Raw genomic sequence first — 130957 nt, 5'->3', positions numbered from 1 at the left:
GTACAGGACACTAGTCCCGGAGGAGGAGGCAGAGGCTCCCATAGACATCAGTGCAGTCTCTGCTCAGTCTCACATAATATACAGGCTGTATTACACTGTAGGACGGGCTCTTACTGTGATCATGTGCCTGGTACAGGACACTAGTCCTGGAGGAGGAGGCAGAGGCTCTCATAGACATCAGTGCAGTCTCTGCTCAGTCTCACATAATATACAGGCTGTATTACACTGTAGGACGGGCTCTTACTGTGATCATGTGCCCGGTACAGGACACTAGTCCCGGAGGAGGCAGAGGCTCCCATAGACATCAGTGCAGTCTCTGCTAAGTCTCACATAATATACAGGCTGTATTACACTGTAGGACGGGCTCTTACTGTGATCATGTGCCTGGTACAGGACACTAGTCCCGGAGGAGGAGGTAGAGGCTCCCATATACATCAGTGCAGTCTCTGCTCAGTCTCACATAATATACAGGCTGTATTACACTGTAGGACGGGCTCTTACTGTGATCATGTGCCTGGTACAGGACACTAGTCCCGGAGGAGGAGGCAGAGGCTCCCATAGACATCAGTGCAGTCTCTGCTCAGTCTCACATAATATACAGGCTGTATTACACTGTAGGACGGGCTCTTACTGTGATCATGTGCCTGGTACAGGACACTAGTCCCGGAGGAGGAGGCAGAGGCCCCCATAGACATCAGTGCAGTCTCTGCTCAGTCTCACATAATATACAGGCTGTATTACACTGTAGGACGGGCTCTTACTGTGATCATGTCCCTGGTACAGGACACTAGTCCCGGAGGAGGAGGCAGAGGCTCCCATAGACATCAGTGCAGTCTCTGCTCAGTCTCACATAATATACAGGCTGTATTACACTGTAGGACGGGCTCTTACTGTGATCATGTGCCTGGTACAGGACACTAGTCCCGGAGGAGGAGGCAGAGGCTCCCATAGACATCAGTGCAGTCTCTGCTCAGTCTCACATAATATACAGGCTGTATTACACTGTAGGACGGGCTCTTACTGTGATCATGTGCCTGGTACAGGACACTAGTCCTGGAGGAGGAGGTAGAGGCTCCCATAGACATCAGTGCAGTCTCTGCTCAGTCTCACATAATATACAGGCTGTATTACACTGTAGGACGGGCTCTTACTGTGATCATGTGCCTGGTACAGGACACTAGTCCCGGAGGAGGCAGAGGCTCCCATAGACATCAGTGCAGTCTCTGCTCAGTCTCACATAATATACAGGCTGTATTACACTGTAGGACGGGCTCTTACTGTGATCATGTGCCTGGTACAGGACACTAGTCCTGGAGGAGGACATAATATACAGGCTGTATTACACTGTAGGACGGCTCTTACTGTGATCATGTGCCTGGTACAGGACACTAGTCCCGGAGGAGGAGGCAGAGGCTCCCATAGACATCAGTGCAGTCTCTGCTCAGTCTCCTCACATAATATACAGGCTGTATTACACTGTAGGACGGGCTCTTACTGTGATCATGTGCCTGGTACAGGACACTAGTCCCAGAGGAGGAGGCAGAGGCTCCCATAGACATCAGTGCAGTCTCTGCTCAGTCTCACATAATATACAGGCTGTATTACACTGTAGGACGGGCTCTTACTGTGATCATGTGCCTGGTACAGGACACTAGTCCCGGAGGAGGAGGCAGAGGCTCCCATAGACATCAGTGCAGTCTCTGCTCAGTCTCACATAATATACAGGCTGTATTACACTGTAGGACGGGCTCTTACTGTGATCATGTGCCCGGTACAGGACACTAGTCCCGGAGGAGGAGGCAGAGGCTCCCATAGACATCAGTGCAGTCTCTGCTCAGTCTCACATAATATACAGGCTGTATTACACTGTAGGACGGGCTCTTACTGTGATCATGTGCCCGGTACAGGACACTAGTCCCGGAGGAGGAGGCAGAGGCTCCCATAGACATCAGTGCAGTCTCTTCTCAGTCTCACATAATATACAGGCTGTATTACACTGTAGGACGGGCTCTTACTGTGATCATGTGCCTGGTACAGGACACTAGTCCCGGAGGAGGAGGCAGAGGCTCCCATAGACATCAGTGCAGTCTCTGCTCAGTCTCACATAATATACAGGCTGTATTACACTGTAGGATGGGCTCTTACTGTGATCATGTGCCCGGTACAGGACACTAGTCCCGGAGGAGGCAGAGGCTCCCATAGACATCAGTGCAGTCTCTGCTCAGTCTCACATAATATACAGGCTGTATTACACTGTAGGACGGGCTCTTACTGTGATCATGTGCCTGGTACAGGACACTAGTCCCGGAGGAGGAGGCAGAGGCCCCATAGACATCAGTGCAGTCTGTGCTCAGTCTCACATAATATACAGGCTGTATTACACTGTAGGACGGGCTCTTACTGTGATCATGTGCCTGGTACAGGACACTAGTCCCGGAGGAGGAGGCAGAGGCTCCCATAGACATCAGTGCAGTCTCTGCTCAGTCTCACATAATATACAGGCTGTATTACACTGTAGGACGGCTCTTACTGTGATCATGTGCCCGGTACAGGACACTAGTCCCGGAGGAGGAGGCAGAGGCTCCCATAGACATCAGTGCAGTCTCTGCTCAGTCTCACATAATATACAGGCTGTATTACACTGTAGGACGGGCTCTTACTGTGATCATGTGCCCGGTACAGGACACTAGTCCCGGAGGAGGAGGCAGAGGCTCCCATAGACATCAGTGCAGTCTCTGCTCAGTCTCACATAATATACAGGCTGTATTACACTGTAGGACGGGCTCTTACTGTGATCATGTGCCTGGTACAGGACACTAGTCCCGGAGGAGGAGGCAGAGGCTCCCATAGACATCAGTGCAGTCTCTGCTCAGTCTCACATAATATACAGGCTGTATTACACTGTAGGACGGGCTCTTACTGTGATCATGTGCCTGGTACAGGACACTAGTCCCGGAGGAGGAGGCAGAGGCTCCCATAGACATCAGTGCAGTCTCTGCTCAGTCTCACATAATATACAGGCTGTATTACACTGTAGGACGGGCTCTTACTGTGATCATGTGCCTGGTACAGGACACTAGTCCCGGAGGAGGAGGCAGAGGCCCCCATAGACATCAGTGCAGTCTCTGCTCAGTCTCACATAATATACAGGCTGTATTACACTGCAGGACGGGCTCTTACTGTGATCATGTGCCTGGTACAGGACACTAGTCCCGGAGGAGGAGGCAGAGGCTCCCATAGACATCAGTGCAGTCTCTGCTCAGTCTCACATAATATACAGGCTGTATTACACTGCAGGACGGGCTCTTACTGTGATCATGTGCCCGGTACAGGACACTAGTCCCGGAGGAGGAGGCAGAGGTCCCCATAGACATCAGTGCAGTCTCTGCTCAGTCTCACATAATATACAGGCTGTATTACACTGTAGGACGGGCTCTTACTGTGATCATGTGCCCGGTACAGGACACTAGTCCCGGAGGAGGAGGCAGAGGCTCCCATAGACATCAGTGCAGTCTCTGCTCAGTCTCACATAATATACAGGCTGTATTACACTGTAGGACGGGCTCTTACTGTGATCATGTGCCCGGTACAGGACACTAGTCCCGGAGGAGGAGGCAGAGGTCCCCATAGACATCAGTGCAGTCTCTGCTCAGTCTCACATAATATACAGGCTGTATTACACTGCAGGACGGGCTCTTACTGTGATCATGTGCCTGGTACAGGACACTAGTCCTGGAGGAGGAGGCAGAGGCTCCCATAGACATCAGTGCAGTCTCTGCTCAGTCTCACATAATATACAGGCTGTATTACACTGTAGGACGGGCTCTTACTGTGATCATGTGCCTGGTACAGGACACTAGTCCCGGAGGAGGAGGCAGAGGCTCCCATAGACATCAGTGCAGTCTCTGCTCAGTCTCACATAATATACAGGCTGTATTACACTGCAGGACGGGCTCTTACTGTGATCATGTGCCTGGTACAGGACACTAGTCCCGGAGGAGGAGGCAGAGGCCCCCATAGACATCAGTGCAGTCTCTGCTCAGTCTCACATAATATACAGGCTGTATTACACTGTAGGACGGGCTCTTACTGTGATCATGTGCCCGGTACAGGACACTAGTCCCGGAGGAGGAGGCAGAGGCTCCCATAGACATCAGTGCAGTCTCTGCTCAGTCTCACATAATATACAGGCTGTATTACACTGTAGGACGGGCTCTTACTGTGATCATGTGCCCGGTACAGGACACTAGTCCCGGAGGAGGAGGCAGAGGCTCCCATAGACATCAGTGCAGTCTCTGCTCAGTCTCACATAATATACAGGCTGTATTACACTGTAGGACGGGCTCTTACTGTGATCATGTGCCCGGTACAGGACACTAGTCCCGGAGGAGGAGGCAGAGGCCCCCATAGACATCAGTGCAGTCTCTGCTCAGTCTCACATAATATACAGGCTGTATTACACTGTAGGACGGGCTCTTACTGTGATCATGTGCCTGGTACAGGACACTAGTCCCGGAGGAGGCAGAGGCTCCCATAGACATCAGTGCAGTCTCTTCTCAGTCTCACATAATATACAGGCTGTATTACACTGTAGGACGGGCTCTTACTGTGATCATGTGCCTGGTACAGGACACTAGTCCCGGAGGAGGCAGAGGCCCCCATAGACATCAGTGCAGTCTCTGCTCAGTCTCACATAATATACAGGCTGTATTACACTGTAGGACGGGCTCTTACTGTGATCATGTGCCTGGTACAGGACACTAGTCCCGGAGGAGGAGGCAGAGGCTCCCATAGACATCAGTGCAGTCTCTGCTCAGTCTCACATAATATACAGGCTGTATTACACTGTAGGATGGGCTCTTACTGTGATCATGTGCCCGGTACAGGACACTAGTCCCGGAGGAGGAGGCAGAGGCTCCCATAGACATCAGTGCAGTCTCTGCTCAGTCTCACATAATATACAGGCTGTATTACTCTGTAGGACGGGCTCTTACTGTGATCATGTGCCTGGTACAGGACACTAGTCCCGGAGGAGGAGGCAGAGGCTCCCATAGACATCAGTGCAGTCTCTGCTCAGTCTCACATAATATACAGGCTGTATTACACTGTAGGACGGGCTCTTACTGTGATCATGTGCCTGGTACAGGACACTAGTCCCGGAGGAGGAGGCAGAGGCTCCCATAGACATCAGTGCAGTCTCTGCTCAGTCTCACATAATATACAGGCTGTATTACACTGTAGGACGGCTCTTACTGTGATCATGTGCCTGGTACAGGACACTAGTCCCGGAGGAGGAGGCAGAGGCTCCCATAGACATCAGTGCAGTCTCTGCTCAGTCTCACATAATATACAGGCTGTATTACACTGTAGGACGGGCTATTACTGTGATCATGTGCCTGGTACAGGACACTAGTCCCGGAGGAGGAGGCAGAGGCTCCCATAGACATCAGTGCAGTCTCTGCTCAGTCTCACATAATATACAGGCTGTATTACACTGTAGGACGGGCTATTACTGTGATCATGTGCCTGGTACAGGACACTAGTCCCGGAGGAGGAGGCAGAGGCTCCCATAGACATCAGTGCAGTCTCTGCTCAGTCTCACATAATATACAGGCTGTATTACACTGTAGGACGGGCTCTTACTGTGATCATGTGCCCGGTACAGGACACTAGTCCCGGAGGAGGCAGAGGCTCCCATAGACATCAGTGCAGTCTCTGCTCAGTCTCACATAATATACAGGCTGTATTACACTGTAGGACGGCTCTTACTGTGATCATGTGCCCGGTACAGGACACTAGTCCCGGGGGAGGAGGCAGAGGCTCCCATAGACATCAGTGCAGTCTCTGCTCAGTCTCACATAATATACAGGCTGTATTACACTGCAGGACGGGCTCTTACTGTGATCATGTGCCTGGTACAGGACACTAGTCCCGGGGGAGGAGGCAGAGGCTCCCATAGACATCAGTGCAGTCTCTGCTCAGTCTCACATAATATACAGGCTGTATTACACTGCAGGACGGGCTCTTACTGTGATCATGTGCCTGGTACAGGACACTAGTCCCGGAGGAGGAGGCAGAGGCTCCCATAGACATCAGTGCAGTCTCTGCTCAGTCTCACATAATATACAGGCTGTATTACACTGTAGGACGGGCTCTTACTGTGATCATGTGCCTGGTACAGGACACTAGTCCCGGAGGAGGAGGCAGAGGCTCCCATAGACATCAGTGCAGTCTCTGCTCAGTCTCACATAATATACAGGCTGTATTACACTGTAGGACGGCTCTTACTGTGATCATGTGCCCGGTACAGGACACTAGTCCCGGAGGAGGAGGCAGCGGCTCCCATAGACATCAGTGCAGTCTCTGCTCAGTCTCACATAATATACAGGCTGTATTACACTGTAGGACGGGCTCTTACTGTGATCATGTGCCTGGTACAGGACACTAGTCCCGGAGGAGGAGGCAGCGGCTCCCATAGACATCAGTGCAGTCTCTGCTCAGTCTCACATAATATACAGGCTGTATTACACTGTAGGACGGGCTCTTACTGTGATCATGTGCCCGGTACAGGACACTAGTCCCGGAGGAGGAGGCAGAGGCTCCCATAGACATCAGTGCAGTCTCTGCTCAGTCTCACATAATATACAGGCTGTATTACACTGTAGGACGGGCTCTTACTGTGATCATGTGCCCGGTACAGCACACTAGTCCCGGAGGAGGAGGCAGAGGCCCCCATAGACATCAGTGCAGTCTCTGCTCAGTCTCACATAATATACAGGCTGTATTACACTGTAGGACCGGCTCTTACTGTGATCATGTGCCTGGTACAGGACACTAGTCCCGGAGGAGGAGGCAGAGGCTCCCATAGACATCAGTGCAGTCTCTGCTCAGTCTCACATAATATACAGGCTGTATTACACTGTAGGACGGGCTCTTACTGTGATCATGTGCCTGGTACAGGACACTAGTCCCGGAGGAGGAGGCAGAGGCTCCCATAGACATCAGTGCAGTCTCTGCTCAGTCTCACATAATATACAGGCTGTATTACACTGTAGGACGGGCTCTTACTGTGATCATGTGCCCGGTACAGGACACTAGTCCCGGAGGAGGCAGAGGCTCCCATAGACATCAGTGCAGTCTCTGCTCAGTCTCACATAATATACAGGCTGTATTACACTGTAGGACGGGCTCTTACTGTGATCATGTGCCTGGTACAGGACACTAGTCCCGGAGGAGGAGGCAGAGGCTCCCATAGACATCAGTGCAGTCTCTGCTCAGTCTCACATAATATACAGGCTGTATTACACTGTAGGACGGGCTCTTACTGTGATCATGTGCCTGGTACAGGACACTAGTCCCGGGGGAGGAGGCAGAGGCTCCCATAGACATCAGTGCAGTCTCTGCTCAGTCTCACATAATATACAGGCTGTATTACACTGTAGGACGGCTCTTACTGTGATCATGTGCCTGGTACAGGACACTAGTCCCGGAGGAGGAGGCAGAGGCTCCCATAGACATCAGTGCAGTCTCTGCTCAGTCTCCTCACCTTAGAGCAGAGGTTCAGGGGCCTTTGTTAGGTGTCCTGGGGGCGGAGCCAGTGACTTCCATGTACAGTCCTGGAGATATCGCTCTCATAAGGTTTGGATCACAGCTTGTCCTGAGGTAACATCATGGTGCACCGCTGTCTCCTGGTGTGAACAGGGCTGTACACAGGCACAACATGACACCCTGAGAGGGTGAGACCTGTCAGGACAAAGTCTCCAGCACTGGAAGGGCTCCTGACCGCCCACTAGTGGGGGACACATGTAACTACATCATACTGTGCACCACTCCCTGCAGGACCATCCTGAGTGATCAGCAGTGGGATAAGTCCTGTGGGGACCCCCCACCCCCTGTATCAGGACCTCATGATGCTGCAGACACAAGTCCAGCAACGTTTCTCCCATTGATCCAGGGAAATACATCCAACATTACATTCCAGGCTGGAAGCAGATAAGGTGCATCCTCACCCCCCGCAGCAGTTTTGTTACAATGTGTCACAGTTATCAGTGGTAGTGCAGTCACTAATGTGCATGGGGCGCTCCTGCGCTGCTTGGGAAGTGTCACCTTTACCATAGAGCAGTGATGGCTAACCTATGGCACTGGTGCCAGAGGTGGCACTCAGAGCCCTTTCTGTGGGCACTCAGGCCATCACCAGAGATGACTCCAGGTATCTTCCTGAAGTCCCAGACAGCCCAGGACTTGCTGTGCACAGAGCTATTATAAAGTGACAGCTGTACCTGGGACTATTTTCTGCTTTATGGTGTCCTCAGGTGCTGGTATCAATGAAAACTGTGACAGAGAAGGGAGTATAAATCACAAATTACATTTCTGTGTTGGCACTCTGCGATAGATAAGCGGGTCTTTGTTGTTGTTGGGGCACTCGGTCACTAAAAGGTTTGCCATCACTGCCATAGAGCGTGACAGTGATAAACGTGGTGCGCGACTCTGCACAGGACGCCCCTATAGGTGCAGGATTTCGTGGCGCAGCAAACACTTTAACCCCTCCAGCTCCGCGTCACACTAGTACAGCACATACGCAGTGTACATCGCCACAGCACATGGTGATACCGCAATAACATTCACATGGCGGAGATGTCACCCAACCAATCAGATCTGTCCCGACCAGCATCTCAGGGGTTAAAACGCTTCCGTTCTGGCGGCCACCGGATGACGCGGCTTTAGGACCTTTGCTCCAGAAAATAAAGGGACTAATGTGAGATTTTGTGAAGGTAACAGACCCCGTCTAGACCCTGCGCCTCTCCTGACCTTCAGCTTACGGCAAAGTCTCAGGTCCTTGTGAAAGGGAGAATCACCTCCTGAGGTTCATGGAACTCCGACAGCACCCATGGGAGAAATCCGGGTCAGCACCAGGATGTACCTGCAGGTTTGGGCCTTGGATTATGGAGCCGCTAGTTCTCCTAACCATATGGCAGAGGTCACCGCTACTGAGGGGAACACCTTCAATGTCAGGAACTTAGTTGAAATTTCATCTAGAGACTCAAAGGGAGGTCCTGATAGAGGTCCCGGGTGTGGGAGAAAGCATCCACTGCCAGAGGTCGGTCCCTCTCACCTGCCATGAGCTCCTTACTGCTGGCGCACATCACTCCCAGTAGTCACTCTCAGGATGTGCAGCCGCATGCGCCTCTTCCAACCACTCAGGAAGCTCTGAATGTGCGGGAGACCACTGGCCCGCGGCCCCTCAGACCTGCTGCACCGAGGCCGGTGGGGAGGAGCACTCACACGCCCGTCTGTAGGGATGCAGCAGTCGACTCCTTCCTTGAGTCGGCCCCCTAGAAGCTCGCCCCCACACGGATCTGAATCAGATTTTCACAGTGCTGCTCTATTACCTTGTTTTGCACCTGTAGGAATGTACATACCTGTCCCCCTGGACGGTAACAGCACCGCACACAGGGAAGATAGAGCCGCCTACACTCAGGTTTCCCGGCACAGGACGGACCCATCGTTGGGAATGAGACAAATGCCACCTTTATTACATTTTGTCCAGCATGTGGAGGGTTACATTGCTCTCAGCCCTTGATAAAGTCTTTGAGGGATGAAGTCACTAAATTGGTGACATCTTTGGCCAGAGGCGGCACCCAGAGGCCATCGCCCCAGGACACCCGACCGATCCCTGCAGTCTCAAGTAACTTAGGAGCCGCCGCTCAGTCACATTACAGTGATTACTTCACTGGTCCGAACTGAAGGAAGACGCGGATGAATTACCTTTGGAGGACTTTCTGCTGCCCCACAATTCCCTGAGTGCAGAAGGAAACTGGGAAGAAGCTACAATGATGCAATTTTTCCATCTTGTCCTCAGGAGGCAAATATGAGCGAAGGTTGTGGCAGAACAGGAAGCGATAAGGAGAATATTCTTATACAAAAATTCAAAGTGTAAAAGTTTTCCAATCCGGTTTTGTTTGATTTCTGAGAAAGGATTTAAGGGTTAACAGACTTCCCAAATACAGATGTGAAGAGTTTATGATGTGGGGTTCATGGCTGTTCCTTCCTATTCAAAGATAAAACTAAACTTCTTAGGATACATTCACACCGCTGTGTGCCCGCCGTACCGGGCAGCGCTGGGGGGAGGAGGAGGCGCAGCTCACCCCCACCCCTCTCCATAGGAAGTTATGGCGCACCGTACTGCTCCCATTTTAGTCTATGTGGGGGCATATATACGTCCCCCATAGGGTCGTGTGAATGTAGCCTTAACCCCAGCCCTAGAATATGCACAGAGCACAGCAGTGTGAGGCCAGCCCTAGAATATGCACAGGGCACAGCAGTGCGAGGCCAGCCCTAGAATATGCACAGAGCACAGCAGTGCGAGGACAGCCCTAGAATACGCACAGGAGGGCACAGCAGTGCGAGGCCAGCCCTAGAATACGCACAGGAGGGCACAGCAGTGCGAGGCCAGCCCTAGAATACGCACAGGAGGGCACAGCAGTGCGAGGCCAGCCCTAGAATACGCACAGGAGGGCACAGCAGTGCGAGGCCAGCCCTAGAATACGCACAGAGCACAGCAGTGTGAGGCCAGCCCTAGAATACGCACAGGAGGGCACAGCAGTGCGAGGCCAGCCCTAGAATACGCACAGGAGGGCACAGCAGTGCGAGGCCAGCCCTAGAATACGCACAGGAGGGCACAGCAGTGTGAGGCCAGCCCTAGAATACGCACAGGAGGGCACAGCAGTGTGAGGACAGCCCTAGAATACGCACAGGAGGGCACAGCAGTGTGAGGCCAGCCCTAGAATACGCACAGGAGGGCACAGCAGTGTGAGGCCAGCCCTAGAATGCACACAGGAGGGCACAGCAGTGTGAGGCCAGCCCTAGAAAACGCACAGGAGGGCACAGCAGTGCGAGGACAGCCCTAGAATACGCACAGGAGGGCACAGCAGTGTGAGGCCAGCCCTAGAATGCGCACAGGAGGGCACAGCAGTGTGAGGCCAGCCCTAGAATGCGCACAGGAGGGCACAGCAGTGTGAGGCCAGCCCTAGAATACGCACAGGAGGGCACAGCAGTGTGAGGCCAGCCCTAGAATACGCACAGGAGGGCACAGCAGTGTGAGGCCAGCCCTAGAATACGCACAGGAGGGCACAGCAGTGTGAGGCCAGCCCTAGAATACGCACAGGAGGGCACAGCAGTGTGAGGCCAGCCCTAGAATACGCACAGGAGGGCACAGCAGTGTGAGGCCAGCCCTAGAATACGCACAGGAGGGCACAGCAGTGTGAGGCCAGCCCTAGAATGCACAGGAGGGCACAGCAGTGTGAGGAGAGCCCTAGAATATGCACAGAGCACAGCAGTGTGAGGACAGCCCTAGAATGCACACAGGAGGGCACAGCAGTGTGAGGCCAGCCCTAGAATACGCACAGGAGGGCACAGCAGTGTGAGGCCAGCCCTAGAATACGCACAGGAGGGCACAGCAGTGTGAGGCCAGCCCTAGAATGCACAGGAGGGCACAGCAGTGTGAGGAGAGCCCTAGAATATGCACAGAGCACAGCAGTGTGAGGACAGCCCTAGAATGCACACAGGAGGGCACAGCAGTGTGAGGCCAGCCCTAGAATACGCACAGGAGAGCACAGCAGTGTGAGGCCAGCCCTAGAATGCACAGGAGGACACAGCAGAGTGAGGAGAGCCCTAGAATATGCACAGAGCACAGCAGTGTGAGGCCAGCCCTAGAATACGCACAGGAGGGCACAGCAGTGTGAGGCCAGCCCTAGAATGCACACAAGAGGGCACAATGTTACCACCAGTAATGTAGCGCTTTTCTGGTTGCTATGGACGACCCATCTCTCGGCACTCACACAAACACATGGGTGGGATCTTTCAATGATGTTTAATTGATAGAACAAGGTCACATGACCAGCGGCGCCTCAGACAGATCCACAGGAAACAGGACAATTCATCAAAATAATTACTGAAGGCGCAGGTGGAAATTTGTATCCAAAATTTATTGACTCAGGGGGGTAACAGGCAGCGGAGTCCCCCGGCCCCCCGACATGTGCAGGCAGCGCCCCACAGACGCCTCCATCACAATCCTAATGCTGCTTCCTCCTGAAAGAGCAACCTGCGGGGAGAGGAGAGGGGTCAGAGGTCACTCCCCAATATCTATACCACCCCCCAGGTGTAACATCACAGACACTCACCCTCTGTCAGTCTGGCCTTGCCCCCGGTGGGCTGGCACAGGACGGTGGAGCAGCCGACACACAGGACCACCGTCTGGGCGTGACTGAACACCGTGGTGATCTTATAGCAACCTGCGGGGAGAAGGGAGACATGAGGGGGCGCACAGGAAGAGCAGGTGCAGCCACATTACCGAACCCCCCGGAACCGCTGGCGCAGCCACATCACCAGCCCCCCCCCCGGTGCAGCACCATAACCCTTCCCCCGGCACTCACCCGGACACTTGACATCCATGAAGTAGGAGTTGGGGCTCTGGACCAGACGCTTCTTCTTGTGTCTCCTCTTCTCCTCCTCGGGGGTGGGGTGCAGGAGATCCTTAGCGAGCTGCAAGAGGGGGAGAGGTGAGACCCCAAAATACTCCCCAATACTAAACGCCCTGCAGGTGGGAGGACACAGGACCTCCCCATACACCCCAAATACTACACACCCTGCAGGGGGAGGACATGACCCCACCCCATACACCCCAAATACTACACACCCTGCAGGTGGGAGGACACAGGACCCCCAAATACTACACACCCTGCAGAGGGAGGACATGACCTCCCCCCATACACCCCAAATACTGCACACCCTGCAAGGGGAGGACACGAGACCCCCAAATACTACACACCCTGCAGGGGGAGGACATGACCCCCCCATACACCCCAAATACTACACACCCTGCAGGGGGAGGACATGACCCCCCCCCCATACACCCCAAATACTACACACCCTGCAGGGGGAGGACATGACCCCCCCCCCATACACCCCAAATACTACACACCCTGCAGGGGGGAGGACACAGGACCTCCCCATAGACCCCAAATACTGCACACCCTGCAGGGGGAGAACACAGGACCCCCCCATACACCCCAAATACTGCACACCCTGCAGGGGGAGAACACAGGACCCCCCCATACACCCCAAATACTACACACCCTGCAGGGGGAGGACACAGGACCCCCCATACACCCCAAATACTACACACCCTGCAGGGGGAGGACACAGGACCCCCCATACACCCCAAATACTACACACCCTGCAGGGGGAGGACACAGTACCCCCCATACACCCCAAATACTACACACCCTGCAGGGGGCGGACACAGGACCCCCCATACACCCCAAATACTACACACCCTGCAGGGGGAGGACACAGTACCCCCCATACACCCCAAATACTACACACCCTGCAGGGGGCGGACACAGGACCCCCCCCCATACACCCCAAATACTACACACCCTGCAGGGGGAGGACACAGGACCCCCCATACACCCCAAATACTACACACCCTGCAGGGGGAGAACACAGGACCCCCATACACCCCAAATACTGTACACCCTGCAGGGGGAGAACACAGGACCCCCCATACACCCCAAATACTACACACCCTGCAGGGGGAGGACACAGTACCCCCCATACACCCCAAATACTACACACCCTGCAGAGGGCGGACACAGGACCCCCCCCCCATACACCCCAAATACTACACACCCTGCAGGGGGAGGACACAGGACCCCCCATACACCCCAAATACTACACACCCTGCAGGGGGAGGACACAGGACCCCCCATACACCCCAAATACTACACACCCTGCAGGGGGAGAACACAGGACCCCCCATACACCCCAAATACTGTACACCCTGCAGGGGGAGAACACAGGACCCCCCCATACACCCCAAATACTGTACACCCTGCATGGGAAGAACACAGGACCCCCCATACACCCCAAATACTGTACACCTGCAGGGGGAGAACACAGGACCTCCCCATACACCCCAAATACTACACACCCTGCAGGGGGGAGGACATGACCCCCCCCCCCCCCCCCATACACCCCAAATACTACACACCCTGCAGAGGGAGGACACAGGACCTCCCCATAGACCCCAAATACTACACACCCTGCAGGGGGAGGACATGACCCCCCCATACACCCCAAATACTGCACACCCTGCAGGGGGGAGGACATGAGACCCCCATACACCCCAAATACTGCACACCCTGCAGGGGGGAGGACATGAGACCCCCATACACCCCAAATACTGCACACCCTGCAGAGGGAGGACATGACCTCCCCCCCATACACCCCAAATACTGCACACCCTGCAGAGGGAGGACATGACCTCCCCCCCATACACCCCAAATACTACACACCCTGCAGAGGGAGGACATGACCTCCCCCCCATACACCCCAAATACTACACACCCTGCAAGGGGAGGACACGAGACCCCCAAATACTACACGCCCTGCAGGGGGAGGAGCCAAGACCCCCATACACCCCTTATACTGCACCGAGCAGGGCAGTACAATAACCCCCATCCTCCATACTGCCCCCTCTCGGGGGATACGGTACAGGCGGATGTATCCCCGCACAGGCCCCGGGAGCAGGCACCACGTGACCCCGCCATACTCCCGGGGCCGCTCTAGGCCTCTGGGCGCCGTCTCGCCGACCGCTTCCCCCTCGCTGCCCCCGGTTGCTGCGCCCCGCCGCCCGCCATCCACCCGATCACCCGCCCGCTCTCCTGGTCCTGCCCCGGGCCCGCACTCACAGGCATGGCGACGTCACGTTGTTCACGGGATGCGGCCGCTGTAGAAAAGGAGGGAGACCGGAAGCCGCGCCGCGGTTATAAGGGAGAGCGTGCGCCCTCCCGGAAGTGACGTAACGGGGGCGCCGAGCCGCCATCTTGGGAAGGTCATCGGTAATTATTATAGTCTATTATAGAGGATGGGGGGCGGGAGCCGGGGGGAGGGTCACACGGGGGGATACTATGTGCTCCATGTAACCCGGACAGGGGGTCAGAGACCTGGGCAGGGTCATTGTGAGGCCCGGGGCAACTAACACGAGGGAGAGCAATGGAGGACAAGTCAGGACATGTCCTGTGTATATCACATGGAGAGAGGGGCCCAAGAGCTCACAATCTACTGCGAGAAACAGAGCGTGACCCTCATCACCCGCATATTCATATTATACTGGAGTAACAGCCTAGAATGTCATAATCCTCCCCTGCCCTCAGCTCCGACATGTCCGATACCCCAAGTATCCAGATACGTCCCCCTCCCTCTCAGGATACTATGATGAGACGCTTCCCCCTCCCCTCTCAGGAGACCATGATGAGATGTATCCCCCTCCCTCTCAGGAGACTATTATGAGACATGTTCCCCTCCCTCTCAGGAGACTGTGATGAGACGTGTCCCCTCCTTCTCAGGAGACCATACTGAGACCTGTCCCCCTTCCCCTCTCAGGAGACCATGATGAGACCTGTCCCCCTCCCTCTCAGGAGACTATGATGACACGTGCCCCCCCTCCCTCTCAGGAGAATATGATGAGACCTGTCCCTCTCAGGAGACTATGATGAGACGTGTCCCCCTCCCTCTCAGGAGACTATGATGAGACATGTTCCCCTCCCTCTCATGAGACTATGATGAGACGCGTCCCCCTCCCCTCTCAGGAGAATATGATGAGACGTGTCCCCCCCTCCCTCTCAGGAGACTATGATGACACGTGCCCCCCCCCCCTCCCTCTTAGGAGACCATGATGAGACCTGTCCCCCTCCCTCTCAGGAGACTATGATGAGACATGTTCCCCTCCCTCTCAGACATGTTCCCCTCCCTCTCATGAGACTATGATGAGACGCGTCCCCCTCCCCTCTCAGGAGAATATGATGAGACCTGTCCCCCTCCCTCTCAGGAGACTATGATGAGACGCCTCCCCCTCCCTCTCAGGAGTCCACGATGAGACGTGTCCCCCTCCCTCTCATGAGACCATGATGAGACACGTCCCCCTCACTCTCAGGAGACAATGATGAGACGTGTCACCCTCCCCTCACAGGAGACCATGATGAGACGTGTCCCCCTCCCTCTCAGGAGTCCATGATGAGACGTGTCCCCCTCCCTCTCATGAGACCATGATGAGACACGTCCCCCTCCCTCTCAGGAGACAATGATGAGACGTGTCACCCTCCCTCTCAGGAGACCATGATGAGACGTGTCCCCCTCCCTCTCAGGAGACCATGATGAGACGTGTCCCCCTCCCTCTCAGGAGACCATGATGAGACACGTCCCCCTCCCTCTCAGGAGACCATGATGAGATGTATCCCCCTCCCTCTCAGGAGACTATGATGAGACATGTTCCCCTCCCTCTCCTGAGAGACTGTGATGAGACGTGTCCCCTCCTTCTCAGGAGACCATACTGAGACCTGTCCCCCTTCCCCTCTCAGGAGACCATGATGAGACGCGTCCCCCTCCCCTCTCAGGAGACCATGATGAGACCTGTCCCCCTCCCTCTCAGGAGACTATGATGACACGTGCCCCCCCTCCCTCTCAGGAGAATATGATGAGACGCGTCCCCCTCCTCTCTCATGAGACTATGATGAGACGCGTCCCCCTCCTCTCTCAGGAGACTATGATGAGACGTGTTCCCCTCCCTCTCAGGAGAATATGATGAGACCTGTCCCCCTCCCTCTCAGGAGACTATGATGAGACGCCTCCTCCTCCCTCTCAGGAGACTATGATGAGACGTGTCCCCCCCTCCCTCTCAGGAGACTATGATGACACCTGCCCCCCCTCCCTCTCAGGAGACCATGATGAGACCTGTCCCCCTCCCTCTCAGGAGACTATGATGAGAAATGTTCCCCTCCCTCTCATGAGACTATGATGAGACGCGTACCCCTCCCCTCTCAGGAGACCATGATGAGACCTGTCCCCCTCTCAGGAGACCATGATAAGACATGTTTCCCCCTCCCTCTCAGGAGTCCATGATGAGACGTGTCCCCCTCCCTCTCATGAGACCATGATGAGACACGTCTCCCTCCCTCTCAGGAGACAATGATGAGACGTGTCACCCTCCCCTCACAGGAGACCATGATGAGACGTGTCCCCCTCCCTCTCAGGAGTCCATGATGAGACGTGTCCTCCTCCCTCTCATGAGACCATGATGAGACACGTCCCCCTCCCTCTCAGGAGACAATGATGAGACGTGTCACCCTCCCCTCACAGGAGACCATGATGAGACGTGTCCCCCTCCCTCTCAGGAGACCATGATGAGACGTGTCCCCCTCCCTCTCAGGAGACCATGATGAGACATGTCCCCCTCCCTCTCAGGAGACCATGATGAGACATGAGACACGTCCCCCTCCCTCTCAGGAGACAATGATGAGACGTGTCCCCCCCTCCCTCTCAGGAGACCATGATGAGACGTGTCCCCCTCCCTCTCAGGAGACCATGATGAGACGTGTCCCCCTCCCTCTCAGGAGACCATGATGAGACGTGTCCCCCTCCCTCTCAGGAGACCATGATGAGACGTGTCCCCCTCCCTCTCAGGAGACCATGATGAGACATGAGACGTGTCCCCCTCCCTCTCAGGAGACAATGATGAGACGTGTCCCCCCCTCCCTCTCAGGAGACCATGATGAGACGTGTCCCCCTCCCTCTCAGGAGACCATGATGAGACGTGTCCCCCTCCCTCTCAGGAGAATATGATGAGACGCGTCCCCCTCCCTCTCAGGAGACCATGATGAGACGTGTCCCCCTCCCTCTCAGGAGACCATGATGAGACGTGTCCCCCTCCCTCTCAGGAGACCATGATGAGACGTGAAATGAAAAGGCCATAAAAAAGAGGTTTTGAGGCGACAGAATAAATATAAAATTTATTAATTTTACACCCAAAATGAGGTATTGCCCAAAAATATTACAATCTGTAGACCGTGCCTCCATTTTGTTTTAACCCCTAGAAAACACCTAAAAAGTTAACAAACTTCTTAGCAGTGCTTTCTCGTACGTTGAGGGGTGCAGTGTCCATAATGGGGTCATTTACAAGGCTCCTCACAGTCAGTTGGAAGTTGAGCCGCTCCCTCTAAATAAATGGAGATTTCCCAAAAAATTTGAAAAATGGCCCCAAATTCTGAGCCTCATAAGATCCTAATAAAATATGTGGAATCTTCTAAAACCTCCAACATGAAGCAGAGATCCGGGAAATGTTTGGAGCTATTCCGGAGCTCTGACCGTCCGCTTCAAAAGTAGAGAATTTAGAACCTCGAAAATGAAGAATTTTTCACAATTGTTGCTAAATTTCCGTTGTTTTCATAACTAAACACAAAAGATTTCATCCAAATCTCCAAAACTAATGTGAAGTACACGAGAAAACAATCTGACAATCCCCAGGAGTCCTGAAGGGGTTAACACTCTGTTTACACCGCAACAGTGTAGCCGCATAGTAAACATTCTGTAAACATAATGAGTGAACACAGGGAGTAGATTAGGAATAGTGCTCAGTGTATTGTCAGGTGACTGAGGCTACAGAGAAACCTGCAGCTGCCGGGGTCACACGATTCTCCTTACACTGCACTCAGAGAAGACCTCACCATATAATTACTCGCCTTACACGGAGCTGAGCTGCTGTATCTAAGCTGCCATTATATAAGCATCCACCTTACATAGAGCTGAGCTGCTGTATCTAAGCTGCCATTATATAGGCATCCACCTTACATAAAGCTGAGCTGGTGTATCTAAGCTGCCATTATATAAGCATCCACCTTATATGGAGCTGAGCTGCTGTATCTAAGCTGCCATTATATAAGCATCCACCTTACATAAAGCTGAGCTGCTGTATCTAAGCTGCCATTATATAGACATCCACCCTACATGGAGCTGAGCTGCTGTATCTAAGCTGCCATTATATAGGCATCCACCTTACATAGAGCTGAGCTGCTGTATCTAAGCTGTCATTATATAAGCATCCACCTTACATAGAGCTGAGCTGCTGTATCTAAGCTGCCATTATATAAGCATCCACCTTACATAGAGCTGAGCTGCTGTATCTAAGCTGCCATTATATAGGCATCCACCTTACATGGAGCTGAGCTGCTGTATCTAAGCTGTCATTATATAGGCATCCACCTTACATGGAGATGAGCTGCTGTATCTAAGCTGTCATTATATAAGCATCCACCTTATATGGAGCTGAGCTGCTGTATCTAAGCTGCCATTATATAAGCATCCACCTTACATAAAGCTGAGCTGCTGTATCTAAGCTGCCATTATATAGACATCCACCCTACATGGAGCTGAGCTGCTGTATCTAAGCTGCCATTATATAGGCATCCACCTTAAATGAAGCTGGGCTGCTGTATCTAAGCTGCCATTATATATTCACCCACCTTACAAAGAACTGAGCTGCTGTATCTAAGCTGCCATTATATAGTCATCCATCTTACACGGAGCTGAGCTGCTGTATCTAAGCTGCCATTATATAGGCATCCACCTTACATAAAGCTGAGCTGCTGTATCTAAGCTGCCATTATATAGACATCTACCCTACATTGAGCTGAGCTGCTGTATCTAAGCTGCCATTATATAGGCATCCACCTTACACAGAGCTGAGCTGCTGTATCTAAGCTGTCATTATATAGGCATCCACCTTATGTGGAGCTGAGCTGCTGTATCTAAGCTGCCATTATGTAAGCATCCACCCTGCATGGAGCTGGACTGCTGTATCTAAGCTGCCATTATATAAGCATCCACCTTACATAGAGCTGAGCTGCTGTATCTAAGCTGTCATTATATAGGCATCCACCTTACATAAAGCTAAGCTGCTGTATCTAAGCTGCCATTATATAGGCATCCACCTTACATAGAGCTGAGCTGCTGTATCTAAGCTGTCATTATATAGGAATCCACCTTACATAGAACGGAGCTGCTGTATCTAAGCTGCCATTATATAAGCATCCACCTTACACGGAGCTGAACTGCTGTATCTAAGCTGCCATTATATAGGCATCCACCTTACATAGAGCTGGGCTGCTGTATCTAAGCTGCCATTATATAGGCATCCACCTTACATAAAGCTAAGCTGCTGTATCTAAGCTGCCATTATATAGGCATCCACCTTAAATGAAGCTGGGCTGCTGTATCTAAGCTGCCATTATAAATTCACCCACCTTACAAAGAACTGAGCTGCTGTATCTAAGCTGCCATTATATAGTCATCCATCTTACATAGAGCTGAACTGCTGTATCTAAGCTGCCATCATATAGAGCTGAGCTGCGGTATCTAAGCTGACATTACATGGAGCTGAGCTGCTGTATCTAAGCTGACATTACATGGAGCTGAGCTGCTGTATCTAAGCTGCCATTATATAGATCTGAGCTTCTGTATCTAAGCTGACATTACATGGAGCTGAGCTGCTGTATCTAAGCTGACATAACATGGAGCTGAGCTGCTGTATCTAAGCTGACATAACATGGAGCTGAGCTGCTGTATCTAAGCTGACATTACATGGAGCTGAGCTGCTGTATCTAAGCTGACATTACATGGAGCTGAGCTGCTGTATCTAAGCTGACATTACATGGAGCTGAGCTGCTGTATCTAAGCTGACATTATATAGATCTGAGCTTCTGTATCTAAGCTGACATTACATGGAGCTGAGCTGCTGTATCTAAGCTGCCATTACATGGAGCTGAGCTGCTGTATCTAAGCTGCCATTACATGGAGCTGAGCTGCTGTATCTAAGCTGACATTACATGGAGCTGAGCTGCTGTATCTAAGCTGACATTACATGGAGCTGAGCTGCTGTATCTAAGCTGCCATGATATGCAGCAGTGTTGTGACTCTTGCACTGCTGGGGTCATATGTAGTGATGACCTCCATGGGAGGAGATTCTCAGGTTGATGGTGCAGCAGCGCTTCATGTCCCCTCACCTAATGCACACATCATGCTGAGGAGGTGGCCAGTCACCCCTAGAGTGATAGGAGGACACACTGCCCCCTGCTGGTGTGATGATGTGGGGGCCATGGTATAGGACAGTCACCCCTAGGAATGATAGGAGGACACTGCCCCCTGCTGGTGTGATGATGTGGGGCCATGGTATAGGACAGTCACCCCTAGCAGTGATAGGAGGACACTGCCCCCTGCTGGTGTGATGATGTGGGGCCATGGTATAGGACAGTCACCCCTAGAGTGATAGGAAAACACACTGACCCCTGCTGGTGTGATGATGTGGGGGCCATGGTATAGGACAGTCACCCCTAGGAATGATAGGAGGACACTGCCCCCTGCTGGTGTGATGATGTGGGGGCCATGGTATGGGACAGTCACCCCTAGAGTGATAGGAAAACACACTGCCCCCTGCTGGTGTGATGATGTGGGGGCCATGGTATAGGACAGTCACCCCTAGGAATGATAGGAGGACACTGCCCCCTGCTGGTGTGATGATGTGGGGGCCATGGTATGGGACAGTCACCCCTAGAGTGATAGGAAAACACACTGCCCCCTGCTGGTGTGATGATGTGGGGGCCATGGTATAGGACAGTCACCCCTAGAGTGATAGGAGGACACTGCCCCCTGCTGGTGTGATGATGTGGGGGCCATGGTATGGGACAGTCACCCCTAGAGTGATAGGAAAACACACTGCCCCCTGCTGGTGTGATGATGTGGGGGCCATGGTATAGGACAGTCACCCCTAGAGTGATAGGAGGACACACTGCCCCCTGCTGGTGTGATGATGTGGGGGCCATGGTATAGGACAGTCACCCCTAGTAGTGATAGGAGGACACACTGCCCCCTGCTGGTGTGATGATGTGGGGACATGGTATAGGACAGTCACCCCTAGAGTGATAGGAGGACACTGCCCCCTGCTGGTGTGATGATGTGGGGCCATGGTATAGGACAGTCACCCCTAGAGTGATAGGAGGACACTGCCCCCTGCTGGTGTGATGATGTAGGGGTCATGGTATAGGACAGTCACCCCTAGCAGTGATAGGAGGACACTGCCCCCTGCTGGTGTGATGATGTAGGGGTCATGGTATAGGACAGTCACCCCTAGCAGTGATAGGAGGACACTGCCCCCTGCTGGTGACATGATGTGGGGACAGGGTATAGGGCAGTCCCCCCTAGCAGTGATAGGAGGACACACTGCCCCCTGCTGGTGTGATGATGTGGGGGCCATGGTATAGGACAGTCACCCCTAGGAGTGATAGGAGGACACACTGCTCCCTGCTGGTGTGATGATGTGGGGGCCATGGTATAGGACAGTCACCCCTAGGAGTGATAGGAGGACACACTGCCCTCTGCTGGTGTGATGATGTGGGGGCCATGGTATAGGACAGTCACCCCTAGAAGTGATAGGAGGACACACTGCCCCCTGCTGGTGTGATGATGTGGGTGCCATGGAATAGGACAGTCACCCCTAGGAGTGATAGGAGGACACACTGCCCCCTGCTGGTGTGATGATGTGGGGCCTTGGTATAGGACAGTCACCCCTAGAGTGATAGGAGGACACACTGCCCCCTGCTGGTGTGATGATGTGGGGCCTTGGTATAGGACAGTCACCCCTAGGAATGATAGGAGGACACTGCCCCCTGCTGGTGTGATGATGTGGGGCCATGGTATAGGACAGTCACCCCTAGCAGTGATAGGAGGACACTGCCCCCTGCTGGTGTGATGATGTGGGGGCCATGGTATAGGACAGTCACCCCTAGAGTGATAGGAGGACACACTGCCCCCTGCTGGTGTGATGATGTAGGGGTCATGGTATAGGACAGTCACCCCTAGGAGTGATAGGAGGACACACTGCCCTCTGCTGGTGTGATGATGTGGGGCCATGGTATAGGACAGTCACCCCTAGGAATGATAGGAGGACACTGCCCCCTGCTGGTGTGATGATGTGGGGGCCATGGTATAGGACAGTCACCCTTGGAATGATAGGAGGACACACTGCCCCCTGCTGGTGTGATGATGTGGGGCCATGGTATAGGACAGTTACCCCTAGAGTGATAGGAGGACACACTGCCCCCTGCTGGTGTGATGATGTGGGGGCCATGGTATAGGACACACTGCCCCTAGAGTGTTAGGAGGACACACTGCCCCCTGCTGGTGTGATGGTGTAGGGGCCATGGTATAGGACAGTCACCCCTAGGAGTGATAGGAGGACACACTGCCCCCTGCTGGTGTGATGATGTAGGGGTCATGGTATAGGACAGTCACCCCTATTAGTGATAGGAGGACACACTGCTCCCTGCTGGTGTGATGATGTGGGGGCCATGGTATAGGACAGTCACCCCTAGGAGTGATAGGAGGACACACTGCCCCCTTCTGGTGTGATGATGTGGGGCCTTGGTATAGGACAGTCACCCCTAGGAATGATAGGAGGACACTGCCCCCTGCTGGTGTGATGATGTGGGGGCCATGGTATAGGACAGTCACCCCTAGGAATGATAGGAGGACACACTGCCCCCTGCTGGTGTGATGATGTGGGGCCATGGTATAGGACAGTTACCCCTAGAGTGATAGGAGGACACACTGCCCCCTGCTGGTGTGATGATGTGGGGGCCATGGTATAGGACACACTGCCCCTAGAGTGTTAGGAGGACACACTGCCCCCTGCTGGTGTGATGATGTGGGGCCATGGTATAGGACAGTCACCCCTAGGAGTGATAGGAGGACACACTGCCCCCTGCTGGTGTGATGATGTGGGGCCATGGTATAGGACAGCCACCCCTAGAATGATAGGAGGACACACTGCCCCCTGCTGCTGTGATGATGTGGGGCCATGGTATAGGACAGTCACCCCTAGGAGTTATTGGAGGGCACACTGCCCCGTGTGTGTTACACTTATCTATATCCCCTGTGTGTCCCTCCTCTTGCTGCCCCCTGTGTGTTACACTTATCCCTGTCCCCTGTGTGTTACACTTATCCCTGTCCCCTGTGTGTTACACTTATCCCTGTCCCCTGTGTGTTACACTTATCCCTGTCCCTGTGTGTTACACTTATCCCCGTCCCCTGTGTGTTACACTTATCCCTGTCCCTGTGTGTTACACTTATCCCTGTGTGTTACACTTATCCCTGTCCCCTGTGTGTGTTACACTTATCCCTGTCCCCTGTGTGTTACACTTATCCCTGTCCCCTGTGTGTTACACTTATACCTGTCCCCTGTGTGTGTTACACGTATCCCTGTCCCTGTGTGTTACACTTATCCCTGTGTGTTACACTTATCCCTGTCCCCTGTGTGTGTTACACTTATCCCTGTCCCCTGTGTGTTACACTTATCCCCGTCCCCTGTGTGTTACACTTATCCCCGTCCCCTGTGTGTTACACTTTTCCTTGTCCCTGTGTGTTACACTTATCCATGTCCCCTGTGTGTTACATTTATCCATGTCCCCTGTGTGTTACACTTATCCCTGTCCCCGTGTGTTACACTTATCCTTGTCCCCTGTGTGTTACACTTATCCCTGTGTGTTACACTTATCCCTGTCCCCTGTGTGTTACACTTATCCCTGTCCCCTGTGTGTTACATTTATCCCTGTCCCCTGTGTTACACTTATCCCTGCCCCCTGTGTGTTACACTTATCCCTGTCCCCTGTGTGTGTTACACTTATCCCTGTCCCCTGTGTGTTACATTTATCCCTGTCCCCTGTGTTACACTTATCCCTGCCCCCTGTGTGTTACACTTATCCCTGTCCCCTGTGTGTTACATTTATCCCTGTCCCCTGTGTGTTACACTTATCCCTGCCCCTGTGTGTTACACTTATCCCTGTCCCCTGTGTGTTACACTTATCCCTGCCCCCTGTGTGTTACACTTATCCCTGTCCCCTGTGTGTTACACTTATCCCCGTCCCCTGTGTGTTACACTTATCCCCGTCCCCTGTGTGTTACACTTATCCCTGTCCCCTGTGTGTTACACTTATCCCTGTCCCCTGTGTGTTACACTTATCCCTGTCCCCTGTGTGTTACACTTATCCCTGTCCCCTGTGTGTTACACTTATCCCTGTGTGTTACACTTATCCCTGTCCCCTGTGTGTTACACTTATCCCTGTCCCCTGTGTGTTACACTTATCCCTGCCCCCTGTGTGTTACACTTATCCCTGCCCCCTGTGTGTTACACTTATCCCTGCCCCCTGTGTGTTACACTTATCCCTGCCCCTGTGTGTTACACTTATCCCTTTTCCCTGTGTGTTACACTTATCCCTGTCCCCTGTGTGTTACACTTATCCCTGTCCCCTGTGTGTTACACTTATCCCTGTCCCCTGTGTGTTACACTTATCCCTGTCCCTGTGTGTTACACTTATCCCTGTCCCCTGTGTGTTACACTTATCCCTGTCCCCTGTGTGTGTTACACTTATCCCTGTCCCCTGTGTGTTACACTTATCCCTGTCCCCTTTGTTACACTTATCCCTGTGTGTTACACTTATCCTTGTCCCCTGTGTGTTACACTTATCCCTGTCCCCTGTGTGTGTTACACTTATCCCTGTCCCCTGTGTGTTACACTTATCCCTGTCCCCTGTGTGTTACATTTATCCCTGTCCCCTGTGTGTTACACTTATCCCTGTCCCCTGTGTGTGTTACACTTATCCCTGTCCCCTGTGTGTGTTACACTTATCCCTGTCCCCTGTGTGTTACACGTATCCCTGTCCCCTGTGTGTTACATTTATCCCTGTCCCCTGTGTGTTACATTTATCCCCGTCCCCTGTGTGTTACACTTTTCCTTGTCCCTGTGTGTTACACTTATCCATGTCCCCTGTGTGTTACACTTATCCATGTCCCCTGTGAGTTACACTTATCCCTGTCCCTGTGTGTTACACTTATCCCTGCCCCCTGTGTGCCCACCCTCTTGCTGCCCCCTGTGTGTTACACTTATCCCTGTCCCCTGTGTGTTACACTTATCCCTGTCCCATGTGTGCCCACCCTCTTGCTGCCCCCTGTGTGTTACTTATCCCTGTCCCCTGTGTGTTACACTTATCCCTGCCCCCTGTGTGCCCACCCTCTTGCTGCCCCCTGTGTGTTACACTTATTCCTTGTCCCCTGTGTGCCCACCCTCTAGCTGCCCCCTGTGTGTTACACTTATCCCTGTCCCCTGTGTGCCCACCCTCTAGCTGCCCCCTGTGTGTTACATTATCCCTGTCCCCTGTGTGCCCACCCTCTAGCTGCCCCCTGTGTGTTACACTTATCCCTGCCCCCTGTGTGCCCACCCTCTAGCTGCCCCCTGTGTGTTACACTTATCCCTGTCCCCTGTGTGCCCACCCTCTTGCTGCCCCCTGTGTGTTACACTTATCCCTGCCCCCTGTGTGCCCACCCTCTTGCTGCCCCCTGTGTGTTACACTTATCCCTGTCCCCTGTGTGCCCACCCTCTTGCTGCCCACTGTGTGTTACACTTATCCCTGCCCCCTGTGTGCCCACCCTCTTGCTGCCCCCTGTGTGTTACACTTATCCCTGTCCCCTGTGTGCCCACCCTCTTGCTGCCCACTGTGTGTTACACTTATCCCTGCCCCCTGTGTGTTACACTTATCCCTGCCCCCTGTGTGCCCACCCTCTTGCTGCCCCCTGTGTGTTACACTTATCCCTGTCCCCTGTGTGCCCACCCTCTTGCTGCCCACTGTGTGTTACACTTATCCCTGCCCCCTGTGTGTTACACTTATCCCTGCCCCCTGTGTGCCCACCCTCTAGCTGCCCCCTGTGTGTTACACTTATCCCTGTCCCCTGTGTGCCCACCCTCTTGCTGCCCACTGTGTGTTACACTTATCCCTGCCCCCTGTGTGTTACACTTATCCCTGCCCCCTGTGTGCCCACCCTCTTGCTGCCCCCTGTGTGTTACACTTATCCCTGTCCCCTGTGTGCCCACCCTCTTGCTGCCCACTGTGTGTTACACTTATCCCTGCCCCCTGTGTGTTACACTTATCCCTGCCCCCTGTGTGCCCACCCTCTAGCTGCCCCCTGTGTGTTACACTTATCCCTGTCCCCTGTGTGCCCACCCTCTAGCTGCCCCCTGTGTGTTACACTTATCCCTGTCCCCTGTGTGCCCACCCTCTTGCTGCCCCCTGTGTGTTACACTTATCCCTGTCCCCTGTGTGCCCACCCTCTAGCTGCCCCCTGTGTGTTACACTTATTCCTGCCCCCTGTGTGCCCACCCTCTTGCTGCCCACTGTGTGTTACACTTATCCCTGCCCCCTGTGTGTTACACTTATCCCTGCCCCCTGTGTGCCCACCCTCTTGCTGCCCCCTGTGTGTTACACTTATCCCTGTCCCCTGTGTGCCCACCCTCTTGCTGCCCACTGTGTGTTACACTTATCCCTGTCCCCTGTGTGTTACATTTATCCCTGTCCCCTGTGTGTTACACTTATCCCTGCCCCTGTGTGTTACACTTATCCCTGTCCCCTGTGTGTTACACTTATCCCTGTCCCCTGTGTGTTACACTTATCCCTGCCCCCTGTGTGTTACACTTATCCCTGTCCCCTGTGTGTTACACTTATCCCCGTCCCCTGTGTGTTACACTTATCCCCGTCCCCTGTGTGTTACACTTATCCCTGTCCCCTGTGTGTTACACTTATCCCTGTCCCCTGTGTGTTACACTTATCCCTGTCCGCTGTGTGTTACACTTATCCCTGTCCCCTGTGTGTTACACTTATTCCTGTGTGTTACACTTATCCCTGTCCCCTGTGTGTTACACTTATCCCTGTCCCCTGTGTGTTACACTTATCCCTGCCCCCTGTGTGTTACACTTATCCCTGCCCCCTGTGTGTTACACTTATCCCTGCCCCCTGTGTGTTACACTTATCCCTGCCCCTGTGTGTTACACTTATCCCTTTTCCCTGTGTGTTACACTTATCCCTGTCCCCTGTGTGTTACACTTATCCCTGTCCCCTGTGTGTTACACTTATCCCTGTCCCCTGTGTGTTACACTTATCCCTGTCCCCTGTGTGTTACACTTATTCCTGTCCCTGTGTGTTACACTTATCCCTGTCCCCTGTGTGTTACACTTATCCCTGTCCCCTGTGTGTGTTACACTTATCCCTGTCCCCTTTGTTACACTTATCCCTGTGTGTTACACTTATCCTTGTCCCCTGTGTGTTACACTTATCCCTGTCCCCTGTGTGTGTTACACTTATCCCTGTCCCCTGTGTGTTACACTTATCCCTGTCCCCTGTGTGTTACATTTATCCCTGTCCCCTGTGTGTTACACTTATCCCTGTCCCCTGTGTGTGTTACACTTATCCCTGTCCCCTGTGTGTGTTACACTTATCCCTGTCCCCTGTGTGTTACACTTATCCCTGTCCCCTGTGTGTTACACTTATCCCTGTCCCCTGTGTGTTACACTTATCCCTGTCCCCTGTGTGTTACATTTATCCCTGTCCCCTGTGTGTTACATTTATCCCCGTCCCCTGTGTGTTACACTTTTCCTTGTCCCTGTGTGTTACACTTATCCATGTCCCCTGTGTGTTACACTTATCCATGTCCCCTGTGAGTTACACTTATCCCTGTCCCTGTGTGTTACACTTATCCCTGCCCCCTGTGTGCCCACCCTCTTGCTGCCCCCTGTGTGTTACACTTATCCCTGTCCCCTGTGTGTTACACTTATCCCTGCCCCCTGTGTGCCCACCCTCTTGCTGCCCCCTGTGTGTTACACTTATTCCTTGTCCCCTGTGTGTTACACTTATCCCTGCCCCCTGTGTGTTACACTTATCCTTGTCCCCTGTGTGTTACACTTATCCCTGCCCCCTGTGTGTTACACTTATCCCTGCCCCCTGTGTGCCCACCCTCTTCCTGCCCCCTGTGTGTTACACTTATCCCTGCCCCCTGTGTGCCCACCCTCTAGCTGCCCCCTGTGTGTTACACTTATCCCTGTCCCCTGTGTGCCCACCCTCTAGCTGCCCCCTGTGTGTTACACTTATCCCTGCCCCCTGTGTGCCCACCCTCTAGCTGCCCCCTGTGTGTTACACTTATCCCTGTCCCCTGTGTGCCCACCCTCTTGCTGCCCCCTGTGTGTTACACTTATCCCTGTCCCCTGTGTGCCCACCCTCTTGCTGCCCACTGTGTGTTACACTTATCCCTGCCCCCTGTGTGCCCACCCTCTTGCTGCCCCCTGTGTGTTACACTTATCCCTGTCCCCTGTGTGCCCACCCTCTTGCTGCCCACTGTGTGTTACACTTATCCCTGCCCCCTGTGTGTTACACTTATCCCTGCCCCCTGTGTGCCCACCCTCTTGCTGCCCCCTGTGTGTTACACTTATCCCTGTCCCCTGTGTGCCCACCCTCTTGCTGCCCACTGTGTGTTACACTTATCCCTGCCCCCTGTGTGTTACACTTATCCCTGCCCCCTGTGTGCCCACCCTCTAGCTGCCCCCTGTGTGTTACACTTATCCCTGTCCCCTGTGTGTTACACTTATCCCTGCCCCCTGTGTGCCCACCCTCTTGCTGCCCCCTGTGTGTTACACTTATCCCTGTCCCCTGTGTGCCCACCCTCTTGCTGCCCACTGTGTGTTACACTTATCCCTGCCCCCTGTGTGTTACACTTATCCCTGTCCCCTGTGTGTTACACTTATCCCTGTCCCTGTGTGTTACACTTATCCCTGCCCCCTGTGTGCCCACCCTCTAGCTGCCCCCTGTGTGTTACACTTATCCCTGTCCCCTGTGTGTTACACTTATCCCTGCCCCCTGTGTGCCCACCCTCTTGCTGCCCCCTGTGTGTTACACTTATTCCTGCCCCCTGTGTGCCCACCCTCTTGCTGCCCCCTGTGTGTTACACTTATCCCTGCCCCCTGTGTGCCCACCCTCTTGCTGCCCCCTGCTGCCCCTCTGTCTGGGCTCTTCCCTGTATCCCGGCCTCTTCCCATTCTTCCCTCATTCCTGCCGGTTTTCCTCTTGTCCAATCCTGAGTTGTGTTTGCCGGTGCTCCCTCCTCCTCCTCCCCTCCTCCGCACTCCCTCCTGTGCTCTCCTCACTTTTGCTGAGTTCTCTCCTCCCTTCCCTCCAGGTCAATATGGCGAAATCCTATGACCATCTCTTCAAGCTGCTGCTGATCGGGGACAGCGGGGTGGGGAAGACCTGTCTGATCGTCCGCTTCTCCGAGGACAGCTTCAACAGCACCTACATCTCCACCATAGGTGAGACTGTCAGCTCTGCGGACAAGCCTGGGGTATGCTGGGAGTTATCTTATCTCCACTGTGTATCCTGATTACATGACTGTGTGCTCTGCGTCTTACAGTTTATATTGTATTGTGTGTTTATGTTGTATCTCGGTGCCGGGTGTTACATTATATACTAGTGTTATTCTATGGTGTTATGTTATATACTATGTGTTACATTGTGTATTGTGCTGTATACTGTGTGTTGTACTTTATATACTGTATATCTGAGGTATATGTTGTATCTCGGTGCCGGGTGTTACATTATATACTAGTGTTATTCTATGGTGTTGTGTTATATACTATGTGTTACATTGTGTATTGTGCTGTATACTGTGTGTTGTACTCTATATACTGTATATCTGAGGTATATGTTGTATCTCGGTGCAGTGTGTTACATTATATACTAGTGTTATTCTATGGTGTTGTGTTACATTGTGTATTGTGCTGTATACTGTGTGTTGTACTTTATATACTGTATATCTGAGGTATATGTTGTATCTCGGTGCCGGGTGTTACATTATATACTAGTGTTATTCTATGGTGTTGTGTTATATACTATGTGTTACATTGTGTATTGTGCTGTATACTGTGTGTTGTACTTTATATACTGTATATCTGAGGTATATGTTGTATCTCGGTGCAGTGTGTTACATTATATACTAGTGTTATTCTATGGTGTTGTGTTATATACTATGTGTTACATTGTGTATCGTGCTGTATACTGTGTGTTGTACTTTATATACTGTATATCTGAGGTATATGTTGTATCTCGGTGCCGGGTGTTACATTATATACTAGTGTTATTCTATGGTGTTGTGTTATATACTATGTGTTACATTGTGTATTGTGCTGTATACTGTGTGTTGTACTTTATATACTGTATATCTGAGGTATATGTTGTATCTCGGTGCCGGGTGTTACATTATATACTAGTGTTATTCTATGGTGTTGTGTTACATTGTGTATTGTGCTGTATACTGTGTGTTGTACTTTATATACTGTATATCTGAGGTATATGTTGTATCTCGGTGCCGGGTGTTACATTATATACTAGTGTTATTCTATGGTGTTGTGTTATATACTATGTGTTACATTGTGTATTGTGCTGTATACTGTGTGTTGTACTCTATATACTGTATATCTGAGGTATATGTTGTATCTCGGTGCCGGGTGTTACATTATATACTAGTGTTATTCTATGGTGTTGTGTTATATACTATGTGTTACATTGTGTATTGTGCTGTATACTGTGTGTTGTACTTTATATACTGTATATCTGAGGTATATGTTGTATCTCGGTGCCGGGTGTTACATTATATACTAGTGTTATTCTATGGAGTTGTGTTATATACTATACTACATTGTGTATTGTGCTGTATACTGTGTGTTGTACTTTATATACTGTATATCTGAGGTATATGTTGTATTTTGTGCGTTTCTCATTGTGTTGTATGATTTCACTTGTGTTATACTTTTTTATATTACATTTATGTTTTCGGTCTTGTCTTATGTTGTTTCTTGTTGTGTGTGGATTATTGTGTCCTGTGTGAGTAGTGTTATATTGTGTTATATTGTGTTGTATTGTATATGTTATGTCTTGTATTCTCTTTCTGCTACTTTGTCTCTCTTTTTGTCCTCTCCTGTATTTTTCGCTGTTCTCGCTCCATTCTTGTCATTCCTCGCCTGTCACATCTCTGAGTCTTTGTTGCTCGTTGTCGCTCGTTTGTCACGTCTTGTGGCGGACGCCATCTTGGAAACTTGTATCGATCTGTCACCACACTGTCTGACTCCTCCCACATGACGCAGCGACAACTTCGTTGGTTTTATGGTTGGTTTTTTGTGATTTCATCCCAGTAACAAAAGCAGGAAGGCGCTGGCTCTGATCCGCTGTCACTCAGGATTCCTCATCTTCCTTCCTGCCCCTCATCCCTCACTCCCAGGACGTCCCGTCCATCCATGGGGGGAGGGGTGTACAGAAATCTGCATAATGATGAGGAACCACTGTCCCCAAATCCAGACCGGAGCATGTCTTCCCCAGCGGTAGTCACCCAGCCTTCCTAGGCTCCTGAGTATCGGATCTTGCAGTGGGTTGTGTCGCGGTTCTGATGGATTTTTAAGGTTGAGTCATATTTTGTCTTTTTTTTTGTGCAGGAATTGATTTTAAAATCCGGACGACTGAGATTCAAGGAAAGAAGATAAAACTGCAAGTCTGGTGAGTGACCAGGAGGAGAGACATCCAAGAGGTTCTGCAGCAGCAGCAGCAGCGTCTGCGGGGACACGTAACGGGGAGGCAATATCACTGTCCTCAATCTCTTTCCCGGATATACAAGTTCCCATTGACTTCCAACATGGCCGCCCTCGCCTCTCCCGGCCAATCACACGTCAGCAGAGCGGAGCCCATCACTGATCCATTACATTTTCTTTCTCAGGGACACGGCCGGACAAGAGAGATTCAAGACCATCACGACAGCCTATTATCGGGGGGCAATGGTGAGTAGGGGGGCGTCTATATCCGGAAGAGAAGATCCCTGCTCAGTGTCGCCCCCTCTCATTTATTACAGTCGGGACTTTGTCTCTATATTTCAGGGGATCATCCTGGTTTATGACATCACCGATGAACGATCCTTTGAAAATATTCAGAACTGGATGAAGAGCATTAAAGAGGTGACTGACGATCGGAGGGGTGAGGGGCGTCTGTGGGGGACGGTGTTGGTCCAGAAAGTGTCAGGAGTTGTAAGTCCAGAGGACAAACAGCATTGGGAGATTGGAGGGTGATGGGTGTGAGAAGTTTAGAGGTCGAGAGGAGAGTGAGGGGGTCTGGTGTAGAGTGCAGGGGATGCACAGGGTTAGGGCCTTAGTATTTAGTAGGTTGTAGAACGCAGGGTATAGGTGATGCAGATAGTGGGGGTTGTTGGTCTGTAAGGTGCGGGGGACAGTTGTATTAGAGGATGAGCGGTTCTGTTGTTGTTCTCGCCGGGTCGGACTCTTACAGTCTTGTGACGCGTCTTGTTTGTCCTCACAGAACGCTGCGGCGGGTGTAGAGCGGATGCTGCTGGGGAATAAATGTGACATAGAGAGCAGACGGAAAGTGCCGAAAGAGCGCGGGGAGAAGGTAAGGATGTGTCCTTGTTACTAGAAGTAAGGGGGAGGCAATGTCTATATGTGATCCAAGGACCAGGATAATGTGGTACTCGCCCATTAGTAAAGAGAGAGTATATAGTATGTGTCCACAATGGTGAGAGTTTACATGTTCTTGGTGTCCACTATCCTCATGTGTCCTATGTTTTCTGTGGTGACATTCCTTGTGTGTCCTGTGTCCTCTGTGGTGACTATCCTTGTGTGTCCTGTGTCCTCTGTGGTAACTATCCTTGTGTGTCCTTTGTCCTCTGTGGTGACCATCCTTGTGTGTCCTGTGTCCTCGGTGGTGACTATCCTTGTGTGTCCTTTGTCCTCGGTGGTAACTATCCTTTTGTGTCCTGTGTCCTCTGTGGTGACCATCCTTGTGTGTCCTGTGTCCTCGGTGGTGACCATCCTTGTGTGTCCTTTGTCCTCGGTGGTGACTATCCTTGTGTGTTCTGCGTCCTCGGTGGTGACTATCCTTGTGTGTCCTGCGTCCTCGGTGGTGACTATCCTTGTGTGTCCTATGTTTTCTGTGGTGACCATCCTTGTGTGTCCTGTGTCCTCGGTGGTGACTATCCTTGTGTGTCCTGTGTCCTCGGTGGTGACCATCCTTGTGTGTCCTGTGTCCTCGGTGGTGACCATCCTTGTGTGTCCTGTGTCCTCGGTGGTGACTATCCTTGTGTGTCCTTTGTCCTCGGTGGTGACTATCCTTGTGTGTCCTGTGTCCTCTGTGGTGACTATCCTTGTGTGTCCTGTGTCCTCTGTGGTGACTATTCTTGTGTGTCCTTTGTCCTCGGTGGTGACTATCCTTGTGTGTCCTGCGTCCTCGGTGGTGACTATCCTTGTGTGTCCTTTGTCCTCGGTGGTGACTATCCTTGTGTGTCCTGTGTCCTCGGTGGTGACTATCCTTGTGTGTTCTGCGTCCTCGGTGGTGACTATCCTTGTGTGTCCTGCGTCCTCGGTGGTGACTATCCTTGTGTGTCCTATGTTTTCTGTGGTGACCATCCTTGTGTGTCCTGTGTCCTCGGTGGTGACTATCCTTGTGTGTCCTGTGTCCTCGGTGGTGACCATCCTTGTGTGTCCTGTGTCCTCGGTGGTGACCATCCTTGTGTGTCCTGTGTCCTCGGTGGTGACCATCCTTGTGTGTCCTGTGTCCTCGGTGGTGACCATCCTTGTGTGTCCTGTGTCCTCGGTGGTGACCATCCTTGTGTGTCCTGTGTCCTCGGTGGTGACCATCCTTGTGTGTCCTGTGTCCTCGGTGGTGACCATCCTTGTGTGTCCTGTGTCCTCGGTGGTGACTATCCTTGTGTGTCCTTTGTCCTCGGTGGTGACTATTCTTGTGTGTCCTGTGTCCTCGGTGGTGACTATCCTTGTGTGTCCTATGTTTTCTGTGGTGACTATCCTTGTGTGTCCTGTGTCCTCGGTGGTGACTATCCTTGTGTGTCCTGTGTCCTCGGTGGTGACCATCCTTGTGTGTCCTGTGTCCTCGGTGGTGACCATCCTTGTGTGTCCTGTGTCCTCGGTGGTGACTATCCTTGTGTGTCCTTTGTCCTCGGTGGTGACTATTCTTGTGTGTCCTGTGTCCTCGGTGGTGACTATCCTTGTGTGTCCTGTGTGATGAATATTCTTGTGTGTCCTGTGTCCTCGGTGGTGACTATCCTTGTGTGTCCTTGGTGGTGACTATTCTTGTGTGTCCTGTGTCCTCGGTGGTGACTATTCTTGCGTGTCCTGTGTCCTCTGTGGTGACTATCCTTGTGTGTCCTGCGTCCTCGGTGGTGACTATCCTTGTGTGTCCTGCGTCCTCGGTGGTGACTATCCTTGTGTGTCCTGTGTCCTCTGTGGTGACTATCCTTGTGTGTCCTGTGTCGTCGGTGGTGACTATCCTTGTGTGACCTGCGTCCTCTGTGGTGAGTATCCTTGTGTGTCCTTTGTCCTCTGTGGTGACTATCCTTGTGTGTCCTTTGTCCTCTGTTGTGACTATTCTTGTGTGTCCTGCGTCCTCTGTGGTGACTATTCTTGTGTGTCCTTTGTCCTCTGTGGTGACTATTCTTGTGTGTCCTGCGTCCTCGGTGGTGACTATCCTTGTGTGTCCTGTGTCCTCGGTGATGACTATCCTTGTGTGTCCTTTGTCCTCTGTGGTGACTATTCTTGTGTGTCCTTTGTCCTCTGTGGTGACTATTCTTGTGTGTCCTGCGTCCTCGGTGGTGACTATTCTTGTGTGTCCTATGTCCTCGGTGGTGACTATTCTTGTGTGTCCTGCGTCCTCGGTGGTGACTATCCTTGTGTGTCCTGTGTCCTCTGTGGTGACTATTCTTGTGTGTCCTTTGTCCTCTGTGGTGACTATTCTTGTGTGTCCTGAGTCCTCGGTAGTGAGTGTCCATACATGTCCGGTGGTAATTGTCCTCTTCTTGTCCCTCCCCTCAGCTCGCTAAGGAGCATGGCATCCGCTTCTTTGAGACGAGCGCTAAGTCCAGCCAGAACGTGGACGAGGTGAGTGACCCTGGATACCGGGGCCGGGGTCCTGGAGTCCCATCCACTAAACCTGTCCTGTCTCTTCTTAGGCTTTCAATGCTCTGGCCACAGATATCCTGATGCAGATGTCCCGGAGGGCGGTGAGTGCGGCCCCTTCCCCATATCCCCCCCCATGGACCCCGGTGACCCCTCCGCCCTGACTCTCTGTTATTTCACAGGCACACGGGATGAAGGATCCGGTGGATTTAAAAAGTTCTTCTAAGAAAGGAAGCAACAAATGTTCTGTGATATAAGGATCCACCGGAGGAGATCAGAGGCCGCTTATGGGTGCCACTTATCCTGATATAGAACTAATATGGCGCCGACCCCGGGAACCCCCATACTGCTGAATCCCCATGGACATTCCTTATAGGACACGTAATTTAGGAGTAGAGGCTGCCTGCGTACCGGGGAGAGGGCAGCCATACTTGGACTGTGAATGCGGATGACGGTGGTGGTTCGGCGCCTTCCATTGTCGCTGTGGTGGAGGCTCCTCTGTAGGGGGCATCTTCCTGCCCATTGCTGCAGTATTACGGATGTGGAATGTGATTCAGGAGGCGTTGAATGTGTGTGTGTGGTAGGACAGGGCATGCTGGGAGCTGTAGTCCTCCACCAGATGGATATTTCATGTATGTGTTTACTATTACACTGCTGTACGGATATAAGGGGGTCCACGTCTCTGAGAAGTTTCGGCCCCCAAATTCGAGGCTCTGGCACATCTATTCCTACTAGTAATAATTCCCATAGGACCTCGGAGGCCGCTCTGATCAGAGAGCACTGATTGGTTGGTCCAGGGCAGCGGTCTGAGCCAATAGCAATGCAGTATATGTTAATAGGGGAAATGGACGCTGCGCACTGCATAATGTACGATCCCCGGTAACATGTATAGGGAGCAACGCGCTCCGCTCTGTGTAATAAATTCTGTTTTCTAACATTTGTAATCACTCGGTGTTATCTGTGTGTCCAACATTTACCTGATAGAACACAGGGGAAGGAGTTATCACACGCACACTGCACATCCTGTCATTGAATAAGCCCACATGCTGACCCCTGACCACTGCTGGCTATGATAGAAAGGTGTCAGGACACAGGACATGGCAGCTCGCTGTGTATGGGGGGTGTAGTCACAGAGGGGTCAGAGCACCCATGCTGACCCCTGACCCCTGCTGGCTATGATAGAAAGGTGTCAGGACACAGGACATGGCAGCTCGCTGTGTATGGGGGTGTAGTCACAGAGAGGACAGAGCGCCCATGCTGACCCCTGACCACTGCTGGCTATGATAGAAAGGTGTCAGGACACACAGGACATGGCAGCTCGCTGTGTATGGGGGGTGTAGTCACAGAGGGGTCAGAGCGCCCATGCTGACCCCTGACCACTGCTGGCTATGATAGAAAGGTGTCAGGACACACAGGACATTGCAGCTCGCTGTGTATGGGGGGTGTAGTCACAGAGGGGTCAGAGCACCCATGCTGACCCCTGACCACTGCTGGCTATGATAGAAAGGTGTCAGGACACACAGGACATGGCAGCTCGCTGTCTATGGGGGGTGTAGTCACAGAGGGGTCAGAGCACCCATGCTGACCCCTGACCACTGCTGGCTATGATAGAAAGGTGTCAGGACACACAGGGCATGGCAGCTCGCTGTGTATGGGAGGTGTAGTCACAGAGAGGTCAGAGCACCCATGCTGACCCCTGACCACTGCTGGCTATGATAGAAAGGTGTCGGGACACACAGGACATGGCAGCTCGCTGTGTATGGGGGGATGTAGTCACAGAGAGGTCAGAGCGCCCATGCTGACCTCTGACCACTGCTGGCTATAATAGAAAGGTGTCAGGACACAGGACATGGCAGCTCGCTGTGTATGGGGGGTGTAGTCACAGAGAGGTCAGAGCACCCATGCTGACCCCTGACCACTGCTGGCTATGATAGAAAGGTGTCAGGACACACAGGACATGGCAGCTCGCTGTGTATGGGGGGGTGTAGTCACAGAGAGGACAGAGCACCTATGCTGACCCCTGACCACTGCTGGCTATGATAGAAAGGTGTCAGGACACAGGACATGGCAGCTCGCTGTGTATGGGGGGTGTAGTCACAGAGGGGTCAGAGCGCCCATGCTGACCCCTGACCACTGCTGGCTATGATAGAAAGGTGTCAGGACACACAGGACATGGCAGCTCGCTGTGTATGGGGGGGTGTAGTCACGGAGGGGTCAGAGCACCCATGCTGACCCCTGACCACTGCTGGCTATGATAGAAAGGTGTCAGGACACACAGGACATAGCAGCTCCCTGTGTATGGGGGGTGTAGTCACAGAGAGGTCAGAGCGCCCATACTGACCCCTGACCACTGCTGGCTATGATAGAAAGGTGTCAGGACACAGGACATGGCAGCTCGCTGTGTATGGGGGGTGTAGTCACAGAGGGGTCAGAGCACCCATGCTGACCCCTGACCACTGCTGGCTATGATAGAAAGGTGTCAGGACACAGAACATGGCAGCTCGCTGTGTATGGGGGGTGTAGTCACAGAGGGGTCAGAGCACCCATGCTGACCCCTGACCACTGCTGGCTATGATAGAAAGGTGTCAGGACACAGGACATGGCAGCTCACTGTGTATGGGGGGTGTAGTCACAGAGGGGTCAGAGCACCCATGCTGACCCCTGAGCACTGCTGGCTATGATAGAAAGGTATCAGGACACACAGGACATGGCAGTTCGCTGTGTATGGGGGGGGTGTAGTCACAGAAAGGTCAGAGCACCCATGCTGACCCCTGACCACTGCTGGCTATGATAGAAAGGTGTCAGGACACACAGGACATGGCAGCTCGCTGTGTATGGGGGGTGTAGTCACAGAGGGGTCAGAGCGCCCATGCTGACCCCTGACCACTGCTGGCTATGATAGAAGGGTGTCAGGACACACAGGACATGGCAGCTCGCTGTGTATGGGGGGTGTAGTCACAGAGGGGTCAGAGCACCCATGCTGACCCCTGACCACTGCTGGCTATGATAGAAAGGTGTCAGGACACACAGGACCTGGCAGCTCGCTGTGTATGGGGGGTGTAGTCACAGAGGGGTCAGAGCACCCATGCTGACCCCTGACCACTGCTGGCTATGATAGAAAGGTGTCAGGACACACAGGACATGGCAGCTCGCTGTGTATGTGGGGTGTAGTCACAGAGGGGTCAGAGTGCCCATGCTGACCCCTGACCACTGCTGGCCAGATAGAAAGGTGTCAGGACACACAGGACATGGCAGCTCCCTGTGTATGGGGGGTGTAGTCACAGAGGGGTCAGAGCACCCATGCTGACCCCTGACCACTGCTGGCTATGATAGAAAGGTGTCAGGACACACAGGACATGGCAGCCCGCTGTGTATGGGGGGTGTAGTCACAGAGGGGTCAGAGCGCCCATGCTGACCCCTGACCACTGCTGGCTATGATAGAAAGGTGTCAGGACACACAGGACATGGCAGCCCGCTGTGTATGGGGGGTGTAGTCACAGAGGGGTCAGAGCGCCCATGCTGACCCCTGACCACTGCTGGCTATGATAGAAAGGTGTCAGGACACACAGGACATGGCAGCCCGCTGTGTATGGGGGGTGTAGTCACAGAGGGGTCAGAGCGCCCATGCTGACCTCTGACCACTGCTGGCTATGATAGAAAGGTGTCAGGACACAGGACATGGCAGCTCGGTGTGTATGGGGGGTGTAGTCACAGAGGGGTCAGAGCACCCATGCTGACCCCTGACCACTGCTGGCTATGATAGAAAGGTGTCAGGACACACAGGACATGGCAGCTCGCTGTGTATGGGGGGTGTAGTCACAGAGAGGTCAGAGCGCCCATGCTGACCCCTGACCACTGCTGGCTATGATAGAAAGGTGTCAGGACACACAGGACATGGCAGCTCGCTGTGTATGGGGGGTGTAGTCACAGAGGAGTCAGAGCGCCCATGCTGACCCCTGACCACTGCTGGCTATGATAGAAAGGTGTCAGGACACACAGGACATGGCAGCTCGCTGTGTATGGGGGGTGTAGTCACAGAGGGGTCAGAGCGCCCATGCTGACCCCTGACCACTGCTGGCTATGATAGAAAGGTGTCAGGACACACAGGACATGGCAGCTCCCTGTGTATGGGGGGTGTAGTCACAGAGGGGTCAGAGCACCCATGCTGACCCCTGACCACTGCTGGCTATGATAGAAAGGTGTCAGGACACACAGGACATGGCAGCTCCCTGTGTATGGGGGGTGTAGTCACAGAGAGGTCAGAGCGCCCATGCTGACCCCTGACCCCTGCTGGCTATGATAGAAAGGTGTCAGGACACACAGGACATTGCAGCTCGCTGTGTATGGGGGCTGTAGTCACAGAGAGGTCAGAGCATCCATGCTGACCCCTGACCACTGCTGGCTATGATAGAAAGGTGTCAGGACACACAGGACATGGCAGCTCGCTGTGTATGGGGGATGTAGTCACAGAGAGGTCAGAGCACCCATGCTGACCCCTGACCACAGCTGGCTATGATAGAAAGGTGTCAGGACACAGGACATGGCAGCTCGCTGTGCATGGGGGGTGTAGTCACAGAGGGGTCAGAGCACCCATGCTGACCCCTGACCACTGCTGGCTATGATAGAGAGGTGTCAGGACACACAGGACACGGCAGCTCGCTGTGTATGGGGGGTGTAGTCACAGAGGGGTCAGAGCGCCCATGCTGACCCCTGACCACTGCTGGCTATGATAGAAAGGTGTCAGGACACACAGGACATGGCAGCTCGCTGTGTATGGGGGTGTAGTCACAGAGGGGTCAGAGCGCCCATGCTGACCCCTGACCACTGCTGGCTATGATAGAAAGGTGTCAGGACACACAGGACATGGCAGCTCGCTGTGTATGGGGGGTGTAGTCACAGAGAGGTCAGAGCGCCCATGCTGACCCCTGACCACTGCTGGCTATGATAGAAAGGTGTCAGGACACACAGGACATGGCAGCTCGCTGTCTATGGGGGGTGTAGTCACAGAGGGGTCAGAGCACCCATGCTGACCCCTGACCACTGCTGGCTATGATAGAAAGGTGTCAGGACACACAGGGCATGGCAGCTCGCTGTGTATGGGAGGTGTAGTCACAGAGAGGTCAGAGCACCCATGCTGACCCCTGACCACTGCTGGCTATGATAGAAAGGTGTCGGGACACACAGGACATGGCAGCTCGCTGTGTATGGGGGGATGTAGTCACAGAGAGGTCAGAGCGCCCATGCTGACCTCTGACCACTGCTGGCTATAATAGAAAGGTGTCAGGACACAGGACATGGCAGCTCGCTGTGTATGGGGGGTGTAGTCACAGAGAGGTCAGAGCACCCATGCTGACCCCTGACCACTGCTGGCTATGATAGAAAGGTGTCAGGACACACAGGACATGGCAGCTCGCTGTGTATGGGGGGGTGTAGTCACAGAGAGGACAGAGCACCTATGCTGACCCCTGACCACTGCTGGCTATGATAGAAAGGTGTCAGGACACAGGACATGGCAGCTCGCTGTGTATGGGGGGTGTAGTCACAGAGGGGTCAGAGCGCCCATGCTGACCCCTGACCACTGCTGGCTATGATAGAAAGGTGTCAGGACACACAGGACATGGCAGCTCGCTGTGTATGGGGGGGTGTAGTCACGGAGGGGTCAGAGCACCCATGCTGACCCCTGACCACTGCTGGCTATGATAGAAAGGTGTCAGGACACACAGGACATAGCAGCTCCCTGTGTATGGGGGGTGTAGTCACAGAGAGGTCAGAGCGCCCATACTGACCCCTGACCACTGCTGGCTATGATAGAAAGGTGTCAGGACACAGGACATGGCAGCTCGCTGTGTATGGGGGGTGTAGTCACAGAGGGGTCAGAGCACCCATGCTGACCCCTGACCACTGCTGGCTATGATAGAAAGGTGTCAGGACACAGAACATGGCAGCTCGCTGTGTATGGGGGGTGTAGTCACAGAGGGGTCAGAGCACCCATGCTGACCCCTGACCACTGCTGGCTATGATAGAAAGGTGTCAGGACACAGGACATGGCAGCTCACTGTGTATGGGGGGTGTAGTCACAGAGGGGTCAGAGCACCCATGCTGACCCCTGAGCACTGCTGGCTATGATAGAAAGGTGTCAGGACACACAGGACATGGCAGTTCGCTGTGTATGGGGGGGGTGTAGTCACAGAGAGGTCAGAGCACCCATGCTCACCCCTGACCACTGCTGGCTATGATAGAAAGGTGTCGGGACACACAGGACATGGCAGCTCGCTGTGTATGGGGGGGTGTAGTCACAGAGGGGTCAGAGCGCCCATGCTGACCCCTGACCACTGCTGGCTATGATAGAAAGGTGTCAGGACACACAGGACATGGCAGCTCGCTGTGTATGGGGGGTGTAGTCACAGAGGGGTCAGAGCGCCCATGCTGACCCCTGACCACTGCTGGCTATGATAGAAGGGTGTCAGGACACACAGGACATGGCAGCTCGCTGTGTATGGGGGGTGTAGTCACAGAGGGGTCAGAGCACCCATGCTGACCCCTGACCACTGCTGGCTATGATAGAAAGGTGTCAGGACACACAGGACCTGGCAGCTCGCTGTGTATGGGGGGTGTAGTCACAGAGGGGTCAGAGCACCCATGCTGACCCCTGACCACTGCTGGCTATGATAGAAAGGTGTCAGGACACACAGGACATGGCAGCTCGCTGTGTATGTGGGGTGTAGTCACAGAGGGGTCAGAGTGCCCATGCTGACCCCTGACCACTGCTGGCCAGATAGAAAGGTGTCAGGACACACAGGACATGGCAGCTCCCTGTGTATGGGGGGTGTAGTCACAGAGGGGTCAGAGCACCCATGCTGACCCCTGACCACTGCTGGCTATGATAGAAAGGTGTCAGGACACACAGGACATGGCAGCCCGCTGTGTATGGGGGGTGTAGTCACAGAGGGGTCAGAGCGCCCATGCTGACCCCTGACCACTGCTGGCTATGATAGAAAGGTGTCAGGACACACAGGACATGGCAGCCCGCTGTGTATGGGGGGTGTAGTCACAGAGGGGTCAGAGCGCCCATGCTGACCCCTGACCACTGCTGGCTATGATAGAAAGGTGTCAGGACACACAGGACATGGCAGCCCGCTGTGTATGGGGGGTGTAGTCACAGAGGGGTCAGAGCGCCCATGCTGACCTCTGACCACTGCTGGCTATGATAGAAAGGTGTCAGGACACAGGACATGGCAGCTCGGTGTGTATGGGGGGTGTAGTCACAGAGGGGTCAGAGCACCCATGCTGACCCCTGACCACTGCTGGCTATGATAGAAAGGTGTCAGGACACACAGGACATGGCAGCTCGCTGTGTATGGGGGGTGTAGTCACAGAGAGGTCAGAGCGCCCATGCTGACCCCTGACCACTGCTGGCTATGATAGAAAGGTGTCAGGACACACAGGACATGGCAGCTCGCTGTGTATGGGGGGTGTAGTCACAGAGGAGTCAGAGCGCCCATGCTGACCCCTGACCACTGCTGGCTATGATAGAAAGGTGTCAGGACACACAGGACATGGCAGCTCGCTGTGTATGGGGGGTGTAGTCACAGAGGGGTCAGAGCGCCCATGCTGACCCCTGACCACTGCTGGCTATGATAGAAAGGTGTCAGGACACACAGGACATGGCAGCTCCCTGTGTATGGGGGGTGTAGTCACAGAGGGGTCAGAGCACCCATGCTGACCCCTGACCACTGCTGGCTATGATAGAAAGGTGTCAGGACACACAGGACATGGCAGCTCCCTGTGTATGGGGGGTGTAGTCACAGAGAGGTCAGAGCGCCCATGCTGACCCCTGACCCCTGCTGGCTATGATAGAAAGGTGTCAGGACACACAGGACATTGCAGCTCGCTGTGTATGGGGGCTGTAGTCACAGAGAGGTCAGAGCATCCATGCTGACCCCTGACCACTGCTGGCTATGATAGAAAGGTGTCAGGACACACAGGACATGGCAGCTCGCTGTGTATGGGGGATGTAGTCACAGAGAGGTCAGAGCACCCATGCTGACCCCTGACCACAGCTGGCTATGATAGAAAGGTGTCAGGACACAGGACATGGCAGCTCGCTGTGCATGGGGGGTGTAGTCACAGAGGGGTCAGAGCACCCATGCTGACCCCTGACCACTGCTGGCTATGATAGAGAGGTGTCAGGACACACAGGACACGGCAGCTCGCTGTGTATGGGGGGTGTAGTCACAGAGGGGTCAGAGCGCCCATGCTGACCCCTGACCACTGCTGGCTATGATAGAAAGGTGTCAGGACACACAGGACATGGCAGCTCGCTGTGTATGGGGGTGTAGTCACAGAGGGGTCAGAGCGCCCATGCTGACCCCTGACCACTGCTGGCTATGATAGAAAGGTGTCAGGACACACAGGACATGGCAGCTCGCTGTGTATGGGGGGTGTAGTCACAGAGAGGTCAGAGCGCCCATGCTGACCCCTGACCACTGCTGGCTATGATAGAAAGGTGTCAGGACACACAGGACATGGCAGCTCGCTGTGTATGGGGGGTGTAGTCACAGAGGGGTCAGAGCACCCATGCTGACCCCTGACCACTGCTGGCTATGATAGAAAGGTGTCAGGACACACAGGACATGGCAGCTCGCTGTGTATGGGGGTGTAGTCACAGAGGGGTCAGAGCACCCACGCTGACCCCTGACCACTGCTGGCTATGATAGAAAGGTGTCAGGACACAGGACATGGCAGCTCGCTGTGTATGGGGGTGTAGTCACAGAGAGCTCAGAGCGCCCATGCTGACCCCTGACCACTGCTGGCTATGATAGAAAGGTGTCAGGACACACAGGACATGGCAGCTCGCTGTGTATGGGGGGTGTAGTCACAGAGGGGTCAGAGCACCCATGCTGACCCCTGACCACTGCTGGCTATGATAGAAAGGTATCAGGACACACAGGACATGGCAGCTCGCTGTGTATGGGGGGTGTAGTCACAGAGGGGTCAGAGCGCCCATGCTGACTCCTGACCACTGCTGGCTATGATAGAAAGGTGTCAGGACACACAGGACATGGCAGCTCGCTGTGTATGGGGGGTGTAGTCACAGAGAGGTCAGAGCACCCATGCTGACCCCTGACCCCTGCTGGCTATGATAGAAAGGTGTCAGGACACAGGACATGGCATCTCGCTGTGTATGGGGGTGTAGTCACAGAGGGGTCAGAGCGCCCATGCTGACCCCTGACCACTGCTGGCTATGATAGAAAGGTGTCAGGACACAGGACATGGCAGCTCGCTGTGTATGGGGGGTGTAGTCACAGAGGGGTCAGAGCACCCATGCTGACCCCTGACCACTGCTGGCTATGATAGAAAGGTGTCAGGACACAGGACATGGCAGCTCGCTGTGTATGGGGAGTGTAGTCACAGAGGGGTCAGAGCCCCCATGCTGACCCCTGACCACTGCTGGCTATGATAGAAAGGTGTCAAGACACACAGGACATGGCAGCTCGCTGTGTATGGGGGTGTAGTCACAGAGAGGTCAGAGCACCCATGCTGACCCCTGACCACTGCTGGCTATGATAGAAAGGTGTCAGGTCACACAGGACATGGCAGCTCGCTGTGTATGGGGGGTGTAGTCACAGAGGGGTCAGAGCACCCATGCTGACCCCTGACCACTGCTGGCTATGATAGAAAGGTGTCAGGACACACAGGACATGGCAGCTCGCTGTGTATGGGAGGTGTAGTCACAGAGAGGTCAGAGCGCCCATGCTGACCCCTGACCACTGCTGGCTATGATAGAAAGGTGTCAGGACACACAGGACATGGCAGCTCGCTGTGTATGGGGGGTGTAGTCACAGAGGGGTCAGAGCGCCCATGCTGACCCCTGACCACTGCTGGCTATGATAGAAAGGTGTCAGGACACACAGGACATGGCAGCTCGCTGTGTATGGGGGGTGTAGTCACAGAGGGGTCAGAGCGCCCATGCTGACCCCTGACCACTGCTGGCTATGATAGAAAGGTGTCAGGACACACAGGACATGGCAGCTCGCTGTGTATGGGGGGTGTAGTCACAGAGGGGTCAGAGCGCCCATGCTGACCCCTGACCACTGCTGGCTATGATAGAAAGGTGTCAGGACACACAGGACATGGCAGCTCGCTGTGTATGGGGGTGTAGTCACAGAGAGGTCAGAGCGCCCATGCTGACCCCTGACCACTGCTGGCTATGATAGAAAGGTGTCAGGACACACAGGACATGGCAGCTCGCTGTGTATGGGGGGTGTAGTCACAGAGGGGTCAGAGCGCCCATGCTGACCCCTGACCACTGCTGGCTATGATACAAAGGTGTCAGGACACACAGGACATGGCAGCTCGCTGTGTATGGGGGGTGTAGTCACAGAGGGGTCAGAGCGCCCATGCTGACCCCTGACCACTGCTGGCTATGATAGAAAGGTGTCAGGACACAGGACATGGCAGCTCGCTGTGTATGGGGGGTGTAGTCACAGAGGGGTCAGAGCGCCCATGCTGACCCCTGACCACTGCTGGCTATGATAGAAAGGTGTCAGGACACAGGACATGGCAGCTCGCTGTGTATGGGGGTGTAGTCACAGAGGGGTCAGAGCGCCCATGCTGACCCCTGACCACTGCTGGCTATGATAGAAAGGTGTCAGGACACACAGGACATGGCAGCTCGCTGTGTATGGGGGTGTAGTCACAGAGGGGTCAGAGCGCCCATGCTGACCCCTGACCACTGCTGGCTATGATAGAAAGGTGTCAGGACACACAGGACACGGCAGCTCGCTGTGTATGGGGAGTGTAGTCACAGAGGGGTCAGAGCGCCCATGCTGACCCCTGACCACTGCTGGCTATGATAGAAAGGTGTCAGGACACACAGGACACGGCAGCTCGCTGTGTATGGGGAGTGTAGTCACAGAGGGGTCAGAGCCCCCATGCTGACCCCTGACCACTGCTGGCTATGATAGAAAGGTGTCAGGACACACAGGACATGGCAGCTCGCTGTGTATGGGGGGTGTAGTCACAGAGGGGTCAGAGCGCCCATGCTGACCCCTGACCACTGCTGGCTATGATAGAAAGGTGTCAGGACACACAGGACATGGCAGCTCGCTGTGTATGGGGGTGTAGTCACAGAGGGGTCAGAGCGCCCATGCTGACCCCTGACCACTGCTGGCTATGATAGAAAGGTGTCAGGACACACAGGACATGGCAGCTCGCTGTGTATGGGGGTGTAGTCACAGAGGGGTCAGAGCGCCCATGCTGACCCCTGACCACTGCTGGCTATGATAGAAAGGTGTCAGGACACACAGGACACGGCAGCTCGCTGTGTATGGGGAGTGTAGTCACAGAGGGGTCAGAGCGCCCATGCTGACCCCTGACCACTGCTGGCTATGATAGAAAGGTGTCAGGACACACAGGACACGGCAGCTCGCTGTGTATGGGGAGTGTAGTCACAGAGGGGTCAGAGCCCCCATGCTGACCCCTGACCACTGCTGGCTATGATAGAAAGGTGTCAGGACACACAGGACATGGCAGCTCGCTGTGTATGGGGGGTGTAGTCACAGAGGGGTCAGAGCGCCCATGCTGACCCCTGACCACTGCTGGCTATGATAGAAAGGTGTCAGGACACACAGGACATGGCAGCTCGCTGTGTATGGGGGGTGTAGTCACAGAGGGGTCAGAGCGCCCATGCTGACCCCTGACCACTGCTGGCTATGATAGAAAGGTGTCAGGACACACAGGACATGGCAGCTCGCTGTGTATGGGGGGTGTAGTCACAGAGGGGTCAGAGCACCCATGCTGACCCCTGACCACTGCTGGCTATGATAGAAAGGTGTCAGGACACACAGGACATGGCAGCTCGCTGTGTATGGGGGATGTAGTCACAGAGGGGTCAGAGCGCCCATGCTGACCCCTGACCACTGCTGGCTATGATAGAAAGGTGTCAGGACACACAGGACATGGCAGCTCGCTGTGTATGGGGGGTGTAGTCACAGAGGGGTCAGAGCGCCCATGCTGACCCCTGACCACTGCTGGCTATGATAGATAGGTGTCAGGACACACAGGACATGGCAGCTCGCTGTGTATGGGGGGTGTAGTCACAGAGGGGTCAGAGCACCCATGCTGACCCCTGACCACTGCTGGCTATGATAGGTGTCAGGAAACACAGGACATGGCAGCTCGCTGTGTATGGGGGGTGTAGTCACAGAGGGGTCAGAGCGCCCATGCTGACCCCTGACCACTGCTGGCTATGATAGAAAGGTGTCAGGACACAGGACATGGCAGCTCGCTGTGTATGGGGGTGTAGTCACAGAGGGGTCAGAGCGCCCATGCTGACCCCTGACCACTGCTGGCTATGATAGAAAGGTGTCAGGACACACAGGACATGGCAGCTCGCTGTGTATGGGGGTGTAGTCACAGAGGGGTCAGAGCGCCCATGCTGACCCCTGACCACTGCTGGCTATGATAGAAAGGTGTCAGGACACACAGGGCACGGCAGCTCGCTGTGTATGGGGGGTGTAGTCACAGAGAGGTCAGAGCTCCCATGCTGACCTCTGACCACTGCTGGCTATGATAGAAAGGTGTCAGGACACACAGGACATGGCAGCTCGCTGTGTATGGGGGTGTAGTCACAGAGAGGTCAGAGCACCCATGCTGACCCCTGACCACTGCTGGCTATGATAGAAAGGTGTCAGGACACACAGGACATGGCAGCTCGCTGTGTATGGGGGGTGTAGTCACAGAGGGGTCAGAGCACCCATGCTGACCCCTGACCACTGCTGGCTATGATAGAAAGGTGTCAGGACACAGGACATGGCAGCTCGCTGTGTATGGGGGGTGTAGTCACAGAGGGGTCAGAGCGCTCATGCTGACCCCTGACCACTGCTGGCTATGATAGAAAGGTATCAGGACACACAGGACATGGCAGCTCGCTGTGTATGGGGGGTGTAGTCACAGAGGGGTCAGAGCACCCATGCTGACCCCTGACCACTGCTGGCTATGATAGAAAGGTGTCAGGTCACAGGACATGGCAGCTCGCTGTGTATGGGGGGTGTAGTCACAGAGGGGTCAGAGCGCCCATGCTGACCCCTGACCACTGCTGGCTATGATAGAAAGGTGTCAGGACACACAGGACATGGCAGCTCGCTGTGTATGGGGGATGTAGTCACAGAGGGGTCAGAGCGCCCATGCTGACCCCTGACCACTGCTGGCTATGATAGAAAGGTGTCAGGACACACAGGACATGGCAGCTCGCTGTGTATGGGGGATGTAGTCACAGAGGGGTCAGAGCGCCCATGCTGACCCCTGACCACTGCTGGCTATGATAGAAAGGTGTCAGGACACACAGGACATGGCAGCTCGCTGTGTATGGGGGGTGTAGTCACAGAGGTCAGAGCACCCATGCTGACCCCTGATCACTGCTGGCTATGATAGAAAGGTGTCAGGACACACAGGACATGGCAGCTCGCTGTGTATGGGGGATGTAGTCACAGAGGGGTCAGAGCACCCATGCTGACCCCTGACCCCTGCTGGCTATGGGTGATTCCTTACTTGTAGTATCCGCAGTGTCCAGTAGATGGCGGCAGAGCTCCTCCCCATTACCCGGCAGGGGGCGCTCCTCACATCCTGTACACGCTGGGCGGAAGTAGTTCTCCCGGTGCTGCTGAGGCCGCTGTGTCCGGATGATGGAGGTTGTGGGCTGGAGGATGAGGGCAGTGATACTTCTGTGCGCGCACTGGTGAGTACCGGCGGGTCATCATGTATAGAGCTGTGTCACATCTATTACTGTCCCCCGGCATCATATGGAGGGAGCCCTCGCATATCTCTCCCTGTGTCACACTGATTATCCTCCCCTCTTCTCCCCCTGTGTCACACTGATTATCCTCCCCTCTTCTCCCCCCCGTGTCACACTGATTATCCTCCCCTCTTCTCCCCCCCTGTGTCACACTGATTATCCTCCCCTCTTCTCTCGCTGTGTCACACTGATTATCCTCCCCTCTTCTCCCCCTGTGTCACACTGATTATCCTCCCCTCTTCTCCCCCTGTGTCACACTGATTATCCTCCCCTCTTCTCCCCCTGTGTCACACTGATTATCCTCCCCTCTTCTCCCCCCGTGTCACACTGATTATCCTCCCCTCTTCTCTCACCTGTGTCACACTGATTATCCTCCCCTCTTCTCCCCCCCTGTGTCACACTGATTATCCTCCCCTCTTCTCTCACCTGTGTCACACTGATTATCCTCCCCTCTTCTCCCCCCCTGTGTCACACTGATTATCCTCCCCTCTTCTCTCCCCTGTGTCACACTGATTATCCTCCCCTCTTCTCTCCCCTGTGTCACACTGATTATCCTCCCCTCTTCTCTCCCCTGTGTCACACTGATTATCCTCCCCTCTTCTCCCCCTGTGTCACACTGATTATCCTCCCCTCTTCTCTTCCTGTGTCACACTGATTATCCTCCCCTCTTCTCTCCCCTGTGTTACACTGATTATCCTCCCCTCTGCTCCCCCCTGTGTCACACTGATTATCCTCCCCTCTTCTCCCCCCTGTGTCACACTGATTATCCTCCCCTCTTCTCCCCCCTGTGTCACACTGATTATCCTCCCCTCTTCTCTCCCCTGTGTCACACTGATTATCCTCCCCTCTGCTCCCCCCTGTGTCACACTGATTATCCTCCCCTCTTCTCCCCCCTGTGTCACACTGATTATCCTCCCCTCTTCTCCCCCCTGTGTCACACTGATTATCCTCCCCTCTTCTGCCCCTGTGTCACACTGATTATCCTCCCCTCTTCTCCCCCCTGTGTCACACTGATTATCCTCCCCTCTTCTCCCCCCCTGTGTCACACTGATTATCCTCCCTTCTCTCACCTGTGTCACACTGATTATCCTCCCCTCTGCTCCCCCCTGTGTCACACTGATTATCCTCCCCTCTTCTCCCCCCTGTGTCACACTGATTATCCTCCCCTCTTCTCCCCCCTGTGTCACACTGATTATCCTCCCCTCTTCTCCCCCCCTGTGTCACACTGATTATCCTCCCTTCTCTCACCTGTGTCACACTGATTATCCTCCCCTCTTCTCCCCCGTGTCACACTGATTATCCTCCCTTCTTCTCTCCCTGTGTCACACTGATTATCCTCCCCTCTCTCCCCCCCCCTTTGTCACACTGATTATCCTCCCCTCTTCTCCCCCTGTGTCACACTGATTATCCTCCCCTCTTCTCTCCCCTGTGTCACACTGATTATCCTCCCCTCTTCTCTCCCCTGTGTCACACTGATTATCCTCCCCTCTTCTCTCCCCTGTGTCACACTGATTATCCTCCCCTCTTCTCTCCCCTGTGTCACACTGATTATCCTCCCCTCTTCTCCCCCGTGTCACACTGATTATCCTCCCCTCTTCTCCCCTGTGTCACACTGATTATCCTCCCTTCTCTCACCTGTGTCACACTGATTATCCTCCCCTCTTCTCCCCCGTGTCACACTGATTATCCTCCCTTCTTCTCTCCCTGTGTCACACTGATTATCCTCCCCTCTCTCCCCCCCCCTTTGTCACACTGATTATCCTCCCCTCTTCTCCCCCTGTGTCACACTGATTATCCTCCCCTCTTCTCTCCCCTGTGTCACACTGATTATCCTCCCCTCTTCTCTCCCCTGTGTCACACTGATTATCCTCCCCTCTTCTCCCCCTGTGTCACACTGATTATCCTCCCCTCTTCTCCCCCTGTGTCACACTGATTATCCTCCCCTCTTCTACTCCTGTGTCACACTGATTATCCTCCCCTCTTCTCCCCTGTGTCACACTGATTATCCTCCCCTCTTCTCCCCCTGTGTCACACTGATTATCCTCCCCTCTGCTCCCCGTGTCACACTGATTATCCTCCCCTCTTCTCCCCCTGTGTCACACTGATTATCCTCCCCTCTTCTCCCCCTGTGTCACACTGATTATCCTCCCCTCTTCTCCCCCGTGTCACACTGATTATCCTCCCTTCTTCTCTCCCTGTGTCACACTGATTATCCTCCCCTCTTCTCCCCCCCCCCTTTGTCACACTGATTATCCTCCCCTCTTCTCCCCCTGTGTCACACTGATTATCCTCCCCTCTTCTGCCCCTGTGTCACACTGATTATCCTCCCCTCTTCTCCCCCCTGTGTCACACTGATTATCCTCCCCTCTTCTCTCCCCTGTGTCACACTGATTATCCTCCCCTCTTCTCTCCCCTGTGTCACACTGATTATCCTCCCCTCTTCTCCCCTGTGTCACACTGATTATCCTCCCCTCCTCTCCCCCCGTGTCACACTGATTATCCTCCCCTCTTCTCTCCCTGTGTCACACTGATTATCCTCCCCTCTGCTCCCCCCTGTGTCACACTGATTATCCTCCCTTCTCCCCCCTGTGTCACACTGATTATCCTCCCCTCTTCTCTCACCTGTGTCACACTGATTATCCTCCCCTCTTCTCCCCCCCTGTGTCACACTGATTATCCTCCCCTCTTCTCTCCCCTGTGTCACACTGATTATCCTCCCCTCTTCTCCCCCTGTGTCACACTGATTATCCTCCCCTCTTCTCTCCCCTGTGTCACACTGATTATCCTCCCCTCTTCTCCCCTGTGTCACACTGATTATCCTCCCCTCTTCTCCCCCTGTGTCACACTGATTATCCTCCCCTCTTCTCCCCCCTGTGTCACACTGATTATCCTCACCACTTCTCCCCCTGTGTCACACTGATTATCCTCCCCTCTTCTCTCCCCTGTGTTACACTGATTATCCTCCCCTCTTCTCTCCCTGTGTCACACTGATTATCCTCCCCTCTTCTCCCCCCTGTGTCACACTGATTATCCTCCCCTCTTCTTCCCCTGTGTCACACTGATTATCCTCCCCTCTTCTTCCCCTGTGTCACACTGATTATCCTCCCCTCTTCTCTCCCCTTTGTCACACTGATTATCCTCCCCTCTTCTCTCCCCTGTGTCACACTGATTATCCTCCCCTCTTCTCTCCCCTGTGTTACACTGATTATCCTCCCCTCTTCTCTCCCTGTGTCACACTGATTATCCTCCCCTCTTCTCTCCCCTGTGTCACACTGATTATCCTCCCCTCTTCTCCCCCGTGTCACACTGATTATCCTCCCCTCTTCTCCCCCCGTGTCACACTGATTATCCTCCCCTCTTCTCCCCTGTGTCACACTGATTATCCTCCCTTCTCTCACCTGTGTCACACTGATTATCCTCCCCTCTCTCCCCCCCCCTTTGTCACACTGATTATCCTCCCCTCTTCTCCCCCCTGTGTCACACTGATTATCCTCCCCTCTTCTCCCCCCTGTGTCACACTGATTATCCTCCCCTCTTCTCTCCCTGTGTCACACTGATTACTGTCCCCAGCAGTGTATCAGGTGGTGTAACACATTTTCTCTTCCCTTGTAGTGTGATGTTGTCGTCCGCATCTCAGGACCAGATGTTGGTGGGAGACCCCGGTAAGAACTTGCATGACCTTTGACTTGTTGCATGAGTTGTGTCATGTGACTTGACCGTATTCTCTTTTGCAGACCCCCCAGCCATGAGCACCCCCTGCTGGCAGACAGAGGAGTACACAACCTCCAAGGACTGCTACAGCTGCACCCAGTTTGAGTCGGTAAGTGGTGACGCCTCGTTGCCTGCGGAGCTTACACTCTACCCCCCTTAGTAACCGCCATCTTGTTTCTCCTGTATAGAAGACGCTGAGTCAGTGCACAGTCACCGGCTTCATAGAGCAGGTCACCTGCACCTCCTCCAGCAAGTCCGAGTATAAAAGGTGAGTAGTTTATAGGGGTCCGGAGGTCGGGCTCAGGTCATTATTTCCCTTTGTAACCACCTCTGCCCCTCCCCCTTCAGTTGTCGCTCCACCCCCATGGAGAAGAGGGTGTTCTGGCAGTTTGTGGGCGCAATGTTGGGGGGCTCCGTCCTCCTCTCGCTCCTGGTGATATCTCGGCAGAGGATGTTGGATCGGCGAGCGCTGGAGAAGGTGCGCAAACAGATCGAGTCCATCTGATGGGCGGAGTCTAAGAGACTTTTGGGCGGTACCACCTTCTTCTTTGCCTGTGGTCCTGATGAGCCCGTGTGTCCAGTGCTACAAACGCACATTCCCTATGTAGCACACTCAGCCAATCAGGACATCACAAGACCTACAGTAACCGTGTGATGGAGTGTCACCTGTGGCGGGGGCGATATTATGGGGCGGGGTAATGATGGCGGACTATTTATTACAAATTGTATTATTCAATAAAGTTATACTGTTTTATATATGTGCAAAAAATTACTTAACATTAGGGTGGAGACCATCAGCAAGTAGTGAGTGCAGCTCTGGAGTATAATACATGATATACAGGGCAGTCATCTCCTATCAGCGCTTCCCTGACTGAGAGCAGATTATTGGTGCAGGAGGCCGGGTAATGATGATTGCAGCTGAAAAGTCTTCACCACCTGCCAGGACCTCCAGCCCCTAATACTACAGATCCAGATACTATCACCACCTGCCAGGACCTCCAGCCCCTAATGCTACAGATCCAGATACTATCACCACCTGCCAGGATCCCCAGCCCCTAATACTACAGATCCAGATACTATCACCACCTGCCAGGACCTCCAGCCCCTAATACTACAGATCCAGATACTATCACCACCTGCCAGGACCTCCAGCCCCTAATACTACAGATCCAGATACTATCACCACCTGCCAGGACCTCCAGCCCCTAATGCTACAGATCCAGATACTATCACCACCTGCCAGGACCTCCGGCCCCTAATACTACAGATCCAGATACTATCACCACCTGCCAGGATCCCCAGCCCCTAATACTACAGATCCAGATACTATCACCACCTGCCAGGACCTCCAGCCCCTAATGCTACAGATCCAGATACTATCACCACCTGCCAGGACCTCCAGCCCCTAATACTACAGATCCAGATACTATCACCACCTGCCAGGACCTCCAGCCCCTAATGCTACAGATCCAGATACTATCACCACCTGCCAGGACCTCCAGCCCCTAATACTACAGATCCAGATACTATCACCACCTGCCAGGACCTCCAGCCCCTAATACTACAGATCCAGATACTATCACCACCTGCCAGGACCTCCAGCCCCTAATACTACAGATCCAGATACTATCACTCACCTGCCAGGACCTCCAGCCCCTAACACTACAGATCCAGATACTACCATCACCTGCCAGGACCTCCAGCTCCTAATACTACAGATCCAGATACTATCACCCACCTGCCAGGACCTCCAGCCCCTAATACTACAGATCCAGATACTATCACCACCTGCCAGGACCTCCAGCCCCTAATGCTACAGATCCAGATACTATCACCACCTGCCAGGACCTCCGGCCCCTAATACTACAGATCCAGATACTATCACCACCTGCCAGGACCTCCAGCCCCTAATGCTACAGATCCAGATACTATCACCACCTGCCAGGATCCCCAGCCCCTAATACTACAGATCCAGATACTATCACCACCTGCCAGGACCTCCAGCCCCTAATGCTACAGATCCAGATACTATCACCACCTGCCAGGACCTCCGGCCCCTAATACTACAGATCCAGATACTATCACCACCTGCCAGGACCTCCAGCCCCTAATACTACAGATCCAGATACTATCACCACCTGCCAGGATCCCCAGCCCCTAATACTACAGATCCAGATACTATCACCACCTGCCAGGACCTCCAGCCCCTAATGCTACAGATCCAGATACTATCACCACCTGCCAGGACCTCCAGCCCCTAATACTACAGATCCAGATACTATCACCACCTGCCAGGACCTCCAGCCCCTAATGCTACAGATCCAGATACTATCACCACCTGCCAGGACCTCCAGCCCCTAATACTACAGATCCAGATACTATCACCACCTGCCAGGACCTCCAGCCCCTAATACTACAGATCCAGATACTATCACCACCTGCCAGGACCTCCGGCCCCTAATACTACAGATCCAGATACTATCACTCACCTGCCAGGACCTCCAGCCCCTAACACTACAGATCCAGATACTACCATCACCTGCCAGGACCTCCAGCTCCTAATACTACAGATCCAGATACTATCACCCACCTGCCAGGACCTCCAGCCCCTAATACTACAGATCCAGATACTATCACCACCTGCCAGGACCTCCAGCTCCTAATACTACAGATCCAGATACTATCACTCACCTGCCAGGACCTCCAGCCCCTAATACTACAGATCCAGATACTATCACCACCTGCCAGGACCTCCAGCCCCTAATACTACAGATCCAGATACTATCACCACCTGCCAGGACCTCTAGCCCCTAATACTACAGATCCAGATACTATCATCCCCTGCCAGGACCTCCAGCCCCTAATACTACAGATCCAGATACTATCACCACCTGCCAGGACCTCCAGCCCCTAATACTACAGATCCAGATACTATCACCACCTGCCAGGACCTCCGGCCCCTAATACTACAGATCCAGATACTATCACCACCTGCCAGGACCTCCGGCCCCTAATACTACAGATCCAGATACTATCACCCACCTGCCAGGACCTCCAGCCCCTAATACTACAGATACTATCACCACCTGCCAGGACCTCCAGCCCCTAATACTACAGATCCAGATACTATCACCACCTGCCAGGACCTCCAGCCCCAAATACTACAGATCCAGAGACTATCACCACCTGCCAGGACCTCCGGCCCCTAATACTACAGATCCAGATACTATCACCACCTGCCAGGACCTCCAGCCCCTAATACTACAGATCCAGATACTATCCCCACCTGCCAGGACCCCCAGCCCCTAATACTACAGATCCAGATACTATTCCCACCTGCCAGGACCTCCAGCCCCTAATACTACAGATCCAGATACTATCACCACCTGCCAGGACCTCCAGCCCCTAATACTACAGATCCAGATACTATCACCACCTGCCAGGACCTCCAGCCCCTAATACTACAGATCCAGATACTATCACCACCTGCCAGGACCTCCAGCTCCTAATACTACAGATCCAGATACTATCACCACCTGCCAGGACCTCCAGCTCCTAATACTACAGATCCAGATACTATCACCACCTGCCAGGACCTCCAGCCCCTAATACTACAGATCCAGATACTATCATCACCTGCCAGGACCTCCAGCCCCTAATACTACAGACCCAGATACTATCACCACCTGCCAGGACCTCCAGCCCCTAATACTACAGATCCAGATACTATCACCACCTGCCAGGACCTCCAGCCCCTAATACTACAGATCCAGATACTATCACCACCTGCCAGGACCCCCAGCCCCTAATACTACAGATACTATCACCACCTGCCAGGACCTCCAGCCCCTAATACTACAGATCCAGATACTATCACCACCTGCCAGGACCCCCAGCCCCTAATACTACAGATCCAGATACTATCACCACCTGCCAGGACCTCCAGCCCCTAATACTACAGATCCAGATACTATCACCACCTGCCAGGACCTCCGGCCCCTAATACTACAGATCCAGATACTATCACCACCTGCCAGGACCTCCGGCCCCTAATACTACAGATCCAGATACTATCACCCACCTGCCAGGACCTCCAGCCCCTAATACTACAGATACTATCACCACCTGCCAGGACCTCCAGCCCCTAATACTACAGATCCAGATACTATCACCACCTGCCAGGACCTCCAGCCCCAAATACTACAGATCCAGAGACTATCACCACCTGCCAGGACCTCCGGCCCCTAATACTACAGATCCAGATACTATCACCACCTGCCAGGACCTCCAGCCCCTAATACTACAGATCCAGATACTATCCCCACCTGCCAGGACCCCCAGCCCCTAATACTACAGATCCAGATACTATTCCCACCTGCCAGGACCTCCAGCCCCTAATACTACAGATCCAGATACTATCACCACCTGCCAGGACCTCCAGCCCCTAATACTACAGATCCAGATACTATCACCACCTGCCAGGACCTCCAGCCCCTAATACTACAGATCCAGATACTATCACCACCTGCCAGGACCTCCAGCTCCTAATACTACAGATCCAGATACTATCACCACCTGCCAGGACCTCCAGCTCCTAATACTACAGATCCAGATACTATCACCACCTGCCAGGACCTCCAGCCCCTAATACTACAGATCCAGATACTATCACCACCTGCCAGGACCTCCAGCCCCTAATACTACAGATCCAGATACTATCACCACCTGCCAGGACCCCCAGCCCCTAATACTACAGATCCAGATACTATCACCACCTGCCAGGACCTCAAGCCCCTAATACTACAGATCCAGATACTATCACCACCTGCCAGAACCTCCAGCCCCTAATACTACAGATCCAGATACTATCACCACCTGCCAGGACCTCCAGCCCCTAATACTACAGATCCAGATACTATCACTCACCTGCCAGGACCTCCAGCCCCTAACACTACAGATCCAGATACTATCACCACCTGCCAGGACCTCCAGCTCCTAATACTACAGATCCAGATACTATCACCACCTGCCAGGACCTCCAGCCCCTAATACTACAGATCCAGATACTATCACCACCTGCCAGGACCTCCAGCCCCTAGTACTACAGATCCAGATACTATCATCACCTGCCAGGACCTCCAGCCCCTAATACTACAGACCCAGATACTATCACCACCTGCCAGGACCTCCAGCCCCTAATACTACAGATCCAGATACTATCATCACCTGCCAGGACCTCCAGCCCCTAATACTACAGATCCAGATACTATCACCACCTGCCAGGACCTCCAGCCCCTAATACTACAGATCCAGATACTATCACCACCTGCCAGGACCTCCAGCCCCTAATACTACAGATCCAGATACTATCACCACCTGCCAGGACCTCCAGCCCCTAGTACTACAGATCCAGATACTATCACCACCTGCCAGGACCTCCAGCCCCTAATACTACAGATCCAGATACTATCACCACCTGCCAGGACCTCCAGACCCTAGTACTACAGATCCAGATACTATCACCCACCTGCCAGGACCTCCAGCCCCTAATTCTACAGATACTATCACCACCTGCCAGGACCTACAGCCCCTAATACTACAGATCCAGATACTATCATCACCTGCCAGGACCTCCAGCCCCTAATACTACAGATCCAGATACTATCACCACCTGCCAGGACCTCCAGCCCCTAATACTACAGATCCAGATACTATCACCACCTGCCAGGACCTCCAGCCCCTAATACTATAGATCCAGATACTATCACCACCTGCCAGGACCTCCAGCCCCTAATACTACAGATACTATCACCACCTGCCAGGACCTCCAGCCCCTAATACTACAGATCCAGATACTATCACCACCTTCCAGGACCTCCAGCCCCTAATACTACAGATCCAGATACTATCACCACCTGCCAGGACCTCCAGCTCCTCATACTACAGATCCAGATACTATCACTCACCGGCCAGGACCTCCAGCCCCTAATACTACAGATCCAGATACTATCACCTAATGTCATGTGACCTGGATGACATCATTACAGGTCCTTTAGCCTCTTAACATTAGCAAACTGTACCCCATGCACATATCTGACCACATAAATAATCCCAGCAGTCTGCATGGGCATCTGCTCCTCTCCATGTAGGCAGCTGTGATATTAGGAGTTATATGCTTGGTGTACAGTATGTTAATTTTAGGAGGCTAAAGGACCTGCAATGATGTCACCCTGGTCACATGACATTGACTTGCTGTAGACATCCTTGAATAGCAAGTAAAATTATAAAGTTGAATATATAGGAGTCTGAGGGGAACCACTTTTAGCTAAAAGAAGGGAGTGTCAGGTAGTTACTAGGGTTCTATGGGAACCTGCCAGCAGCTGCATAAGTAAAAATGTGGTGACAGGTTCCCGTTAATCTAGTCCAGAGACTTTCAGAGGCGTCCTGTTGGTGACGATACATTTGTTACTGAACTGTGAAGGCTCAACGATGTCACATGCAGACACTAAGTCACCTTAGTTCTCTGCGGTGGATTCTGGTCCGGCCGTGATTCATTAAGGTAGTTCCTCCGATGTCCACCAGGTGGCGTTGCTGCGCTGAAAAGCATCGGAACGCAGTGGCTGAGTGAAGGTAAGCGCAAGCACCGCGACCGGTTTTTTTTTTTTTAAATGCGGCGGCTTTTCCGAATCCGTCGGGTTTTCGCTTGGCCACGCCCCCCCCTATTTCCGTTGCGTGCATGCCAGCGCCGATGCACCACAATCCGACCGCGTGCGCCAAAATCCCGGGGCAATACAGGGGAAACCGGTGCAAATCGGAAATATTCGGGTAACACGTCGGGAAAACGCAAATCAGGCCCTTAGTAAATGACCCCCATTGTATCAAATATAAAATAAAACACATAACATAGTGAGCAGGAGGGCAACAAGGGGAAGAGCAATGAGATGAACTGAGGGGAGTATTATACATTGCTTTACAGTGTACATGAATTCCTAAAAGTCCTCCCACTCTAGGAGATCAATTATCTCGAATTCTATATATCAGAATAAAGTTGACAAAATCCCTCCTTAGCTTGCATATCCGGGCGACCATAAGTGTGCACCCCGTGTCTGTAAGATGTGTTCATACATCACACAGGGCAATACGGGACAACAACACCCAGTGATATCTGCCATTAACTGCAATAGCACCCATGTCGTATATATGTTATCTCACGCACCTCATGTCTGACATTACCAGTAACTCATTCAGTGTATCTGCCGTCTCACGCCACCTTAGGGATCTTCATAAGAAAGATTGTACAGGGCTCACATGGCAAGCGATTGAAAGGGTTAATCGCCCAGTTACAGGAGGTGACCACCAGAGGAAACTACTAAACGCTAGACAAGACGTCATTTTATGTTACTGATAAACTTGTCATTTATCATTTTTTCATGTGGATCTGACTTTAGTAATTTGATAGTTTATGCCAATATATTATTCTATATAGAGAGATATACAAAACTATATAAAGGGCATTGCTTATGTTGATACATTGGGGGTCATTTACTAAGGGCCCGATTCACGTTTTCCCGACATGTTACCCGAATATTTCCGATTTGCGCCGATTTCCCCTTAATTGCCCCGGGATTTTGGCGCACGCGATCGGTTTGTGCCGCATCGCTCTGGCATGCACGCGACGGAAACCGGGGGGGGGGGTTGGGGCGTGGCCGAACGAAAACCCAGCGGATTCAGAAAAACCGCCGCATTTTAAAAAAAAAATGTGTCACGGAGCCTGCACTTACCTTCACTCAGCCCGAGCCGGTGTATTCCAGTGCGTACCGATGCTCTTCAGCGCAGCAGCGACACCTGGTGGATTTCGGAGGAACTGCCTTAATAAATCCCGGCCAGACCCGAATCCAGCGCAGAGAACGCGCTGCTTTGGAAAATAAAAGAAGTTATTTTAGCTCCCAGCGCATCGTGCTGGACTCAGGGCTGTTTGCTCTTTGGTTCTACACTCTTAACACTAAAAAAAGCCAAATAGCGGAAATCGGGTGTCCGGGCCCTGCGCAGGTGTCCTGCTGCCTGCAGCGGGTCAGGTCTCTCTGGTCATGTGATCTTTGTGTCACCTGTGAGGACCCCTGACTGTGATGTCACGTACTGACACCCCTTATCCTAATATAAGGGGAGTTGATAGACCTCTGCTTGCTGTCAGGAGATATCAGTGATCCGTGTGATGATCCCTTCTCTCCGCTGCGGATGTTGTTGTTGTGACGGATTAGATGGAGTCGGACACTTTATCATTATATATAAAACATTTATTCCTTATCGCTCCTCTGTGATGACATAGCGGGGGATTATATCCAGCGGCTGCAGGGAGATGATCTGGCGATGAGTGCGGCGGACGCTGGAGCAGGAGATAAGCGTTAATGCGCCCCCCGGCATCAGGCACAGGTCGTGACTCCTGTGTCACGTCACGAGGGGAGGGGGCGGCTCACAGACATCTCAGGAAGAAGTAGCTGCAGGTGCTGCGCTGCGGGCAGTCACACAGCTTTCCTATGCGGGCGCCGCGCTTCACCGCACACGCTTCTCCCATCATGCACTGCAGAGGAAGAGACAACAAGATCAGGCCTTCTCCTGAAATACTCTGTGCTGCTGCGGACCCCGCACCTTGCACTATGTAACTCCTGCATGTGCAGCACACTCCTCTCCTGAAATACTCTGTGCTGCTGCGGACCCCGCACCTTGCACTATGTAACTCCTGCATGACCAGCACGCTCCTCTCCTGAAATACTCTGCGCTGCTGCGGACCCCGCACCTTGCACTATGTAACTCCTGCATCACCAGCACGCTCCTCTCCTGAAATACTCTGTGCTGCTGCGGACCCCGCACCTTGCACTATGTAACTCCTGCATGACCAGCACACTCCTCTCCTGAAATACTCTGTGCTGCTGCGGACCCCGCACCTTGCACTATGTAACTCCTGCATGACCAGCACGCTCCTCTCCTGAAATACTCTGTGCTGCTGCGGACCCCGCACCTTGCACTATGTAACTCCTGCATGACCAGCACGCTCCTCTCCTGAAATACTCTGTGCTGCTGCGGACCCGCACCCTGCACTATGTAACTCCTGCATGTGCAGCACGCTCCTCTCCTGAAATACTCTGTGCTGCTGCGGACCCCGCACCTTGCACTATGTAACTCCTGCATGACCAGCACGCTCCTCTCCTGAAATACTCTGTGCTGCTGCGGACCCCGCACCTTGCACTATGTAACTCCTGCATGACCAGCACACTCCTCTCCTGAAATACTCTGTGCTGCTGCGGACCCCGCACCTTGCACTATGTAACTCCTGCATGACCAGCACACTCCTCTCCTGAAATACTCTGTGCTGCTGCGGACCCCGCACCTTGCACTATGTAACTCCTGCATCACCAGCACGCTCCTCTCCTGAAATACTCTGTGCTGCTGCGGACCCCGCACCTTGCACTATGTAACTCCTGCATGACCAGCACACTCCTCTCCTGAAATACTCTGTGCTGCTGCGGACCCCGCACCTTGCACTATGTAACTCCTGCATGACCAGCACGCTCCTCTCCTGAAATACTCTGTGCTGCTGCGGACCCCGCACCTTGCACTATGTAACTCCTGCATGACCAGCACACTCCTCTCCTGAAATACTCTGTGCTGCTGCGGACCCCGCACCTTGCACTATGTAACTCCTGCATGACCAGCACGCTCCTCTCCTGAAATACTCTGTGCTGCTGCGGACCCCGCACCTTGCACTATGTAACTCCTGCATGACCAGCACGCTCCTCTCCTGAAATACTCTGTGCTGCTGCGGACCCCGCACCTTGCACTATGTAACTCCTGCATGACCAGCACGCTCCTCTCCTGAAATACTCTGTGCTGCTGCGGACCCGCACCCTGCACTATGTAACTCCTGCATGTGCAGCACGCTCCTCTCCTGAAATACTCTGTGCTGCTGCGGACCCCGCACCTTGCACTATGTAACTCCTGCATGACCAGCACACTCCTCTCCTGAAATACTCTGTGCTGCTGCAGGTCCCGCACCTTGCACTATGTAACTCCTGCATGACCAGCACGCTCCTCTCCTGAAATACTCTGTGCTGCTGCGGACCCCGCACCTTGCACTATGTAACTCCTGCATGACCAGCACGCTCCTCTCCTGAAATACTCTGTGCTGCTGCGGACCCCGCACCTTGCACTATGTAACTCCTGCATGACCAGCACGCTCCTCTCCTGAAATACTCTGTGCTGCTGCGGACCCCGCACCTTGCACTATGTAACTCCTGCATGACCAGCACGCTCCTCTCCTGAAATACTCTGTGCTGCTGCGGACCCCGCACCTTGCACTATGTAACTCCTGCATGACCAGCACGCTCCTCTCCTGAAATACTCTGTGCTGCTGCGGACCCGCACCCTGCACTATGTAACTCCTGCATGTGCAGCACGCTCCTCTCCTGAAATACTCTGTGCTGCTGCGGACCCCGCACCTTGCACTATGTAACTCCTGCATGACCAGCACACTCCTCTCCTGAAATACTCTGTGCTGCTGCGGACCCCGCACCTTGCACTATGTAACTCCTGCATCACCAGCACACTCCTCTCCTGAAATACTCTGTGCTGCTGCGGACCCCGCACCTTGCACTATGTAACTCCTGCATCACCAGCACACTCCTCTCCTGAAATACTCTGTGCTGCTGCGGACCCCGCACCTTGCACTATGTAACTCCTGCATGACCAGCACGCTCCTCTCCTGAAATACTCTGTGCTGCTGCGGACCCCACACCTTGCACTATGTAACTCCTGCATCACCAGCACACTCCTCTCCTGAAATACTCTGTGCTGCTGCGGACCCCGCACCTTGCACTATGTAACTCCTGCATGACCAGCACGCTCCTCTCCTGAAATACTCTGTGCTGCTGCGGACCCCGCACCTTGCACTATGTAACTCCTGCATCACCAGCACGCTCCTCTCCTGAAATACTCTGTGCTGCTGCGGACCCCGCACCTTGCACTATGTAACTCCTGCATGACCAGCACACTCCTCTCCTGAAATACTCTGTGCTGCTGCGGACCCCGCACCTTGCACTATGTAACTCCTGCATGACCAGCACGCTCCTCTCCTGAAATACTCTGTGCTGCTGCAGGTCCCGCACCTTGCACTATGTAACTCCTGCATGAGCAGCACGCTCCTCTCCTGAAATACTCTGTGCTGCTGCGGACCCCGCACCTTGCACTATGTAACTCCTGCATGTGCAGCACGCTCCTCTCCTGAAATACTCTGTGCTGCTGCGGACCCCGCACCTTGCACTATGTAACTCCTGCATGACCAGCACGCTCCTCTCCTGAAATACTCTGTGCTGCTGCGGACCCCGCACCTTGCACTATGTAACTCCTGCATGACCAGCACGCTCCTCTCCTGAAATACTCTGTGCTGCTGCGGACCCCGCACCTTGCACTATGTAACTCCTGCATGACCAGCACGCTCCTCTCCTGAAATACTCTGTGCTGCTGCGGACCCCGCACCTTGCACTATGTAACTCCTGCATGACCAGCACGCTCCTCTCCTGAAATACTCTGTGCTGCTGCGGACCCCGCACCTTGCACTATGTAACTCCTGCATCACCAGCACACTCCTCTCCTGAAATACTCTGTGCTGCTGCGGACCCCGCACCTTGCACTATGTAACTCCTGCATGACCAGCACGCTCCTCTCCTGAAATACTCTGTGCTGCTGCGGACCCCGCACCTTGCACTATGTAACTCCTGCATGACCAGCACACTCCTCTCCTGAAATACTCTGTGCTGCTGCGGACCCCGCACCTTGCACTATGTAACTCCTGCATGACCAGCACGCTCCTCTCCTGAAATACTCTGTGCTGCTGCAGGTCCCGCACCTTGCACTATGTAACTCCTGCATGAGCAGCACGCTCCTCTCCTGAAATACTCTGTGCTGCTGCGGACCCCGCACCTTGCACTATGTAACTCCTGCATGTGCAGCACGCTCCTCTCCTGAAATACTCTGTGCTGCTGCGGACCCCGCACCTTGCACTATGTAACTCCTGCATGACCAGCACGCTCCTCTCCTGAAATACTCTGTGCTGCTGCGGACCCCGCACCTTGCACTATGTAACTCCTGCATGACCAGCACGCTCCTCTCCTGAAATACTCTGTGCTGCTGCGGACCCCGCACCTTGCACTATGTAACTCCTGCATGACCAGCACGCTCCTCTCCTGAAATACTCTGTGCTGCTGCGGACCCCGCACCTTGCACTATGTAACTCCTGCATGACCAGCACGCTCCTCTCCTGAAATACTCTGTGCTGCTGCGGACCCCGCACCTTGCACTATGTAACTCCTGCATGACCAGCACGCTCCTCTCCTGAAATACTCTGTGCTGCTGCGGACCCGCACCCTGCACTATGTAACTCCTGCATGACCAGCACGCTCCTCTCCTGAAATAGTCTGTGCTGCTGCAGGTCCTGCACCTTGCACTATGTAACTCCTGCATGACCAGCACGCTCCTCTCCTGAAATACTCTGTGCTGCTGCGGACCCGCACCCTGCACTATGTAACTCCTGCATGACCAGCACGCTCCTCTCCTGAAATAGTCTGTGCTGCTGCAGGTCCTGCACCTTGCACTATGTAACTCCTGCATGACCAGCACGCTCCTCTCCTGAAATACTCTGTGCTGCTGCGGACCCGCACCCTGCACTATGTAACTCCTGCATGACCAGCACGCTCCTCTCCTGAAATACTCTGTGCTGCTGCCGACCCCGCACCTTGCACTATGTAACTCCTGCATGACCAGCACGCTCCTCTCCTGAAATACTCTGTGCTGCTGCGGACCCCGCACCTTGCACTATGTAACTCCTGCATGACCAGCACACTCCTCTCCTGAAATACTCTGTGCTGCTGCGGACCCCGCACCTTGCACTATGTAACTCCTGCATGACCAGCACGCTCCTCTCCTGAAATACTCTGCGCTGCTGCGGACCCCGCACCTTGCACTATGTAACTCCTGCATGACCAGCACGCTCCTCTCCTGAAATACTCTGTGCTGCTGCGGACCCCGCACCTTGCACTATGTAACTCCTGCATGACCAGCACGCTCCTCTCCTGAAATACTCTGCGCTGCTGTGGACCCCGCAACTTGCACTATGTAACTCCTGCATGACCAGCACGCTCCTCTCCTGAAATACTCTGCGCTGCTGTGGACCCCGCACCTTGCACTATGTAACTCCTGCATGAGCAGCACGCTCCTCTCCTGAAATACTCTGTGCTGCTGCGGACCCTGCACCTTGCACTATGTAACTCCTGCATGTGCAGCACACTCCTCTCCTGAAATACTCTGCGCTCCTTCTGGATCTAACCCTGTGACCTCCCAGTTTCCGCACATTCCTCGTGTTAATTTCAGTCTTTTGCCCGGTCACCGCGCCCTTCTACTGAAGTTCTCGGCTGTTGACTGGCTTCTTTACACTATGCCTGGCCCAGTCTGTATCACCCAAGATCAACATACTCTTTTCCTGAAATCCTCTGTGCTGCTGTTAGTACTTACCTTAGGTACCTGGAGGAACTTTCCCTCCCAGCCTTGACCACGTTTAGATTGTAGTTTATACAGAACGTCCTGCAGCTCCAGAAGCTGAAACAGAGGAAGCCACGTGATACACCACCCCTTTAATAATCCTCGGACCCCATAGCACATGATACACCACCCCTTTAATAATCCTCGGACCCCATAGCACATGATACACCACCCCTTTAATAAGCCTCGGACCCCATAGCACATGATACACCACCCCTTTTTATAAGCCTTGCCCCTCATAATACATGATACACCATTCCATAAATAAGCCTCGAACCCCATAGTACTAAACCACATAGTAATAAACCACCCCTTATACTGGGGCAGGCTCGGTGGCTAGTACTTGGGAGGGGCTCAGTGGCTGTTTCTTGGGACAGCTCATGGAAGGTACTCGGGTTGAGTTCAGTGGTTGGTACCTGGGACGGGCTCAGTGGCTGGTACTTGGGAATCACTTGGTGGCTGGTACTTGAGATGGGCTTGTGGCTGTTTCTTGGAATGGCTCATGGAAGATACTTGGGTTAGGTTTGGTGGCTGGTGATCGGGACGGGCCCGGTGCCTGGTACCTGGAAGGGACTCAGTGGCTGTTTCTTGGGACTGTTCAACTAAGGTACTCGGGTTGGGTTCAGTGGCTGGTACTTGGGATGTGCTCGATGGCTGGTACTTGGGACGGGCTCGGTAGCTGCTACTTGGGTTGGGCTTGGTGGCTGATACTTGGGTTGGGCTTGGTGGCTGCTACTTGGGACAGGCTTGGTGGCTGCTACTTGGGACGGGCTCGGTGGCTGCTACTTGGGTTGGGTTCAGTGGCTGCTACTTGGGTTGGGCTCGGTGGCTGGTACTTGGGACGGGTTTGGTAGCTGCTACTTGGGTTGGGCTCGGTGGCTGGTACTTGGGACGGGTTTGGTAGCTGCTACTTGGGACGGGCTTGGTGGCTGCTACTTGGGTTGGGCTCGGTGGCTGCTACTTGGTTTGGGCTTGGTGGCTGCTACTTGGTTTGGGCTCGGTGGCTGCTACTTTGCACGGGCTCGGTGGCTGCTACTTTGCACGGGCTCGGTGGCTGCTACTTTGCACGGGCTCGGTGGCTGCTACTTTGCACGGGCTCGGTGGCTGCTACTTTGCACGGGCTCGGTGGCTGCTACTTTGCACGGGCTCGGTGGCTGCTACTTTGCACGGGCTCGGTGGCTGCTACTTTGCACGGGCTCGGTGGCTGCTACTTTGCACGGGCTCGGTGGCTGCTACTTTGCACGGGCTCGGTGGCTGCTACTTTGCACGGGCTCGGTGGCTGCTACTTTGCACGGGCTCGGTGGCTGCTACTTGGAAAGGGCTAGGTGGCTGCTACTTGGGACGGCTTCGGTGGCTGGTACTTGGGACGGCCTCGGTGGCTGGTACTTGGGACAGGCTCGTGGCTGCTACTTGGGATGGGCTCGGTGGCTGCTACTTAAGACGGCCTCGGTCGCTTTTACTTGGGACGGCCTCAGTCGCTGGTACTTGGGACAGGCTCGGTGACTGGTGGTTGGGACGGACTCGGTGACTGGTGGTTTGGGACGGGTTTGGTAGCTGCTATTTGGGACGGGCTTGGTGGCTTCTACTTGGGTTGGGTTCGGTGGCTGATACTTGGTTTGGGCTTGGTGGCTGCTACTTTGCACGGGCTTGGTAGCTGCTACTTGGGACAGGCTCGGTGGCTGCTACTTGGGACGGGCTCGGTGGCTGCTACTTGGGAAGGGCTGGGTGGCTGCTACTTGGAACGGACTCGGTGGCTGGTACTTGGGACGGGCTCGGTGGTTGCTACTTAAGACGAGCTAGGTGGCTGCTACTTGGGACGGCCTCGGTGGCTGGTGCCTGGGGCGGGCTCGGTGGCTGGTGCCTGGGGCAGGCTCGGTGACTGGTGGTTGGGACGGACTCGGTGACTGGTGGTTGGGACGGGTTTGGTAGCTGCTATTTGGGACGGGCTTGGTGGCTTCTACTTGGGTTGGGCTCGGTGGCTGATACTTGGTTTGGGCTTGGTGGCTGCTACTTTGCACGGGCTCGGTAGCTGCTACTTGGGACAGGCTCGGTGGCTGCTACTTGGGACGGGCTCGGTGGCTGCTACTTGGGAAGGGCTGGGTGGCTGCTACTTGGAACGGACTCGGTGGCTGATACTTGGGACGGGCTCGGTGGTTGCTACTTAAGACGAGCTAGGTGGCTGCTACTTGGGACGGCCTCGGTGGCTGGTGCCTGGGGCGGGCTCGGTGGCTGGTGCCTGGGGCGGGCTCGGTGGCTGGTGCCTGGGGCGGGCTCGGTGGCTGGTGCCTGGGGTGGGCTCGGTGGCTGTTTCTTGGGATGGGCTCATGGAAGGTGCCTGGGTGGGGCTGGGCTGTAGCTTGGGCTTGGTGGCTGGTACTTGGGATGGGCTCGGTGGCTGGTACTTGGGACAGGCTCATGGAAGGTACTTGGGTTGGGTGGCTTGTGCCTAGGACAGGTTTGGTGGCGTGTGCCTGGCATGGGCTTGGTGGCTGTTTCTTGGGAAGGGCTCATGGAAGGCACCTGAGTTGGGCTCAGTGGCTGGTACATGGGTTTGGCTCGATGGCTGGTACTTGGGAAGGGCTTGGTGGCTGGCACTTGGGATGGGCTAAGTGGCTGGTACTTGGGATGGGCTAGGTGGCTGGTACTTGGGATGGGTTCAGTGGCTGGTACTTGGGACGGGCTCGATGGCTGGTACTTGGGAAGGGCTCGGTGCCTGGTACTTGGGACTGGCTCGGTGGCTGTTTCTTGGGACGGGCTCTTGGAAGGTACTTGGGTTGGGTTTGGTGGCTGGTGCTTGGGACAGGCTCGGTGGCTGATACCTGGGAGGGGCTCAGTGGCTATTTCTTGGGAATGCTCTTGGAAGGTACTTGGGACAGGCTTGGTGGCTGGTACTTGGGACGGGCTCGGTGGCTGGTGCCAGGGGCGGGCTAGGTGGCTGGTGCCTGGGGCGGGCTAGGTGGCTGGTGCCTGGGGCGGGCTCTTGGAAGGTACTTGGGTTGGGTTTGGTGGCTGGTACCTGGGAGGGGCTCAGTGGCTATTTCTTGGGAATGCTCTTGGAAGGTACTTGGGACGGGCTTGGTGGCTGGTACTTGGGACGGGCTCAGTGGCTGGTGCCTGGGGCGGGCTCGGTGGCTGGTGCATGGGGCGGGCTAGGTGGCTGGTGCCTGGGGCAGGTTAGGTGGCTGGTGCCTGGCATGGGCTCGGTGGCGGTTGCCTGGCATGGGCTCGGTGGCTGGTACATGGGTTGGACTCGGTGGCTGGTACTTTGGAAGGTCTTTGGCTGGCACTTGGAACGGGTTTGGTAGCTGGTACTCGAGACGGGCCCGGTGGCTGGTACTTTGGACGGGCTATTTGGCTGGTACTTGGGATGGGCACGGTGGCAGGAACTTGGGATGGGCTCAGTGGCTGGTGCCTGGGAAGGGCTCGGTGGCTGGTGCCTGGGACGGACTCAGTGGCTGGAACTTGGGATGGGCTCATGGAAGGTACTTGGGTTGGGTTTGGTGGCTTGTGCCAAGGACAGGTTCGGTGGCTGTCGCCTGGCATGGGCTTGGTGGCTGTTTCTTGGGAAGGGCTCATAGAAGGTACCTGACTTGGGCTCAGTGGCTCAGTGACATGGGTTGGACTCGGTGGCTGGCACTTGGGACGGGTTTGGTAGCTGGTGCTCGAGACGGGCCCGGTGGCTGGTACTTGGGATGGGCTTGGTGGCTGGTACTTGGGAAGGGCTTGGTGGCAGGAACTTGGGATGGGCTTGGTGGCTGGTGCCTGGGATGGGCTCGTGGCTGGTTCCTGGGGCGGGCTCGGTGGCTGGTGCCTGGGGCGGGCTCGGTGGCTGGTGCCTGGGGCGGACTCGGTGGTTGGTGCCTGGGACGGGCTCGGTGGCGGGTGGATGGACTTCTGACATAGATGTTTCCTGCTGTGTGCCCGCTATGCACTGTTGGTCGCAGGTCAGGGGGCACAGGGACTCACCAGATCCTTCTCCTGGTATCGCTGGACCCCCGGGCTGCTGTCTGCTGCCTCTGCTGATGTCATCTCCGTGATGGTGCTGGTCAGAACTGTGATAAGGCACAAGGTGAGGGCGAGTGGCGGGCACCTGGCAGACATCACTCCTGGACACCGGGCACAGCACTGACCACAACACTGCCCAGCACCGAGATTATACCACAGCCCTAATGTGCTAATGACAGGGGCCCCCGCACATAATCCAAGAGACTTTACCTCATCTCCACTAACACTCGGGATAAATATAACCGCAACCCCCCCAAGACACCAGGAGTCATAGCACAAGATGTATCTAAGTATATAGTTATAGTAGTTATATTCCTGTACATAGGGGGCTGTATTATAGTAGTTATATTCTTGTACATAGGGGGCAGTATTATAGTAGTTATATTCTTGTACATAGGGGGCAGTATTATAGTAGTTATATTCTTGTACATAGGGGGCAGTATTATAGTAGTTATATTCCTGTACATAGGGGGCTGTATTATAGTAGTTATATTCTTGTACATAGGGGGCAGTATTATAGTAGGTATATTCTTGTACATAGGGGGCAGTATTATAGTAGTTATATTCTTGTACATATGGGGCAGTATTATAGTAGTTATATTCCTGTACATAGGGGGCAGTATTATAGTAGTTATATTCTTGTACATAGGGGGCAGTATTATAGTAGTTATATTCTTGTACATAGGGGGCAGTATTATAGTAGTTATATTCTTGTACATAGGGGGCAGTATTATAGTAGTTATATTCCTGTACATAGGGGGCAGTATTATAGTAGTTATATTCCTGTACATAGGGGGCAGTATTATAGTAGTTATATTCCTGTACACAGGGGGCAGTATTATAGTAGTTATATTCCTGTACACAGGGGGCAGTATTATAGTAGTTATATTCTTGTAAATAGGGGGCAGTATTATAGTAGTTATATTCCTGTACATAGGAGGCAGTATTATAGTAGTTATATTCTTGTACATAGGGGGCAGTATTATAGTAGTTATATTCCTGTACATAGGGAGCAGTATTATAGTAGTTATATTCCTGTACATAGGGGGCAGTATTATAGTAGTTATATTCCTGTACATAGGGAGCAGTATTATAGTAGTTATATTCTTGTACATAGGGGGAGTATTATAGTAGTTATATCCCTGTACATAGGGGGCAGTATTATAGTGGTTATATTCTTGTACATAGGGGGCAGTATTATAGTGGTTATATTCCTGTACATAGGGGGCAGTATTATAGTGGTTATATTCCTGTACATAGGGGGCAGTATTATAGTAGTTATATTCCTGTACATAGGGGGAGGTATTATAGTAGTTATATTCTTGTACACAGGGGGCAGTATTATAGTAGTTATATTCTTGTACATAGGGGGCAGTATTATAGTAGTTCTATTCTTGTACATAGGGGGCAGTATTATAGTGGTTATATTCCTGTACATAGGGGGCAGTATTATAGTGGTTATATTCCTGTACATAGGGGGCAGTATTATAGTAGTTATATTCTTGTACATAGGGGGCAGTATTATAGTAGTTATATTCCTGTACATAGGGGGCAGTATTATAGTAGTTATATTCTTGTACATAGGGGGCAGTATTATAGTAGTTATATTCTTGTACATAGGGGGCAGTATTATAGTAGTTATATTCTTGTACATAGGGGGCAGTATTATAGTAGTTATATTCCTGTACATAGGGGGCAGTATTATAGTAGTTATATTCCTGTACACAGGGGGCAGTATTATAGTAGTTATATTCCTGTACACAGGGGGCAGTATTATAGTAGTTATATTCCTGTACACAGGGGGCAGTATTATAGTAGTTATATTCTTGTACATAGGGGGCAGTATTATAGTAGTTATATTCCTGTACATAGGAGGCAGTATTATAGTAGTTATATTCTTGTACATAGGGGGCAGTATTATAGTAGTTATATTCCTGTACATAGGGAGCAGTATTATAGTAGTTATATTCCTGTACATAGGGGGCAGTATTATAGTAGTTATATTCTTGTACATAGGGGGCAGTATTATAGTAGTTATATTCCTGTACATAGGGGGCAGTATTATAGTAGTTATATTCTTGTACATAGGGGCAGTATTATAGTAGTTATATTCCTGTACATAGGGGGCAGTATTATAGTAGTTATATTCTTGTACATAGGAGGCAGTATTATAGTAGTTATATTCTTGTACATAGGGGGCAGTATTATAGTAGTTATATTCCTGTACATAGGGGGCAGTATTATAGTAGTTATATTCTTGTACATAGGGGGCAGTATTATAGTAGTTATATTCCTGTACATAGGGGGCTGTATTATAGTAGTTATATTCCTGTACATAGGGGGCAGTATTATAGTAGTTATATTCCTGTACATAGGGGGCAGTATTATAGTAGTTATATCCCTGTACATAGGGGGCAGTATTATAGTAGATATATTCCTGTACATAGGGGGCAGTATTATAGTAGTTATATTCTTGTACATAGGAGGCAGTATTATAGTAGTTATATTCTTGTACATAGGGGGCGGTATTATAGTAGTTATATTCTTGTACATAGGGGGCAGTATTATAGTAGTTATATTCCTGTACATAGGGGGCAGTATTATAGTAGTTATATTCCTGTACATAGGGGGCAGTATTATAGTACTTATATTCATGTACATATGGGGCAGTATTATAGTAGTTATATTCCTGTACATAGGGAGCAGTATTATAGTAGTTATATTCTTGTACATAGGGGGAGTATTATAGTAGTTATATCCCTGTACATAGGGGGCAGTATTATAGTGGTTATATTCTTGTACATAGGGGGCAGTATTATAGTGGTTATATTCCTGTACATAGGGGGCAGTATTATAGTGGTTATTTTCCTGTACATAGGGGGCAGTATTATAGTAGTCATATTGTTGTACTTAGGAGGCAGTATTATAGTAGTTATATTCCTGTACATAGGGGGCAGTATTATAGTAGTTATATTCTTGTACATAGGGGGCAGTATTATAGTAGTTATATTCCTGTACATAGGGGGCAGTATTATAGTAGTTATATTCCTGTACATAGGGGCAGTATTATAGTAGTTATATTCTTGTACATAGGGGGCAGTATTATAGTAGTTATATTCCTGTACATAGGGAGCAGTATTATAGTAGTTATATTCTTGTACATAGGGGGAGTATTATAGTAGTTATATCCCTGTACATAGGGGGCAGTATTATAGTGGTTATATTCTTGTACATAGGGGGCAGTATTATAGTGGTTATATTCCTGTACATAGGGGGCAGTATTATAGTGGTTATATTCCTGTACATAGGGGGCAGTATTATAGTAGTTATATTCCTGTACATAGGGGGAGGTATTATAGTAGTTATATTCTTGTACACAGGGGGCAGTATTATAGTAGTTATATTCTTGTACATAGGGGGCAGTATTATAGTAGTTCTATTCTTGTACATAGGGGGCAGTATTATAGTGGTTATATTCCTGTACATAGGGGGCAGTATTATAGTGGTTATATTCCTGTACATAGGGGGCAGTATTATAGTAGTTATATTCTTGTACATAGGGGGCAGTATTATAGTAGTTATATTCCTGTACATAGGGGGCAGTATTATAGTAGTTATATTCTTGTACATAGGGGCAGTATTATAGTAGTTATATTCCTGTACATAGGGGGCAGTATTATAGTAGTTATATTCTTGTACATAGGAGGCAGTATTATAGTAGTTATATTCTTGTACATAGGGGGCAGTATTATAGTAGTTATATTCCTGTACATAGGGGGCAGTATTATAGTAGTTATATTCTTGTACATAGGGGGCAGTATTATAGTAGTTATATTCCTGTACATAGGGGGCTGTATTATAGTAGTTATATTCCTGTACATAGGGGGCAGTATTATAGTAGTTATATTCCTGTACATAGGGGGCAGTATTATAGTAGTTATATCCCTGTACATAGGGGGCAGTATTATAGTAGATATATTCCTGTACATAGGGGGCAGTATTATAGTAGTTATATTCTTGTACATAGGAGGCAGTATTATAGTAGTTATATTCTTGTACATAGGGGGCGGTATTATAGTAGTTATATTCTTGTACATAGGGGGCAGTATTATAGTAGTTATATTCCTGTACATAGGGGGCAGTATTATAGTAGTTATATTCCTGTACATAGGAGGCAGTATTATAGTAGTTATATTCTTGTACATAGGAGGCAGTATTATAGTAGTTATATTCTTGTACATAGGAGGCAGTATTATAGTAGTTATATTCTTGTACATAGGGGGCAGTATTATAGTAGTTATATTCCTGTACATAGGGGGCAGTATTATAGTAGTTATATTCTTGTACATAGGGGGCAGTATTATAGTAGTTATATTCTTGTACATAGGGGGCAGTATTATAGTAGTTATATTCCTGTACATAGGGGGCAGTATTATAGTACTTATATTCATGTACATATGGGGCAGTATTATAGTAGTTATATTCCTGTACATAGGGGGCAGTATTATAGTAGTTATAATTCAAATTCAAGGAATAGCTCAGCATCAGTAGTAAAAATCCATTCTTCTTTATTTCATTTAAATTAAAAAGTCCATAGCAAAGACCAACGCGTTTCAGGAGAATAATCTCCCTTAATCATGGTAACATTTTGCTCAATGCACAACCATATTTAAAAGAAAAGAGGACTGACATGGGCGGGTACATGGGGGGGGGGGGGTACATGGGCGGGTACATGGGGGGGTACATTGGGGGGGTACATGGGGGGGGTACATGGGGGGGGGTACATGGGGGGGGGTACATGGGGGGGGTACATGGGCGGGTACATGGGGGGGGTACATGGGCGGGTACATGGGCGGGTACACCCAAGTCTGGACATCACTTCCTCTTTACACAGCAGATACAATTACAGATACACAGTGGATACAATTGTCATTACAAAACATTTTATACATTTCTTTTAAAAATCATCATAAGGTCTTCCCTGAAATTCATACCTGAGGGGATCCTAGTGTTTAAATTCATAATCCAATAAGCCTCTCTTTTTCTTAATGCTTTTAGCCAGTCACCACCTCTTTCTGGTCGGTTAACCCTCTCTACACCAAAGAATTTCAAAAAATTTGTTGTTCTATTGTGTTTTTCTACAAAGTGCTTTGTCGCCCCTGATATTCCCTTACTTTTCTTTGACACATCCCCTATATGTTCACTTATTCTGTCCTTTATTTTTCTTTTTGTGCTGCCCACATATTTTATGCAGCATGCTGTGCATTCAATGACATAAATCGCATAGTCTGAATTGCAATTAATGAATGTTTCAATATCAAAGGATCTGTCATTGCTTTTCACAGTGTTACATTTTTTGGCATATGCGCACATATTGCACCTACTCCCATGACAAGGAAAAAAGCCCTTCTGTGAGAGCCAAATTTTTTTGTTTTTTTGTTCTTTGTAAAGACTAGGGGACACTATGCTTCCAATGGTTCTACCTTAGTTAACTAAGGAATTTAACTAAGAAACAAAGTGTTGCCTTGTATGACATAAAGAGGAATCCTAATATTGTAGTCCGCAGTGCGGATAAGGGGGGTGCAGTGGTCATTTTAGATGCTAAATTATATGAGAATAGAGATGAGCGAACATGCTCGTCCGAGCTTGATGCTCGGTCGAGCATTAGGGTACTCGAAACTGCTCGTTACTCGGACGAATACTTCGCCCGCTCGAGAAAATGGCAGCTCCCGCCGTTTTGCTTTTTGGCGGCCAGAAACAGAGCCAATCACAAGCCAGGAGACTCTGCACTCCACCCAGCATGACGTGGTACCCTTACACGTCGATAGCAGTGGTTGGCTGGCCAGATCAGGTGACCCTGGGATAGACTAGCCGCTGGCCGCGCTGCTCGGATCATTCTGTGTCTGGATGCCGCTAGGGAGAGAGCTGCTGCTGGTCAGGGAAAGCGTTAGGCTGTTCTATTAGCTTACTGTTAGGCAGGAGTGATTCTACAAGAACCCAACAGCCCTTCTTAGGGCTACAATAACGTTATACTTTTTTTATTTTAATTTGCATATTTTACCATTTTGTGAGGAATTAGCAGGGGGACTTGCTACCGTTGTGTTTAGCTCTTAGTGGCACACATATCCATAGCAAAGACCGAAGTGGGAAAATTCAGTAGGGGTTGGATTTCTATTAGGCAATAACTCAGTGTCATCTCATCTGGCATAGTACTGTGCTTCCTTTGATACTTGGCTAGAAAATAGCCATAGGAGAATACAAAGAGCTTACTTACGCATACAGTAGCGTTCTATATATTTGATTTCTGGTTGATCTGCTGGTGGCTGTAGTTTCTGCAGTGCATGTACTTGCCAATTCTGAGCAATTTGTAGTGGGACTTGCGACCGCTGTGTTCTGCGCTTAGTGGCGCACATATCCATAGCAAAGGCCGAAGTGGCAAAATTCAGTAGGGGTTGGATTTCTATTAGGCAATAACTCAGTGTCATCTCATCCGGCATAGTACTGTGCTTCCTTTGATACTTGGCTAGAAAATAGCCATAGCAATAGGATAGCATTGTTTGGTTTTAAAAACTCAAAAAAAAAAAAAAAACACAAAAAAAAAAAAAAAAAAGTAAAAAAAAAAATAAAGTTATAACTCTCATTTTAAAAATGTTTAACCCGAGGGCTAGGGGTAGAGGACGAGGGCGGGGACGTGGGCGTCCAACTACTGCAGGGGTCAGAGGCCGTGGTCCTGGGCGGGGTGAGACACCACCTGCTGATGAGGGAGCAGGGGAACGCCGCAGAGCTACACTCCCTAGGTTCATGTCTGAAGTTACTGGGACTCGTGGTAGAGCACTGTTGAGGCCAGAACAGTGCGAACAGGTGATGTCGTGGATTGCTGACAATGCTTCGAGCAATTTGTCCACCACCAGTCAGTCTTCCACGCAGTCCACCCATGTCACCGAAATCGCCACTCCTCCAGCTCCTGCACCTCAGCCTCCTCCCCCCCAGTCTGCCCCCTCCCAGGAAAATTTGGCATTTGAACCGGCATACTCTGAGGAACTGTTTTCTGGACCCTTCCCACAGTCACAAACCACTTGTCCGGTTGCTGCTGAGCAATTTTCCGATGCCCAGGTTTTCCACCAGTCGCAGTCTGTGGGTGATGATGACCTTCTTGACGTAGTGGAAGTGTGTAAAGAGGTGTCCGACGATGAGGAGACACGGTTGTCAGACAGTGGGGAAGTTGTTGTCAGGGCAGGAAGTCCGAGGGGGGAGCAGACTGAGGGATCGGAGGATGATGAGGTGACAGACCCAAGCTGGGTTGAGAGGCCGGGTGAACACAGTGCTTCTGAGACGGAGGAGAGTCCTCGACCTGAACAGGTTGGAAGAGGCAGTGGTGGGGCCAGACGGAGAGGCAGGGCCAGAGCTGGTGCATCAGCGCCACTGTCAACTAGTGAAGCTCCCGTGGTGAGGGCTCTTGCGGCGAGGGCTAGATCTTCAGAAGTGTGGAGGTTCTTTAAGGAAACACCGGATGACCGACGGACTGTGGTGTGCAACATTTGCCAAACCAGGCTCAGCAGGGGTTCCACCACTACTAGCTTAACTACCACCAGTATGCGCAGGCATATGAATGCTAAGCACCCCACTCAGTGGCAACAAGCCCGTTCACCTCCGGCCGTGCACACCACTGCTCCTTCCCCTGTGTCAGCTGCTAGTCAGCCCCCTGCCCAGGACCCTGGCACAAAAACCCCATCGTCGCCTCCACGATCCTCCACAGCATCCACCAGCGTTCAGCTCTCCATACCCCAGACGCTGGAGCGGAAACGCAAATATAGTGCAACCCACCCGCACGCCCAAGCCCTTAATGTGCACATCTCCAGATTGCTTAGCCTGGAGATGCTGCCCTATAGGCTAGTAGAGACCGAGGCCTTTCGCAACCTCATGGCGGCGGCCGCCCCTCGGTATTCGGTCCCCAGCCGCCACTACTTTTCCCGATGTGCCGTCCCAGCCCTGCACCAGCACGTGTCAGACAACATCATCCGTGCCCTGACCAACGCCGTTTCTGACAAGGTCCACCTGACCACGGACACGTGGACGAGTGCTGCCGGGCAGGGCCACTATATATCGCTGACGGCACATTGGGTTAACTTGGTGGAGGCTGGGACCGAGTCTGACCCTGGGGCTGCTCATATACTGCCGACGCCGAGGATTGCGGGGCCTACCTCGGTCCAGGTGTTTCAGGCCTACTATGCCTCCTCCTCCTCCCACCCCTCCTCCACCTCCTCCTCCGAACTACCATCCGTGGGCACGGCGCCATCAGTCGGTAGCTCTAGGCACAGCAGCAGTGCCGTCGCTAAGCGACAGCAGGCGGTGCTCAAACTGCTGAGCCTAGGCGACAAAAGGCACACCGCCCAAGAGCTATTACAGGGCATCACGGCGCAGACTGATCTGTGGCTGGCACCGCTGAACCTCAAGCCGGGAATGGTTGTGTGTGACAACGGCCGTAACCTGGTGGCGGCTCTGCAACTCGGCAGACTGACACATGTGCCATGCCTGGCCCATGTGTTAAATCTGATAGTGCAGCGTTTCCTCAAGACATACCCCAATCTGTCTGATTTGCTCACGAAGGTGCGCCGCATCTGTGCGCATTTCAGGAAGTCCAGCCCAGATGCTGCCACTCTCAGGGCAGCGCAGCGCCGCCTCCAACTGCCCGCTCACCGACTGTTGTGCGACGTGCCCACGAGGTGGAATTCAACACTGACCATGTTATCCAGAGTTTACCAGCAGCGCAGAGCGATTGTAGACTGCCAGATGTCAACTTCCACCAGAACTGGTAGTCAGGTCAGTCAGCTTCCTCAAGTCTACAATGAGGAGTGGACGTGGATGTCTGATATCTGTCAGGTGCTGAGTAACTTTGAGGAGTCAACACAGATGGTCAGTGGCGATGCCGCCATCATCAGCCTCACCATCCCGCTGCTTGGCCTGTTGAAAAACTCTCTGGTCAGCATGAAGTCGGAAGCTTTGCGCTCGTCACAAGAGACGGGGGAAGAATATTCCCTTGTTGATAGCCAAAGCACCCTGAGGTCTGTTTCTCAGCGCATATCGGAGGAGGTGGAGGTGGAGGAGGATGAGGAGGAAGAGGAGGAGAATGTTGGTGAGACACAAGAGGGGACCATTGTTGAGTCCTTCACTGTTCAGCGTGTATGGGCAGAAGAAGAGGAGTTGGAGGAGTTGGAGGAGGAGGAAATGGACAGTCAGGCCAGTGAGGGGAGTGAATTCTTACGCGTTGGTACTCTGGCGCATATGGCAGATTTCATGCTAGGCTGCCTATCCCGTGACCCTCGCGTTCAAAGAATTTATTCCAGCACCGATTACTGGGTGTTCACTCTCCTGGACCCACGGTACAAGCAAAATCTTCCCACTCTCATCCCTGGAGAGGAAAGGAGTGTGAGAATGCATGAATACCAGCAGGCCCTGGTGCACAAGCTGAAACAGTATTTCCCTTCTGACAGCGCTAGCGGCAGAGTGCGTAGTTCTGCGGGACAAGTAGCGAGGGAGAGTAGGCGAGCAGGCAGCTTGTCCAGCACTGGCAAGGGTACGCTTTACAAGGCTTTTGCCAGCTTTATGTCACCCCAGCAAGACACTGTCACCTGTCCCCAGTCTCGGCAGAGTAGGGCTGATCTTTACAGAAAGATGGTGAGGGAGTACGTAGCTGACCATACCATCGTCCTAAATGATCACACAGCTCCCTACAACTACTGGGTTTCAAAGCTGGACATGTGGCACGAACTGGCGCTGTACGCCTTGGAGGTTCTTGCCTGCCCTGCCGCTAGCGTCTTGTCCGAGCGGGTTTTCAGTGCAGCTGGTGGCATCATCACCGATAAGCGTACACGCCTGTCGACTGACAGCGCTGACAGGCTGACGCTTATCAAGATGAATAAAGCATGGATTTCTCAGAATTTCCAATCTCCACCAGGTGAAGGAAGCTCAACCTGAATAATTGATCCACTCCTCCTCCTCCTCCTCATTTTCCTCCTTCTCCTCCTCTTTGTACAGTAAAGCAGAGGAAAATGGCTGTTTTTTGACAGGGCCCACTGGCTCTTGCTATAGTACTTCATGCATTTAATTTTTCTGGAGGGCCACCTACCTGCTCCTCTGGTTTGAAACAATTTTTGTGAGTGCCACATACAGGCACTCAATCTATTCCATTTTTCTGGAGGGCCACCTACCCGGTCCTCTGTTTTAAAAAATTTTTTGGACTGCCACATACAGGCACTCAATCTATTCCATTTTACTGCAGGGCCACCTACCTGCTCCTCTGGTTTGAACAATTTTTGGGACTGCCACATACAGGCACTCAATCTATTCCATTTTACTGGAGGGCCACCTACCTGCTCCTCTGGTTTGAAACATTTTTGGGACTGCCACATACAGGCACTCAATCTATTCCATTTTACTGCAGGGCCACCTACCTGCTCCTCTGGTTTGAACAATTTTTGGGACTGCCACATACAGGCACTCAATCTATTCCATTTTACTGGAGGGCCACCTACCTGCTCCTCTGGTTTGAAACATTTTTGGGACTGCCACATACAGGCACTCAATCTATTCCATTTTACTGCAGGGCCACCTACCTGCTCCTCTGGTTTGAACAATTTTTGGGACTGCCACATACAGGCACTCAATCTATTCCATTTTACTGCAGGGCCACCTACCTGCTCCTCTGGTTTGAACAATTTTTGGGACTGCCACATACAGGCACTCAATCTATTCCATTTTACTGCAGGGCCACCTACCTGCTCCTCTGGTTTGAAACATTTTTGGGACTGCCACATACAGGTACTCAATCTATTCCATTTTACTGCAGGGCCACCTACCTGCTCCTCTGGTTTGAACAATTTTTGGGACTGCCACATACAGGCACTCAATCTATTCCATTTTACTGGAGGGCCACCTACCTGCTCCTCTGGTTTGAAACATTTTTGGGACTGCCACATACAGGCACTCAATCTATTCCATTTTACTGCAGGGCCACCTACCTGCTCCTCTGGTTTGAACAATTTTTGGGACTGCCACATACAGGCACTCAATCTATTCCATTTTACTGGAGGGCCACCTACCTGCTCCTCTGGTTTGAAACATTTTTGGGACTGCCACATACAGGCACTCAATCTATCCCATTTTACTGGAGGGCCACCTACCTGCTCCTCTGGTTTGAAAAATGTTTTGGACTGCCACATACAGGCACTATCCAAATTAAATTGTCTCCATAGCAGCCTCCACACGTTGTCTCCATTGCTACCTCCAAAAGTCGTCCATATAGCTGCCTCCATACATCGTCCCTTTATCAAACGAGGTGTGTCAGGCAGAAATTTGGGTTGTTTTCATGGATTCCACATCAAAGTTGTTAACTTTGTCACCACCCTGCTGTGTAATCCCCAAAATATACTGGCAAACTTTTACCATTTAGGGATATTATTTCAGCGCTTCTTGCACATCTGTTTACATTCCCCTCACCCGGCATATCCTAAACTTATAAGAACGCTACTACACTTGATCTTATACAAAAGGTTCTTAGAAGTGCTGTTTGGGGAGTAGCCTAGAGACAGGGGCTTGAATTGGCGAAAGCTCGCCTGGCAGCGGAGCGCCAGCTCCATGCGCATCATGCGCTTCTTGCGCATCTGTTTACATTCCCCTCACCCGCCATATCCCAAACTTATAAGAACGCTACTACACTTAACTTGGTGCAGGCTGGGACCGAGTCTGACCCTGGGGCTGGTCATATACTGCCGACGCAGAGAATTGCGGGGCCTACCTCGGTCCAGGTCTCAAAGGCCTACTATACCTCCTCCCACCCCTCCTCCACCTCCTCCTCCGAATTACCATCCGTGGGCATGGCGCCATCAGTCTGTAGCTCTAGGCACAGCAGCAGTGCCGTCGCTAAGCGACAGCAGGCGGTGCTGAAACTGCTGAGCCTAGGCGATAAAAGGCACACCGCCCAAGAGCTATTACAGGGCATTCCACATCAAAGTTGTTAACTTTGTCGCCACCCTGCTGTGTAATCCACAAAATATACTGGAAAACTTTTACCATTTAGGGATATTATTTCAGCGCTTCTTGCGCATCTGTTTACATTCCCCTCACCCGCCATATCCCAAACTTATAAGAACGCTACTACACTTGATCTTATACAAAAGGTTCTTAGAAGTGCTGTATGGGGAGTAGCCTAGAGACAGGGGCTTGGATTGGCGAAAGCTCGCCTGGCAGCGGAGCGCCAGCTCCATGCCAAGATCCAACTAACATAGTTTTAACTGCAGCACCTTTAATCTACTACTAGTTCACTGCCTCCATACATGGTCCCCTTATCAAACGAGCTGTGTCAGGCAGAATTTTGGGTTGTTTTCATGGCTTCCATGTTAACTTTGTCGCCACCCTGCTGTGTAATCCACAAAATATACTGGCAAACTTTTATCATGTACCGATATTATTTGAGCGCTTCTTGCTCACCTCCTTTGGTTCCTCTCTGACACCCATTGGTTTGAAGCCTGAGTCCATTTAGGGTATGTCGCCATGCCACTCTCTAGCCTTCCGCTGCTGCCGCTGCCTCTGCATGCCGTCCCCTATAGTGTCAGGGTCAATTATTGGATGTTTTAGATGCTATCTAGCTTCATTCTGTCACTCTGTCATGGCCATGCTGTTGCCCATAATTTTGGCATAATGGTGCGATTAAGCAGCCTCAGAGGCATCCATGCATGCTGCCCCTGCTGTTTCCTGTCCATTTCCGTGGTGTTTCCATCCTTTTCTGAGGTTCCCAGGTGTTTGGCCAAGCTTCCCTGTGCAGAGCCTTGGTCCCCTTGAAAAATGCTCGAGTCTCCCATTGACTTCAATGGGGTTCGTTATTCGAGACGAGCACTCGAGCATCGGGAAAAGTTCGTCTCGAATAACGAGTACCCGAGCATTTTAGTGTTCGCTCATCTCTATATGAGAAGATTGTATACACAATGCTTGATAGAGAGTCTACCTACAGAAAGCTTAAAGAAGACCCAGTAGAGTCTTTTTCAGAGCATCTTCTGAGATTGTTAGAGGAGGGTAAAGCTCTAGGAGTTTTTTCCCAAAAAGAAGCTAATTTTCTGTTTAATAAAAACCCCATCACACCTATCTTTCACGGATTGCCAAAGATCCACAAACCTGTTTTCCCACCTCCGCTAAGACCCATTATTGCGGGTATTGGCTCCCTGAATGAGGGGCTGAGTAACTGGGTGGATTTGCACCTTCAGCCCCTTGTTCAGAGAGCCCCTGGATATCTAAGAGATACAACATCTGTACTTCAGGCAATGCGCAATATTGCGTGGGATGAGGGATGCAGGTGGGTGGCTTGTGATGTCACAGCTTTATACTCCTGCATCCCCCATCACCTGGCTATGGAAGCACTCAAACACCACCTATACAAATACAGTGGGTATGAGAATAATTTGAAGGAGTTTCTTTTGTCAGCTGTATTCCACTTGTTTCAGACTAACTACTTTTGCTTTAATGGTGATTTTTTCCTACAAACAGAGGGAGCCCCGATGGGGTCAAAATTCAGCCCATCAATAGCTAATCTATATATGTCCTGGTGGGAGGAGGGTGTCATCTATGGATCTGCCAACCCTTTTATAGGTGATATACTGTGGTATGGCAGATTCATGGATGACATCCTCATTATTTGGAAGGGACCAGAGGACAGAATAAGTTCATTCAGGCAATATATTAATAATAATTCCTGCAATCTGGTGTTCACAGGAGATATGGCAAAGGATAAGATATCATTTTTGGATGTGCTCCTCACAGGAGATCCTAAATGCAGATCAATCCTCACAGAGACATACAGTAAACCACAAGCAGTCAATTCAATTTTACAGGCTGATAGCTGTCATCCGAGCCACACGATAAAAGCAATCCCACTAAGTCAGATGCACAGACTAAAAAGAAACTGCACTGAAGATAAGGTTTTTCAAGTAGAATGTGAGAAATTAGCCCAAAATTTAAAGTCTAGAGGGTACAAGCGATGGCATATTGAGGAAGCAAAAAAACGCATAGACACTGTTCCCAGAAGCACTTTATTAGAGTCTGAACAGGGTGCAATAAGAAAAAAACAAAAAAAGGAAAAAATCACCTTTTCAACAAATTTTAACAGCAACTATGGGCAAGTGTGTAATATAGTAAAAAAATATCTGCCAATGCTGAATAGTGACATAAAATTACGAACTATCTTAAAGGAGGGAGTGCAATTTGTAGCCAGACGAGGTAGAACCATTGGAAGCATAGTGTCCCCTAGTCTTTACAAAGAACAAAAAAACAAAAAAATTTGGCTCTCACAGAAGGGCTTTTTTCCTTGTCATGGGAGTAGGTGCAATATGTGCGCATATGCCAAAAAATGTAACACTGTGAAAAGCAATGACAGATCCTTTGATATTGAAACATTCATTAATTGCAATTCAGACTATGCGATTTATGTCATTGAATGCACAGCATGCTGCATAAAATATGTGGGCAGCACAAAAAGAAAAATAAAGGACAGAATAAGTGAACATATAGGGGATGTGTCAAAGAAAAGTAAGGGAATATCAGGGGCGACAAAGCACTTGGTAGAAAAACACAATAGAACAACAAATTTTTTGAAATTCTTTGGTGTAGAGAGGGTTAACCGACCAGAAAGAGGTGGTGACTGGCTAAAAGCATTAAGAAAAAGAGAGGCTTATTGGATTATGAATTTAAACACTAGGATCCCCTCAGGTATTAATTTTAGGGAAGACCTTATGATGATTTTTTAAAGAAATGTATAAAATGTTTTGTAATGACAATTGTATCCACTGTGTATCTGTAATTGTATCTGCTGTGTAAAGAGGAAGTGATGTCCAGACTTGGGTGTACCCGCCCATGTACCCGCCCATGTACCCCCCCATGTACCCGCCCATGTACCCGCCCATGTACCCCCCCATGTACCCGCCCATGTACCCCCCCCATGTACCCCCCCCCATGTACCCCCCCCCATGTACCCCCCCCCATGTACCCCCCCCATGTACCCCCCCAATGTACCCCCCCATGTACCCGCCCATGTACCCCCCCCCCCCATGTACCCGCCCATGTCAGTCCTCTTTTCTTTTAAATATGGTTGTGCATTGAGCAAAATGTTACCATGATTAAGGGAGATTATTCTCCTGAAACGCGTTGGTCTTTGCTATGGACTTTTTAATTTAAATGAAATAAAGAAGAATGGATTTTTACTACTGATGCTGAGCTATTCCTTGAATTTGAATTTTCACTATTTGTGTCCGTGGCCGGCGGACTAGGCTCTCTTGCATCCCAGAGGAGTGGAGACTGGATTACAGACTACATGTCCAGGTGTGTGAGCGCTTATACCTGTTTCCCTCTCATTATAGTAGTTATATTCTTGTACATAGGGGTCGGTATTATAGTAGTTATATTCCTGTACATAGGGGGCAGTATTATAGTAGTTATATTCCTGTACATAGGAGGCAGTATTATAGTAGTTATATTCCTGTACATAGGGGGCAGTATTATAGTGGTTATATTCTTGTACGTAGGGGGCAGTATTATAGTAGTTATATTCTTGTACATAGGGGCAGTATTATAGTAGTTATATTCCTGTACATAGGGGGCAGTATTATAGTAGTTATATTCCTGTACATATGGGGCAGTATTATAGTACTTATATTCCTGTACATAGGGGGCAGTATTATAGTAGTTATATTCCTGTACACAGGGGGCAGTATTATAGTAGTTATATTCTTGTACATAGGGGGCAGTGTTATAGTAGTTATATTCCTGTACATAGGGGGCAGTATTATAGTAGTTATATTCCTGTACATAGGGGGCAGTATTATAGTAGTTATATTCCTGTACATAGGGGGAAGTATTATAGTAGTTATATTCTTGTACATAGGGGGCAGTATTATAGTAGTTATATTCCTGTACATAGGGGGCAGTATTATAGTAGTTATATTCCTGTACATAGGGGGCAGTATTATAGTAGTTATATTCTTGTACATAGGGGACAGTATTATAGTAGTTATATTCTTGTACATAGGGGACAGTATTATAGTAGTTATATTCTTGTACATAGGGGGCAGTATTATAGTAGTTATATTCCTGTACATAGGGGGCAGTATTATAGTAGTTATATTCCTGTACATAGGGGGTAGTATTATAGTAGTTATATTATTGTACATAGGGGGCAGTATTATAGTAGTTATATTCCTGTACATAGAGGGCAGTATTATAGTAGTTATATTCTTGTACATAGGGGGCAGTATTATAGTAGTTATATTCCTGTACATAGGGGGCAGTATTATAGTAGATATATTCCTGTACATAGGGGGCAGTATTATAGTAGTTATATTCCTGTACATAGGGGGCAGTATTATAGTAGTTATATTCCTGTACATAGGGGGCAGTATTATAGTAGTTATATTCCTGTACATAGGGGGCAGTATTATAGTAGTTCTATTCTTGTACATAGGGGGCAGTATTATAGTAGTTCTATTCCTGTACATAGGGTGCAGTATTATAGTAGTTATATTCCTGTACATAGGGGTCGGTATTATAGTAGTTATATTCTTGTACATAGGGGGCAGTATTATAGTAGTTATTTTCTTGTACATAGGGGGCAGTATTATAGTAGTTATATTCCTGTACATAGGGGGCAGTATTATAGTAGTTATATTCCTGTACATAGGGGGCAGTATTATAGTAGTTATATTCCTGTACATAGGGGGCAGTATTATAGTAGTTATATTCCTGTACATAGGGGGCAGTATTATAGTAGTTATATTCTTTTACATAGGGGGCAGTATTATAGTAGTTATATTCTTGTACATAGGGGGCAGTATTATAGTAGTTATATTCTTGTACATAGGGGGCAGTATTATAGTAGTTATATTCCTGTACATAGGGGGCAGTATTATAGTAGCTATATTCCTGTACATAGGAGGCAGTATTATAGTAGTTATATTCCTGTACATAGGGGCAGTATTATAGTAGTTATATTCCTGTACATAGGGGGCAGTATTATAGTAGTTATATTCCTGTACATAGGGGGCAGTATTATAGTAGTTATATTCCTGTACATAGGGGGCAGTATTATAGTAGTTATATTCCTGTACATAGGGGGCAGTATTATAGTAGTTATATTCCTGTACATAGGGGGCAGTATTATAGTAGTTCTATTCTTGTACATAGGGGGCAGTATTATAGTAGTTCTATTCCTGTACATAGGGGGCAGTATTATAGTAGTTATATTCCTGTACATAGGGGGCAGTATTATAGTAGTTCTATTCTTGTACATAGGGGGCAGTATTATAGTAGTTCTATTCCTGTACATAGGGTGCAGTATTATAGTAGTTATATTCCTGTACATAGGGGTCGGTATTATAGTAGTTATATTCCTGTACATAGGGGGCAGTATTATAGTAGTTCTATTCTTGTACATAGGGGGCAGTATTATAGTAGTTATATTCCTGTACAAAGGGGGCAGTATTATAGTAGTTATATTCCTGTACATAGGGGGCAGTATTATAGTAGTTATATTCTTGTACATAGGGGGCAGTATTATAGTAGTTATATTCCTGTACATAGGGGGCAGTATTATAGTAGTTCTATTCTTGTACATAGGGGGCAGTATTATAGTAGTTATATTCCTGTACAAAGGGGGCAGTATTATAGTAGTTATATTCCTGTACATAGGGGGCAGTATTATAGTAGTTATATTCCTGTACATAGGGGGCAGTATTATAGTAGTTATATTCTTGTACATAGGGGGCAGTATTATAGTAGTTATATTCCTGTACATAGGGGGCAGTATTATAGTAGTTATATTCCTGTACATAGGGGGCAGTATTATAGTAGTTCTATTCTTGTACATAGGGGGCAGTATTATAGTAGTTCTATTCCTGTACATAGGGTGCAGTATTATAGTAGTTATATTCCTGTACATAGGGGTCGGTATTATAGTAGTTATATTCCTGTACATAGGGGGCAGTATTATAGTAGTTATATTCCTGTACATAGGGGGCAGTATTATAGTAGTTATATTCCTGTACATAGGGGGCAGTATTATAGTAGTTATATTCCTGTACATAGGGGGCAGTATTATAGTAGTTATATTCTTTTACATAGGGGGCAGTATTATAGTAGTTATATTCTTGTACATAGGGGGCAGTATTATAGTAGTTATATTCTTGTACATAGGGGGCAGTATTATAGTAGTTATATTCCTGTACATAGGGGGCAGTATTATAGTAGTTATATTCCTGTACATAGGGGGCAGTATTATAGTAGTTATATTCCTGTACATAGGGGGCAGTATTATAGTAGTTATATTCCTGTACATAGGGGGCAGTATTATAGTAGTTATATTCCTGTACATAGGGGGCAGTATTATAGTAGTTATATTCCTGTACATAGGGGGCAGTATTATAGTAGTTCTATTCTTGTACATAGGGGGCAGTATTATAGTAGTTCTATTCCTGTACATAGGGGGCAGTATTATAGTAGTTATATTCCTGTACATAGGGGGCAGTATTATAGTAGTTCTATTCTTGTACATAGGGGGCAGTATTATAGTAGTTCTATTCCTGTACATAGGGTGCAGTATTATAGTAGTTATATTCCTGTACATAGGGGTCGGTATTATAGTAGTTATATTCCTGTACATAGGGGGCAGTATTATAGTAGTTCTATTCTTGTACATAGGGGGCAGTATTATAGTAGTTATATTCCTGTACAAAGGGGGCAGTATTATAGTAGTTATATTCCTGTACATAGGGGGCAGTATTATAGTAGTTATATTCTTGTACATAGGGGGCAGTATTATAGTAGTTATATTACTGTGCATAGGGGGCAGTATTATAGTAGTTATATTCTTGTACATAGGGGGCAGTATTATAGTAGTTATATTCCTGTACATAGGGGGCAGTATTATAGTAGTTATATTCCTGTACATAGGGGGCAGTATTATAGTAGTTATATTCTTGTACATAGGAGGCAGTATTATAGTAGTTATATTCTTGTACATAGGGGGCAGTATTATAGTAGTTATATTCCTGTACATAGGGGGCAGTATTATAGTAGTTATATTCCTGTACATAGGGGGCAGTATTATAGTGGTTATATTCCTGTACATAGGGGGCAGTATTATAGTAGATATATTCCTGTACATAGGGGGCAGTATTATAGTAGTTATATTTCTGTACATAGGGGGCAGTATTATAGTAGTTATATTCTTGTACATAGGGGGCAGTATTATAGTAGTTATATTCTTGTACATAGGGAGCAGTATTATAGTAGTTATATTCCTGTACATAGGGGCAGTATTATAGTAGTTATATTCTTGTACATAGGGGGCAGTATTATAGTAGTTATATTCCTGTACATAGGGGGCAGTGTTATAGTAGTTATGTTCCTGTACATAGGGGGCAGTATTATAGTAGTTATATTCCTGTACACAGGGGGCAGTATTACAGTAGTTATATTCTTGTACATAGGGGGCAGTATTATAGTAGTTATATTCCTGTACATAGGGGGCAGTATTATAGTAGTTATATTCTTGTACATAGGGGGCAGTATTATAGTAGTTATATTCCTGTACACAGGGGGCAGTATTATAGTAGTTATATTCTTGTACATAGGGGGCAGTGTTATAGTAGTTATATTCCTGTACATAGGGGGCAGTATTATAGTAGTTATATTCCTGTACATAGGGGGCAGTATTATAGTAGTTATATTCCTGTACATAGGGGGCAGTATTATAGTAGTTATATTCCTGTACATAGGGGGCAGTATTATAGTAGTTATATTCTTGTACATAGGGGGCAGTATTATAGTAGTTATATTCTTGTACATAGGGGGCAGTATTATAGTAGTTATATTCTTGTACATAGGGGGCAGTATTATAGTAGTTATATTCTTGTACATAGGGGGCAGTATTATAGTAGTTATATTCCTGTACATAGGGGCCAGTATTATAGTACTTATATTCCTGTACATAGGGGGCAGTATTATAGTGGTTATATTCCTGTACATAGGGGCCAGTATTATAGTAGTTATATTCCTGTACATAGGGGGCAGTAGTATAGTAGTTATATTCTTGTACATAGGGGGCAGTATTATAGTAGTTATATTCCTGTACATAGGGGGAAGTATTATAGTAGTTATATTCCTGTACATAGGAGGCGGTATTATAGTAGTTATATTCTTGTACATAGGGGGCAGTATTATAGTAGTTCTATTCCTGTACATAGGGGGCAGTATTATAGTAGTTATATTCCTGTACATAGGGGGCAGTATTATAGTAGTTCTATTCTTGTACATAGGGGGCAGTATTATAGTAGTTCTATTCCTGTACATAGGGTGCAGTATTATAGTAGTTATATTCCTGTACATAGGGGTCGGTATTATAGTAGTTATATTCCTGTACATAGGGGGCAGTATTATAGTAGTTCTATTCTTGTACATAGGGGGCAGTATTATAGTAGTTATATTCCTGTACAAAGGGGGCAGTATTATAGTAGTTATATTCCTGTACATAGGGGGCAGTATTATAGTAGTTATATTCTTGTACATAGGGGGCAGTATTATAGTAGTTATATTACTGTGCATAGGGGGCAGTATTATAGTAGTTATATTCTTGTACATAGGGGGCAGTATTATAGTAGTTATATTCCTGTACATAGGGGGCAGTATTATAGTAGTTATATTCCTGTACATAGGGGGCAGTATTATAGTAGTTATATTCTTGTACATAGGAGGCAGTATTATAGTAGTTATATTCTTGTACATAGGGGGCAGTATTATAGTAGTTATATTCCTGTACATAGGGGGCAGTATTATAGTAGTTATATTCCTGTACATAGGGGGCAGTATTATAGTGGTTATATTCCTGTACATAGGGGGCAGTATTATAGTAGATATATTCCTGTACATAGGGGGCAGTATTATAGTAGTTATATTTCTGTACATAGGGGGCAGTATTATAGTAGTTATATTCTTGTACATAGGGGGCAGTATTATAGTAGTTATATTCTTGTACATAGGGAGCAGTATTATAGTAGTTATATTCCTGTACATAGGGGCAGTATTATAGTAGTTATATTCTTGTACATAGGGGGCAGTATTATAGTAGTTATATTCCTGTACATAGGGGGCAGTGTTATAGTAGTTATATTCCTGTACATAGGGGGCAGTATTATAGTAGTTATATTCCTGTACACAGGGGGCAGTATTACAGTAGTTATATTCTTGTACATAGGGGGCAGTATTATAGTAGTTATATTCCTGTACATAGGGGGCAGTATTATAGTAGTTATATTCTTGTACATAGGGGGCAGTATTATAGTAGTTATATTCCTGTACACAGGGGGCAGTATTATAGTAGTTATATTCTTGTACATAGGGGGCAGTATTATAGTAGTTATATCCCTGTACATAGGGGGCAGTATTATAGTAGTTATATTCTTGTACATAGGGGGCAGTATTATAGTAGTTATATTCCTGTACATAGGGGGCAGTATTATAGTAGTTATATTCCTGTACATAGGGGGCAGTATTATAGTAGTTATATTCCTGTACATAGGGGGCAGTATTATAGTAGTTATATTCTTGTACATAGGGGGCAGTATTATAGTAGTTATATTCTTGTACATAGGGGGCAGTATTATAGTAGTTATATTCTTGTACATAGGGGGCAGTATTATAGTAGTTATATTCCTGTACATAGGGGCCAGTATTATAGTACTTATATTCCTGTACATAGGGGGCAGTATTATAGTGGTTATATTCCTGTACATAGGGGCCAGTATTATAGTAGTTATATTCCTGTACATAGGGGGCAGTATTATAGTAGTTATATTCTTGTACATAGGGGGCAGTATTATAGTAGTTATATTCCTGTACATAGGGGGAAGTATTATAGTAGTTATATTCCTGTACATAGGAGGCAGTATTATAGTAGTTATATTCTTGTACATAGGGGGCAGTATTATAGTAGTTATATTCTTGTACATAGGGGGCAGTATTATAGTAGTTATATTCCTGTACATAGGGGGCAGTATTATAGTAGTTATATTCTTGTACATAGGGGGCAGTATTATAGTAGTTATATTCCTGTACATAGGGAGCAGTATTATAGTAGTTATATTCTTGTACATAGGGGGCAGTATTATAGTAGTTATATTCCTGTACATAGGGGGCAGTATTATAGTAGTTATATTCTTGTACATAGGGGGCAGTATTATAGTAGTTATATTCCTGTACATAGGGGCCAGTATTATAGTACTTATATTCCTGTACATAGGGGGCAGTATTATAGTGGTTATATTCCTGTACATAGGGGGCAGTATTATAGAATATATTATTATTTGCTCTTTTTGGGATCTTATGGTCTAGATAGCCAGTATCACTCAGGAGAAGATTAGATACACCGCTCAGCAGTCAGTATCACACAGGATGGGATTAGATACAGAGCTCAGCAGTCAGTATCACACTGGATCACGTTAGATATACTCCCTTGTTGTGTGTTCCGGAGGATGATGGGAGTAATCTCCTTACATAAGATGTGACATAATAATCTGCGGTGATTATCTGTGAGTCCTGAGGTCGGGCATCTCGCTGATATCTTATGTAATGCCCCCGCACTGCGCCCCCTGGTGTCCGCTGCTCACACTCTATTAACCCTCACACTGCCACTGCCTCACAAAATCAGCTCTCTCCTCCTGTGCCCTTATGATAACACTTCCTGTCATAGGGACACTGGACGTAGCAGCAGACGCTTCCCTCACAGCAGCACAGAGGGTTTAAGGAGAACAACGTACAGCACAATACGGGATGAGTAATAATCCTTTATTATCATACAAAGCGTCTTATAAAACACATTGAGGACACGTAGAGATCGGGACAGGGGGAGCTGCTGCTCTCTGTTATCAGCCATTTGGGGACAGTAGCACAAACACAAAGATGTGGGGTACATTTGGGGCCCCTGAGGATGGGGCCCGATGTTTAGTAACAGCGCAGCATGAAGGTGTTACATGAGGCTCCGCGGAGGCAGTCACACAGCTTCCCGATGCGGGGTCCGTGCTTCATGGCGCAGCGCTCACCCACGTCACACTGCACACAGAATAGAGAGTCAGCTCCGTGGCCAAGCCCAACCCGAGATCACACAATACACATTCCAATCCCTTTAAGACAGGAGACACTATGTGCACCCTCCCCTTTAAGAGAGTAGGCACTACATGCACCCACCCCTTTAAGAGAGGAGACACTCTCTGCACCCACCCCTGTAAGAGAGGAGACACTCTGTGCACCCACCCCTTTAAGAGAGGAGACACTATGTCCCTTTAATATCCCTCACCCGAGGCACCTGGGCCGCCCGCCGCTCCACACCGGCTCCTCTGCCCTGGTTATACTCCAGCATCTCCCCCAGAGCCACAGCCTGCAGGGACACAAGGGGTTAATGGCCAGCAGTGCAATCATCTGCAGTCTATTATGGGGTAGAGGAGTGATGCTCTGCAGAGGTATGTATTACTCACCAGGCTGTTGCTCTGCAGGGGGGACTCCTCCTGGTACTCCTCCAGTCTGGGGTAGAGGAGCGATGCTCTGCAGAGGTGTGTATTACTCACCAGGCTGTTGCTCTGCAGGGGGGCTCCTCCAGTCTGGGGTAGAGGAGTGATGCTCTGCAGAGGTGTATATTACTCACCAGGCTGTTGCTCTACAGGGGGGCTCCTCCTGGGGCTCCTCCAGTCTGGGCTAGAGGAGTGATGCTCTGCAGAGGTGTGTATTACTCACCAGGCTGTTGCTCTGCAGGGGGGCTCCTCCAGTCTGGGGTAGAGGAGTGATGTTCTGCAGAGGTGTGTATTACTCACCAGGCTTTTGCTCTGCAGGGGGAAGTCCTCCTAGTACTCCTCCAGTCTGGTGTCGGGGAGCGATGCTCTGCAGAGGTGTGTATTACTCACCAGGCTGTTGCTCTGCAGGGGGGGCTCCTCCTGGTACTCATCCAGTTTGGGGTCGGGGAGCGATGCTCTGCAGAGGTGTGTATTACTCACCAGGCTTTTGCTCTGCATGGGGGCTCCTCCTGGGGCTCCTCCAGTCTGGGGTCGGGGAGCGATGCTCTGCAGAGGTGTGTATTACTCACCAGGCTGTTGCTCTGCAGGGGAGCTCCTCCTGGTACTCCTCCAGTCCGGGGTCGGGGAGCGATGCTCTGCAGAGGTGTGTATTACTCACCAGGCTGTTGCTCTGCAGGGGGGGGCTCCTCCAGTCTGCGGTAGAGGAGTGATGCTCTGCAGAGGTGTATATTACTCACCTGGCTGTTGCTCTGCAGGGGGGGCTCCTCCAGTCTGGGGTAGAGGAGCAATGCTCTGCAGAGGTGTATATTACTCACCAGGCTATTGCTCTGCAGCGGGGGCTCCTCCTGGTACTCCTCCAGACTGGGGTAGAGGAGTGATGCTCTGCAGAGGTGTGTATTACTCACCAGGCTGTTGCTCTGCAGGGGGGTGCTCCTCCAGTCTGGGGTAGAGGAGCGATGCTCTGCAGAGGTGTGTATTACTCACCAGGCTGTTGCTCTGCAGGGGGGGCTTCTCCTGGTACTCCTCCAGTGTGGGGTCAGGGAGTGATGCTCTGCAGAGGTGTGTATTACTCACCAGGCTGTTGCTCTGCAGGGGGGGGGGGCTCCTCCTGGTACTCATCCAGTCTGGGGTAGAGGAGTGATGCTCTGCAGAGGTGTGTATTACTCACCAGGCTGTTGCTCTGCAGGGGGGGCTCCTCCTGGTACTCCTCCAGTCTGGGGTAGAGGAGTGATGCTCTGCAGAGGTGTGTATTACTCACCAGGCTGTTGCTCTGCAGGGGGGGCTCCTCCTGGTACTCCTCCAGTCTGGGGTCGGGGAGTGATGCTCTGCAGAGGTGTATATTACTCACCAGGCTGTTGCTCTCCAGGGGGGGGCTCCTCCTGGTACTCCTCCAGTCTGGAGTAGAGGAGCGATGCTCTGCAGGGGGGGCTCCTCCAGTCTGGGGTTGGGGAGCGATGCTCTGCAGAGGTGTATATTACTCACCAGGCTGTTGCTCTGCAGGGGGGGGCTCCTCCTGGTACTCCTCCAGTCTGGAGTAGAGGAGCGATGCTCTGCAGGGGGGGCTCCTCCAGTCTGGGGTAGAGGAGTGATGCTCTGCAGAGGTGTGTATTACTCACCAGGCTGTTGCTGTGCAGGGGGAAGTCCTCCTGGTACTCCTCCAGTCTGGGGTCGGGGAGCGATGCTCTGCAGAGGTGTGTATTACTCACCAGGCTGTTGCTCTGCAGGGGGGCTCCTCCTGGGGCTCCTCCAGTCTGGGGTCGGGGAGCGATGCTCTGCACAGGTGTGTATTACTCACCAGGCTGTTGCTCTGCAGGGGGTGCTCCTCCAGTCTGGGGTAGAGGAGTGATGCTCTGCAGAGGTGTATATTACTCACCTGGCTGTTGCTCTGCAGGGGGGCTCCTCCTGGTACTCCTCCAGTTTGGGGTAGAGGAGTGATGCTCTGCAGAGGTGTGTATTACACACCAGGCTGTTGCTTTGCAGGGGGGGCTCCTCCTGGTACTCCTCCAGTCTGGGGTCGGGGAGCGATGCTCTGCAGAGTTGTGTATTACTCACCAGGCTGTTGCTCTGCAGGGGGGCTCCTCCTGGTACTCCTCCAGTCTGGAGTAGAGGAGCGATGCTCTGCAGGGGGGTGCTCCTCCAGTCTGGGGTACAGGAGCGATGCTCTGCAGAGGTGTGTATTACTCACCAGGCTGTTGCTCTGCAGGGGGGGGCTCCTCCTGGTACTCCTCCAGTCTGGGGTAGAGGAGTAATGCTCTGCAGAGGTGTGTATTACTCACCAGGCTGTTGCTCTGCATGGGGGGGGGGCTCCTCCTGGTACTCATCCAGTCTGGGGTAGAGGAGCGATGCTCTGCAGAGGTGTGTATTACTCACCAGGCTGTTGCTCTGCAGGGGGGGGCTCCTCCTGGTACTCCTCCAGTGTGGGGTCGGGGAGTGATGCTCTGCAGAGGTGTATATTACTCACCAGGCTGTTGCTCTGCAGGGGGGGGGGGGCTCCTCCTGGTACTCCTCCAGTCTGGGGTAGAGGAGCGATGCTCTGCAGGGGGGGCTCCTCCAGTCAGGGGTAGAGGAGTGATGCTCTGCAGAGGTGTGTATTACTCACCAGGGGGGGCTCCTCCTGGTACTCCTCCAGTTTGGGGTCGGGGAGTGATGCTCTGCAGAGGTGTATATTACTCACCAGGCTGTTGCTCTGCAGGGGGGGGCTCCTCCTGGTACTCCTCCAGTCTGGAGTAGAGGAGCGATGCTCTGCAGGGGGGTGCTCCTCCAGTCTGGGGTACAGGAGCGATGCTCTGCAGAGGTGTGTATTACTCACCAGGCTGTTGCTCTGCAGGGGGGGCTCCTCCTGGTACTCCTCCAGTCTGGGGTAGAGGAGTGATGCTCTGCAGAGGTGTGTATTACTCACCAGGCTTTTGCTCTGCAGGGGGGGGGGGGGGCTCTTCCTGGTACTCATCCAGTCTGGGGTAGAGGAGCGATGCTCTGCAGAGGTGTGTATTACTCACCAGGCTGTTGCTCTGCAGGGGGGGCTCCTCCTGGTACTCCTCCAGTCTGGAGTAGAGGAGCGATGCTCTGCAGGGGGGGCTCCTCCAGTCTGGGGTAGAGGAGTGATGCTCTGCAGAGGTGTGTATTACTCACCAGGCTGTTGCTCTGCAGGGGGGGCTCCTCCTGGTACTCCTCCAGTCTGGGGTAGAGGAGTGATGCTCTGCAGAGGTGTGTATTACTCACCAGGCTGTTGCTCTGCAGGGGGGGCTCCTCCTGGTACTCCTCCAGTGTGGGGTCGGGGAGTGATGCTCTGCAGAGGTGTATATTACTCACCAGGCTGTTGCTCTGCAGGGGGGGGGGGGCTCCTCCTGGTACTCCTCCAGTCTGGGGTAGAGGAGCGATGCTCTGCAGGGGGGGCTCCTCCAGTCTGGGGTAGAGGAGTGATGCTCTGCAGAGGTGTGTATTACTCACCAGGGGGGGCTCCTCCTGGTACTCCTCCAGTTTGGGGTCGGGGAGTGATGCTCTGCAGAGGTGTATATTACTCACCAGGCTGTTGCTCTGCAGGGGGGGGCTCCTCCTGGTACTCCTCCAGTCTGGAGTAGAGGAGCGATGCTCTGCAGGGGGGGCTCCTCCAGTCTGGGGTAGAGGAGTGATGCTCTGCAGAGGTGTGTATTACTCACCAGGCTGTTGCTCTGCAGGGGGGGCTCCTCCTGGTACTCCTCCAGTCTGGGGTCGGGGTGGTCGCTCTTCCCCGGTAGGATGAGTGGGGTCAGGTACAGCGCCAGCAGCAGTGCAGAGCATCGCAGGGTCCCTCTCTCCATGGTCGCTGATCTGCAGGTGACACGTCTCTGCTGTGACGGCTCCGGGGTCCCGCACATTTATATGTCCTCCCCCATACACTGATATGAGCTCTGCGTCACTGCTGATCACTGATAACACTTCACATTTGAGGGTTTGTTACATTGTATCAGTCTGGAGCTCTGACTATTTAGTTTATTATCTAGACTTGTTAATATTGTACCAAACCCTCAGCTGTGTGAGGACGGAAGCTCAAGAAAGGTGGAGGTGTATGAAGGAGAGCATCAGCTGCAAAATATGGATTATAGTACACTGGGAGAGTGTCCTCACACTGCTGTGCTCTGTGCTCTGTGCAACCACTGTTAGGTATTGTCCCAGGAGAGATGTGTAATCAGACCTCACACTGCTGCGCTCTGTGCTCTCTGCAGCCAGTGTTATGTATTGTCCCTGGAGAGATGTGTAATACCTCACACTGCTGTGCTCTGTGCTCTCTGCAGCCAGTGTTGTGTATTGTTCCTGGAGAGATGTGTAATCAGACCTCACACTGCTGTGCTCTGTGCTCTCTGCAGCCAGTGTTATGTATTATCCCTGGAGAGATGTGTAATCAGACCTCACACTGCTGTGCTCTGTGCTCTCTGCAGCCAGTGTTATGTATTGTCCCTGGAGAGATGTGTAATCAGACCTCACACTGCTGTGCTCTGTGCTCTCTGCAGCCAGTGTTATGTACTGTTCCTGGAGAGATGTGTAATCACACCTCACACTGCTGTGCTCTGTGCTCTCTGCAGCCAGTGTTATGTATTGTCCTGGAGAGATGTGTAATCATACCTCACACTGCTGTGCTCTGTGCTCTCTGCAGCCAGTGTTATGTATTGTCCCTGGAGAGATGTGTAATCAGACCTCACACTGCTGTGCTCTGTGCTCTCTGCAGCCAGTGTTGTGTATTGTCCCTGGAGAGATGTGTAATCAGACCTCACACTGCTGTGCTCTGTGTCCTCTGCAGCCAGTGTTATGTACTGTCCCTGGAGAGATGTGTAATCAGCCCTCACACTGCTGTGCTCTGTGCTCTCTGCAGACAGTGTTATGCATTGTTCCTGGAGAGATGTGTAATCAGACCTCACACTGCTGTGCTCTCTGCAGCCAGTGTTATGTATTGTTCCTGGAGAGATGTGTAATCATACCTCACACTGCTGTGCTCTGTGCTCTCTGCAGCCAGTGTTATGTATTGTCCCTGGAGAGATGTGTAATCATACCTCACACTGCTGTGCTCTGTGTCCTCTGCAGCCAGTGTTATGTACTGTCCCTGGAGAGATGTGTAATCAGCCCTCACACTGCTGTGCTCTGTGCTCTCTGCAGCCAGTGTTATGTATTGTCCCTGGAGAGATGTGTAATCACACCTCATACTGCTGTGCTCTGTGCTCTCTGCAGCCAGTGTTATGTATTTTTCCTGGAGAGATGTGTAATCAGACCTCACACTGCTGTGCTCTGTGCTCTCTGCAGCCAGTGTTGTGTATTGTCCCTGGAGAGATGTGTAATCAGACCTCACACTGCTGTGCTCTGTGCTCTCTGCAGACCGTGTTATGTATTGTCCCTATAGAGATGTGTAATCAGTCCTCACACTGCTGTGCTCTGTGCTCTCCCTCATGTTATGTCCCGTCTCCTCTCCCCCTCATATTGTGGCCTCTCATCTCCTTCTCATGTTGTGTCCCAACTCATCTCCCCCTCATGTTGTGTCCCCTCTCATCTCTTTCTCATGTTGTGTCCCCTCTCATCTCTCCCTCATGTTGTGACCCCCCTCATCTCTCCCTCATGTTGTGTCCCCTCTCATCTCTCCCTCATGTTGTGTCCCCTCTCATCTCTCCCTCATGTTGTGTCCCCCCTCATCTCTCCCTCATGTTGTGTCCCCTCTCATCTCTCCCTCATGTTGTGTCCCCTCTCATCTCTCCCTCATGTTGTGTCCCCTCTCATCTCTCCCTCATGTTGTGTCCCCTCTCATCTCTCCCTCATGTTGTGTCCCCTCTCATCTCTCCCTCATGTTGTGACCCCCCTCATCTCTCCCTCATGTTGTGTCCCCTCTCATCTCTCCCTCATGTTGTGTCCCTTCTCATCTCTCCCTCATGTTGTGTCCTCTCTCATCTCCCCCTCATGTTGTGTCCCCTCTCATCTCTCCCTCATGTTGTGTCCCCCCTCATCTCTCCCTCATGTTGTGTCCCCCCTCATGTTGTGTCCCCCCTCATCTCTCCCTCATGTTGTGTCCCCCCCTCATCTCCCCCTCATGTTGTGTCCCCCCTCATCTCTCCCTCATATTGTGTCCCCCCTCATCTCTCCCTCATGTTGTGTCCCCCCTCATCTCTCCCTCTTGTTGTGTCCCCTCTCATCTCCCCCTCATGTTGTTAAATATTGTTAAATGTTGTATGTATTGTTACATGTAATGGGATACAGATAACTATACTTTATGGCAGTGATGGCGAAGCTTTTAGAGCCTGAGTGCCCAAACTTCAACCAAAAGCCACATATTCATTGCAAAGTGCCAGCGCAGCACTTTAAGCAGTAATGTATTTTTCCTTGTTCAATGACAACTTTAAATCCTTCAGCCTCCCAAGGACACCAATACAGTTGAAAGGAGGAGGGCAAATTCATCCATCATTGTAGGAACATTCTCCAGGCAGATTCTTTGAGTTCTGTCTGGTGAACTTCATGCTGGGGTGATGGCCTGGGTGCCCACAGAGAGGGTTCCGAGTGCCACCTCTGGCACCAGTGCCATAGGTTCGCCACCACTGCTATATGGTGTCACACTGATTCTTATATAAAGTCTCCTTTATTGGCATCATCCAGGTTACAGAATACAGGATACCAGATACGTGCACAAGTTATCAGTCACGTGTCCATGTCAGTCAGTGTATCAGTGAGTGTGTGTTCTGTAATGGCCGGGAGGTTTCCATCTTTTCCCGTAGCTCTTCATATGTCGTTAAGTCTCCTCCATGTGTCTGTGAGAGACGTCCAGCACAAAAAAGTTTTGGTCAAAACGAAGAAAACTATATATAAAACCAGATAACTTTATTTTTGTATACTTTAAAAGAAATTGTGAAAATACCTCTGCACACAAGGATTTAAAAATCTGCAGAGAGTGGAGCCAACAACATGACATCCTTATATTCGGGTTATACAGGTGTATCCTGAGTGTTGTGTATCCTGCTGGTTAGTTACTGGTTTATAGTTAGTTAGTTGGGAGGTGATTTGTTATTACTCTCATATGTTGTGTCTTCACCGTGACCTAAATGAGGAACACTGAATGATTTGGACACTAGGTGTCGCTGGTGAGTGCTTTCTCCCTGTTATAAAGATTGTTACAAAGTAACTGTTTTCATTCTGCATTCATGCCCACCCTACGTCTGTCCACACTGAGCCCCGGCACCCCTGGTGTAACATGTCGGGGGGGGCTGTAGTGTCTTAGTTTTATTTAGCAGTCAGAGAGCCAACTGAATTAAATAACAGCTCGCTTAGTATTATAGGCAGGAAAAAACGAGTGATTGTGTATGTATGGGTTGCTGGCGTGTGCCTAGACACCTGAATGTATAATGGAGAGGGACTGAAGAATAGTTGGGAGCGAATTTACCTCCTAATTCAGTCTGCTGTAGGCATATTATGAATGGACACATTATAGGAACATCTGGTTTATTGAAGGAATGAAAACAGTTACTTTGTAACAATCTTTATAACTAGGAGAAAACACTCACCAGCGACACCTAGTGTCCAAATCATTCAGTGTTCCTCATTGAAGTCACAGTGAAGAGACACAACATATGAGAGTAATAACAAATCACCTCCCAACTAACTAACTATAAACCAGTAACTAACCAGCAGGATACACAACACTCAGGATACACCTGTATAACCCGAATATAAGGATGTCATGTTGTTGGCTCCACTCTCTGTAGATTTTTAAATCCTTGTGTGCAGAGGTATTTTCACAATTTCTTTTAAAGTATACAAAAAGTTATCTGGTTTTATATATAGTTTTCTTTGTTCTGACCAATGGGTCTTAGTGAGGCCACCTTTAGGCCTTTTTTGAGATGATTGTCTAATTTGGTTGAGGACCCAGTCAGACGTTAATCCACATTTTTTGGTCTGTGAGAGACGTCCGACATGTGAGAGCACAAGAGTTCTAGCAGTGAGACACATCCAGCTGTCGTAGCCTCTCGGTAGCAGCCGCCATGTACCAGCCTCTCGGTAGCAGCCGCCATGTACCAGCCTCTCGGTAGCAGCCGCCATGTACCAGCCTCTCGGTAGCAGCCGCCATGTACCAGCCTCTCGGTAGCAGCCGCCATGTACCAGCCTCTCGGTAGCAGCCGCCATGTACCAGCCTCTCGGTACCAGCCGCCATGTACCAGCCTCTCGGTACCAGCCGCCATGTACCAGCCTCTCTATAGCAGCCGCCATGTACCAGCCTCTCGGTAGCAGCCGCCATGTACCAGCCTCTCGGTAGCAGCCGCCATGTACCAGCCTCTCGGTAGCAGCCGCCATGTACCAGCCTCTCGGTACCAGCCGCCATGTACCAGCCTCTCGGTACCAGCCGCCATGTACCAGCCTCTCGGTACCAGCCGCCATGTACCAGCCTCTCGGTACCAGCCGCCATGTACCAGCCGCCAGGTACCAGTCTCTCCGTACCAGCCTCTCGGTACGAGCCGCCGTGTACCAGCCTCTCGGTACCAGCCGCCATGTACCAGCCTCTCGGTACCAGCCTCTCGGTACCAGCCGCCATGTACCAGCCTCTCAGTAGCAGCCGCCATGTACCAGCCTCTCGGTACCAGCCTCTCGGTACCAGCCTCTCGGTAGCAGCCGCCATGTACCAGCCTCTCGGTAGCAGCCGCCATGTACCAGCCTCTCGGTAGCAGCCGCCATGTACCAGCCTCTCGGTAGCAGCCGTCATGTACCAGCCTCTCGGTAGCAGCCGCCATGTACCAGCCTCTCGGTAGCAGCCGCCATGTACCAGCCTCTCGGTAGCAGCCGCCATGTACCAGCCTCTCGGTACCAGCCGTCATGTACCAGCCTCTCGGTAGCAGCCGCCATGTACCAGCCTCTCGGTAGCAGCCGCCATGTACCAGCCTCTCGGTAGCAGCCGCCATGTACCAGCCTCTCGGTAGCAGCCGCCATGTACTAGCCTCTCGGTAGCAGCCGCCATGTACTAGCCTCTCGGTAGCAGCCGCCATGTACCAGCCGCCATGTACCAGCCGCCATGTACCAGCCGCCATGTACCAGCCTCTCGGTAGCAGCCGCCATGTACCAGCCTCTCGGTACCAGCTGCCATGTACCAGCCTCTCCGTACCAGCCGCCATGCACCAGCCGCTATGTACCAGCCTCTCCGTACCAGCCGCCACGTACCAGCCTCTCCGTTCCAGCCTCTCCATACCAGCCGCCATGTATCAGCCTCTCCATACCAGCCGCCATGTATCAGCCACCATGTACCAGCCTCCCGGTAGCAGCCGCCATGTACTAGCCTCTCGGTATCAGCCTCTCGGTACCAGCCGCCATGACACTGTCTGTCTGTCATATAGTTATAGTAGAGGTGTGTCTTGTAGTGTTGGACGTTCTGTGTCCCTATATGGTATTCCTATATATTTAGGAGCTCATCCCTAATGCTGATATAGATTGTATAGTCAGCAGCGCATGTTTGGCTATTACTTAACTCTTCATGGTCTAATACTAATGAATTTGTGATAAACTGTATAATTATTTAACAGTCCCCCCTCATCTCTCCCTCATATTGTGCCCCCCCTCATCTCTCCCTCATATTGTGCCCCCCCTCATCTCTCCCATATTGTTGCTTCCTGTCCTCCCTCCCTCCTCATATTGTGGCCCTTTCTCCTTCTTTCATATTGCAGCCCCTCCTCTGATATTGTGGCCCTCTGTCCTCTCTCATATTGTGGCCCCCTACCATCATATTGTGGCCCCCTTGTTGTCCCATCGTACTGTGTAGCCCCTGTTCTATCATACTGTGGACTCCTCCCCAAATATTGTGCCCCCCTGTTGTCCGCTGTTCTTGGTATAAACAAAACACCTTTGTTACTGACCTTTCCTCTTTCCCCCACAGTCCTGCTGCTCCCCTGCCACGCCGAGCCCCCGGCCTCTGCCACGCCGAGCCCTCTGCCACCCCGAGCCCCCGGCCTCTGCCACGCCGAGCCCCCGGCCTCTGCCACGCCGAGCCCCCGGCCTCTGCTATATCCATTTCTGTTTGGGATGAACTACAATGTAGAATCAGACCTTCTCTGTGTCAGACCTCACAAATGCTGAGTTTTCCCAAAAATCAAGGAATTTAGAAACTAAATAATTTTATTAGAACCTTTAAGAAATCTTGTGTATTCCCAGGAGATTATTATTAGAACCCCCCCTCCACAATACAATCATAAATATTATTCATCTCTCTGAATATCAGGAAGATCCAGTCCGGCGGGAGATCAGCGGTAGTCACAGCCCCGCCTCCACTGATGACATCACTGATAATATAATAGTGATATATGGCGGTAGTCACAGCCCCGCCTCCACTGATGACATCACTGATATTATAATAGTGATATATGGCGGTAGTCACAGCCCCGCCTCCACTGATGACATCACTGATATTATAATAGTGATATATGGCGGTAGTCACAGCCCCGCCTCCACTGATGACATCACTGATATTATAATAGTGATATATGGCGGTAGTCCAGTTTTTTTGGGTGATCCCGGTCTCCAATCACAGATGAGTATCCCTAGCAGCATGGAGGGTCACATCTCATCAGTCCTCCCTGTTTTGGACATGTCCCTGGGCGCAGCGCCCTCTTGGATCGGCGTCGGGGTCTCTGTGGAGATCTTCTCCTCCGAGGTCTTCAGACTTGCCTCTTCTTGACTGGGGAGATCCTGAGTCGTGACCACGTCTTGCGTCTTGTCTTGCGGTGCGGGGGCTGGGCTGTCGGGTGCCGGAGATTCTGTGCTCTCCGGGAATCCGTCTTTATTCAGAATATTCCTAGAGATAACTACAGGAGAAAATATCGGAGACCTCTCTACCCTTCCACCACGGCTGAGGAGCTGATATCCGCCCTCCCCCGATGACCTACCTCCGGTCGGCATGTAGGTGGCCCCATCATTGGAGACGTCTCCAGGGCGGAGCGGGTGGTAATTGGGGTAGATCAGTAACGCCAAGGAGAAGAAGAGAATCTGTAAGAGAGTGACCGCTCTATGACTTGTAGAACACAGCGGAGGGTGCGGGGGAGGGGTCCTGCGTTACTTACCAGGGCGCAGGTCCCCGTCTGGGCGGCTTTGTTTGCCGTCTGCTTGATGAGGGTCTGCAGTTTGCGGAGTTGTGTGATTAGAGATCTGAGAAGGAACGAAACGCTCAGATGAGCCATGAATGTGTATCCTGGATGTCTGACTACGACTACAAGACATACTCACATGTTGTGCTTCTCCAACTCTACCACTTTCTTATGCAGCTCCTGATTCTGGGCAGAACATGCAGCAACTCTGTAATTATAGAGACAGAGCTTGTTGTACGGCACCCATCACAACCAGCAGGGGGCACTACCACCTTACAGGGCTATCACCTGCTCTCCAGGCCATCTATATACTCCTTCTTCCGCTTCCTGCTGTCCTGTGCAGACTGCTTATTCCGGATCTTCCTCCGCACTTTCTTAAGGATCCGTTCTTCTGCCTGCAGGAAATAATAAGACGAGGGCGAGTACCGGGGACAATACCACCCCCTGGTGGTGATCCTTACATGATGGGGTCTGTACCTTCGTGAGCGGCAGGTTATTTGGGAGGGCGATGCCTTCCTGTGACAGCAGCCGCTTCTCCTCTTCCGTCAGGTGGAGCTGCGGGTACTGAGTACAGAGACAGATCGTATCAGCAGATACGAGAGACAGGAGTGATTACAGAGGACACAACATCACCTACCAGAGACTCCACCGAGAGCAGGTCCGGAGTGGCTACTCGCCCAGACAGCGCCAGGGGCTTCCGCAGGCCGGGCAGGTCACTGACTATACAGCTGTCAGGTATGAGGACAGGAGTGTGCCAGTCATCTGCTGGGGAACACGGATACTCATCAGGGGCTGCGGAAATCCTGCTCTGTAACCAGACACCTGACTACGACTACAAGCAACAACACCTGGATACAGAGCACAAAAGTATCCAGACTGCAGACTATTCACATCTCCCTAGGAATATGTGGCTGATAACAGAGAGTAATAGATTGTACCCCCCTGTACAGTCACCTCCAGCCAGGATGAAGTGGCTGATAACAGAGAGTGATAGATTGTACTGACCCGATGGGAGTTACCTAGCTGTATAGAGATGACGCTGCTCATGTCCCCGGCTGTTTTCTGCTCCTCCATGGCTCCGATGTCGTACACCAGCTCATAGACCGGGGCAGGCTGGGGCAGGGGATTGCCCCCATCACATTTAGTCGGGGTATCGGGTCGGGGGTCATCAGAGAAGCCGCTGTCGCTCTCCGGGGACTCGCTGGCGGTGGCCTCGGTGCTGTACACATCGTTGGGGTTGATCATCATCTGCAGGAACTCGTCAGGGTCTTCTCTGTCACTGATGCTCTAAAATATGGGGTCACAGAGGTCAAATGTGGGGGAGAGGAAGGGAACCCCAGCACCAAAGGGCTTATAAAGACTTATACGTCAGGTAAAGGAGTCTCATGGGGCCCCTCGGGCTCCACAGCAGCCTCCTCCCCTGTGTCCTGCCGTAATTAGGGGTTATGGTCCTATATAAAGACTATTCCCTGGAGGCTGATGTCCTATAACTGCACAGAGTGACGGCACCTCAACCCCCCCCCCCCCCCCCCCACAGCGAGATGCCTCACCCTGCACAGCGAGGTGTCTGTGTAGGGGAGGACAGTCAGCGTGTAGAGGAGCATGTAGGGGAGGACAGTCAGCGTGTAGAGGAGCATGTAGGGGAGGGCAGTCAGCATGTAGAGGAGCATGTAGGGGAGGACAGTCACCGTGTAGAGGAGCATGTAGTGGAGGACAGTCACCATGTATAGGAGAGGAGCATGTAGGGGAGGACAGTCGGCGTGTAGAGGAGCATGTAGGGGAGGACAGTCGGCGTGTAGAGGAGCATGTAGTGGGGGCAGTCAGCGTGTAGAGGAGCATGTAGGGGAGGACAGTCGGCGTGTACAGGAGCATGTAGGGGAGGACAGTCGGCGTGTACAGGAGCATGTAGGGGAGGACAGTCGGCGTGTAAAGGAGCATGTAGGGGAGGACAGTCGGCGTGTAAAGGAGCATGTAGGGGAGGACAGTCGGCGTGTAGAGGAGCATGTAGTGGGGGCAGTCAGCGTGTAGAGGAGCATGTAGGGGAGGACAGTCAGCGTGTAGAGGAGCATGTAGGGGAGGACAGTCGGCGTGTAGAGGAGCATGTAGTGGGGGCAGTCAGCGTGTAGAGGAGCATGTAGGGGAGGACAGTCAGCGTGTAGAGGAGCATGTAGGGGAGGACAGTCAGCGTGTAGAGGAGCATGTAGGGGAGGACAGTCAGCGTGTAGAGGAGTATGTAGTGGAGGACAGTCAGCGTGTAGAGGAGCATGTAGTGGAGGACAGTCAGCGTGTAAAGGAGCATGTAGGGGAGGACAGTCAGCGTGTTGAGGAGCATGTAAGGGAGGACAGTCGGCGTGTAGAGGAGCATGTAGTGGGGGCAGTCAGCGTGTAGAGGAGCATGTAGGGGAGGACAGTCGGCGTGTAAAGGAGCATGTAGGGGAGGACAGTCGGCGTGTAGAGGAGCATGTAGGGGAGGACAGTCGGCGTGTAGAGGAGCATGTAGTGGGGGCAGTCAGCGTGTAGAGGAGCATGTAGGGGAGGACAGTCAGCATGTAGAGGAGCATGTAGGGGAGGACAGTCGGCGTGTAGAGGAGCATGTAGTGGGGGCAGTCAGCGTGTAGAGGAGCATGTAGGGGAGGACAGTCAGCGTGTAGAGGAGCATGTAGGGGAGGACAGTCAGCGTGTAGAGGAGTATGTAGGGGAGGACAGTCGGCGTGTAGAGGAGCATGTAGTGGGGGCAGTCAGCGTGTAGAGGAGCATGTAGGGGAGGACAGTCAGCGTGTAGAGGAGCATGTAGGGGAGGACAGTCAGCGTGTAGAGGAGCATGTAGGGGAGGACAGTCAGCGTGTAGAGGAGTATGTAGGGGAGGACAGTCGGCGTGTAGAGGAGCATGTAGGGGAGGACAGTCAGTGTGTAGAGGAGCATATAAGAGAGGACAGTCAGCGTGTAGAGGAGCATGTAGGGGAGGACAGTCAGCGTGTAGAGGAGCATGTAGGAGAGGACAGTCAGTGTGTAGAGGAGCATGTAGGAGAGGACAGTCAGTGTGTAGAGGAGCATGTAGGAGAGGACAGTCAGCGTGTAGAGGAGCATGTAGGGGAGGACAATCAGCGAGTAGAGGAGCATGTAGGGGAGGACAGTCAGCGTGTAGAGGAGCATGTAGGAGAGGACAGTCAGCGTGTAGAGGAGCATGTAGGGGAGGACAATCAGCGAGTAGAGGAGCATGTAGGAGAGGACAGTCGGCGTGTAGAGGAGCATGTAGGGGAGGACAGTCAGCGTGTAGAGGAGTATGTAGGGGAGGACAGTCAGCGTGTAGAGGAGTATGTAGGGGAGGACAGTCAGCGTGTAGAGGAGCATGTAGGGGAGGACAGTCAGTGTGTAGAGGAGCATGTAGGGGAGGACAGTCAGCGAGTAGAGGAGCATGTAGGGGAGGACAGTCAGTGTGTAGAGGAGCATGTAGGGGAGGACAGTCAGCGTGTAGAGGAGCATGTAGGGGAGGACAGTCAGTGTGTAGAGGAGCATGTAGGGGAGGACAGTCGGCGTGTAGAGGAGCATGTAGGGGAGGACAGTCAGCGTGTAGAGGAGCATGTAGGGGAGGACAGTCAGTGTGTAGGGGTGGACAGTCAGCGTTTAGGGGAACGTGTAGAAGTGGACAGTCAGTGTGTAGAGGAGCATGTAGGGGAGGACAGTTGGTGTATATGCAAGGATAGTCAGCATATAGGGGAGGGTAATCAGCGGGTAGAGGGGCTTGTAGGTGAGGACAGCCAAAAGTCTAATCTAGCATGTAGAGGAGGTCAGTCAGGGTGTAGGGGAACGTGTAGAGGAGCATGTAGGGGAGGACAGTCAGCTTGTAGAAGAGCATGTAGGGGAGGACAGTCAGTGAGTAGAGGAGCATGTAGAGGAGGTCAGTCAGCGTGTAGAGGAGCATGTAGGAGAGGACAGTCAGCGTGTAGAGGAGCATGTAGGGGAGGACAGTCAGCGTGTAGAGGAGCATGTAGGGGAGGACAGTCAGTGTGTAGAGGAGCATGTAGAGGAGGTCAGTCAGCGTGTAGAGGAGCATGTAGGGGAGGACAGTCAGCGTGTAGAGGAGTATGTAGGGGAGGACAGTCAGTGTGTAGAGGAGTATGTAGGGGAGGACAGTCAGTGTGTAGAGGAGCATGTAGGGGAGGACAGTCAGCGTGTAGAGGAGTATGTAGGGGAGGACAGTCAGTGTGTAGAGGAGCATGTAGGGAAGGACAATCAGTGTGTAGGGGTGGACAGTCAGCGTTTAGGGGAACGTGTATTAGTGGACAGTCAGTGTGTAGAGGAGCATGTAGGGGAGGACAGTCAGCGTGTAGAGGAGCATGTAGAGGAGGTCAGTCAGCGTGTAGAGGAGCATGTAGAGGAGGTCAGTCAGCGTGTAGAGGAGCATGTAGAGGAGGTCAGTCAGCGTGTAGAGGAACGTGTAGGAGTGTACGGTCAGCGTGCATGGGAAGACTTGATGCTCAGGGTTAGAAGGACCCATGATCACCTTCCACAGCATCATCCGATCCCGGATAAGTGGATTAGTACCCAGCACGACAGCGACCATCTGATCGATGGGAGTCCAAAACGTGACTGATCAAAGATGACAACCTTCATAGGTTCCATGTCATAGGTTTTGGGGGATGAAGCTGGTAAGCTTGTGTGTGCCTCTCCAGAGCACCTCCTGCCCGGGAGCTGATGCTTCATACATGTCACCTTCCCACGTCCCACCTATTACCCATGAAGTTTGCACAAAACTTTCATTTGCTCACTTGAGATTTGACCCTTTATCAGCACTTAGGAAAGCTGAGTGATCCCCAATGGCTGCCGTGCAGCTCTATAGACCCAGCTTTCCTGCAGTCTATGATCAGGTGACACAGGCGGTGGAGCGTGAAGTCTGATCATCCACGGTTTCCCTGTGTGAACCGGCGCCAATACACGTACAACGCAAATATTTGCCCAGGGATCAGGGGGATTGAAGACCAAACACAGGATCACGATAAGTGCTAATTAAAAGCCCATGATAGCAACAGGATGTGACCACAAGAGGGGTAAGAGGGGTCATGGGAAAATCTGCAGGGTATCTGCAAGGACTACAAGTCCCAGCCTAGTCCAGTGTAACGCTACACATAAGTGTAGCACGTGGACGCCGCTGCCTCCATACACAGCATTAAACATGTCCTGCTAGCGCCACCTAATGGCCACAATATCAGCAAAAACACTTACCGGCCGCCCGCTGACCTGCCATTCCTCGTACAGCTTGTCCCCCGGAAATCCATGGGGCTCAGGTAACGGGAAGGTGACTGCGTCCGGCCCGGGAAATCCCTCCGAGTGGAATAGATTGTCCTGAGGCTCAAATATGCAACCGAGTAAGAGGTCCGGTCTGGAGGGGTCCATGGCCGGAGGGAAGGGGGGACGGAGGGTCTGCCGTGCTATCCCTGCAGAGAGAGAGAGGGTATGAATCAGACTGCGGGGGGCAGGTGACCCTCTAATCACCTATAGACCTGCACTAGACAACCCACCCGTGTGTAATAGAGTGCAAGCTCTGTGACCAGTGCAGGATTATGGAGCACAGACACTGCAGTCACATGCTCTAAAGACCCCCACTACACCCCCTGCGCCCCTCTCCTTCTGCTCACCCCAGGCCCGCGCTGATCAGTCTGCACCCTTCCAGGATATGCACATCCTGGACGGCTTGGCCAGGTACCACCCTCTCCTCCGTGCAGAGGAACCGAGCTGTTGTTCAGCAGGTTCCTGGGTGTGGACCCCGCCCCCTGCACCTGTCACACAGGTGACCGAGATTAGATAGGTGTGTCACTGCTGAGAAGGAAGAGTCACCCTGCAAAATCACAACGGGGCACAGGTGGGGGGTGCTCAGGTGTACACAGGACAGGATACAGGACCAGCACCGGGCACAGGTGGGGGTGTGCTCAGGTGTACACAGGACATGATACAGAATCAGCACTGGGCACAGGACATGATACAGGACCAGCACCAGGCACAGATGGGGGGTGCTCAGGTGTATACAGGACATGATACAGGACCAGCACCAGGCACAGGTGGGGGGTGCTCAGGTGTATACAGGACATGATACAGGACCAGCACCAGGCACAGGTGGGGGGTGCTCAGGTGTATACAGGACATGATACAGGACCAGCACTGGGCACAGGTGGGGGGTGCTCAGGTGTGCACAGGACATGATACAAGATCAGCACCAGGCACAGGTGGGGGGTGCTCAGGTATACACAGGTAGATGCTGAACGTGGATGTGTTGTGTGACTGGGTCTGTACATATAGCTTGGTTATTTACAAAAAAAGGTCCCTAGGGACCTCACTGAGACCCATTGGTCTAAAACTTAACTTTTAATATATTTGAAGCTCTAAAAAGTTTTATTTGGATATAGCCCTGGCCCCCCTGAGGACGCCAACAGCCTGGCGAAACATGTCGGGGGGGCTATCAGTCAAATTTTAGACAGCATTGATATGGTGTATAGGGACTAGCATCTATATCCATTAATTGTTAGAGAGTGAGGAGCAACATTAATTACAGATAGGTAGAACTCCAGTGCTTCTATAGAATAGTGAATTGCCACTTGGAAGTCAGCCAATGGTAGCATATTGCCATATTAATTATAGCAACTAAGTTGCAGTACTAACAAAAACATCACTGATTGAATGCACAGTCAGTACCTACTCATGGATGACCCCTGGAGCTCCCTCTCCTGTAGTGTACTGACACAACACAAAACTCCTCTCATTTGGGACTTGTACACAAATAATAATACACTGCACACCACGGATTTGTAGAATTTTAATGTGTATGTCTTGAAATAGGTTCGAACAATCCAAATAAAACTTTTTAGAGCTTCAAATATATTAAAAGTTAAGTTTTAGACCAATGGGTCTCAGTGAGGTCCCTAGGGACCTTTTTTTGTAAATAACCAGGTGTACACAGGACATGATACAAAGTCAGCACCAGGCACAGGTGGGGGGTGCTCAGGTGTATACAGGACATGATACAAAGTCAGCACCAGGCACAGGTGGGGGGTGCTCAGGTGTATACAGGACATGATACAGGACCAGCACCAGGCACAGGTGGGGTGTGCTCAGGTGTACACAGGACATGATACAAGACCAGCACCAGGCACAGGTGGGGGGTGCTCAGGTGTATACAGGACATGATACAAAGTCAGCACCAGGCACAGGTGGGGGGTGCTCAGGTGTACACAGGACATGATACAGGACCAGCACCAGGCACAGGTGGGGGGTGCTCAGGTGTATACAGGACATGATACAAAGTCAGCACCAGGCACAGGTGGGGGGTGCTCAGGTGTATACAGGACATGATACAGGACCAGCACCAGGCACAGGTGGGGTGTGCTCAGGTGTACACAGGACATGATACAAGACCAGCACCAGGCACAGGTGGGGGGTGCTCAGGTGTATACAGGACATGATACAGGACCAGCACCAGGCACAGGTGGGGTGTGCTCAGGTGTACACAGGACATGATACAAGACCAGCACCAGGCACAGGTGGGGGGTGCTCAGGTGTATACAGGACATGATACAGGACCAGCACCAGGCACAGGTGGGGGGTGCTCAGGTGTATACAGGACATGATACAGGACCAGCACCGGGCACAGGTGGAAGTGCTCAGGTGTAAACAGGACATGATACAGGACCAGCACCAGGCACAGGTGGGGGGTGCTCAGGTGTATACAGGACATGATACAGGACCAGCACCAGGCACAGGTGGGGTGTGCTCAGGTGTAAACAGGACATGATACAGGACCAGCACCAGGCACAGGTGGGGGGTGCTCAGGTGTATACAGGACATGATACAGGACCAGCACCAGGCACAGGTGGGGTGTGCTCAGGTGTACACAGGACATGATACAAGACCAGCACCAGGCACAGGTGGGGGGTGCTCAGGTGTATACAGGACATGATACAGGACCAGCACCAGGCACAGGTGGGGTGTGCTCAGGTGTACACAGGACATGATACAAGACCAGCACCAGGCACAGGTGGGGGGTGCTCAGGTGTATACAGGACATGATACAGGACCAGCACCAGGCACAGGTGGGGGGTGCTCAGGTGTATACAGGACATGATACAGGACCAGCACCAGGCACAGGTGGAGGTGCTCAGGTGTATACAGGACATGATACAGGACCAGCACCGGGCACAGGTGGAGGTGCTCAGGTGTACACAGGACATGATACAAGACCAGCACCAGGCACAGGTGGGGGGTGCTCAGATGTACACAGGACATGATACAAGACCAGCACCAGGCACAGGTGGGGGGTGCTCAGGTGTATACAGGACATGATACAGGACCAGCACCAGGCACAGGTGGAGGTGCTCAGGTGTATACAGGACATGATACAGGACCAGCACCGGGCACAGGTGGAGGTGCTCAGGTGTACACAGGACATGATACAAGACCAGCACCAGGCACAGGTGGGGGGTGCTCAGGTGTATACAGGACATGATACAGGACCAGCACCAGGCACAGGTGGAGGTGCTCAGGTGTACACAGGACATGATACAAGACCAGCACCAGGCACAGGTGGGGTGTGCTCAGGTGTATACAGGGCATGATACAAAGTCAGCACCAGGCACAGGTGGGGGGTGCTCAGGTGTATGCAGGACATGATACAGGACCAGCACCAGGCACAGGTGGAGGTGCCCAGGTGTACACAGGACATGATACAGGACCAGCACCAGGCACAGGTGGGGGGTGCTCAGGTGTATGCAGGACATGATACAGGACCAGCACCAGGCACAGGTGGAGGTGCTCAGGTGTACACAGGACATGATTCAAGACCAGCACCAGGCACAGGTGGGGGGTGCTCAGGTGTATACATGAAATGATACAGGACCAGCACAGGGCAGGGGTCGGGGGTGCTCAGGTGTACACAGGACATGATACAGGACCAGCACCAGGCACCGGGGGGTGTTCTCAGGTGTAAACAGGACTTGATACAGAACCAGCATCAGGCACAGGTGGGGTGTGCTCAGGTGTACACAGGACATGATACAAGACCAGCACCTGGCACAGATGGGTGTTCTCAGGTTTACACAGGACTTGATACAGAACCAGCACCAGGCACAGGTAGGGGTGCTCAGGTGTACACAGGACGTGATACAGGACCAGCACCGGGCACAGGTGGAGGTGCTCAGGTATATACAGGACCAGCACCAGGTTCAGGTGGAGGTGCTCAGGTGTATACAGGACCAGCACCAGGCTCAGGTGGAAGTGTTCAGGTGTATACAGGACCAGCACCAGGCTCAGGTGGAAGTGTTCAGGTGTATACAGGACCAGCACCAGGCTCAGGTGGAGGTGCTCAGGTGTATACAGGACCAGCACCAGGCTCAGGTGGAGGTTCTCAGATGTATACAGGACCAGCACCAGGCTCAGGTGTACACAGGACGTGATACAGGACCAGCACCGGGCACAGGTGTGGGGTGCTCAGGTGTACACAGGGCATGATACAGAACCAGCACCAGGCACAGGTGGGGGGTGCTCAGGTGTATGCAGGACATGATACAGGACCAGCACCAGGCACAGGTGGAGGTGCTCAGGTGTACACAGGACATGATTCAAGACCAGCACCAGGCACAGGTGGGGGGTGCTCAGGTGTATACATGAAATGATACAGGACCAGCACAGGGCAGGGGTCGGGGGTGCTCAGGTGTACACAGGACATGATACAGGACCAGCACCAGGCACCGGGGGGTGTTCTCAGGTGTAAACAGGACTTGATACAGAACCAGCATCAGGCACAGGTGGGGTGTGCTCAGGTGTACACAGGACATGATACAAGACCAGCACCTGGCACAGATGGGTGTTCTCAGGTTTACACAGGACTTGATACAGAACCAGCACCAGGCACAGGTAGGGGTGCTCAGGTGTACACAGGACGTGATACAGGACCAGCACCGGGCACAGGTGGAGGTGCTCAGGTATATACAGGACCAGCACCAGGTTCAGGTGGAGGTGCTCAGGTGTATACAGGACCAGCACCAGGCTCAGGTGGAAGTGTTCAGGTGTATACAGGACCAGCACCAGGCTCAGGTGGAAGTGTTCAGGTGTATACAGGACCAGCACCAGGCTCAGGTGGAGGTGCTCAGGTGTATACAGGACCAGCACCAGGCTCAGGTGGAGGTTCTCAGATGTATACAGGACCAGCACCAGGCTCAGGTGTACACAGGACGTGATACAGGACCAGCACCGGGCACAGGTGTGGGGTGCTCAGGTGTACACAGGGCATGATACAGAACCAGCACCAGGCTCAGGTGGAGGTGCTCAGTTTGTGTTTTGTGTGTAAAACTCGTGATCCTTCTGTCCAATCACAGACGCTGCGTGTGAACACATCCGGAGATATATGATCGCTAACAGTCGGATCTCATCCTTACATCTCCGCTCTCTCCGGAATCTCTGCCGACAATTCTCATAAATCACTTCAAGGAGAACACCCGGAGCCTGCGGGAGGCGGATAAAGCCTTCAGGGGGAGGAGCTATCCGTATCCCGAAATATACATCATCCCACTATTCTACCTCATATTCCCAGCTGCCCCCCCTCTTCTCCTGTGCGGAAAGCTAAACTGGACCAGAACCGGTCCCAGTGTTCCCTTCCCCCATTGGCCCATCACCAGAGAAGTAATAGAGGACGGCCCCGGGTCCAGATGGACTTATACCGAGTACTGATCCCCTGGCGACGCACAACTTAATCCCGACGTTTACAATATCCCTGACTGATCCCCTAATATCCCTCCCCAACTTACACACAACTATGGAGACTTACAGTACTACATATACATCACCCCAAATCTGAAGCTTTACCACCACCCCCGCTCTGCTCCTGCCCCTAACACACAACTTTCACCATAACCGCAGTCCAACCTGGGGATAAAGGTTACTCCAATATAGGGCGACCTTTACCCCTCACTCCCCCCTCCTCTTACAGGGATGGCGACCTCTGAATGTATCGACGCTGGGGATACAGCGGCCGTTACAATGTACAGGCTTCTCTGTCTTCTCCGGACTCTCCCAGCGAGGAAGCAGTTACAGGGATGGCGACCTCTGAATGTATCGATGCTGAGGATACAGCGGCCGTTACAATGTACAGGCTTCTCTGTCTTCTCCGGACTCTCCCAGCGAGGAAGCAGTTACAGGGATGGCGACCTCTGAATGTATCGATGCTGAGGATACAGCGGCCGTTACAATGTACAGGCTTCTCTGTCTTCTCCGGACTCTCCCAGCGAGGAAGCAGTTACAGGGATGGCGACCTCTGAATGTATCGATGCTGAGGATACAGCGGCCGTTACAATGTACAGGCTTCTCTGTCTTCTCCGGACTCTCCCAGCGAGGGCTCTACGACTTATCCAATAGACATTTTTGGATTTCCAAAAGGTGTAGGATTCCAGGGAGGGTTTAACATCCCCCGGGTCATTACTATATGTGTATGTATTACTATGCGGCACGCAGTCTCCCGGATCCCTCAGCCTTCACCTAGTGGATGGAATGGGAAAGGCTTCGGTTGGCGCTGATCCCGATCACTGATTTGGGGACCGCCATGGCCTCACCTACACTCCCATCATCCCTTACCCCATTCCTATACACAACGCACCTACCCCTAACCAGCGGCCTCCGTACAGGATTACGTGAGGCCTTGGCTGATCCGCAGATCCATTATTACTGGGAGGAGTCACACGGATACATTGGGGGTCATTTACTAAGGGCCCGATTCGCGTTTTCCCGACGTGTTACCTGAATATTTCCGATTTGCAACGATTTTCCCTGAATTGCCCCGGGATTTTGGCCCACGCGATCGGATTGTAGCGCATCGGCGCTGGCATGCACACGACTGAAATCGGGGGGCGTGGCCGATCGAAAACCCGACGAATTCGGAAAAACTGCCACATTTAAAACAAAAAATGTGTCGCGAAAATTGCACTTACCTTCACTCAGCCCGGCCCGGTGTATTCCAGTGCGTTCCAGGGAACTTCAGCGCAGCAGCGCCACCTGGTGGACGTCGGAGGAACTGCCCATTGGGGCAGATTTACTTACCCGGTCCAATCGCGATCCAGCGGCGCGTTCTCTGCGCTGGATTCGGGTCCGGCTGGGATTTATTAAGGTAGTTCCTCCGCCGTCCACCAGGTGGCGCTGCTGCGCTGAAAAGCATCGCGCTGGAGTTCACCGGCTCGGGCTGAGTGAAGGTAAGTGCAAGCTCCGCAACAGATTTTTTTTTTTTTTAAATGCGGCGGTTTTTCCGAATCTGTCGGGTTTTCATTTGGCCACGCCCCCCGATTTCCGTCGCGTGCATGCCAGCGCCGATGCGCCACAATCCGATCGCGTGCGCCAAAATCCCGGGGCAATTCAGGGGAAATCGGCGCAAATCGGAAATATTCGGGTAACACTTGGTGAAAACGCGAATCGGGCCCTTAGTAAATGACCCCCATTGTGTCATATTCTGTGCAACATAATTACATTTTGTATCACAAAATTCTCTTCTGTGACAAAGTTTCTGCTACCACACAATAGATTTTGTAACAACAACTTTCTACTCAGTGTGGCTTCTGTGGTCACATAATTCCTGGTGAATGACCCCCATCCTGCTGCGTCCCATGATCCTCTAGGGCGGGGTTAACCCTTAGCAGTGCAGGCCTGTGGCTCCTCCCACTCTCACCTGTGCGGTCCAGCAGTGACAACAGTGCCCCCCCCCCATCCTTCTGATTAGTTTCCGAACCAATAGGATGTTAGTGGGCGTGGCTTCATGGATGTTTGACGGCATGGCACACAAGGCGCTCAGTGATTGGTTCTGTCCATCATGTGGCCTGGGGATGTAATTGCCAACTGATTAACTCTCTACTGACCAAGTATATCCCCTGACCCCTATATTAACCCTTTACTGTCAGAATAATCTTTAACCCTTTACCTGCAAAATACCTCCCCATTATTTTATTACAGAATATGTTCCGTTTAACCCTTTATGAACACCATGTGCCCCCATTGACCCTTTGTTGTCAGAATATTAACTCAATCCAGCTTTATATAATGGAATACCTCCCCTTTAACCCTTTACTGACAGGATATATCACCCATACCTTTGGCTGCAGTGCTGAGCAGCGGCAGCAGGTGGCGCCGGAGTCCTGCGTGTCCTTGTAGCGCTGTCTGTGCTATGGATAAGACATGGCTGCCCCCTCCCGGGTCTCCGGCTGGTGCAGAGGATGTGAATGCGCCCGGAGAAGCTTCTCCATAAGAGACATCTTTACATGAACAACCATTTATTGTATGGATGGAGAGTATACAGGTGGCTCTCATGGTATACAGCGCCGGGCCTCTGACCAGCTGACGAGACTAAGGCCCCATGCACACAGGGATATCATTTCCGTATATACGGGACGTTTTTCACTGTATGTGCACATATACGTCCCCGTAGACTTATATCAGGGGCCCGGAATGGAAATACTGGAGAAAATAGGGCGAGATCTTTATTTTTTGACATTGCACTCATGATTGCAGTACAGACATTAGACACATGTAAAAGGACGGCTGTACTGACCAGGGAAATGAATGGGGCCGTGTGAAAACGGTAAGGATAGCATAAGGCGTTTTCATACATTCTTGTGAAAGAGGCTTTAGGTGGTTTACTGAAAAGGGAAGAGGCGAGCGGTCTACTGTGAGGGGAAGGGACGGCCGGTCTACTGTGAGGTCAAGGGATGGCCGGTCTACTGTGAGGGGAAGGGACGGCCGGTCTACTGTGAGGTCAAGGGATGGCCGGTCTACTGTGAGGGGAAGGGACGGCCGGTCTACTGTGAGGTCAAGGGATGGCCGGTCTACTGTGAGGGGAAGGGACGGCCGGTCTACTGTGAGGTCAAGGGATGGCCGGTCTACTGTGAGGGGAAGGGACGGCCGGTCTACTGTGAGGGGAAGGGACGGCCGGTCTACTGTGAGGTCAAGGGACGGCCGGTCTACTGTGAGGGGAAGGGACGGCCGGTCTACTGTGAGGGGAAGGGACGGACGGTCTACTGTGAGGTCAAGGGATGGCCGGTCTACTGTGAGGGGAAGGGACGGCCGGTCTACTGTGAGGGGAAGGGACGGCCGGTCTACTGTGAGGTCAAGGGATGGCCGGTCTACTGTGAGGTCAAGGGATGGCCGGTCTACTGTGAGGGGAAGGGACGGCCGGTCTACTGTGAGGGGAAGGGACGGCCGGTCTACTGTGAGGTCAAGGGATGGCCGGTCTACTGTGAGGTCAAGGGATGGCCGGTCTACTGTGAGGGGAAGGGACGGCCGGTCTACTGTGAGGTCAAGGGATGGCCGGTCTACTGTGAGGTCAAGGGATGGCCGGTCTACTGTGAGGGGAAGGGACGGCCGGTCTACTGTGAGGGGAAGGGACGGCCGGTCTACTGTGAGGTCAAGGGATGGCCGGTCTACTGTGAGGTCAAGGGATGGCCGGTCTACTGTGAGGGGAAGGGACGGCCGGTCTACTGTGAGGGGAAGGGACGGCCGGTCTACTGTGAGGTCAAGGGATGGCCGGTCTACTGTGAGGGGAAGGGATGGCCGGTCTACTGTGAGGGGAAGGGACGGCCGGTCTACTGTGAGGTCAAGGGATGGCCGGTCTACTGTGAGGGGAAGGGACGGCCGGTCTACTGTGAGGTCAAGGGATGGACGTCTACTGTGAGGGGAAGGGACGGCCGGTCTACTGTGAGGGGAAGGGGCGGCTGGTCTACTGTGATGGGAAGGGATGGACGTCTACTGTGAGGGGAAGGGACGGCCGGTCTACTGTGAGGGGAAGGGACGGCTGGTCTACTGTGAGGGGAAGGGATGGCCGGTCTACTGTGTGTGGAAGGGATGGCCAGTCTACTGTGAAGGGAAGGGACGGCCGGTCTACTGTGAGTGGAAGGGATGGCCAGTCTACTGTGAAGGGAAGGGACGGCTGCTCTACTGTGAGGTCAAGGAATGGACGTCTACTGTGAGGGGAAGGGACGGCTGGTCTACTGTGAAGGGAAGGGACGGCTGGTCTACTGTGAGGTCAAGGGCTGGACGTCTACTCTGAAGGAAAGGGACGGCCGGTCTACTGTGAGGGAAGGGATGGCCGGTCTACTGTGAGGGGAAGGGACGGCCGGTCTACTGTGAGGGGAAGGGACGGCCGGTCTACTGTGAGGTCAAGGGATGGCCGGTCTACTGTGAGGGGAAGGGACGGCCGGTCTACTGTGAGGTCAAGGGATGGCCGGTCTACTGTGAGGGGAAGGGACGGACGGTCTACTGTGAGGGGAAGGGACGGCCGGTCTACTGTGAGGTCAAGGGACGGCCGGTCTACTGTGAGGGGAAGGGACGGCCGGTCTACTGTGAGAAGAAGGGACGGCCGGTCTACTGTGAGGTCAAGGGATGGCCGGTCTACTGTGAGGGGAAGGGACGGCCGGTCTACTGTGAGGGGAAGGGACGGCCGGTCTACTGTGAGGTCAAGGGATGGCCGGTCTACTGTGAGGTCAAGGGATGGCCGGTCTACTGTGAGGGGAAGGGACGGCCGGTCTACTGTGAGGGGAAGGGACGGCCGGTCTACTGTGAGGTCAAGGGATGGCCGGTCTACTGTGAGGTCAAGGGATGGCCGGTCTACTGTGAGGGGAAGGGACGGCCGGTCTACTGTGAGGTCAAGGGATGGCCGGTCTACTGTGAGGTCAAGGGATGGCCGGTCTACTGTGAGGGGAAGGGACGGCCGGTCTACTGTGAGGGGAAGGGACGGCCGGTCTACTGTGAGGTCAAGGGATGGCCGGTCTACTGTGAGGTCAAGGGATGGCCGGTCTACTGTGAGGGGAAGGGACGGCCGGTCTACTGTGAGGGGAAGGGACGGCCGGTCTACTGTGAGGTCAAGGGATGGCCGGTCTACTGTGAGGGGAAGGGATGGCCGGTCTACTGTGAGGGGAAGGGACGGCCGGTCTACTGTGAGGTCAAGGGATGGCCGGTCTACTGTGAGGGGAAGGGACGGCCGGTCTACTGTGAGGGGAAGGGACGGCCGGTCTACTGTGAGGGGAAGGGACGGCCGGTCTACTGTGAGGTCAAGGGATGGACGTCTACTGTGAGGGGAAGGGACGGCCGGTCTACTGTGAGGGGAAGGGACGGCCGGTCTACTGTGAGGGGAAGGGACGGCTGGTCTACTGTGAGGGGAAGGGATGGCCGGTCTACTGTGAGGGGAAGGGACGGCTGGTCTACTGTGAGGGGAAGGGATGGCCGGTCTACTGTGTGTGGAAGGGATGGCCAGTCTACTGTGAAGGGAAGGGACGGCCGGTCTACTGTGAGTGGAAGGGATGGCCAGTCTACTGTGAAGGGAAGGGACGGCTGGTCTACTGTGAGGTCAAGGGATGGACGTCTACTGTGAGGGGAAGGGACGGCTGGTCTACTGTGAAGGGAAGGGACGGCTGGTCTACTGTGAGGTCAAGGGCTGGACGTCTACTCTGAAGGAAAGGGACGGCCGGTCTACTGTGAGGGAAAGGATGGCCGGTCTACTGTGAGGGGAAGGGATGGCCGGTCTACTGTGAGGTCAAGGGATGGACGTCTACTGTGAGGGGAAGAGACGGCCGGTCTACTGTGAAGGGAAGGGACGGCCGGTCTACTGTGAGGGGAAGGGACAGCCGGTCTATTGTGAGGGGAAGGGACGTCCGGTCTACTGTGAGGGGAAGGGACGGCCGGTCTACTGTGAGGGGAAGGGACGGCCGGTCTACTGTGAGGGGAAGGGACAGCCGGTCTATTGTGAGGGGAAGGGACGTCTGGTCTACTGTGAGGGGAAGGGACGGCCGGTCTACTGTGAGGGGAAGGGACGGCCGGTCTACTGTGAGGGGAAGGGACGGCCGGTCTACTGTGAGGGAAGGGACGGCCGGTCTACTGTGAGTTCAAGGGATGGCCATCTACTGTGAGGGGAAGGGATGGCCGGTCTGCTGTAAGGGGAAGGGACGGCTGGTCAACTGTGAGGGGAAGGGACGGCTGGTCTACTGTGAGAGGAAGGGACGGCCGGTCTACTGTGAGGGGAAGGGACGGCCGGTCTACTGTGAGGGAAGGGGCGGCTGGTCTACTGTGAGGGGAAGGGACGGCCGGTCTACTGTGAGGGGAAGGGACGGCCGGTCTACTGTGAAGGGAAGAGACGGCCGGTCTACTGTGAGGGGAAGGGATGGCCGGTCTACTGTGAGGGGAAGGGACGGCTGGTCTACTGTGAGGGGAAGGGACGGCCGGTCTACTGTGAGGGGAAGGGACGGCCGGTCTACTGTGATGGGAAGGGACGGCCGGTCTACCGTGAGTGGAAGGGACGGCCGGTCTACTGTAAGGGTAAGGGGCAGCCGGTCTACCGTGAGGGGAAGGGACGGCCGGTCTACTGTGAGGGGAAGAAACGGCTGATCTACTGTGAGGGGAAGGGATGGCCGGTCTACTGTGAGGGGAAGGGATGGCCGGTCTACTGTGAGGGGAAGGGAAGTCTGGTCTACTGTGAGGGGAAGGGACGGCTGGTCTACTGTGAGGGGAAGGGACGGACGGTCTACTGTGAGGGGAAGGGATGGCCGGTCTACTGTGAGGGGAAGGGACGGACGGTCTACTGTGAGGGGAAGGGATGGCCGGTCTACTGTGAGGGGAAGGGACGGACGGTCTACTGTGAGGGGAAGGGACGGACGGTCTACTGTGAGGGGAAGGGATGGCCGGTCTACTGTGAGGGGAAGGGACGGACGGTCTACTGTGAGGGGAAGGGATGGCCGGTCTACTGTGAAGGGAAGAGACGGCCGGTCTACTGTGAGGGGAAGGGACGGCCGGTCTACTGTGAGGGGAAGGGATGGCTGGTCTACTGTGAAGGGAAGGGACGGCCAGTCTACTGTGAAGGGAAGAGACGGCCGGTCTACTGTGAGGGGAAGGGACGGCCGGTCTACTGTGAGGGGAAGGGACGGCCGGTCTACTGTGAGGGGAAGGGACGGCCGGTCTACTGTGAGGGAAGGGACTGTTGGTCTACTGTGAGGGGAAGGGACTGTTGGTCTACTGTGAGGGGAAGGCACGGCCGGTCTACTGTGATGGGAAGGGATGGCCAGTCTACCGTGAGTGGAAGGGACGGCCGGTCTACTGTGATGGAAGGGATGTCTGGTCTACTGTGAGGGAAGGGACTGTTGGTCTACTGTGAGGAGAAGGGACAGCCGGTCTACTGTGAGGGGAAGGGACTGTTGGTCTACTGTGAGGGGAAGGGACTGTTGGTCTACTGTGAGGGGAAGGGACGGCTGGTCTACTGTGAGGGGAAGGGACGTCTGGTCTACTGTGAGGGAAGGGATGTCTGGTCTACTGTAAGGGGAAGGGACTGTTGGTCTACTGTGAGGAGAAGGGACGGCTGGTCTACTGTGAGGGAAAGGGACGGCCGGTCTACTGTAAGGGGAAGGGACGGCCGGTCTACTGTGAGGGGAAGGGACGGCCGGTCTACTGTGAAGGGAAGGGACGGCCGGTCTACTGTGAGGGGAAGGGACGGCCGGTCTACTGTGAGGGGAAGGGACGGCCGGTCTACTGTGAGGGGAAGGGACGGCCGGTCTACTGTGAGGGGAAGGGACGGCCGGTCTACTGTGAGGGGAAGGGACGGCTGGTCTACTGTGAGGGGAAGGGACGGCCGGTCTACTGTGAGGGGAAGGGACGCCGGTCTACTGTGAGGGGAAGGGACGCCGGTCTACTGTGAGGGGAAGGGACGGACGGTCTACTGTGAGGGGAAGGGACGGCTGGTCTACTGTAAGGGGAAGGGACGGCCGGTCTACTGTGAGGGGAAGGGACGGCCGGTCTACTGTGAGGGGAAGGGACGGCCGGTCTACTGTGAAGGGAAGGGACGGCCGGTCTACTGTGAGGGGAAGGGACGGTCGGTCTACTGTGAGGGGAAGGGACGTCTGGTCTACTGTGAGGGAAGGGATGTCTGGTCTACTGTGAGGGGAAGGGACGACCGGTCTACTGTGAGGGAAGGGATGTCTGGTCTACTGTGAGGGGAAGGGACTGTTGGTCTACTGTGAGGAGAAGGGACGGCCGGTCTACTGTGAGGGGAAGGGACGGCCGGTCTACTGTGAGGGGAAGGGACGGCCGGTCTACTGTGAGGGGAAGGGACGGCCGGTCTACTGTGAGGGGAAGGGACGGCTGGTCTACTGTGAGGGGAAGGGACGGCCGGTCTACTGTGAGGGGAAGGGACGGCCGGTCTACTGTGAGGGGAAGGGACGGACGGTCTACTGTGAGGGGAAGGGACGGCTGGTCTACTGTGAGGGGAAGGGACGGCCGGTCTACTGTAAGGGGAAGGGACGGCCGGTCTACTGTGAGGGGAAGGGACGGCCGGTCTACTGTGAAGGGAAGGGATGGCCGGTCTACTGTGAGGGGAAGGGACGGTCGGTCTACTGTGAGGGGAAGGGACGTCTGGTCTACTGTGAGGGAAGGGATGTCTGGTCTACTGTGAGGGGAAGGGACGACCGGTCTACTGTGAGGGAAGGGATGTCTGGTCTACTGTGAGGGGAAGGGACTGTTGGTCTACTGTGAGGAGAAGGGACGGCCGGTCTACTGTGAGGGGAAGGGACGGCCGGTCTACTGTGAGGGGAAGGGACGGTCGGTCTACTGTGAGGGGAAGGGACGTCTGGTCTACTGTGAGGGAAGGGATGTCTGGTCTACTGTGAGGGGAAGGGACGACCGGTCTACTGTGAGGGAAGGGATGTCTGGTCTACTGTGAGGGGAAGGGACTGTTGGTCTACTGTGAGGAGAAGGGACGGCCGGTCTACTGTGAGGGGAAGGGGGTGGATGGTCTACTGTGATGGGAAGGGACGGCCGGTCTACTGTGAGGGAAGGGGGTGGTCGGTCAGATAAGTTTCATAGTGAATTTGTTATCCTCTGAGGATGATGTTCCTCTGGAAGTCCTGGGGATATAATCTATGTTGGCCGTGTGTTTGATATTCCCTCGTCCTCGGCTCCAGAGGAAGATGAAGATGAAGCAGAGTGTCACAGAGCTGATGAAGGGTAGGACTCCGCCAGCGGTGATGACAGCCAGCAGATGAGTGTGTACTATGGAGAGAGGTGGAAGGAGAGTGCTACCGTTATATGGAGTCACTTCCAGGTGGATCCAGGCAGAGTCATTCCCGGCCAGGTTACTGGCCAAACAGAGGTAGGCTCCAGTGTCCTGGACTTGTATGGGAAGAAAGTGGAGAGCGCCTCCGGGTGAGACGGATATCCTCCCTGCCACGTCCTCTGCCGCCTTCTTCCTCAGAGGCATGTTTATTGCTCTCCATCTCTGGGAGTGTGTGTGCAGCCATATGGATCCAGTGACCTCTGCCGCCAATGTTGTTGTGTAGTGTGGATGTTGTGTGGTCAGCCGTCCCCCCAACAAATCCAGCTCTGTCCAGATTGTCTGTGGCAGCACCCAATGTATGGACGGCTCGGGTACCCCATGGCTCTGACATGTTACGGTCAGCCTGTCACCTTCTTTGACCTTTAATTCTCGTGGCCCATTTTCCAGGATCTTTGGTGGTTGGCAGGTGAAGAGCTCTGGGCAGAGCATCTCTGAGTGGTCTGGGATGACTGTTCCTTGTAGATTTTCTGGAGCTGCGCATACTGGGGGGTTGCCACCGAAGTTTATCTTTTGATGTAGAAGCCAGCATAGCCGGCAGTCACATGAGAGATTAGTATCGGAGAGAAGTAACGTCTCTAAGGTTCCTGGAGGAGGAAGAGCATCTTCTGCCACCCAACGAAGAGGATTGTGTGAAAGATCCAGCAGACGAAGATTGTCAAGACCATGGAATGATCCTGATGGAACATAGCGCAGTCCTCCACCAGAAAGCCGCAGCTCCTCCAGACCACTTAAAGGACTGAAATCCAGCTCTCGAAGAACACCAATTGGATTCCGGGAAAGATCAAGTCTTCGAAGATAAACTTGAGACTGCAGCGCTTCTCTTGGGACTACGGTCAGGTTACACTGAGTCAATGAAAGGGAGGAGAGGTTCAGTCCAGACAGACTCAACTGGCCAAGATTCCTCAAGGAGGGCCAGCGATCCATGTCCAGGACTCTCAGGAGTGACATACCTGAAAACGTGAGGTCATAGAGCACGGTACTGGTTACCCCACCCAGTCTCAGCTCTGAAAGTCGTTGCAGTGTAGTAAGTGCATGGCTTGGCACCACGCTCAGCTTGGTCTTCTCCAGACCCAGTCTCTGGAGCACTGGCATTCCAAGAAAAGCCCCCGGAGATATGAAGAGAAGAGGGTTGTCACTGATCTCCAAGTGTCTCAGCTCCTTCAAGCCACGAAATGTCTGGTCAAGGAGAATGACCAGCTGGTTTGCCCGCGCATCCAGCCATGTCAGGTCTGGCATCCCCGTGAAGACCCCTGGAGGCAGCAGTTTCAGCTGATTATGATGGAGTAGTAATATCCGCATGTTTGGCAAGCTGCTGAAGGCTCCCGGCTCTATGCGGGACAGCTGGTTGTGGCTCATGTCTATCTCCTGCAGGTATGAAAGGTGGGAAAAGGCTCCATGCTGCAGCGACCGGATACGGTTATAGCTGAGGTCCAGGAAATTGGATGTGAGGGGGATCTCAACTGGGACGAAGCTTAGGAGCCTGTGTCTACACAAGGTGGCATTGTCCTGGGGGGGACAGACACATGGCGGGGGGCAACAGGAGCACAAAACACGGATGAAGATCCCAAGTGACAGGAGAAGGGCTGGTGGATGCGGACTCTGTGGACACCTCCTGGCGTTCATCTTCACAGGAGGAGGAGGGGAGCAGTATATTCCGGAATGGACATCCTGGGACCGTATTCCTCTGCCACTTTCCAAACCTGGGGGATAAAATCCAAACAAAAAGCAAGTTATTTCCACATCCCAGGATTTATTACATATACCATTTGGGTTCGGGTCCCAGGCACCCCCAATCTACAGGAGCGTGACCAATAATCACTAGATTACTCATACCTCCAAACGTACAAAAAGCGGGACTATCCCGGCCAATGGATCGCTCATGTATTTGCTCCGGTTATTCGCCAGGCGCAGGATAATCGCAGGTCTCCGGTGTCACCGCTGCAGGGAAAGTCCCGGCGTTGCTCGGATGACGCGGACGTGAAATCTTAGCGCAGCTTCTGCTGAATATTTCATGGATAATTTTGTTGTGTCCTGGCAGGCGGCCGCCCCTCCCGGAATATGAAAGGACTGGATGAGGTTTCCAGGAAGGGTGAGCAAGGATCAGCGGAGCGCGTGACAGGTGCCGGGGGCCGCCCCGGGGTATTTATAACCAGTACATAACAAGGCACCGAAATAGTCTGCGGGACCCTCCACACCCCTCACACAGGGCCACGGCATACATGCCACAGAGGTCCTGTGCCTTAAAGGGATCTGTCACCAGCTGTCCAGACTACAACCAGTCTGTATGATCCCTGGAAAGATGTGTAATCAGACCTACACGTCCTCACACTGCTGTGCTCTCTGCAGCCAGTGTTATGTATTGTCCTGGAGAGATGTGTAATCAGACCTCACACTGCTGTGCTCTGTGCTCTCTGCAGCCAGTGTTATGTATTGTACCTGGAGAGATGTGTAATCACACCTCACACTGCTTTGCTCTGTGCTCTCTGCAGCCAGTGTTATGTATTGTCCCTGGAAAGATGTGTAATCAGACCTCACACTGCTGTGCTCTGTGCTCTCTGCAGCCAGTGTTATGTATTGTCCCTGGAGAGAGGTGCAATCAGACCTCACACTGCTGTGCTCTGTGCTTTCTGCAGCCAGTCTGTATTATCCCTGGAGAGATGTGTAATCAGACTTTCACATCCTCACACTGCTGTGCTCTGTGCTCTCTGCAGCCAGTCTTATGTACTGTCCCTGGAGAGATGTGTAATCAGACCTCACACTGCTTTGCTCTGTGTTTTCTGCAGCCAGTGTTATGTATTGTCCCTGGAGAGATGTGTAATCAGACCTCACACTGCTGTGCTCTGTGCTTTCTGCAGCCAGTCTGTATTATCCCTGGAGAGCACAGCAGTGTGAGGTATGATTACACATCTCTCCAGGGACAATACATAACACTGGCTGCAGAGAGCACAGAGCACAGCAGTGTGAGGTCTGATTACACATCTCTTTAGGGACAGTACATAACATTGGCTGCAGAGAGCACAGAGCACAGCAGTGTGAGGTCTGATTACACATCTCTCCAGGGACAATACATAACACTGGCTGCAGAAAGCACAGAGCACAGCAGTGTGAGGTCTGATTACACATCTCTCCAGGGACAGTACATAAGACTGGCTGCAGAGAGCACAGAGCACAGCAGTGTGAGGTCTGATTACACATCTCTCCAGGGACAGTACATAACACTGGCTGCAGAGAGCACAGAGCAAAGCAGTGTGAGGTGTGATTACACATCTCTCCAGGTACAATACATAACACTGGCTGCAGAGAGCACAGAGCACAGCAGTGTGAGGTCTGATTACACATCCCTCCAGGGACAATACATAACACTGGCTGCAGAGAGCACAGAGCACAGCAGTGTGAGGTCTGATTACACATCTCTCCAGGGACAGTACATAACACTGGCTGCAGAGAGCACAGAGCACAGCAGTGTGAGGTCTGATTACACATCTCTCCAGGGACAATACATAACACTGGCTGCAGAGAGCACAGAGCACAGCAGTGTGAGGTCTGATTACACATCTCTCCAGGTACAATACATAACACTGGCTGCAGAGAGCACAGAGCACAGCAGTGTAGGGATAATTCCTGACACTGTCTGCGCTCTGAGGTCCTACCTGCTGAGCGGTTTTCCTGGCAGTAGACTGTATGTTGGGGTCACCATGTGGTGGTGTCCTGGGGGCGAGGGCTGCGCTGACCTTGGAGTGTGGGGGTCAGCAGACACTCAGCCTAGAAAGCAGGTTTGTTCCTGGAAGGAGACAGGATGTCAGGCGGAGGTCTCCCATATCACCCAGCGCAGGGAGACACCCGAGCCGTGTGGGTTACATTCACACAGGAGGAACGCACCATATACAGGGCAGAGCAACGTTACTGTGTGCAGACCTGGACTGCAACATAAAGGAACCTGTCAGCAGGTGTCACCCTCCAGACTGCAGCCAGTGTCAGGAATTGTTCTCACACTGCTGTGCTCTGTGCTCTCTGCAGCCAGTGTTATGTATTGTCCGGGAGAGATGTGTAATCAGACCTCACACTGCTGTGTTCTGTGCTCTCTGCAGCCAGTGTTATGTATTGTCCCTGGAGAGATGTGTAATCAGACCTCACCCTGCTGTGCTCTGTGCTCTCTGCAGCCAGTGTTATGTATTGTCCCTGGAGAGATGTGTAATCAGACCTCACACTGCTGTGCTCTGTGCTCCCTGCAGCCAGTGTTATGTATTGTCCGGGAGAGATGTGTAATCAGACCTCACACTGCTGTGCTCTGTGCTCTCTGCAGCCAGTGTTATGTATTGTCCGGGAGAGATGTGTAATCAGACCTCACACTGCTGTGTTCTGTGCTCTCTGCAGCCAGTGTTATGTATTGTCCGGGAGAGATGTGTAATCATACCTCACACTGCTGTGCCCTGTGCTCTCTGCAGCCAGTGTTATGTATTGTCCCTGGAGAGATGTGTAATCAGAGCTCACACTGCTGTGCTCTGTGCTCTCTGCAGCCAGTGTTATGTATTGTCCCTGAGGGATGTGTAATCAGACCTCACACCGCTGTGCTCTGTGCTCTCTGCAGCCAGCGTTATGTACTGTCCCTGGAAAGATGTGTAATCAGACCTCACACTGCTGTGCTCTGTGCTCTCTGCAGCCAGTGTTATGTATTGTCCCTGGAGAGATGTGTAATCAGACCTCACACTGCTGTGCTCTGTGCTCTCTGCAGCCAGTGTTATGTATTGTCCCTGGAGAGATGTGTAATCAGACCTCACACTGCTGTGCTCTGTGCTCTCTGCAGCCAGTGTTATAAATTGTCCCTGGAGAGATGTGTAATCAGACCTCACACTGCTGTGCTCTGTGCTCTCTGCAGCCAGTGTTATGTTTTGTCCCCGGAGAGATGTGTAATCAGACCTCACACTGCTGTGCTCTGTGCTCTCTGCAGCCAGTGTTATATATTGTCCCTGGAGAGATGTGTAATCAGACCTCACACTGCTGTGCTCTGTGCTCTCTGAAGCCAGTGTTATGTATTGTCCCGGAGAGAAGTGTAATCACACCTCACACTGCTGTGCTCTGTGCTCTCTGCAGCCAGTGTTATGTATTGTCCCTGGAGAGATGTGTAATCACACCTCACACTGCTGTGCTCTGTGCTCTCTGCAGCCAGTGTTATGTATTGTCCCTGGAGAGATGTGTAATCATACCTCACACTGCTGTGCTCTGTGCTCTCTGCAGCCAGTGTTATGTATTGTCCCTGGAGAGATGTGTAATCAGACCTCACACCGCTGTGCTCTCTGCAGCCAGTGTTATGTACTACCCCTGGAGAGATGTGTAATCAGACCTCACACTGCTGTGCTCTGTGCTCTCTGCAGC

The 130957-nt window shown here is 52.1% G+C and overlaps 7 protein-coding genes across 11 annotated transcripts; 2 read left to right on the top strand and 5 right to left on the bottom strand.

The window, feature by feature from the left end:
• Nucleotides 1-11850: 11850 nt before the first annotated feature.
• RPS27 (ribosomal protein S27) lies at nt 11851-14898 on the bottom strand. The gene is made up of 4 exons (XM_072131684.1): nt 14751-14898; nt 12432-12540; nt 12180-12290; nt 11851-12100 (listed from the first exon to the last, which is right to left on the bottom strand). Exons 1-4 carry the CDS (start codon nt 14754-14756, stop codon nt 12072-12074), a joined length of 255 nt encoding a protein of 84 aa, XP_071987785.1. The 5' UTR covers nt 14757-14898; the 3' UTR covers nt 11851-12071.
• On the top strand, nt 14814-36663 carry RAB13 (RAB13, member RAS oncogene family). Of its 2 annotated transcripts, XM_072131683.1 has the most exons (9): nt 14814-14900; nt 29938-30067; nt 32243-32303; nt 32521-32581; nt 32678-32755; nt 33114-33203; nt 35636-35701; nt 35773-35823; nt 35902-36663. In XM_072131683.1, the coding sequence occupies exons 2-9, from the start codon at nt 29944-29946 to the stop codon at nt 35974-35976; spliced, it is 606 nt and encodes a 201-aa protein (XP_071987784.1). In that variant the 5' UTR covers nt 14814-14900; nt 29938-29943; the 3' UTR covers nt 35977-36663. The 2 variants fall into 2 exon arrangements, with proteins under 2 accessions (XP_071987784.1, XP_071987783.1); XM_072131682.1 differs by lacking the exon at nt 14814-14900 and having other exon boundaries at nt 29810-30067.
• A 12640-nt stretch (nt 36664-49303) lies between these two features.
• On the top strand, nt 49304-53979 carry JTB (jumping translocation breakpoint). The gene is made up of 5 exons (XM_072131676.1): nt 49304-49457; nt 53127-53176; nt 53249-53334; nt 53414-53493; nt 53574-53979. Exons 1-5 carry the CDS (start codon nt 49402-49404, stop codon nt 53728-53730), a joined length of 429 nt encoding a protein of 142 aa, XP_071987777.1. The 5' UTR covers nt 49304-49401; the 3' UTR covers nt 53731-53979.
• Nucleotides 53980-61528: 7549 nt separating this feature from the next.
• On the bottom strand, nt 61529-70975 carry LOC140107133 (cocaine- and amphetamine-regulated transcript protein-like). The gene is made up of 3 exons (XM_072131681.1): nt 70779-70975; nt 66786-66869; nt 61529-61803 (listed from the first exon to the last, which is right to left on the bottom strand). Exons 1-3 carry the CDS (start codon nt 70911-70913, stop codon nt 61696-61698), a joined length of 327 nt encoding a protein of 108 aa, XP_071987782.1. The 5' UTR covers nt 70914-70975; the 3' UTR covers nt 61529-61695.
• A 22710-nt stretch (nt 70976-93685) lies between these two features.
• LOC140107132 (cocaine- and amphetamine-regulated transcript protein-like) lies at nt 93686-98228 on the bottom strand. 2 transcript variants are annotated; one of them, XR_011851008.1, is made up of 3 exons: nt 94802-94859; nt 94201-94281; nt 93686-93956 (listed from the first exon to the last, which is right to left on the bottom strand). XR_011851008.1 is itself a non-coding variant. In XM_072131680.1 (3 exons), the coding sequence occupies exons 1-3, from the start codon at nt 98206-98208 to the stop codon at nt 93849-93851; spliced, it is 330 nt and encodes a 109-aa protein (XP_071987781.1). In that variant the 5' UTR covers nt 98209-98228; the 3' UTR covers nt 93686-93848. The 2 variants fall into 2 exon arrangements, 1 of the variants encoding a protein (XP_071987781.1); XM_072131680.1 differs by lacking the exon at nt 94802-94859 and adding an exon at nt 98068-98228.
• A 6523-nt stretch (nt 98229-104751) lies between these two features.
• Nucleotides 104752-111262, bottom strand: LOC140107137 (cyclic AMP-responsive element-binding protein 3-like protein 4). Of its 3 annotated transcripts, none has more exons than XM_072131685.1 (10): nt 111114-111262; nt 110701-110912; nt 106497-106764; nt 106115-106242; nt 105955-106041; nt 105766-105872; nt 105617-105685; nt 105454-105538; nt 105280-105379; nt 104752-105198 (listed from the first exon to the last, which is right to left on the bottom strand). In XM_072131685.1, exons 2-10 carry the CDS (start codon nt 110869-110871, stop codon nt 104951-104953), a joined length of 1263 nt encoding a protein of 420 aa, XP_071987786.1. In that variant the 5' UTR covers nt 110872-110912; nt 111114-111262; the 3' UTR covers nt 104752-104950. The 3 variants fall into 3 exon arrangements, with proteins under 3 accessions (XP_071987786.1, XP_071987788.1, XP_071987787.1); XM_072131687.1 differs by having other exon boundaries at nt 106115-106239; XM_072131686.1 differs by lacking the exon at nt 111114-111262 and adding an exon at nt 110997-111111.
• Nucleotides 111263-124176: 12914 nt separating this feature from the next.
• Nucleotides 124177-127631, bottom strand: LOC140107130 (leucine-rich repeat and immunoglobulin-like domain-containing nogo receptor-interacting protein 4). Its single transcript, XM_072131677.1, has 2 exons — nt 127418-127631; nt 124177-127284 (listed from the first exon to the last, which is right to left on the bottom strand). The coding sequence occupies exon 2, from the start codon at nt 127205-127207 to the stop codon at nt 125318-125320; it is 1890 nt and encodes a 629-aa protein (XP_071987778.1). The 5' UTR covers nt 127208-127284; nt 127418-127631; the 3' UTR covers nt 124177-125317.
• Nucleotides 127632-130957: the final 3326 nt, after the last annotated feature.

Source organism: Engystomops pustulosus, unplaced genomic scaffold, assembly GCF_040894005.1.
Source record: "Engystomops pustulosus unplaced genomic scaffold, aEngPut4.maternal MAT_SCAFFOLD_119, whole genome shotgun sequence".
NCBI classification, from domain to species: Eukaryota; Metazoa; Chordata; class Amphibia; order Anura; family Leptodactylidae; genus Engystomops; species Engystomops pustulosus.
This window is presented reverse-complemented; position numbering and strand designations above follow the sequence as displayed.

Coding starts and splice junctions, on each gene's coding strand:
- RPS27 (XM_072131684.1), bottom strand. Junction 12,291..12,431: donor CATGGATGTCAAGTGTCCGG/GTGAGTGCCGGG, acceptor TTCTCCCCGCAG/GTTGCTATAAGATCACCACG. Junction 12,101..12,179: donor CAAGGCCAGACTGACAGAGG/GTGAGTGTCTGT, acceptor CTCTCCCCGCAG/GTTGCTCTTTCAGGAGGAAG.
- RAB13 (XM_072131683.1), top strand. CDS start 29,944: ATGGCGAAATCCTATGACCATCTCTTCAAGCTGCTGCTGATCGGGGAC. Junction 32,304..32,520: donor AAGATAAAACTGCAAGTCTG/GTGAGTGACCAG, acceptor TTTCTTTCTCAG/GGACACGGCCGGACAAGAGA. Junction 35,702..35,772: donor CCAGCCAGAACGTGGACGAG/GTGAGTGACCCT, acceptor GTCTCTTCTTAG/GCTTTCAATGCTCTGGCCAC.
- JTB (XM_072131676.1), top strand. CDS start 49,402: ATGATGGAGGTTGTGGGCTGGAGGATGAGGGCAGTGATACTTCTGTGC. Junction 49,458..53,126: donor ATACTTCTGTGCGCGCACTG/GTGAGTACCGGC, acceptor CTTCCCTTGTAG/TGTGATGTTGTCGTCCGCAT. Junction 53,335..53,413: donor GCTGCACCCAGTTTGAGTCG/GTAAGTGGTGAC, acceptor TCTCCTGTATAG/AAGACGCTGAGTCAGTGCAC.
- LOC140107133 (XM_072131681.1), bottom strand. CDS start 70,913: ATGTCTGCCAGGTGCCCGCCACTCGCCCTCACCTTGTGCCTTATCACA. Junction 66,870..70,778: donor GATACCAGGAGAAGGATCTG/GTGAGTCCCTGT, acceptor CCTCTGTTTCAG/CTTCTGGAGCTGCAGGACGT. Junction 61,804..66,785: donor AGTTCCTCCAGGTACCTAAG/GTAAGTACTAAC, acceptor CTTCCTCTGCAG/TGCATGATGGGAGAAGCGTG.
- LOC140107132 (XM_072131680.1), bottom strand. CDS start 98,208: ATGGAGAGAGGGACCCTGCGATGCTCTGCACTGCTGCTGGCGCTGTAC. Junction 94,282..98,067: donor CCCTGCAGAGCAACAGCCTG/GTGAGTAATACA, acceptor GTGTCCCTGCAG/GCTGTGGCTCTGGGGGAGAT. Junction 93,957..94,200: donor GGGCGGCCCAGGTGCCTCGG/GTGAGGGATATT, acceptor TTCTGTGTGCAG/TGTGACGTGGGTGAGCGCTG.
- LOC140107137 (XM_072131685.1), bottom strand. CDS start 110,871: ATGGACCCCTCCAGACCGGACCTCTTACTCGGTTGCATATTTGAGCCT. Junction 105,539..105,616: donor GAGTTGGAGAAGCACAACAT/GTGAGTATGTCT, acceptor GTTCCTTCTCAG/ATCTCTAATCACACAACTCC. Junction 105,199..105,279: donor CACCTACATGCCGACCGGAG/GTAGGTCATCGG, acceptor TTTCTCCTGTAG/TTATCTCTAGGAATATTCTG.
- LOC140107130 (XM_072131677.1), bottom strand. CDS start 127,207: ATGAACGCCAGGAGGTGTCCACAGAGTCCGCATCCACCAGCCCTTCTC.